Below are 144,179 nucleotides of genomic sequence, written 5' to 3' on the forward strand. Positions count from 1 at the left end.
GGTGTGCTATCCAGGCCTGCTCTTGCCTGTAGTGACAAAGGGAACAGGAATGAATAACAAAGTATTATGCTTTGTTTGTACTCTCACCACAATTCAAAGAGCTGATATGATTAAAGCAGCACAACAAGTAAATTGAAAGGTGTGATAATTGTGCCCATGACAACACAAATATCTGTAGATAAATGGGCAGCATAGTAAAAAAAGACTATGCTCTTTCTCATCCTCCTCCCCCCCTCTTTCTGTATTGTAAAGACCAGATCTCAGCAGCGCAGATCAAACGGTCGTAGTGATGAAAAGAGCAGGTCTCTGAGGGCTGACACGGAGAGGAAAGGACGAGCCACCAAGATCAGAGAGAAGGAACAAATAAAGGCTAATTTGCGCTGATGATCTAGACCGTACCTAAAAAGCTTCAAAGAGTGGCAACGTGAACTCGAGATCATTGGTCAGATTGTGTGATTGTACACAGATAATCGGGGTGCTCCACAGAAGGGCCTGGACAATAAACTGCATCTTTGCCTTTGAAGATATTTTCATATTAGTCACAGACTTACATATTCCAGTTCAGTTACTTTTCATTGCTGCTGTCAGCTTGAAGGCCGCCTCTGCAAAACTGTGTTTCAAAGTAACTGATTTGAATGGCTGGAATGCACTAAAGCTGTTGACTGCAAAGTGTTGGATAACCCGAGAACTTTAGAATACGACTGCAATGTTACTGCACAGGCACTGATAGATTTGGTCAAGCATCATGTGCTTGGAAGAATATTTCCAGACGTCCAGTATTTGGTTGTGATTTGTGAAGAAGACAGACAGAGAATCACTCTGAGCTCTTGCATCAGTGTGAGTTCAGAGAATGAATGCAGCACAGACTACACCCATCTGCTGTAGTATGTTTTAACCAGCATGTGAAAGAAATATATAAAATGATGAATTTAGAACCTACTAACTGCTTTTTTTTCTTTTTGTCACAGCAGCTAACAGCAAACACGGCTCCTCCTACGCACATTTGTGCACTGCATACCAGTAAATACAGAATTGTTCAGGATTTTTTTCTTTTTCTTTGTTTTTGCAGGCACAAAAGAAATATGGAAATAATTTGCATATTTATTTTCAAACAAATCCCATTGTATTTTCCAGTTGTGGTATTTTACAAACATAAGAAGTTTTTTGGTTGTTTTCACAGTTGAATTGCTTTGTACTGATGGCGAAAGGGGCAGTTTGTTTATTGTTTTAAAAAAACGTTTTCAATGAAGTTGTTTTCACAAGAATGTTAGTGATGGTTTTGTCTTTTTTCGTTAATACAAAATAGGAAATAAATGCAGCAATTTATTGAAACATTTACAAACATACATGGAACAGTATATAAAGAAGAAAGAGGGTTGTACAATTCCAATGAGCTTGAAAGTCAATTGTTAGTAAGGCCAACACAACCTGAACTCTCTAGGGGAAGCTTTCTTCTTTCAGTAGTCTTCAGGAATAGTTCTCCAGGCTTCCTGGAAGAATTTCAAAGCTCTTCTTTGGATGTTGGCTGCCTTTCATTGCTTTCTCTTTCGAGATGATCCCACCTTGCTTCAATAATAATGCTTTATAACGTGGTCCAGGCTGTGGAGTGGCCAATCCATGATTGATACTGTTCTATTGTGTGTTTTTCTATTCAGGTATGCGTTCACTGTATTGACAGTGTGTCTAAGATCACTGTCATGCTGAAAAATGAAGCCTGTCAGACACATTCCAGATGGTACTGCATTGTAGATTTTCTACATTCATACTTCCGTCAGTTTTGACAAGATCTCCACACCACTGGTTGGAATGCAGCCCAAAACCATGACAGAGCCGTCACCGTGTTTTGCAGACGGTTTCAAACACTCACTGTAGTACCTTTCTCCTGATATTTCTGTACATGTCGGTGTTGATCTGAGCCATAAATTTTACATTTGTATTTATCACTCCATGAGACCTGTGGCCAATGATTTTCAGTCCATTTTTTATGTAATTTGGCATACCTCTTGCTCTTCTCCCTGTTTCCCTTCCACTGAGACCATTTCTGATGCTTAAATTGATCGACTGTGGGGGGAGATGCATCTTTCAGGTCCTGTTTCTGAGATATGTTAGGTTTTTGGTTAATGGCTCTTGGGAAACTTCTTACAGTGCAAAAATAATATTTTAAGCTTTTAACCTGTGTTATCTTTGGCCTTTTTTTTCATTGATTCAGCTAAATCAACTGGAACGAATTATGTGTTTCTGTGACAAGGCTGCTAGCATTAAAGCCCTTAAAAAGTACAATTTATGTTCTTGGTAAAGAAAAAGTAGCCAAAGAAAAACTAAAAAAAAAATCATCCAAAGCCTGAAGAACTATTTCTCAAGATCACTTAAAAAATATAATAACTTTCTTGGAGACAAATTATAAATACATGAGATGAGGCTAAATATTTTTTTGCACAGGACTATATAAAAACATTTTTTTATATAAAATAAACATTATTTATTTTATTCTTCTTTATGTTATTATTTATTCTAAATATACTATTAATTAAATGCAGTTTGACTATGTTAAATGCTTGTTTTGCAGTTGTTTGCTCTTTGGAGGCTGGAAGTGGAAATCCATTTTCGAATACATAGCATCATTTTTTTTTAAGTTGATATTATGCCACTATTATGAATACAGTTATGTTCTGATCTGCAATAAGTGCTCAAATGTGAGATGTTAGAAAACTGAAACCACCGATTTAGAGGTCGTGATCATGTTTAAAAGAAACCAATGAGAAAATGTGTGTAGGAGGAGAGAAGCAAGCAGTGCCACATGCCATGGTCACACTCTCAACACTCATTCATCTAGACCCCTTCTTTAAAAGGTTTTCCAGTGAAAGGTCAGTAGTCAGGGAAACATAACCATAAGCTGTTTTAAGCCTTTGAGCAATAACACTTTTATAGATTTTCTGGTCAGGGCAATCTTTAGCTTTGTTTATGAATAGCAGTCACCTGCACTGTGTATGAAACACTGCGTGGTATTCGTGGCTAAACCATGTTTAAAATGTGAGTTTGACCAGTTGCTATGGGGTTGCAGCTGCTGTTGTGCTATCACCTCTGTGCACGCGCCCATGAAGTTTCATAACATCTCCTGATTTACAAATGAAATAATTTAAGAGGGTGAAATACGACTTGCTGGCCTTGAGAAATAAGGAAGCAACCAAAACCACAGATTCGATGGACTATGCTGGCGTCACCATGGCAACAGCAGATAGCGCAGTAGCAGAACGCTTGTCAATCAAACCATCTCATGAAGAAAGAGCTTATCGATCTAGGAGAAAGCTGTAAGAGTGTGTATGATAAAAATTGCAAAAAGGGACAAGATGAATGAGAAACATGGTTAGGACCTTACTATCAGTTCACAGTGCTTTTAATGCTCCCACACCTTTGACCAAGGCCTGTTGAATATTGAAGCAATGGGCTTAGGAAGTGTGTCATGTTACAGTGCAGTCAAGACCTGACCCAGGACTGCAAAGATCAGTGTGTGGTGTGAGCTGCACTCTGCTGGCGTGGGGACAGAGAACAGTCTAGCATAATACAGCAGGTCCTCTGGAAACAAGAACTGTAAGCAACAGGCAATTTTTAAAAACAAACAAACAAACATAATAAAACATTTGTTTTCAAAGTAGATTAATATTGCTTCTTAGTATTTGGATGGGTTACGAGTTAATATTCCACAGATAACCCATTTTTTAAGCTATCTATTGATGTAATCAATAAGTAGGTAAATTGTATTAAACTATTCCATCAAAGAGCTGGAAAACATTGTGGGAAATAAATTAAATAAATAGATGGAATTGTTGACATTGCAAAATGTTGCCAATAGTAATTCTTCTCTTTAAGAAATGCAGAAATCCTAATGGTCCTGGTAGCTTGATAAGACTGCCGACTGAATTACTGTTTCACTTTACATATGCAGAAGTCATATTTTCTTGTTTTTTCATGTGAGAATGTAAGTTACTGCATATCGGCTAAATCCGCCCCAAAATGGGAACCACTAATCCACTATTTGAGCCATTTTTGTGGGAAATTTCAACATTTTTCTTTTTTTCCAGAGAACAAAAGTAAAATGGCCTGCATTTGTATAGCGCTTTTCTAGTCCCTAAGGACCCCAAAGCGCTTCACACTACATTCAGTCATTCACCCATTCACACACACATTCACACACTGGCGATGGCAAGCTACATTGTAGCTACAGCTGCCCTGGGGCGCACTGACAGAGGCGAGTTCTGTTAGTTCTGCCACTTCACAGTAAAGGCTTAAAAATGGCTGTGTGTTGGTCCCACACAGAGACTGCCACACCTATGCAGACTCACATGTACATGTAGCCATTTACTGTCACCAGGGGGCAGTGTCACAAGCAACCAGCTAGTGCTCTAATTAATTACAAAGAGCTGAAGTGAAATCTAATGTTAAACCAGTTAAAGCTGTGCACTGCGGCCACACTGTCTGTACTTTTTGTGCACTTTTTTTGCTCTTTGATGGTTTTTTTTAAATGTTTTTTCGTCAACAGTTTTCAACCAGCCAGCATTAGACAGTTCACAGTTCAGTTGGTCTTTTAAAGGACTGTGTGCGAGCCCATCTGTGTAGGTTGCATGCCCATAATCCTTTGAGCTGCGTAGGCAAATACCTGAGCAAACAGACACAAATGTGGTACCATAAATCCCTCATAAGAAGGTTTCAGGTCAAATCTGCCTTTGAGTGCTGACCTCTCTCTTTGTTGTTTGCATACTTTATGTGGCTGGCTGGCTTTTCTAGAGTGCCTTTGCCTTAGTGGTTGTAGTGATAATTTGAGGTCCTAAATTGAGTGTAGGTGTGATTATGGATGTAAATGGTTGTGTATCTCTCTCTGTTAACCCTGTAATTGACTCTTGCATGGCTTATCCTTCTCCTCATCCAATGTCAGCTATGAGTTGCCTCCATTCCATTGAGAATCTGGTTTGATAAGAGATCAAGATGATATATGGATGGGTGGATGTCATGATAAAAATGATCAAAAAGCTCTGAAAACAACTGGCCTGATTTAAATGTTGACCGTCTCTTTGGTCCCTGGACTGTGTTCAGAATGGCTGCTGCGTTTAGATCTCAGTGAAAGTCCTCTTATGTCAGTTGTGCTTTAGCAATATCTCTTCCAGCTATCAATCTCTCAGCAGCAATCGCTCTACTTTTCTTTAACTTTCAGGAAGTGGATGAAATTGCAGGGAGACATATTTTGTGAATGAAGAAGTAAGGGAATACTGTTTGTCTGGCCACAAACCTCCTGCATTCTCAATGCTCTCTGAGCTGGCGCGCGCCACAGTTCTGATTGTATCCTTTCAATGTTCTCCCTCAGACACCCCACAATGTTACAGCAGAGCTCCACGTTGACAGTCTCACCCTGGGGGACCATTTCACAGCACAGAACCCCATCCGCTTCCTTCAGGCTTGCAAAATATGGGCTTTTCCACTGGAAACTGCTGAGAACTGTTCAGTTGTAGCCAGAAATGCAGCTCTCATCAATGATCCTCCACATGCAACTTTGCTCTCTTAGCAAGCTGCATCTTTGTGGTGAAAGAGCCTACAAGTTGTCAAAATAGGGCTGTCCAATCTATAAATGTAATTTTGATTGTTTTCCACTCACGAACATAATTTTTACATGTTAGAAAAAATATTAAAAGATTAAAAAAAAACAGTTTTGTGTAAAAGTATCTGTATCTGCTTCTACTGAGTACTTAAATTATATGGGTGATTCAGCTCAGGAAGATAATGGAATAAATTAGAAGAGAATCTTTGAGGAAAAAGAACAGAGAGGGAGTAAGATCGCCAAACATCTAAGGAAGTGCAACAAGGAAAACAATTTGCATTAAAATAAAACTCTTAAGAGAAAACCAAGAAAGGCCCTGCAGTTTTGTTCTCTCTGCATTTGATCAATAGAATCACATATCCTGATGATATTCTTGCAACTACAAGTTTTTGTTAAATCGTTTCCATTACGAACCTGCGCCTGTGTTTAAACACCATATATTGTGTATAATTTCAAAATCTTCGCATTTTTCTTGCAACAGTTTTCACACCCGCAGTTCTTCTGAGATCGGTGTCAGCAGAATTAGAATTGCCCGCTAACAAAAGAATGGTCTTGCTGTAATTTGCATAAAATGATTTTGCATCCTAAGCATATAAACACGTTGAGCGCAAGTCAAAGAAAATGTCTCTTTGATTAGCCTGTCCATTCATGTGAAGTGACACGGGTCCCTGTCGAGGCATCATTGTTTCTCGCAAATCTGCAGCTATGACAACGAAGGAAATTGTTAGAGCACTTGATTTACAAAATGAGAATAGTTAAGAGCACAGGAGACTTTGAAGTGTAAAAGAGGACTGTGAGAGGAATAGGAGAGGAGCGGAAGACATATTTTGAAGTTGGAAGGAAAATTGGAAATGTAACGCCGAGAGGAAGTGAGCCAGAAAACAAATCTAGGAGCAGATAATGAGAACAATGCACTGATGAAAGTGGAAGAAGAAATGTCACAGGAAGACTGCAACTGATGTTGATATATTTTGGATGAAAGAAAAAGGAACTTTCTTATACTTCAGAATATTTTAGTGGCAGGAAAAAGAACTGTAATGAAGCACCCAGTGAAACACAGAATGACAAATAAAAGAACTCTGGAGTCTTTATCCAGTCGCCCCTTTCGTTCCCATACACTGCTTCATCTACAGACAGACTGTCACTGGATTTCAGGACATCCTCAAAGTATTCCTTTTGGTGTACAACTTTTTTTCTGCATTTGAGGTCAGCAAGTCTCTTATTTTCCTCAATGTATAGAGTCTGGGCAGAACGAAGTTTCCCTCGATCATTTGACAGCATTCAAGAATCTTTTCAAGGCCACCTGCTTCAGAGGCTCAATGTTTTTTGTGCGCGCGTGTGTGCTTCAGCAACTGCCTAAGTCCCACTTCACTTGGTTCATCATTATTTGTCAGCTGCCTGTCAGAGACCCACAATCTAACAAGCCTGAGAGAACTCTGAATGTCTGGTGACTGCGACTAATGCGACTAAGCAGTTGCCACTGCAGTTGCAGCCTAATGGAGGTGGTGAACATGGCACATTCAGACTCAGTGCAGACCAAACAGCTGTATTTAATAAATCTGGATTGTTCCCTCTCCATGTTTACAATAATATAACTTAATTGTGTTTCTGTGCCAGCTGCAAAGCTTCCCTTTCATTCAGCTGCATTTCTATCTTTCACGGTAATATGCAATTATAAAAAAGGCATTTTCCCCCTAAATAATCTCTCTCTCTCTCCTTCTCTGTGTTTCTCTCTCTAAGCTGCTGTACATCGGAGAGTTTCTCTATTACAAGTCAAGGTCAAATAGACCGAAATGTCTGGCAATTAATGTTTTTATAGCATGCATTTACTTTCTTTTACTTACACAATCGATAACAGATATTTTTCCCACAGAGTGAGCAGAACAAATGTTTGCATTCGCAGTGTAATCAGTTAAAAAGCACCAAAAGATAAAAATGCTTCACACAGTGTAAACATCATGATTGGAACAGACCTGAACTGATCGATACTAAAACCTTTTATAAACCAATCGGAAGGAAAATATAGCAATGTAAAGTATTTAACAAGATTACTTTCTGCCTGTGTCCTTCCAGCAAATGGCCTGCATCATTACATGAACATATAAGCATGTATGCTTCTAATTATTCTATACGTGGCAACTTCCAAGCTGAACTGTTCTTTTGTGACGATTGTATTTTTAATAAAAACTGGAAGAAACTAGAGAAAGAAAATAACAGCAAACACTGTGTTGAACAGATGATAGACATCCCTCGTCAGAGAGCTGATCAAAAATGCACCAAAGAGATAGCTTCTGACAAAGATGAATGCACAACATTTTCATCAATATTTTGCATGTCACACCCTCTAAGTGCCTCGGTGCATATAAATTCAGGCCTTGTTAAATCAATTCCTATATAAACAATTCCCCCAAGATATTTAATTGTAATGAATCCATTTGCAAATAAATAAAGAAATAAAGGAAATGCCTGCATATTACCATAGCTGTAGACATATGATGTTATCCCCTTAATGCTAATTGTAATTTGGTTTCTAGACACGCTATTGCCAAAAGTATTTGCTCGTCTGTCTTCAAACCCATATTTTATTTTTATTTAACCTTTATTTATACAGCCAGTCCCATTGAGACTCAATGTCTCATTTACAACTTTTTGAACTTTTGAACATTTAAACTTGAGTGACATCCCATTCTTAATCCACAGGGTTTGATATGGGGGAAGGCTTTCCACACAGTTTAGGAGTGTGCTCATGGGAATTTTTGATCATTCTTCCAAAAGCACATTTCTGAGATAAGACTGATCTTGGGCAAGAAAGCCTGGCTTGCAGTCTTCACACTAATTCATCCCGAAGGTGTTTTATCAGGTTGACATTAGGACTCTGTGCAGGCCAGTCTAGTGCTTCTACCCCAAATTTACTCATCCTTGTCACTATGGACCTTGCTTTGGGAACTGATGTGCCCTGGAAGGGGCCATCATCAAAGTGTTCCACAAAAATGGGAGCCAATCACTTCCATTTTGTTATAATCCCAATAACTGTGAAATAATGCCTTTGTTAGCATCCCAGAAAAGGTAGAGGAGTTGGCTGAGAAGAGGGAGGTCTGGGCTCCTCTGCTTAGGCTGCTGCCCCCGTGAAAGAATCGATGGATGGACTGATGGATATTTAGCGGAGAGGACATTTCACAGCTGGAGTTGTTGCACAGGTACCGCGCTGGAATTCACAGAGCTCCTGAGAACAACACATTCTTTCGCGAATATACACCTGTAGCCATGGAAGTAATTGGAACACCTGAATGCAGTGATTTGGAGTGGACTGAATACTTCTGGTAATATAGTGGTGGTGTGGTGAATGTAAGTCTAATTTTCACCTTATTATCAGTGTCCTTGGTCTCCACCAGCTGCTCCCAAGTTTCTTGTACCAAGTCTGTATGATGCCCAGTTGCTGGCATGTAAGGATAGAGGCGGTAATTGTCAAGGTGATCTGTAGTCAGAGAGTATGCTCGACCCAGGAGACACCATCAACTAAACCAAAAGAGAATCCTAGTAAAACTAAATGTTTCTGGATTGGAAGCATACATGTGTGAGAGGACAACTTGCATTCATGTTGAGGTAATGGGAATCATTTAATGTATTACCTGTAACTTTAATATACTTACTGAAATATTGTAATGCATGGTACTCTAGGTAACATGCTGGAAGTAGCTTTGTAAAACAAACAGAAAAAAACACACACAAAAAAGCCATTATAACTGCCTCAAGAAAGTAAATTTAACAGCTCGAAGAAAACATTTAAATAAAGCAAAGCTTGAGAATCATCAAGTACTTTAGGACTCACACCACAGCAGCCTCTGCAGTAATGTGCATGACAACTGTTATATTTCCTGGGGTGTTCCTGGTACAATGGTGAAAAAGAAGTAAAAAGGACGCATGGGGGTGGACTGACAGGGATTGAGATGAATCAACACTTTCCTTTATCTGGTGGTGGAGCAAAATGCCTTCAGTTAAAAACAGAAATATACTGAAAGATGTTCTTCTTTCCTTTTCCTGTGGCAATACCAAACACTCCTCCCTGAGAATTTCTTACGCATTATTTCATCCGGCTTGATTTCATACCTTGCGCTTTGTGAACAGACTCAGACCGATGCACAATGCATTTCCTTTGTCCTTTTCTGTTCAAATTTCCAGAGTTCTCACTGGGTTTGTGGGACTTGAGAGGAAATCACAAACTGACGAATCCATTTAACTGATAAACTGATCTTGTTTATTTTGTTGAAACAAGTTATTTCCCCCTGTTTAACTGACACCACTGGCAGATAAACATTTACTTCAAATAGTTCACTGTTAAGAAATAGGGTGCTTACACATTAAATATATGCTGGCCATAGCTGGTACCTGCTAAAGATTATTATGCTGATGTCAGACTTTAGCAGTAAGCTCAAAGAAACCCTTGTCTACAGCCTAATAGTGACATTAAAACAAACTCTCAGACAGAAAATGATCTGAAAAAGAGATAACATTCAGCCAGTGGTAGTTCTCTGAGTGAAAATGCTGTGTTGATGATTGTTGACTACTTTTAGCCAATAGGAATGCAACAGTTATTCAAATAACCCCTTATTACAGCCAAGGTGTGCAGAAGAACATATCTGAATGCACAACACATCAAACACTGAAGCAGATGTGCTATAGCAACAGAAGAGCATACTTAGGGCCAATTACTGGTTCTTGATAATTTACCCACAAGTATTTATAAAGTTTGTTCCTCTTTTCCTGTGCTTTTTAGCTTGAAGTCTTCTTCTTTAACACTGTTGTCACATCAGACAACTGTCAATTTGAAAAAAGCAGTGAAATAGCAGCAGGAGTTTCCGTTTATATCTTTAATTCAAACAAAATTAGAAAGTTTTGCTCATTTGTGCTACTAGTGGTCAAAAAAACTCAGCAGGGAACTTTTAATTCCACAAATGAGGTAATTGGGATGAAACTGAAAAAAAGAAAGAAGCAAAATCTCTTTTCCTGGTTGTTCAACCTCCTGCAAGTGGCACACACAGAAAATGATCACAGTCAGTGTTAGAAATAAAGTCAATTGGGGCTGAGCTCCAACAATGCAGGTACACTGTTAGGCAAATCGCCTCCATTCCCAGCTCAGCTGGATGATGCACAGTCACTCACACATGCACAAACACACAGTTACTGTGGTGTTTGCTGCTTTGTCAGAAAACACAATGTGAAAATGAGCATGGGAACGCTCCAGTACGTCTATACTCTCCTCCACCATGACTGACAAATTTCAAATGCAGCTCCTTGTGGGATCGTTTCGTGCAACCGTTTCTCATTATTTCACATGACTGAAAGCTTCCACCATCAGCATGAATCTGTCTATGTAAGAAAGGCAATATATCTCAATCACACAGGGGTAACAAAGCACATACTCTGCCCCACAGAGTTCAATCTAATATGTCTCAACTTTATTTTAACTTGGAAAAAAACCTAATCTTTTCAAACTACGTGACAGCATCTCAGACATAAGCTTAATCTTCTTGTTGTAACACTAACAATATTTCTTTTTAATACTTGCTTTATGAACCTTTTAAAAAGACCCCTTTAATGTGACAGTGAGGGCTTTCGTTTTTTTTAGAAAATGAACATCACACACACACTTTTAAAGCTAATTACATAACCATCTGCCTGGTGACTGTCCTATTGTGGTGCCTTATTTAACCAGTGTTAGAGCAAGGGGTTTTTTTGGTCCACCTAAACAGAAACCTCCCACAACAGCTATGGGAAAAAAAATGAATCATGTTTTTAAAATGATTACCTGCTTTTGCCGTATCAAGTTAATGTTGCTAATAAAGTGTGATTAGTGATTTAAGTCGGATAATGTCTGATATTTTGTTCCTATTGGGGTTGTATTGTAAATATTATACAGCCAATTTTTCACTTGAGTTAAATATTATTTATATATAAAATGCAATAACTGGCATCTGGTCTGTCTTTAACACATACTCTTATAACATATGGACCATCAAATGTATTTATTGCATTGGGATTTGTGTTTGTCATATGCGATGCATATATTTATATATTCTTACTCAGAGTCAGGGCCCACATGGTATCTGTTCTATCACAGACATTTAATATAGAACTGATTTATGTTTATTATAAAATGAATAAATCAGATGAAATGTATCCATGCAATCTGCTCTTGATCTATTTTGGTCATACTTTTAGTTCACATGACAGCTTGGAAACTCTCATTGCTGGGGCAAAGAGAATTTGGGGAACACAAAATAGGTCATGAGCCTGGAAAGGTTGGGAAACTACCCAAGTATTAAAATAGAGTCTTCACTCATCTACTGGGAGACTCTGTTTATTTGACACTTTCACAGAGTCTGCAACAGATGGCAGGTGGTAACTTGAGTTGTGAAAAGCACAGTTGTGTATACACAGTAAATAGGATAACTTCCCCCTTGTGTTTCACAATGTCTGACTTTAGGATTTTTTTTACCATTAGGTGTATTTGCAAGTTTTCCAACCTGTGTGTCTTTTCTTTAAATCCAGAGTTTTACTGGGTGCTTTAGAAGTTGCAATCCTAAAACTCACAGAGTAAACTGATGGTGCGTGAGGCTACAAATCCATGGCAACAAGCTTCCACGGGGTTCACAACTGCTTGCTTAGTGCTTCTTTTGTCCAGATGTCATCTACTGCATCTTCCCTTGGTGCAGTTAGAAATAGTAATCAGTATTGGATCAGAACGCCACATCAGGTCAGAGTGCTAGCGAGAGTGCCGGTGACGCTCTCTGCTGAACACTTCTCCAACAGTCGTGAAAAAATAAGAAACTAAAGCAAAAGTAATGGCAGATTTTTGTTTTGTTGTTGGATTTGAGCAACATTCAATGTTTAATTGGATTTAGTGTTAACACCAGGTTGTATTTATGGTGGGACTTCTCACTGCAGAGAATTGATTATTTTACTAACAGAAGTCTGGAAAACATTTGGCAAGAGGACACACAACTATGAGGGATGAAGGATGACATGACCAAGGACAAGGGGAGACTCAGATAATATGGAGTCTGGAGTCTCTGGCTTGAAGGCAAGAGTGGAAGACTGAGATGAGTTTGGTGAGGTGTCTCACCTTAAAGGCTATTTCACCTTGAGGCTAACGGGTGGAGGAAGTAGGCAGCTGAAGGTGATTGACGCTGACATTCCCTCTAGCTGTTATTCCTCTATATTTGTTTTATTCCTCTATATCTATATTTGTCAGATTTCTAAATATTTCTGTTTTCTTGTTTTTATGACGAGTTGTCTAATGAATTTGTTAAGCACTGTAAGTCCAGACTTTAGGTGAATTGAGTAGATTAAGTTAAGCATCTTCTGCAACAGTGAACATTGTTTCTGAAAGAATCAAAGAGGAAAAATGTATAAAGGAAATAAGAGGGGCTAAAATTAAAGCGTGAGGGATGCCACCTTTAATGAAAGCAGGGGATGGAGAACAGTTTTGTATTCTGACAGAGATGCTTCTATCTCTGACAGGAAGGAAACCAGTGTGAAATTGGTCTCTGCCAACCAACAAAGCAGAGTCACAAAATATTGTCAACACTATCAAACTTTGTGCTAACATGGGGCATGACTAAAACGCCACCAGACCATGAATCAACACGGAGGAGATTGTTGTATACCTTCAATGATTGTAAACCAGACTGAAATGTTTCAAATATTTCTGTGGATGAACATATTTATTAAATGATCAAGACACAAGGTTTAATATTGAGATCAATCAATTAAGCATCAGTGAGGAAAGGGGCTACTTTTAAAGTTAAATAAGATGGCTAAGCCTCGTTTGATTCTGTGAAGACGACAGTGACTTCCAAGAGATGTTGTCATCCACTGGAAGTCAGGACTCACTTACAAAGACTTTGTGTCCATCACAAACTTCTTTTTAAGTAAATTCAAACAGAAGGAGATGCGATGAATTTATTCTGCTCCTTAAAGCACCTGTCTGTGTTCACTCTAGCTATTAAGCTGTTAAATGTTCCGCTATGTTCACAAGATTGTCCCCTGGAGACCGCCTGCCCATTGCATGGTGCTGAGCAGGCAGTGCACAACAGGAATTTAGACTTTTTAACTACAAGCAGGAATCTGCTACAGGCAGTTTGTCAGTTCATGCATTGAAGTTTGCTTTATTTAAATTTTACCAATTAAAAATCAAATACTTTTAGTTGCAGTTCATGAAGTTGCTTTTGTTGCCAGGTTTAGATTAAAGAAGCCGGTTTTGGGTGACTGAATCTGGACATGTTCAGCCGTGAGGAAACTCTTGGTATATGGTTTAGGCTGTCTGGCATATTCTTCACTGTGGGCTTTCTAATGAGCACAGCAGACCAGTGCAACTAACAACGAGTTACCACAGCTCTAGCTCATGCTCACTGTTATGTTACAACACACAGCATGTTCGGCCAATTAGAGTGTTTTCTGTGTAGAAATGAAATGCGTTCTGCTTTTTGTTTCTTGTTGCTGCTCTGAGACAAAACAGGGAGCGAGAGACAAATATTTTCAGTTTGCCCTATTATTGAACATTAAAGATACTTAAAGATAATGCAATTTTCATAGCCATAATGCAATAAACCGTTTGGTGGGGGTTTATTTTTCCGTACTGTGCATGGAAAAGTAGCTTGACTAATCCAGCAATGGACATTTGTATGTGCACCTCATTTCCTTCCAGCCTCTTCCTGACATCGTGAAATACCATTCTACGTCTGCGCCCTTAGTTGACATTTAGACCAACTGAAGGTGGGAAAGTGTACATGTGAGTCTGCTTTTGTTGTTGGAGAGCTGATAGCATCTGATTGTAAAAAGGATGGCCTGACTCTAATAACTCCCTCTGGCCCACAGACTCACATACAAACAAGCAAACAAAAACACACACACTTTTTCTCAGCTCTTTCTCAACATCTAGCTTTCTGCGAAAAGCAGTGCCTTGTAACAACTACTACTATCAGTACTGAGGTAATAGGGCAATATTTTGGGCAGAACGTTGCACTGTAAAAACTAAAAATGCACAGGGAAAGGCTGTAACCACTTGTGATGAAAAACAGTAATGATCCAGGGCTGGATTGCCATGGATAAATTAAATTTAAAAGAAATGTTCAGTTTCAGAAAGTTACTCCTCTGGGCTTTGAAGATTTTTTTCTGTAATTGCTAGGTTGTGTCATTCCCTTTCTCTGGGTAATAGGCACTGTGGAAATTAATACAGGTTCTTTTGGAATGAGACTGGAGCAGAAAGTCTGGGGATATAGCGAGCCCTGATTATCAGCACACAGAGTGTGCACTGGTGGAAATGACAAAATACACACTCTGTGTGCTGATAATCAGGGCTCGCTATATCCCCAGACATCTTATAGTATAGGATGATCATTGTTTTCATCACCTGCCCCTTCTGGTTGCCTAACCCTCCAACAATAAAAGAGTGTTATGTCAATATCCAAGGCAGCAAGTTTTCTTTTATCCTAGCGTTTCACCTGTGTGTATTTGTTGCTTTTCCACTGTAAGCTCCTCTACAAAAGCATTTGTCTGCTCTTCCATAAAGAGGCTGTCTTTTCTGTTTCTTTTGAGGAGGTTAATCTGGCAGTATGTTTTTGGCTCACAGTCATAGTCCACTGAGGAAGGACAGACACTGTCCAACGTGGCCATAAATTCTGACAGATCCACACAACCCTGCATGGACAACAACCCGAGTGCTTGATGAATTAATCATGGATGAGAAAAGAATAAATCAAATACAAGGAAAATTGCTACAATTCACACAGAGTGAGAGATCAGTTAAGTGAATTACAGTAGAAATAACAAAGAATATTTAAGATCCTCACCACCGAACTAGTGTCAGACAGAGACCTCGGCGAACAACTTTAATTGGACCTAAATCTGGAAGAATATATGTTTTTCTCTTCTGTATGCCATCATTATCATCTTAATGACTAATTTATCCACAATGGATAATTTCACTTGTTCATGCTGTCACTTGGTGACATGTTTTGTGGGAGAATGTGGGACATTTTTTTTTTATCACATCTTCAGGTACTCTTTCACACCCTTGGCTGATTTAACAGGATCTACAGACTCATTTTTCTGGCAAGACACCTCTTTCATGTGCAGCTGCTCACTCAAAACTCCAGTAGACACTTTCCCTTTAAAGATAATGAAAAATGGAACCTTCGAACTACAGATGCCCGTACACTAATGCTCTAGAGTATTTGGAGATGCCTTGACTTTTCATCATGTGCAACCGCATTTTTGACATTTGGCGTTCAAATTGAAATATTTCAACTTGGATGGATTTTTGTGAGGTTTTTTTTTAATCAGTACACTGGAAGCAACATCTTATTCTGACAGTACTTGCTTTGATTTTTATTTAAGCATTTCAACACCAGCAGAGTTGACAAAAGTACAGGCATTCTATACGTAAGTAGAAGTACAAATACTATTGTTAAAAAATACTCGAGGAAAAGTTGAAGTTCTAAATCAACTTCTTTACTCAAGTAAAAGTAAAAAAGTACAGGCTCTGAAATGTACTCAAGGTGAAAAAGTAAAAGTGAACCTTGTGCTAATAGCAGGTCTTCAATTCAGCAGGTAGGGGACCCCTAAAATCAGCTGTAATGGCTCAGTGTGACTCACAGTCACCACTGAGTGCTTCAGTAGATGTTCTTCGTGTACAGGCTGTGATCAGCTGACGTGCTACTCTCTGTGGATTTACACAACTGAATTCAAGCAGATGTCAGCAGATGTTTCACGAGTTGTCCTGGCTGATTTCCATCCTCCACACTGACAGTACTCTGTTTAGCTATCTTTTTTCTAGATGGCATAAAGCTGAGTTCAGTCAATGGAGCTAAGCATCATCGGTTAAAATGCACATGAATCTCTGCTATGAGGCTCTGTGACCAAACTCTGACCATGAAACCACAGCCACACACTGTTATTTACTTTATATCTGTCACAGTACAGCAAACTATGCTCATGCAACCTTTAAATAACACAGTAAGTCTACCTCAGTTTGTTTAGCAGCATGTTTCACTTGTTTCACATCACCTTAACCCCTGACTATAGTACACCGTTTTTCTGAAGTATTTGTACTTTGTTACTTCCCACCTCTGAAAACCAGTAAAGTGATTTATCTGTTTGATAGGTCTAAATTAAATTTTATTCAAAACTATTCAATCTGACTTGCAGAATTACTCTTCTTCTGTCTTAGCAATGAACATATGCTTGCAAGGAGATTATAATACTGGTTAAGCTAGCATGACTGCCTATTTCTGAAAAGTTGGGATACCATGTAAGTCGTTCACAGAGCTGACAGTGATTTGCTATAAGAATGGAGTCTTTTAGAAGTAATAAGGTTCTCAGTACTTTGCTTGGTCAAAGTTTAAGGATTAAGGGTTCGTCTTTCTCTAATGCTAGTGTTAGATGGCGGTACATGGTGGCTGAATCTGGCACCATGGAAAATTTTCACTGACGAGGCATGTAACTAGGATGCCTTCTGGGCATCTCATAGGAGCTCACTCACATATATATATCTATATGTTCCTCATGGATGAATTGATGGATGGATGAGTGGATGGGTTGCTTTCAGGTCTGTCACATCGAATTGGGACAGGTTCAAGAACATCATTGTTTAATGGCTCATTGTTACAAAGGTATTATTTGCTCTCAAAAGTACAGCTCTAGGCAGCAAAGTAAGAAACTAAAACTGTGAATACTTGCTGGAGTTCTTTTTCATGTCGCTGAGAAGAATAATGGGGACTTATTTTAAATTTTTCATTCTCAATTAACCGTAAAACAAGTATTACATTTCAGTCTGACATGTTTGCATCTGTTGGTAATTAAAGTTAGGGTTTTGTGAGGTTTTTTTTGACAACAGGACATGTTATACAATAGCATTAGTTTAAGGGATGAACAGCCCAAACGCATACACCTACATGTATACTGAAGCCTCAATCAGACTTACTTGTGCTCGAACAAAATGAGTTACAATATTCCTGCAATTTTCTGAACTGCAGTGGGTTTGTAATGAATAATACAGGAAGCCTTGACCACGCACTCAGCAGCTGTACAATGCACATCCTTGAATAAGTGTTACAGGACTCAGTAAAGCGTCTCAATCTTGTTTCTGCGGAACATAAATTGGGCGATAGATTTGAAAACCATGAGAAGCCGCAGTTATTCTGTCTGGTCATGTTTGCCCTTAGTGGTCACATAAACATTTGCATTAAGAAATAATGCTAATAGTACCATATCTGTTAGTGTATTTACATGTCTGTCTCATGCAACATCTTAGTCTTTGTGTTGTCAGTTTCCTTATACAAATTTAAAAGTAACACAAAACTGCAAAATTGGATTGGTAAAATTTCTCCAGTTTCAATATTCTGCAAATCATACCTGAATCCTGCCTTTGTTACTTCTCTGTCTCGTAACAGTAACTGAGGCATTACCATTACTGACACTCACCTAACATTCATTCAATGTTGCTGAGACAAAAAAAAGTGGTTGATGGTAAAAAAACACATTGGCAGCTCACCAGGTTTCAAAAAGGTTTTCACATTTTCACATTCCAAACTTGAGTCACTCTCTCCCTTGGCCTTAGGTTGTTGTGTTCTTCAAAAACCAATTATTTCACAAACCTAGCAGCAATCCCTCAATAATTATGCCTGTGATAAAAGCCTACTGCAGCTGCTACTCCTGATTTGGCCTGATCAGGGGAATTAGAGCCATGCTATTCAGTGTCCACATGGTAGAAACCAAAAGAGAACACTTGAATGGGTGGCAAAGCGTTTCTCCGGGGTATCGAGTAGGTTAAATCTTACACGGGGTCAGTGACGTGAAAAACGTGCCATATACAGTAGTCTTTGTATTTTTCATACAGATTTCTGCTACAGTTGAAAATGATTATTTACCCTGCATCAGACAAAAGGAAGGCAGTGTCAGATGAACAAAGCAAACAAATTACCTGCCAGAATCCTGTCTGCTCTTCACCAGGCATTATCTGTGCCTCCATTATTTCATAGCATATGAGCTAAATGAAACTGGACAGAGAAAATTATTTTGGTGCAGTTTTTCTTTCTTCTTGCATGACCCAATATTTGTTTACAGATCTGTGCAGGCAGAAGGTAGGCAAGGGTACAAGATAAGCAGAGGCCTATTTAGAGAATTAAAACCATGGTGGGACAATGGCATTTGATCCCATCTGTAAACTGAGCATTTAATGAGTGACACGACTGTGAAAAAGCAAGCAAAATGTTGTTTTTCCTTCTTTATTCAGGTGAACCTTAAAGCATTAGCTCACCCTCATATGTTAGTTTGATAGAATAGCCTGGCAACCTCTCAGGAACAAGCAGTACATTTACAACAGGTAGGTGACAGATAGATTTAAAACTACACATTGTTATGTTATACTGAGGGGTTTTCTTTTAATATAGAATCTAACAATCAGTTCAATTCAATTCAATCAGATTGCCTCAAGGCACTTTATATTGTAAGGTAAAGACCCTACAATAATACAGAGAAAACAGAAATTCCCAGCAATTATATGACTCCCTGTGAGCAAGTGCATTGGCGACTGTGGGAAGGAAAAACTCCCTTTTAACAGGAGGAAACCTCCAGCAGAACCAGGCTCAGAGAGGGGCAGCCATCTGCAGCAACAAGTTAAGGATGAGCAGAGGAAGGATGCACAAAGACATTGTGTAGAAGAGAACCAGAGATTGATAATAACTAATAATACAGGGAGTGCAGAATTATTAGGCAAGTTGTATTTTTGAGGAATAATTTTATTATTGAACAACAACCATGTTCTCAATTAACCCAAAAAACTCATTAATATCAAAGCTGAATGTTTTTGGAAGTAGTTTTTAGTTTGTTTTTAGTTTTAGCTATTTTAGGGGGATATCTGTGTGTGCAGGTGACTATTACTGTGCATAATTATTAGGCAACTTAACAAAAAACAAATATATACCCATTTCAATTATTTATTTTCACCAGTGAAACCAATATAACATCTCCACATTCACAAATATACATTTCTGACATTCAAAAACAAAACAAAAACAAATCAGCGACCAATATAGCCACCTTTCTTTGCAAGGACACTCAAAAGCCTGCCATCCATGGATTCTGTCAGTGTTTTGATCTGTTCACCATCAACATTGCGTGCAGCAGCAACCACAGCCTCCCAGACACTGTTCAGAGAGATGTACTGTTTTCCCTCCTTGTAAATCTCACATTTGATGATTGACCACAGGTTCTCAATGGGGTTCAGTTCTTGAAGGATGCAGACTTCTTCAAGCAGTGGTACAGGAAGAAGGTGTCTTCCAGAAACTGGCAGTAGGACTGGGAGTTGAGCTTGACTCCATCCTCAACCCGAAAAGGCCCCACAAGCTCATCTTTGATGATACCAGCCCAAACCAGTACTCCACCTTGCTGGCGTCTGAGTCGGACTGGAGCTCTCTGCCCTTTACCAATCCAGCCACGGGCCCATCCATCTGGCCCATCAAGACTCACTCTCATTTCATCAGTCCATAAAACCTTAGAAAAATCAGTCTTGAGATATTTCTTGGCCCAGTCTTGACGTTTCAGCTTGTGTGTCTTGTTCAGTGGTGGTCGTCTTTCAGCCTTTCTTACCTTGGCCATATCTCTGAGTATTGCACACCTTGTGCTTTTGGGCACTCCAGTGATGTTGCAGCTCTGAAATATGGCCAAACTGGTGGCAAGTGGCATCTTGGCAGCTGCACGCTTGACTTTTCTCAGTTCATGGGCAGTTATTTTGCGCCTTGGTTTTTCCACACGCTTCTTGCGACCCTGTTGACTATTTTGAATGAAACGCTTGATTGTTCGATGATCACGCTTCAGAAGCTTTGCAATTTTGAGACTGCTGCATCCCTCTGCAAGATATCTCACTATTTTTGACTTTTCTGAGCCTGCCAAGTCCTTCTTTTGACCCATTTTGCCAAAGGAAAGGAAGTTGCCTAATAATTATGCACACCTGATATAGGGTGTTGATGTCATTAGACCACACCCCTTCTCAATACAGAGATGCACATCACCTAATATGCTTAATTGGTAGTAGGCTTTCGAGCCTATACAGCTTGGAGTAAGACAACATGCATGAAGAGGATGATGTGGACAAAATACTTATTTGCCTAATAATTCTGCACTCCCTGTATGTCTTTTTTAAATATCCCCAAATCTCTTTTACACCCGCAATCACTTTTTTTTTTTTAAAAACCTTTTGGGCAATCATTCAGCATCTAAGGACATGACTGGCTTAGTCCAGCGTGGCTCTTATTATTTGTTGATCTCCACCAACTCTGAGAAAAATATCTGGCTATTAATTGGACCCTTATGGTCACCACAGCTGGCTGCTATCTTTGTCTGATTTTTGTCTATGAGCAGGCAGCATACAGCTGATTTTTAAAGCTTTTTTTTTCATGAATAAGACCTAAATGCTGCTGTTGAAACCAAGCCTAGGGAGCAATTCATCTAAACCCACCAATAAATCTGAAAAGCTCTGAAAAAGAGACATTAACAACACCGTGAACATCCAAAATATTTCAATTTCCACTAGAGCTCTGCTGTTGTAAGACTCTATGAATGAACAGAGATTAGGCTGGGAAAGTGAATTTCTGGAGGAAAATAAGAGAACACAGAGTTGCTGGCAAGTTTGGGAATTAATCTGCCCAAGCTGCCACAAACAGAACTGATGCTTGTTGGCACAACAAATCCCAATCAGGGAACTTACTGACCAGTTTTGGCTGCGAGACACAGACTGGAAAAACAATCCAGAAACTGCAAGTTCACCACACTTTTTTGTTCTTTTATATTATTCCACCTTGAAATAACACATTGTTTTAAAAGAAATCACTGCTGTACACTTAGTGCGATGTGCTATTTTAAATGCAAACAATCATGCCACAATGCTGTGACCCTCTTTCTTTAAGAGCATTAATTCAAGATAACATTGCATAGAGGTTGCATAGACAAGCAGTGAACTAAAAGCCAAACAGGCTCTAAATTATGTAGGCACTGTAAAAACAAAATTAAAAAAATAATAATAAAAGAAACCTCACTTCTATTAATTCAATGACAAGATGGACAGTTTGGCTAAGACCTCAAGGACATCAAGCTTGAGAGGTAGAAGTCACTTGAGCCAATGACCAGATTTAGAAACAAAGAGTGCCAGGTTTTGACTTGGGCTTATACAATAATTATTTCTCCTGCAGAGCAGAAAAAAACCCCAACCATCTCTCTCAGGATCTATTGTCTCATATCAGTACTGTGTGTTCCTCTGCCCATTATAACGTATCAGCAAAGATGCCCTCATTTTCCCATTCAGTGAGTTAGCCTATGCGAGTGTGTTTAATAGCAGCGTGCATTGTCATTGCTGTTTATCAGATAGGACTGGTATTATCTGTATCTGCTTGTCTTTTTTAGCGCCGCCTCAGTTGTCGCTAAGATGTGAGAGTGACTGCTTTTCTGAGAGTGACACATCTTCCCTTGGCTATATTAGTTGAACCAGACACATATTTTTGCTTGTGTTCAAGTGGGCTTGTGCGCACGTGTTTACATGTGTATGATCTTTTTAGCGTGTGCCAGGATCCTCCATTATCCTGTTTGTGAGCTCGCCCTCAGATGGCACTTTCCATCACTTACGCTGTTCAGCTGGACCAAGGGAACACTGGGCGGAGGCCAAACCCACTTCAATCTGCGGTAATGTGTAGACTGGCACAGACCTTTACAGGGTTTGACTGATAAGTGCTTTCAGATGTCTGATACCCATGTCAATTTTTAGATTGCGACTGCCAGAATTTTTGCACTGACAGACAATAAACTTGGATTTTACTTTTTATACTCCAAAAATACAAGGATTCATGGCCAAGATGTGAAACAGCTTTTGGAGCATCACAGGACACTTAGACATGCCAGTAAAAGACAGATTTTGTTTACTATTTGGGGATTCGGTATTTGTCCATATTACACAATGTGAAAAATTTCACATTGTGAAAAACTTTTGTTTGCAGTGGTTAAGTTGCATTCAAAGACCAGTGTGACCCAGAGGCTGCACACACAGTTCCATACATCCAGAGTGAGCTTTGGTACTATTGTGGGATCAAATGTTCAGAACAACCTTTCTCACAACTGGCAATGAGAAACTGGCTTAGCTTGGAGAATTTCCACTATTTATGTTTGGAGCCCAGTCTTATGTATTTAAAAAAATGTTTTCAGCTAAAGCAGCATGCCTCTAGGGATGACGGATGGCAGTGACAGTTGGTCGACTACTTTAGTCCAGACTGAAATATCTCGACCACGTTAGTGTTGGCAGTGCATGTTGTGTGAACATGTTGTAAGAAATAATGACATTAAAATGTCTCAGAAAGCTGAAAGATGTAGCAGATGCTACCTTGTTACTGGTGACATACTGAAGGACTAAAGTTTTCCTCCTCAGCCAACCACTCCGACCTGCAGACCCTCTTTGATGGATCCCAGATGTCTGCCAGGTTTGCCAGAGTACGTAGTTTATTAATTCAGTGCCAGCTGATGTTATTTATTTACCAGCTCGTGTTCCATATATGGAGTAGCTGGAATATTTTCCACTAATTTCATTAAAATAAGATGGCATTTAAGTCAAATTGATTGCTAAGACTAGCCTCTGACATATTCCTCTTCAGATTTAGAATATAATAGTTTGAGATGTCCTGTTTCATTGATCATAATGGTAGGTGTATGTTAGGTTGGTAGCATTAAGGCATACTTGTAAAAACTTATATAATCCACCAGCCATAAATCTAATCTTTTAAAGCATCAATTAATACCGTCAACAATAAAAGGAATGTACGTTTTCCTAAATGCACAATTTAGCACTTACAATTGTTATTTTGGTGGTGTTATGTTGTTAATGGGAGGGTTTTAGCATGCTTCAAAGCACAACAGCTGATAGCGTTGACAACCCTGCTGTTACAGTGTTTGAACAACTTCCACTTCTTGTTTAAACTGGGGTATTTATGGATTAGTTTACTGCCTGGTGACTTAAAAAAATGCTTAGTCCATGGATATGATTTAAAACGCTCACCAAACAATGGTTACAAGTCTGAGCAAAAGAATGCAAATAATGGTCATTTCACCAAACACATTAAAAACAATTAAAATACTCTCATCAGCCAAATACTGTACCAAATATCTAAACACAAACACGTGATATCACCAAAATCAAATGCTGTCAAACCAATTTTTTTCTGCTTCTTGAATCTTTTATTGTCACTTGAGATTGTGCCAGAGTGATGGTGATTCAGCTTGCTGGTCATTTTCAAAGCTTGTGGTGGTGGTGTTGATGTGTAAGGTGTTCCTGAGAATGAAGGCTGCTAGAGAAAAGAAATCTCCTGAACATTACACATTATATTCATAGCTAAAATCCTTGAGACACACACATATTTGTGATAATGACTAAAAGCTCTTTCAGCGGCGGCACTTTTGGCTAGAACCTGCCTCCACTTCTTCTTTACAAATTCTGTTGGATCTTGAGGCAAAAGTGTCAGTATATTTGGGAAGATTGTTGTCATTAAAAATTTAAAAAAGAATATGCTTGTATCAGATTCTCTCTATGTGTGTGTATGTTTATGTCAATATTCCCACAGCTTAAGTATCGCTAATAAAAAAGAAGGTTAATAAACTTGTATCTGAAAGCACTAACACAATGCAGGAACCAACCAAGGTGACTAAGCAGTGAAAACCTCCATTTTCCAACAAAGAGTGCAATTTAACAAACATAACTGAACTGCAGTTTTATATTTTTTTATGCTTATAATTTAAGGTCTTTTTAAGCAGCTGTAGCAACAGAAAGCAGAAACTTATGAAACAGAAAAGGTTGCTAGCTTGTAACTTATGTTCACCACAAATGTTTGTATAAAACATGTACCAGGGAAATGCTTGTAGATACATCTCTTAAATTTCAATCCCTTTAATTCAGTTTTACAATTACTTCAAAGCAGCATCTGCCATTTGAGAAAAAATAATCTTAAACGTCTTCAGCATTACTGTGCTAAATAGGACAACATGTTTAAGGGTCAACTGATACAGGAACATTTCCATCTGTTTCTACATCAACTTGTCGTGACACTTGTCTACTTCCTGTTGAGGCAAGGCACCAGCGATACTGCCACAGAGACCCCTGGTAACCAGTGGTCACTAGAGAAAATTTTGTATTCCCCATTGGCAAACACTTGGCTGTAGCTGGGCTTATTTTGTGTAAACATACCCAGCTGTCAAAAACAGCTTGTTTGGCTCCAAGGTAGAAATGCCCTGTGAAGGCACAGTAGACGTTTATTGACATGGGTACTCTGACTGATCTGTGGCTACGCAGCCTCATGCACAGCAGGGTACAATATACTTTGTGTTGTGACAGTTTACTCCCACAACTAGTTTACATTTCCTTTGAATTATGCTACAATGCTGTTCTGTCAGAGCATGCAGGATGCCAGATGTAAGACTGAAACAACTTTGTTAGGCTATTTGTTGCATCCTCTCCACAGTGCTTAGAGGGCTTGGTGATTCGGAAGGAAGATGGAAAATATGAGAACATTTGTTGTGAATGGAAAATTAAAAGGTGGTTTAGAATAACACCGTGCTTGTTATTGTTTAAGAATCTTGAAACATGAGTGTCAAAATCATTCCCATAATATTCTCAGGCAATAATATAATACGACTGTTCCAGGTTGCTCTCACTTATCGCTGCCCCTGCCAGCCCTAATTGTGCCTGTTTACTGTAAACTCGAGGGCAGGAAATCATTAGGTAATGCTTGTGTCGTGATGACATTAAAGAAGCCGTGCCATCCATCTGTCTCTCTTAAATGACTAATAGCCGATGGTGGAGAATAGAGTATTGGCATGTTATACAAGTGTGACCCGGGGTTGTTTCGCACTGTCTACCTTCACTACAGTTCCCACGCTGTGCACAGAACATTTGGTTCAAATTATTTGTGTTGCTCTTGATATTCAATTGTGTGGGTGGTGAAATAGCTGATTTGTTTTGGAAATAATGGACTGCAGTTCAGTAAAGCAGGAAAAATTATATTTGAACGCTCTTTTACCAAGTGCTCCTTCATCCTTAAACCTCCAATTTATTGCTCTTGTAGTGGAAGAGCACTGCATCTCGTCGAAAGCAGGCAGTGGGAGTATTCAAGTGTGCACAAAGAAAAAGAAAAAAATAACTTTAAGTTCAGAGAACAGATGTTCCTCTGTCTGTTTTTTTTTTCTCTCTTTTTTAAATTAAAAGATATGTTAGATAGAATACGCGACACACTCTGATGATTCCAATGAGCTGCAATCACCAGTGGATCTATGTTGTGACACAGCAAAGGTTTATATCTCTGCAGGGGTGCCATCAAATCTGGAGTATCTTCTACTGATCTTTGCCTGAAGTATCTCTGAAACCCAAGGAGCGAGTGTGATATCAACACTAAACTGAAAGAGACAGCAAACAACAATAATGTAAGCTTTTGCAAAGCCACTAAAAATTTGACTCGGTTACACTCAAAACACAAAAAGTAACCTCACGACTGGTGATTTTAAAGAATCATCTTTAGTTGGATTCCATGAATAAAGTATTTATTTTTTGAATTATTTTAAAAAGTTATGTCAAGAGGTTTCAGGCGACTGTGTTACATAACTCTTAATAAACTGGTTATGTTTTATTCAAATATGTTGAACTGACTCAATAAAAAAGCCATTGAGATACTGCCAAAACACTGTATTATATTGAAATAATGAAAATTACTAAAATAAATGTTTTTTGGGAGTTACTTAACACAGCTGTATGAAACCGCTTGGCATAACTTTTTTAAGTAAACCAAAAAAAGAGGAAACAACAAAAAAAAAAAATTTGGGGGAGTGTATATCTGTTAGAACAGTGCAAATTTCAAACCTTTGTCCCTACTCTGCAAACATTATGTTCTTACTGTAAGCCTTTTTTCCTTAATTTGAAGACATGGAAGTCAGTTGGAGTGATTATAATTCAGAAAATTGGAACAGGTGTTAAGCAAAGCCAGAGATGAGTTGTGCATTTGAAGAACAGGTTGCGTCTTTTTCTAAAAAAGAGAGAATAAACACACTATCCAACACATGTGCTCTAATTTGGCTCCCCCCCCCCCCCCCCCCCCCCTTCAAACAAGGCTGAATTTTAAATGCAAACTTTTTTCCCCATTTTAGTAATTTTACTACAAATGTGAGCAGATAAGATTGCAGGAGTACAAGAATACAGTAAATGTGGCCATTTGGATTTAAAAAAAAATCTTACGCACAACTTATTTTTTGTGATACCCAATTACCAAAAATGTGCTACATGTGCCATTTGAGACAGTTTTTCAGTTTTTCCTACCTTCTTGCTTTAAATATGTGTAACAATATACAAATACATTGTATGGCCACAAAAACAACACTGAATAAAACACAAGTTTTCCCAGTGAGAAGGCCATACTGATGTAACCTCCGCTTATTCTGAGCTTTCTAGATATCCCATCGTGACTAAATAAATGGCAGACAACATACCAGTTCTATAGTCCTTCAGAATACCTGCCGAATTTGTGTGTCAAATCTGTTGACCTTGTTACATAACATTCATGACGACATAAAAGAATGAGTAAAATAGGTTGTACAGTAGTAGGCGTAGACAAGCAAGCACACTGGGATGTTGTGGTATTTTTAAAGTGTGGCAAGCTTGTAATAATTGCCAGTGTTTTTTTTTTTTAAATGGATATCTGCTTTTTATAAAAGAAAGATAAAAGATTAGACAATGCAGCAGATACTATATTAAATTCAGTGAAGACTTAAAATATTCATTGTTCAGAAACGTTATTCTGTTTAACTTGCTGTGTATGATCGTTAACAAGCAAGACAACATTAAAAGTGGCAGATTTTGCAGTCGAAGACAGCAATAAGCAGACACACATGACTAAAGCATGATGAAGGTTCATTAAATTTTCAGTTTAATCTTCACACTGATAAGATGGCAAAAAAGTCACTGCTAATTAAAAACAACAACTGTGATTGTAATTTCTCTACTGAGAGCTCCTTATAAAGTCTCTCTATAATGCGGAATAAAAATAGGAGCCTGAGCTGGTTTAAATATGAAGCTTTAGTTATTTAAAGCAGATAAAAAAAGATAATAATAATAATAATAATAAACTTTATTTATAAAGCACACTTAAAAACCAAGGGTATGCCAAGGTGCTTAACAAGTAAAATAGAGTATAGGAGGAGGATAATAGAAATAGGACCAAAGCAAGTACTAAATATGCAAACAGATAACTGTCACTAATACATAGGAAAGCAACAGGTACAGAGCAAACAAGAATTTAAATGAGCATAGAAGTGCATGATATAAAATCATAAAAGAAATATTAACTAGAGGGAAAGGCAAGATTGAATAAGTGGGTTTTTAATCGTGATTTGAACAGTGCAATGGAGTCAGATGCGCGGAGGTCGAGAGGAAGGGTATTCCACAGTACCGGGGCAGCCAGAGCAAACGCACGGTCACCCCGGGACTTCAGTCGAGATCTGGGTTGGGTCAGAAGTAGTTGAGTGGCAGATCTGAGTGTTCTAGCAGGAGTATGTGGTTTGAGAAGTTCACTAAGATAACTTGGCGCTAATTTATTAATAGTTTTGAAAGTAAGGAGTAATATTTTAAATTGAATACGGTACTTTATGGGCAGCCAATGCAGGCTAGCTAGGACAGGGGTAATATGGCAAAATTTCCTGGTACCAGTCAAAAGGCGGGCTGCTGCATTTTGGACTGTTTGCAGTTTAAGAAGAAGAGAAGAGGGAAGACCATAGTACAAGGAGTTACAATAATCCAACCTGGAGGTCACAAAAGCGTGAATAAGCTTCTCCAGGTCCTCATGCGGAATATAATGCCTAGCCTTAGAGATAAGGCGCAGTTGGTGGAAGCTAGATCTCACTACAGCAGACACTTGCTTATCGAGTTTGAGCGAGCTATCCAGCAGTACACCCAAGTTACTGACATAGTCACAAGAAAAACTAGCAAAGGAACCCAGGGCAGCACAGAGTTGGGCACGAGGGATTTTACTGTTGAACACCACAATCTCAGTCTTCTTATCATTTAAAACGAGGGAATTACTCAGGAACCATTCTTTGACCTCCCGCATGCATTCTTGAAAGTAGTGCAGGGACACAGCAAGGTCGTCAGTAAGTTCAAAATAGATCTGTATGTCATCAGCATAACAGTGGAAGGCGATATTGTATTTTTCAAAGATTGTGCCTAGAGGGAGCAAATACAATGAGAAGAGAATAGGGCCTAAAACTGATCCTTGAGGCACACCACAACAGACCGGAGCGGAGGAAGAGGAGAAGGTGCCTAAGTGAACTGATAAGGATCTATCAGCGAGGTATGATTTAAACCAGTCGAGGGCAGTGCCTCTAATACCCACAGTGTGCTCAAGTCTTAGTAATAAAATGTTATGGTCTACCATATCAAAGGCCGAAGAGAGGTCCAGTAAAACTAGGACCATAGAGCGTCCAGTATCAGTGATTACAAGAATATCATTAAGAACTCTAACCAACGCTGTTTCAGTGCTATGCAATGGCTTAAAGGCAGATTGAAATTTCTCAGCAATATTGTTCGTGTCCAAGTACGCCTGGAGTTGGGAGAGAACTAGTCTCTCCAGGATCTTGGACAAGAACGAAAGCTTAGAGATCGGTCTATAGTTTGAAAGGTCATAACAGTCAGAATTTCTTTGATGGAAGATGATGGAAGATTAGGTTTCGATAGATAGACAACAGCAATAGACGTAAAATATAGACTTCCCGAGCCTCCGCTTGCAGGTACCTGAAACTGGAGTCCTACATTTTTCCCTAGAAATTGATTTAATTAGAAAGCAGTTTATTGGTGTTTACCCTTAAGAGCAGCCTGCTCAAATGTAAATCGTTCATGCACTCTGCTTGCATATGAAAGCACAGAATTACCAGCTTATATCATTAAACCCTAATGAAATGGACACATATGTGCATGTAGATGTAATGGTAAAGATAATGTTGCCCATATCTTTTTTTTTTTTAATTTTTTTACAAACCTGTGTACGCACAAATCTGTGGTTTACTATCCGGGATTACTCAATATTTTCTTGTGTGAAATTTTTCACATTGTGTAATATGGACAAATACCGAATCCCCAAATAGTAAAACATATATTTTAAATGAATGTATATAAAGCATATTAAAACAATGACTGAAAGGGATTTGACTGAAAACAACATTTAATACCATTAGTTCCCTTACTGCTTGTATCAGCTTTCAAATGTGTTAAATAACCATAAAATTTATTCAGTTTCCATCCTTGGATTTCATCACTTTCACTCTCATTTCTTTGTAAGACCTAGGTTATGGAGGTTTGTCAAATTATTGCACTGAGTCTCTGATCTTGGTTTGACAGATCAGGCGGTTCTTGTCCTCCACCTGCTTCCTTCCTCGGCGACAGTTCTTGCCTTAGGGGACACAACATTCGACACCTTAATTATTGCAGCCCGAGCCTTTGATTGCAAAGAGTGAGCATGTTGCTCTTGATTTAGAATCATTCTAATTCACTACACTGAATAACTGAAATTGATTTGGCTCATAAACACGTTTCGCCGATTGATAATTTTGTGTACGCACTTGTTTTAAGAATATTTGAGTGCACAAATTAGGGAATTGACCCTGCATTTTGAACATCTAAGCTGAACACTTTGAAATGGATCGCTAAGTTAAGGTTTTGTTTTTGTTTTTAGTTCACTACCTGGGATGAGATCCTCATTTTAGGTTTGACACCATTTCTAGTAGATAATGGCAGATGTCTTGAGCATGAATTGAGGCTGCGGTTTGTAGAATGTCTCAAAGGGGAATGGCAGCAGCTCCCAGGCCAATAAATTCCAATAAATTATATCCACTTAAGGTTGCATTCTCATAGATCCATTAATTGTTTTAGCATTAAAACAGCATAATATACACTCAATTGTATTTTAGTGGTACACCTTACCAGTATGAGTGTTGGACCCTCTTTTGGCCTCTGAATTGCCTTAATTCACTGCAGATTCATTGCAGGTTGTACTACCTAAACATAACAACATAGATGGCTTCCCCCAAAGGTTCAACACTTTGATCAAATTGGTTTACTTTCCGGAGGGTTTATTAAAAGAAGGGACATTTCCACTTTAATAGGCTTGTGGTTTCCCAGAATTACTTAATTGTATTTCTCCTTTCCCACAGAACAAGGCCACTTGTTATGCATAGACTAAATGGCCTGTATTTGTATAGCGCTTTACTTAGTCCCTATGGACCCCAAAGCGCTTCACACTACATTCAGTCATCCACCCATTCACACACCGTTGATGGCAAGCTACATTGTAGCCACAGCTGCCCTGGGGCGCACTGACAGAGGCGAGGCTGCCAGACACTGGTGCCACTAGTCCCTCTGACCACCACCAGCAGGCAATGGGTGAAGTATCTTGCCCAAGCACACAACGACTGAGACTGCTGGAGTCGGGGCTCGAACAGGCAACCTTCCGATTACAAGACGAAGTGCAAACTCTTGAGCCACGATCGCCCCACTGGAGAAACCCAAGAGCCAGCATATCAAATAAAATGTCAGTTTCACAAATGAGCTTTTTTAAATAGATAAAGGAGGTTTGTTACATGTGACCAGTGTTTGTTTTGAGGAGCATAGAATCACCTGATGTAGATATTGTAGAGATTAAGGCTGTCCACAGATTTATCTCTAAGGAAATGGAACATTTATCCAAAAGTCAACACTTACAAGAACCAAATTTTTCACTCTGTCTATATGTGATTCAGTAAAGGTTTTGTATCATTTGGCAACCAATACTTTATTCTCAGTGACTAACAGGAGCTTCAGCTTCTCACAGGTGTTGTTGTAGGCAGCAGCAATGATAATTCTTTATCACTGTGGCCAAGCCGAGTAGACTGCAGTGCAGAAAATTTAAGACCAATTTATTTTCATTTTCCAGTCTTATGTTTTCTTATTAAATCAAATGAAGCAAATGCAAGTCCACAGTGCATGATCAGCCTACGCAACACATCACAAAGTGGCCATATTTTATTTCCACACCCTGCCATAACAGCTATAAAGCCAATCTACATCCACCAGTCAATCATAAGAGACTAAACATCAACCAATGGTTTCTTACAGGAAACATAGTGACTACACATTTACATAACACCCGGCTAAATAAACAGCAGAGAGCTGCAGTGCTCAGAGGGAGGTGAGTTGAGAGATTGATAACACACACCTCCAGCTCTAGATCACAAGCCAGCTCATTTTATAATCAGTGTTTTCCAATTCCCTAGTAATGACCAACATCTCAACCACCAACACAACCAAAATGACATCTACTTTTTCCATTATTTTTTTCTAGTGGCTTCATACTTGTTTGCATTCTTTAATGAAGGCTTTCATCGCCTCCTCATGAAACCTGCACAGATTTCACACTTTCTCTGTAAAATAAGTGTGTTTCTGCAATACAGCGAGTTTTCTTGCTAATGTGACCAATGATGCATATTCTAGGCACTGTGTACTGCTGCTACAAATTCCCCATGTTAATGTTAACTATTTATGTTCAGCACAAATGTTGGTGCAAAACTCAAGTTACAGAAGTTATAACCATTCTGTACTCCACCTGATGCATGCATGTTCACAACTTGCGTGTGGCTCCAACACATTTAAGCAGTCAAACATCCTTGTTTTGTATCCACTACCCCGTTTCCATCGTATAAGATATCCAATTACGCTGCATTACACTAAGGTCATAGCGAACCAGTAGCAGGCTAGGCGACGTTCTTGCGCATCTGGCAAAGTTATATACAAAATGCCACAATAATACTCGTTTTCTTCATTACTGGAGGGCTGTTATTACTCTTATCTTGTCTTCACACCTCCTCCTTACTGACGCATCTCTCAGAGCTCTGTCTATGCTGGCCAAGAGGCGCGCTCTCGCTTGCGCGTCCCCTTCCGTCGGCACACGGACGGGTGTCGGCGTGAGCGTCGTTGAGCTGTGAATGGACATTAATGGGGAATGTAATACACTTCTCTCAGTGACTGGTTTCGTCTGTTATTTAATCGCTGCAGCGGAAGAGTGGGTAAGTTTATTTTCTGCAGGTTGTGCATTTATTGAGAGACAGACTGTGTTCAGCTTTTGAATTCATGGACCGAAATTAGGAAGTACTTTCTAGACAGAGACAGATCTCTATGTGCCAAGTGCATATTAAGCTTAATTAATGTGGCATCAATATAGTCTTGGTACCCTAATTGTTTTTTGAAATGTCACTCAGATATTGCAACGTTGTCTTTGTACATGTATAAATCAAAGCAGAGCTCCCACTTTGCCTCCACCTTTGTGCAAAGCACAACTATTTCCACGCTTATAATTCGATAAAGTCTGAACTGGATGTTCAAAAAGACTCAGGAACGATGCACCATCTTTACACTTGTACCTTTCTATTTTTTGATAAAGTTACAGTCCTTCGTTTTCTTTTCTTTTATTCAGTTTACCCTCCTCTCAGATCTAACACAGTGACTTCATAATGAGCGTGCGGTTTTAATTATATAAGAGACAGCAACAAATTAATGTACCTGCTCCTGGTACAGGCTGTTTTTGCATTGACTGAGTATTGTTTGGATCTTCATGGCTTATCAAGAGTGAAAAAGGATGAGGAAAAAAAATCATCTTGTCTTGAAATGTTCTTCTGAAAGCAAAGGCTTTCGAGTTGCTACATGTGTGTTTGTGAATATATAATACAGCCATATTCTCTGGCTGCTCATAATGTGCTTCACATCAGAAGGACATTTTATAGCAGGCAATCAGGTTTCCAAATACCTGGTGGAATTCAGCTACAAGGCTTTTTTGCTGCAATGAAATAGTTCTTTGACCAGCAGCATCAGCAGGTTCACTGGTGTTCCTGGACCAACCCATGGAAGATCAAACCTACAGCATTACATCAAGTGTGCTCAAGGAGGAGGATGATGTGTGGTAGAGACAGGCAGAGCCTTGTATGTGAAGGGAGTGTGGATGTGTTTGTGTGCGTATTACAGCATATGTGTAGGATTATGTGCTGGTATGATAAAGAGAGAGTGAGAAACAGTGATGGCATCAAAGGAGAGGCTTTGCTTTTTCATATAGTTGTGAGAACCAAGCATGGTCACATATCTGACTGCATGCATGTTCATGCACATCTGCAGATGTGAATGTCAATATCCTAATGGGCCAATTTGGCAACATTTATATCTACTAACAACATTTGAAAAAAAGAGTATTTCTTCCCTGATGTGTGCACATGGCTGAGTCTTTTTATGGAAAATATGGCAAGGTTAGTTTATAGTAAGGTTATACAATGACTTGGCTAATGGTGAAAGTCTGTGTTTTCAGGATATGGAAATATCAATGCTAATCGCAGGGCTTGTCCTGGCTACATGTCAGTTGGACACAGTAAATGTTCATCCACCCCTGACTTCCTGCCTCGTTATAAAGGATATACATCTTGCTCCACTGACATTAATATTGAGATAAGATGTACATATGGATATAACTCCCAGGATACTAGAGTGGTCCATGTGCACGCACAGCAAAGTGCCACACCATCCTTCAGAAGCTTGAGGACAGTATTAAGGACTCTTTCATTTAAATGACATGAAATATTTGAGAAGGTCTCCACGCTGGGCTCTTTTTCTGGTCAAGGTGACACATTTACTTATGGAACTTAATTACAGCTGCGAAGTTATCTTGGAAAGAAAAATAGTGGACCTCAGTGATGAGTAGCAGAGTCAGACCAAGGACACGTCGTGGCTCGTGATGGTCTGAGGGCCCCGGAGTAGCAAGTATTTAGTGTAGCTCATGCTAACTGATTCCCATAGATACAATATCACATACCAGAGTGATGCTTTATCCATTTCATGCTTAACAAAAAGATCCAAGTCATTGCAAAATCCATTCTAAAATTTATGTTGCAACATATACTGCAAGACAGAGTAGGATTTTATTTTTTAAATATCAATAAGAGCAGTAGTACAGCAATAGAATCAATTTTGCCTGAGGCTAGTTTTTATTGACAGTTTGTCCTACCTCATCCTTACTTGTGATCATGCTTGATTCTGCAAGAACATATTTACCTCATTAAATTATTAAAGCTTCATACATCTTTAGCTGACACATTTGATTTTGGTCAAAGGTCAAATTTACAGATAGGAAATTTATGAGATCCCATTTTAATAGTCACAGTTTTAATAGCAATGGTACTACACTACTTCTGTGTTTCTTAACGAGGGTTTAGGGACCTTCGGGGAAGGAGGTGGGTGGGGTTGGAGAGACTTACAAAGACTTCAATAAAAAGAGAAACATTAAAAGCAAACAAAACATGGAAAATGAGCAGAATATATATATATAAACATTTAGCAACAGAAAAAGCAAACAAAACACAAAATGACAAGGGTTCAACAATAAAACAGACACCCATGTCACACATTCTGCTAATTCACCCAGAGTGCATCACGGTATTCTGTGTAAGAAATGATAAAAGCATCCCTGCAACTTTATGTAAATGTGAATGTAACATTAATATTTCCCTTACGCTGAAAGGTAGCTGAAAAATATGCCTCTGAGAAGTTCTGAGAGGCAATGTTGGTAAACTTTAGGCTGTAAGCTTGGGCTGCAGGATTATTATTATAATTACTCCATAAGGGATGAGCAGTAAAGAGCAAAGCTCTATGGCAATACTGAATAACCTGTGCGTTGATGCATTGTGCTCTGAATATTTTACAGTTTGAGTTTTTGCAGCCCCTCAAAGGAAACTAGCAAACAGCACTGAGTAGATGAACTAAACCAAAAGGTGTAGCGGATGTGTTTGCTCACTACAAAAATGATATTTACCTTGTGTTCCCCTTCTGTTTATGTCATGCGCCGATAAACTTGTTTTCTTTGCATCACAGTGGATTTCAGTGCTTAGCTGAGAGTTCTTCATCTAACATAAGACTCTTTAAATATTTAAAAGTATGTAATATCTGTAGTTTTGTGATTGGTATGCAGACAAGACCTGCTGTTTCTGTTTACACTTTGAATTATTTGATAGTATCAGCAGTGCAAAAGACAGTATATCAGCAAAATAGAACATCTTATATTGTTTGTCCTGAAGGGGTATTTGTTTGCTGTCTTTACTCTTAAATACACATGTTATCCTTTACCTGTGGCCAGTCTTTTACCTCAAAACATAATTTTATTAGAGAAATGAAGCTTTTAAGATTTCTCTTTCAGCTGATCCAAGTAAATCAGATGAGGGCTGGCACATTTTTCATAAATGTAATGGCTTAAATCGTTTTAAAGAAAGACTTCTGGGACAAGCATTATCTTGTCTTCTTTCCATTTCCCTCTGGCTCTTAACAAAGCCCAGCCACATAGCTGATGTACATCTTTTCACTGACACATGTCACAGAATCAAGAGCCTCAATCAAAACCTGTTTAGACACATCTGACCAATTGCTACCAGACAATGAAAATATATCTTGTTGAATTCTCTGTCTCATAGCTCTGCCTGTCCTAAAAAGATGTGCATTACTGCTTTCCAGCTACCTTAAAAAGTCCAAGGCCTCCCCGAATCAATGTTTAATTAATTGTCACCAGTACATGGCAGATGAAAATTCAAATTAAGGGTTCTTATGCCTACATTAACCGCCAAAAGAAACCGAAATCTTGACAGCTCTTATTGTTTTTTTCATGGATTTTTGAAGGCGATGCTCAAAACCATGACAGCAGAGAACAAACATAGCAATATTGCACACTCTCATTTTTGTGTGTGAGAGAGAGATAGATAAGTGTGCAGAAACAATAAAATAGCCACCTATTTACTTGTTTTATTCTTAAAAATTAATTGAAGCCATTAGACATTAAATGACTTTGCAAGGGTGATGAATGCACACTCTAAAAGAAAAATACAAAATGAAAAGAAAAACAGGGGTTTGTTATTAGCCCTGAAGAGTCCATCATCTGGTCATATCTAACTGAGTGGACTCTGCCCTGGACCTTGAAAGATGGTCTCCCCTATGGCATCTTATATGAAATTGACTCCTAATGGAACAGGGGGGGAGGACCCATAAAGACCCATTAGCGGCACCTAGAGGCTGTAATGTCCATTACACAGAGTGTTTTAAGGAATAAACAACTCATCATACTTATATGCTCATCTTGAAAGCTTATGTAACAATATCACTTGGTTAGGTTTGTTTTCTGAGAGCAATGCAGTAAAGACCACAGGATCTCATATGTCCATCCATGTATTCAATTCTATTCTATGTCTCTTTCTATGCCTGCATATCTTCTGGGGGCTGCATCAAAGAGACAGCCCAAAAAGTCTTTTGGAGACCTGAAAGTCTCACAGAATCCTTGCATTCATCCCAAAGGGAATAGTGTAGCACAGTTCCCCCTTTTTCTGCCAGTTCTTCCCTTTGAAAACTCAAAGCGTCACTAACTTATCCTTCCAAAAGGTGCAGTTATTTTTGTATCATTTATATAAATTATATAACATTCCTGTCAATAATATTATTGATAATGTTAAAAAAACAGATTTATGATGTGGACATGCTATGAAAAAGGTGAAGGCAAGCAAACAGCACTATTTGGTTCATTTTCTTAAACACATTTGATGATACACTATGAAACAGTGATGGTGGTAGACATGTTTTTATTGAAGTGGGGGTGATTGTTTGTTGGAAGTACCATATAATAAAGAAATTCACGCTGCATTTGCATTCTGCTGTTCCCTTTTCATCTGCTCTAATAGGTTTATTAAAAGTGGATCACCATTAGAAACAAAGGGCAAAGTGGCCTGTAGATAACTGCTGATGCCTTTCAAAGCCTAAAATTGCTTAAATTTGACTCTGACAGCTATCTGTGAAAACATTCCCTATCTATAAGCCTCCCGCAGGCTTTACACCTTAGTATACGTTTGCAAAGGTGTTTGTCTATGTAAATACAGATGTTCTTGCATGTAGTCTCCCAACTCAAATACAACATGTAAGCCCACAGCGTTGATGCTTTATGTAGGTAGAATGCTGTACTGCTGAAAAGTTGTCATGTACGGGTAAGGTAATGACAGCAAAATTAAAAGTGAAGAGGAAGAAACTCTGAAAAAATATTACTTTGAATCTGGGTCAGGGACAAGTTTCTGCCCAAGTGGAGGAGTTTAAATACATCAGGATCTTACTCAGTAGTGAGGGGAGAGTGAAGTGGGAGATTGATAGATGGATTGGTGCCGTCTGTAGTGATGTGGATGCTGTAGTAGTCTGTTAAGGTGAAGAGGAGCTGAGTGTTAAGGTTTATGGTCAGTCTATGGTCCCACCTTCATCTATGGCCATGAACTCTAGGTACTGATGGAAAGAATTCGATCACAGATTTGAGTGGCAGAAATGAGTTTCCTCCTAAGAGTGGATGAGCTGTCCCTTATCAATAGGATAAGGAGTTTGGTCATTTGGGAAGCTGGGGGAGGTTTTCTAAGAGAGAATTTAATAATTCTTAGCAGGCTTGCGTCAGTATCCTCTGAGATGGGATGAGGACATGGCCTGGCAGAAGGAGGTTTGGGGTTCTCTGCTTAGACTACTGCCTTTGTGAGCTAGACATGGATGGATGGACGGACGGACAGACGGACGGACGGACGGATGGATGACAGACAGATGGATGGACGGATGGATGGATGGACGGATGGATGGATGGACGGATGGACGGATGGACGGATGGATGGATGGACAGACGGATGGATGGACGGATGGACGGATGGATGACAGACGGATGGATGGATGGACGGATGGATGGATTGACGGATGGATGGATGGATGGATGGATGGATGGACGGATGGATGGATGGATGGATGGACGGATGGATGGATGGATGGATGGATGGACGGATGGATGGATGGATGGATGGATGGATGGACGGATGGATGGATGGATGGATGACAGATGGATGGATGGATGGATGGATGGATGGATGGACGGATGGATGGATGGATGGACGGACAGTACACAGCTACAGCATGTAGACAATGCTGTGCTAAGCTCTGCATAGTACCAACACACAACCATGTTGAGCACTTCACTAACAGGATGAAAAGACACAATGCTTGGCCAAGTATCTTTCTTTGGAAATCGGGAGTTCCAGTACACAGTGAGGGTGTTGTTCTAGTGGGTCAAGTGAGAAAAGAAATCATGGGAAGCGTCAAAGCACCGACAGTGCCACAGGTTTTTTGGATAACACCTAGATATAGTAGGGATGAGTGCGACTAATTAACTCTACATTAAAATGTTGCTGTTTGACACCAGAAATTCAAGTTGCCAACTGGCATGCTTCTGTAGTACTTTTATGTGGCTGCATATAGTCTGTGTAAGAATATAACTAAGAAACCATTGTTTAACTCGAGTGATTAGACTGGGCTCAGTTTTAAATGTTTTCTGTCGTTTTTTCTGTCTTTTAGGCTAGTCGACTAGTCTATTTATTTTCTTGTTTAACTTCAATAAATTAGTCTCCAGGAACATCCCTAGATGGTAGCTGTTGAACCTAAACAGAACTGTCATAACCAGCTTAACAAATACTGAAAGCCTTTATTGCTTTTACTCAAATGTAAAGAGTCAGATTCAGCAGCGTTATCTTTACTTTACCTGTCTCTCAAGGCATCCATTCCATGTGTCTACTCCGCTCTTGTGTTTGTGCCACACTGACACACACAGGGAGGGAGAAGATGCAACACCAACACACAAGCATGTTATTTTGAAAAGCATATAATGCAAACATGTTTAAGGACCCAAAATACAGAGACTTTTATGACTCTTTATAGCTAAGGTCAAATAATTGTGATGATTTCACGGTCCATGAGCTTACAATTTTTACATAGTTAAAATTACACAATAATGTAAAAATCTAGGAAGACAGATAAAAGTCAGAGAGATCCATTAAGAGCCATTACACAATACTGAAATTAAAAAACAGTAGAGAAATTTAAAAAAAATCTAACCCAAGATTAAAAGCTATTCAAAGAATGAATAAAACTAGTGATGAAAGTAAATCAAAAGCTAAAACGTAAACATCCTTCCTAAATACATGTCTGCTCAAACAGGCATTTGGGTAATGTTTGTGTACCAGTTCTGGTTTTATGTATTTATGAACTGTAAACCTTGGAGATGCAGGCAGCGCATTCCACTGTTCAGATCCCACAGCCTCAAAAGCTTGATTACCCAGGGTCCTTAGGCAAACTGTGTGACCACATACACAGGAGCTGAAGCAGTATTTGCACATAAGGATGAGAATTTTAAACTGGCAAACCTCTGTATTATCTGTTGCGAGCTCTAAGAAATTGTGTGGCACCTGTTTATTGACAGCATTAAAGAACTTGAGCCTTTATGAACTCTAAGCTTTATAAGGTTTTCCCCTTAAGGAAAAGGTAAATATAATCAAAGTGGTATCATATTGTAAAACTCTCTACAACATGTCTCAAGGCCAGCAAACATAAAGACAATAACTGAGCTCTGCTAGACATTATGTGCAAATACTGCACTTAATAAACTAATCCGTAAGGCCAGCAATGTTGTGGGGATGGAGCTGGACTCCCTCAAGGTGGTGTCGGAGAGGCGGATGCTGTCCAAGATAAAGACAATGTTGGATAACACCTCCCACCCACTCCATGACATGCTGGTCAGTCACAGGAGCACGTTCAGTGAGAGACTGAGATTACCGAAAAGCACCACTGAACGACACAGGAAATCATTCCTGCCTGTGGCCATCTCCCTGTACAACGCATCCACTTAACACACTGTTTGCTGCTACAACTACACATGTTTCTTTTCCAACTATTTATTTATGAGTGACTTATGTATGTATGTATGTATATATATATGTATATATTGTACTATTCTTAGTTAGTGTATTGTCTGTCTTGTCTTAATGTTGGTTTAAAATGGAGCACTGTAACAAAAAATAATTTCCCCCAGGGATCAATAAAGTATTCTGATTCTGATTCTGATTCTGATTATGAGATAATTAGGAGGTGTGAAGTTTAAAAAATGCATAGCAAACCCCAGATTTTTAAGATAAGAAATAAACCAGTATATACCTTTGCCTGACATGCTAACCAGTTGCAAACTTCATAATCAGGAGTGAAATGCAGAGGTCAGGTAGCATTAACACAGAACAATCACGCGGATAAGAGGATATTAAATGATCATTTAAATTCTCAGAAGAGCAGCTACAGATCTCTCATGAGGAAAAGTACCTTTTTTCCAAAAGCCAGGCTGAATATCATCATAAATATTGTGCCTGTCTGTAGCTGGCTATAGTTCAAGGACACAGCAGGGTCTAAGCAAGGCTACTACTTAAGTAAAATAGGGGTAGGTAAATCCTGACAATGAGGGCTTAATTACTGCTACTCTAGCAGGGCCAACACTGACAAAACTTTTAACAGAGGACAGTATTAGTAGAAGATGACTTCATTTTGCTAATCAATGGCATCAGAGCTTGAAAGCTGATAAGTTGAAATAAGTTCTGAACAGTCAGAGATGAAGCTGATACGTCACACGACGAATACTGCTCCTCATAACCATAACCTTATCAAGAAAAGAGTAAAAAAACTTATTATCGCCATGGACAGAGAAGCATTGTAGAGAAGAGTGGGGTGATGAAAGAATGTTTTTGATAGCATCAAATTCAATCTTTAGATTTCTTTTATGATGCATTCAATAACTGTAAGTGCTCGGGTCAGAAACGCTTCTGTCTAAGACAGCCGACAGCATCCGTCCTCGGAAGAAAAACATTGCAAAGACATTTAGTCCTGGTTTTTAGTGGTTTTAGCCACACTGTCCTGCAGAATTGAACAATCTTCATTAAAAGTTTATTGCTTTGTGAATTGGGGACCCAGACAGGAGTAAAGGGGTACAGCATTTTAGTAGAGCCTTGAATGGTATGTACTGCAAGTTATGCAGCTTAAAGGGATTTTCAGTGCTGTTCATCCAGGCACCAGCAGTCTGAATACAAATTTCTAATTGGCTTTTCCCTAGCGGTTTTCTTCAGTTCAGGTTGAAACATCCTCCACTTAAAAGGTCAAATAATTCCCTCTGCTTGTAGTTCAATTTCAGCTCATTTTCACCACTGGGAACACAAGTTGTGTGTCAGTTCAGGATTTCTTCATTGAGGACAAACCTGTTAAATAAATCACGAAGTTTTGATTTATTAAAAAAGAAAAACAGGAGTGTTTTCTGTGATGTTACCAAAACAATGTGGCTTAAATTAGTATCCAGCTGAGTCACATTGGTGAGATTGTTTTCAAACTAAATTCATCCATCCAATCCCTTAACTGCTCGTTCAGTTTACATGGTTACAGAGCCTCTGGAGCATATCCCAGTTGTTATGTGGCGAGGAGGGGTACACCCTGGACAGATCACTGATGCAAGGGTGTTTGAAATGATTTTGATTGTGATCCGATTGTGCAGCTTTTGTCCTTTACTCTTCCAGTGAGAATTGGCAGTGACCTCATCGATTCGTTCTAGCAACTTCCAGAGCTGTTAACTTTGTATGTGTGGGAGGGTTGTAGATGCAGGAAAGTAAAATAATGTTGCATTATTATTTGTGTGTTTAGGTGTTTGTGAGTTACACTGTAACTGTGAGTATTGTTGCTTGTGAAATGTGCATACTTCAGAGTAAGGATCAAAAAGCACAATGGATTTGTGTGCTGTCGGTGCGTCTCAGGCTCAAAACATGCATACCAAGATTTGCTAAGCTTTTATTTTGATTGCTCTGTACCGATGTACTCGAGCATCCTGATGTCAAAATTGGTCAGAGAATTTATCTCGGCAATTCATTTGTTATGACATGAAAGCTTAAACATAATGTATTGGTAGGACTGTAATGGCAAGACACTTTTTTAAAATACATGATATTTCTGTTTTTGCAACTCTCTACTGCAAATTCTGCAGCCCACAGTGACCGATGTGACAATCTCAAAAAGTTTAATTTACATAAATGTCTGTTAAGTCACTTTTTCCAAATAAGGTAACAAAATTGTAACTGCATCTAAAATGACCATATTTGTCTGTAGGGATGTTTCCATCAAAGGTTTCAGTCCACACACACATTAAAAGGTTTTACCACAGAGGTGTTGTAGATGAGATGGCTCTGCATGGGTTCTCTCTGGGTATTCTGACTTCCTCCTGCAGTTTAAAGAGAAGCATTTTAGGTAATTGGCTATTCTCATTTGGCTGCATGAATGGTTGTCTGCGTCTCTGTGTTAGCCCTATGACAAATTTGTGACTTGCCCAATGTACCCTTCGTCTTGCCCCATGAAAACTGGAAAAGGGCTCCAGCTCGCCCTGAAAGAAAATGTTTGAACTAGATCTTCAGGTTCTGGTGTATACAAGTTGGTGTAACTCTTCTCTGCATGTCCACTGATGCAAGTGTTTGCTTGGTTGTAATGCCTCTAAAGGGCTGGTCAGAGCAGGGAAATTTGTGGAAATGTACGGATGGAAAAACAAACTGATTTTCAATATGGCATAATCATGTGACATCTGAGGTGCAGAACAGGAGTGTAGTCCTTTTTTCATTTTTGATTGGAAGATCAGAGATAATTAGAAACAAAAAAGAAGCAGTGACACTGAGCCATTAATGTTGAACTGCAGGTCACAGTTATTCAAAACTGATGATACTGAAAACTGATATAAGAAAATGACTTTCTGACCTTATTAAAGCTTCCTTTTTTCCTGACCCCAAACATTTTGTTTTTACTAACAGCAACTATCAAATTAGTCATTTTCACTGAGAACAGAAATCTTTAAATTCAGTTTGCATTGCACTGGATAAAATACTGTAGATGTAAAACTTGTGTTGACTTTTGGCGTTAGTATGAGTTTAAAATAGAAACGTAGCCAATATCTTATGTTTGTTCCTGGTGTCTACTAGAGTATAGCTGTTCAAGAAGTCCTGATTTATCTCATTCTGGGCCTCTGTGCGGCCCCCTCAGTTCACCCACTGTATTAAAGAAGCTATTTTAGCTGCTATGTGTTTAAGGCCACCCTCCCTTCAAGCCAGTGTTCTTCTAACTGGTTGTTTTGTTAGAAAATTGTTTGAATAACAGGTGGGTGTGATCACAGATCAAAATAAAGTAAAATAAAAAGGGCATTTAGATCACTCTGGGGTGTAGGCTTTAGGCTTTACAAGGGACTGACTAATCTCTGTATTTGAATCTTCATCTTTTTTAATATCCGTATCCATCATTACACTGGTGAAAATCATTAAAGGCAAAAGTAATCTAATCTTGTGTCACAAAAGTTTAAGTTGTATCCAGAATTGTTTTTTATATTACGTCTGAGTGTGGCGTGAAGCACAGTGTACTGTAGTACTGGTGTAAACTTCTTATTTCTGTGTAGCTTTGAATGTAGAAGCCCAGAAACAATTACCAGTGATGTGCTCTCTGGTAAATCCAAAGTAGACTTTAATAAGCAGTAAAAGAAGTAATAAAAGACAGGGATATAAAATGTATTCTGATAAGCTTTGTTTTCTGTAACTTCAAAGTTTGCCTACGCATCATGAACTGATTAAATACAGCAGGAAGTGCATGTGTGTCTATAAACCAATTGCTTGCTGCTGTGAGTAGACGTGAGATTCATCACATTCTTTTAAATATTTTAGCATTTAGTTGAAAACAAGACAAATAAAAAGATTCTATTGCACTCTTAGAAATATTGTTACTTAATCTTATTACATTCCTACATTTGATATGACACCCTTCAGTCTGCAGGAAAGCCTCCTCCCACTAAAGCAGTTTAGAGCACAGTGATAGTCTCGCAATAGAACTTTGTCAGTATTTGGGGGGAAAAGTAAATCTCTGCCCTTGTTAATTCATGAATCAGCTATGATGAGACACATTCTTTGGAAAGCTGGGTTCAGTTTCACTAGCTACACCCAGGCCTGATTACTGCTAGACATGTGGATAACGAAATCACTTAAAAACAAGTTGTTCTGACAAAGTGAAATAGACTAAAAGATCTCAAATAGGAACAATCAACACTCTAAAGAAACAACTGAGAAAACAAGGTTATTGGCTATCAGTCTGAAAAGGGTTACAAAGGGTTTCTAAGGCTTTGGTACACCAGCAAACAACTGTGAGAGCCATTTTCCACAAGTGGAGAAAACTTGAAACAGTGATTAACCTTCCCAAGATTGGCTAGACCAAGATTACTCCAAGAGCAAATCAACAACTTATCAAGGTCACAAAAGAACTACAGAAATTAAGGACTCACTTCTCTAAGTTACGGTCTGTTTATTTCACCAATAAAAAAGAGACTTGGCAAAAACCCATAGGAGAGCTCAAAGGGAAAAGGCACTGTTTAACCAAAAAGAGCAGAAAGGCTTATCTCACACTTGCCAAAAAACATCTTGATTATTCCCAAAACTTTTGTGAAAATATTCCATGGGACAAAACTTTGTGAGTCCCATTACATCTGACATTAAACTAACACATCATTTTATAAAAACAGCATCATACCAATGGTCAAACATGGAGGTAGTGTGATGGTATGGGGAAATTCTGAAATTCCAAAAAGAAAATCCCCCAGTTATGCAGCAAGACAATGATCCAGAGTACACCAGTCCACCAAACAAAATAGAGGTTTTGGAGTGGCCTAGTCAAAAGTGGCATAAATGCCTTTGAGATTCTTTGGCATAACTTAAACAGGCCATTCATGTTTGAAAACCCTGAAGTATGGCTGAATTAAAACAATTCTGCAAAAGGAGAGTGGGCAAAAATTCCTCCACAGAGATATAAAACACTCATTGCCAACTACTGCAAACGCCTGATTTTACGTTTTTGCTGCCAAGGTGGGAAGAACCAGTTGTTAGGTTTAGGGGGCAAACCCTTTTTCCCCCCCACATAGGGCGATTTAAGTTTGGATAGATTTAATTAAATCAACATTTAGAAACTGCATTTTGTATTTGCCTGTGTTATCTTTGTATAATATTGAAACTTGTTTGATCATCAGAAACATAAGTGTGTCATGTGTAAAAATATTTTTCAAAAACTGCAAAAAGAAAGAGAGTGATAAGAAAAGGGTCAAATACATTTACACAGAGCCATATATGGAGTATTTTCACAGATTCACTTTGCAGCATGACAAAAATACAGCCAGAGCCACGGAGAACAAGCAGAGGAAGAGTGAGGAGTCCTGTACCAGATGGTGTGACTCCCACAGGGCCCTGATCTCCACATTACCTAGTCAGTATGGCATTAAATTAAAAGAAACTGAGGCAGGATAAATCCACAGAAGAACTGTGTTAATTGTGTTGTCAAGTATTGAGAGAAACTATTGCGATTTTAAAGGCAAAGCGGGGTCACAATAAATATTCATTTGTTGAGGTTTTTACTAATGTATGTAAATAGAAGAGCCATTATACAATACATTTAAATTTCATTGTATATTTTACACAAGTACATATCCACAATTGATTTCCCATATTACAAATTTAACACTGTTTTTTATACAAGTGCCATTTCCAGCAAAAGCAATACTTAAAACTCCAAAAGTAATCAAATTAAAAATGAGCAAAAGTCTCCTCAAATTACACCCAATTTACTTAGTACTCAGCAGAAATTAACCCTAGTAATTCACCACTCAAAACTCTGGAGACGGCAAGAATATGTGATTAAATATTGTAGTTTTTTTCCCTGACTTGCTTGAAAATTTGTTTTGAAAGCTTAACACCTTAGAGTTATATTATTAATCATAGTAATTTTTGAACCCCCTACAGTTATGTCAGCCTTTTGATACTGTATTCAGATTTTAAAGCTGCATACAAAAGAATTCAAAGCTTTTTTTCACCTTGCAGTCTCAAATCACTTGTCTGTTTTCAACAGTGAAGAACATGCAGTTTGAGTCAGCAGGATGGAAGTTTCAGTAATTTCATGTGTTTCTGACAGTATATTACTAATACACACATCAATCTCTCAAGAAATGTGTCTATAATAGTCATGTATAAAGTGTACAAATAATTTTACATTGATTTATCCACTTCTGGTACTTCAGTAATAGATTGTAATAGATCTCTTTAATTAGGAGTTAATTCATGATCTATAGGAAAAACAATAATCTTATTGAAATGATTGGTCAGTTTTCAAACCAATTCTCATGTTGTCAAAAATGTGGTTTCCATATTTTTAGTTGTGCTGTTGTATTAATGTACATTTGAAATTAAAAAGTCAATGCCTTAAATTAAAAAAAAAAATTAAATAATCAGTATGAAACAAGTCAAGACTGCCATTGTTAGAAAAAGGACAACATATCTTTAAATAACTTACTTCCACATGAACACTTTTTTCTCAAAGACTTCCCATCACTTTAGCCATTTGCTTCCAATCTCCCACCCGGTCCATTTAAACTGTGTCGTGTTAGAAGGTAACTCTTGCAGAATTAATGAACACCGGCGGAGGATATTAGCTCCTGCTGGTTTGAGGAACTATGAATGCACTTGGATTCATTTCATTTGGCTGATTATGCAGTATTACAGCTACTTATTAATTATCTAAATATAGTTATAGATTCAGTATGCATATGTGGCAAAGTGTTCACAAATTCATAAGCACTCTTTAAAAGCTCTATGCTGAATTTCTCACCAAATTAGCTGTGCAGTGCAGAAAATGGCATGAGAGATCTTAGAAAAGGCTCACCCCCACCAGGATTCAAAATAAAAGCCTTACATGGTGTTTTACTCAAGGGTATAGGCAGGAACTGAGGTGGTGAAATTGTAGACTGATTAACTGTGGCTGTAAACTTAAACACAAACAAAATGTGTTTAACCTCTTTAACCATTAGGACTGCGCAACATTGATCGTCCCGACAATGATATATAATGACAAAAAACCCCCACATTTTCTGTAAATTCGGTGAATCTTGGGCAACTTGACTTGCGTGAAGTGTTTTCAGCTGGGCATCTTGTACCTGGAGTTTAGTGTTACATACATTGAAACAGCAAAAATTTTCTTTGTGAGTATTTATTTCACGGCGTGCTGCGGAAAAAAGCCTGTTCTACGGGGGTTAGCACCTGATGGCTCTTTTTAGCTTCTCATCCGTAAACACTCTGCATACTATTTCACGTGATTAAGTTTATTTTGAAAAATCTCAACAGAATCTATTGTGAAAGGTTTATGTGGAAAATAAAGATGCGGACGGCGGAGCCACGCAATGGATTTACTGTCATTGTTGCTAACGACAACGCATAAAAACAGTCGCTTGTCCGTCCGTAGTGTGGTTATATTAAATATAAGAAAAAGAGAGAACTTCAAGAAATTCTACAGTGACCATCAAAACGATGAAAAAATATTGCCGTAAACAGTTTATTTTGCAACACCACGAAACAAACGGTAGCGTAATATGAAATGATAGATGTTTTTATATCGTCATCCGATATATATCATTATATCGAACAGCCCTATTAACCATGCTGACTAACTTTAAATTTATCTGGCCTTTCATTTAAAATATTTTTTTCAAGGCTTAAATAACTAAAAAAAAAAGTCATTTAAGTCACATAAATTTTAAAATTGTGTACTGCAATAAAATATCATAATAATATGTATTTTTTAAATGTACAAAGAAGCCAAATAGTACTAAGTCTTCTGCAGTTTGTAAATATAATCAGCACATATCATGTTTAGGATCAAGAGCTGGTGAGACGAAAGTTATCACACAGTTATCAGTTAAACATTAACAATCACAGTGCTGTACTTTCCACTCTAAATGCAATTAAACCAGAAAAAAAAATGTTTAACTGCTTGCATATTCTTTGAGAGTTTTCTAATCTTGCTTTTCTCCACAGCGTGATAAGTGAAATAAGAATAACTTTTTTCCTTTTTTGTCGTAACTACTCACCAGTAATGTTTACTTTTTCAATCAATGCTCTCATCAGCTCAAATAACATTTGGCTCTTCAGCTGTAAATTGATGAGAGATAAGCACTCTTGTTTCCTGGCAGTAGCTGTAGGCAAATCCACTCACTGGCCACTTCATTAGAACCTCACCAGCACTGTGCTGGATGCCTGTTTGTCTTCAGAAATGCATTAATCCTTTGGGGCACATATTCAACAAGGTGCTGGAAACTTTCCTCAAAGATTTTGGTCCATATTGACATCATAGCATCACACGGTTGCTGCAGATTTATTGGCTCCACATCCACGATGCAAATCTGTTCTACCACATCCCAAAGTTGCTCTTTTAGATTTCTGATCTGTTGATGGTGGGCCAAAAAAAACTTTTGAGTTTATTCAAGTTTTGTGAAATTGCACAAGTTTTCCTGCTGAGAGCAGCCATTGGAAGATGGGTATGATGTGGAGAATAAGGCATGCATATCGTCAGTCAGCAACAAAACTGTAGACTGTAGCATTTAACTGATACTCAGCTGGTATGAAGGAAGTGTGGCAAGAAAATGTTCCCCACATTGTTCCACCACCACAAACCTAAACCACTGATTCAAGGAAGGATGGATCCATGCTTGTGTCTTAAATTCTGACTCTAAGATTCAAATTTCACATGATACATTAGAACAGACAACATTTTTTCTGTCTTACATTGTAAATTTTTAGTAAATCTATGTAAATTTTAGCCTCAGGCTTTGTGTTCTCAATAGTAATGCGTGTGTTAGAGATTTTCTACATTATACATTATAACCAAATCTCTATAATACAATATAATCAAGTAAGCCTTATATTTTAACCAAGTATGCCTTATATTTTGTGTGTTCATATATTTTCACATAACCAAGCCTATTGTTGAAGAATCACCTAACCAAGTCTATTGTTAAAGGAAAACTGATGCATTCCTTACCTCAGTGTCTGAGATGTTTGACAGCATGATATAATGATGCATTCTTTTCCTTTAGTGTCTGTGATGTCAGATAAAGCATGATATACTTCTGTATTCTTATCCCAGTGTGTGAAAGATCAGATAAGTTGATTTAATGTTTAACCTCTTCCCTGACAGTTAAAAGAGGAAGTACTATGTAACCCATTTTTGCCTTATAAATAAAGCAAGCGAGCCTGTGCTCGGTGTGTTTTGTCTTCTCAGAGACATTCACCCGTGTGGGTGTCTTCTCAGAGACATTCACCCGTGCGCACGTTTTCTAATTACACTCTGAGTCGGTCTGCAGTTGTCTCATTTCTCTTACTTGTGTTTGAACAAATGTCTACCCCTGACAGCGTGCCACCCAGTGTCGTCTGAATTAAATCTGCTTTGAGGGTGGATGTGTTGTATGTTCTGCATATTTTGGTTTTAACAATGAGCTACAGTTGCCTTCCTGTCATCTTGGAGCAGACTGGCCATTCTTCTCCGACCTCTGGTGTCAATAAGGCATTTTGGCCTGCAGCTCACAGGACATTATCTCTTTTTTTGCACCATTCTCTGCGAACTGTAGAGATGGTTGTGTGGAAAAAATCCTAGTGGATTAGCACTTTCTGAAATGCTCAGAGCAGCGCTACTGGCACTAACACCAACAACCATGCCATGTTCAAAATCCCCATTCTTCCTCATTTTGATTCTCAATTTGACCTTCTGCAGGTCGTCTTGAGCATATCTACATACCAAAATGTTGATGCCATATGATTAGTTGATCAATGAGCAGTTGAACAGGCGTACCTAACAAAGCCGCCATTAAGTTTAGATTTCTCTGAAGTAAATACTAGTGTCAGTCTTCAGTTTCTGACATTAAATCTAGGAAAAGAAGTATTATCCCCCACTTGCTCTCCTGTTTACTTCCTGTCATTGTATTAATGAAGTGCTCAATTTAGGTATGTCATACACTGTATTTGCTTTACCTCATAAACTAATAACAGTGACAGACTCACCTAATTGTCTCCTTCAGTAGCGTTCTAATTCGGATAAGGACACCAAAGAGGAGGGTTGGGCAGACAAGGTTGTGTTGCCAGGATGTTCAGTGATGCTGACAGGAAAATGCTGTAAATTGTCATGAGGCCTTGTGTCGCTCCCCCACGCTCAGATGTTTGTGTAGTTGTTTTGTAGTATCTTTGTGAGCGGAAGATACTAGAAACATTTTAAACATTTGTTGTGCACTTTCGTCACCCCCAATAAAACGTGCTACTAGCCATGTGTTCTTCAAAGGGACTGAATCTCCTGAAATGGATTACCTTCATTCACAATAAACTGTAACTGACAGATACAGGTAGAAATGACCCATTCATTTTTAACTAAGTGCAGACAATGTTGGCATTTATTGCTACAAATACTTCTTCAGGTTCCTATGATTAGGTAGCAATCTTGCCCTTTAGGGCAGAGAGTGTATATGGCTTAAGTAGGGGCTAGTCTACAACTAGTTTTGCCTGTTTGGGTTCCTATAAGGAAAGTCTGTAGGTAACAAATTGTGAAATTTGGAGCATGCCTGTGCCCCCCATTGTAGGGCTAGAATGTGCAGTACATTTAACCATCTGTGTGCAGACCGAGTGGCCCCACATGGGCCCCAAGCTGCCATGTTTACTTGATATGGATGCTCAACAAAGTATTTCAGGGTTATTCTAAAATGTATATATAAAAGGAAGTCCATAATATACACTTTAACTTCCAAGCCAACACTTCAGAAGTTGAACCTGATCACATAATATATTTCACATATCACATATATATTCACACATACACTTAGACGTGAGTGTGTGAATTATATTTGCAAGGTCATATGTTCATGAATTGTCCAATGAAGGAGAAGGAGTAGATATATGAGGCACTTTAAGATGGTAATATCACAAATTATTGTACCTATCGGTGTATTTTGTTTGTGTTTCTAAAAAAAAATGTGTGGAGGTGATCTGTAACAGTGAACACCAAATAACCAATACTGCATTACCTGCCAAATGAAATGAAAACAACAGCAACAAATGCACTACAGCAGCTATATTTGCCTCTGGTGAGTGCTGAACCAGTTCCATCAAATTAAGTCCTCAGTGGGCATCTTGCCAGGTAATACATCTATCTCCATGAAGCAGGTAGGGAGAGCTGCCGGTGACATGGTGTGTATCCGCTTGTGTACAGAAACCCACGAGACACGTGGAGGACACAGGTCAGTGAGCGAGAACACTGCTGTAAAATAGAGATGACAGTAATTTAGTGTACTCAAAAAAATAAATAAAATAAAATCAATGAATTAGATCACATTAGTAGCTGGCACAAAATGTCCTTTAGTCTTTGTCACTGTTATCCTGAATGTTACACTTTTTTTACTGGTATTCTTTATCTAAATAAAAAAGTCTCGTCACTTGATTAAAAATAAGGCTAGAGCTGTTTAGTTTAGTTCAATGCCCTAAGCTATACAGGCTGTGCCCAGCAATGCTGTCCAAAGTCTGCCGGGATAGCCCCGTCCCACACCTTAGTAAGTTACTTTATCATTATAATATTGTAGTGGAAAGTATTTTTCTGTCCCAGAATGCAGAATTAATCTTTTAATTGTACTTTTATTCAACTTAGAAACAAATAAACAAACAGCAATAAAAGCAGTAATTAACCTCCTTAAACAGTTTCCTTTGCAGCGTTACTTCTGGCTAACTCTGTCATTTACCTCAACCCCAAAATTAAACAGATACAGAACAAGAAAATAAATAAACAGACAGATACTGCTCTGCCCTCATAGTGATTTATTTAGCATCTTTCCTGAGCTGTCAGTCACACAATCTGGTTTTTCACAACTCTCATCCTTCACAACAACACTTGGCAGCTTGATGTCCAGCCTGGGCCAAACTGTGTTTTAGAGATTGTAATCCACATGGTAAATGCAGCTTCCATGAAGCTGTAAGAAGAAAACAGAGAGAGAGTGAGAAGAGAAGGATTGAATGTCAGGGGAATGACACCTTTTTCACTGATTGCCATCCTTAAAAGTTGATGTTTGTGTGTATACATATAGTATACTGCACTGACTGTTTTGGTTTGTAAATGCTTTTACCGTATGTCTTTAAGTATTACTGAAAGACTCTGGTTAAGATTGGATTATACTGATCTCTATGACATCATCTGTGAAAGTTGGAGAACGATTTTAGCGCGTTTCTGCTTTGTCAGCCTTGAGGTGACAAAGCAATCTACATCCTGAATGTAGTAGACTGCAAGAGTACAATAATCTTGGAGCACAGTTTTATATAATAATTGGGTGCTGTGTAAATCGTCCAATATTAGCAAATGTAAAGATCATTAAAAGTAACTTTGCAGTGTTTGGGTCTCTTATATCTTATCGCAACTTATTCATAATATATAGACTGAAAGTAAATAACGAAAATAATGGAGCAACAGGGCAAACAATGGATTAAAAAGTTACTATGTAATTTTGAAACAATGTGGCTGTGATACAGTAAATTAAGTTCTTTCTGCAGTTTGCTATTTCTACAGTTTGCCAAATTCAAGCAAAGGGACTGGTATTTTTTTTTTTTTTAACAAAGCAGATCAGACTAGATTCATGCTGGCTCACTGGAGCTTATCTTCAGATGACCTCGGACTGAAAGCCTGTCTTATAGAACATTTCAAGGCAAAAGCAGATGTTTTCTTTGTTGCATATAATAACTGGCTGACACTGTTTTTGCATACGTCAACCATTGTGCATGCACACAGAAATGCCCATACTCTATGTCTAAATATACATTTTTGCAAAGACACTGAAAAAAATAAACTATTTTCAGATGCACAGCTGAAAATATGGCAGTGCTGTAACACAGAGTGCGACAGAAGTGCAGCGGTAATTATCATTTATCTAACTGAGTAATCTGCATATTAAGTACTGTTAGGGTTTCTTGCAAACTCATCCGTGGGTAAATGGGAAGGAGTGTACAATTGCATCATTAAGCAGAGGAAGGAAATTTCATTGCCATTAAAGACTGATATCAAAGGTGTGAAGGAAGTAGAGACCATCTTGTAATGGGATTATACCAGCTGCGATGCAAGTGAGTTTTTAGACCACCATTAAAAAAAATATACAGTCATGTGAATAAGAATGTTTCCACAAGACCCTACGCAGTCCTGTGAAAAATTAAGAATACTCTTAATGCTTCCATAGGAATTAAGAAGAGAAGTAGCAGCCAGACTGACAATCAAATGATTAATTAATTAATTAGCAAAGGGGAGTGAGCCAAAATTCTTCCACAATGATTGATTAAAAGACTACTTCACGTTATGGTATGGTATAACCTCTTGACTGCATAGATTCCTGCGAAAATGTTGTTTTTCTCATCACTGTATGTTGATTTACTAGACAAATCTAGTTTATAGGAAAAGTATCAAGAGGACAGAGGATGAATTAAGGTTCGTACTAGTGCCTGGGGGTATTAGCTACTCTATATTAAGGAGTCAAATCGCCCACCCATCATTTTTGATATCAGCTACACACCTGTAAAGTTTCATGACTGTGTCTTACACAGTTGTGACAGTTTCGTTGGACAAAATCTGTCCATAGTTAATCAGGATTTACTTTCAGTCAGTGTGGCAAAATTTGTTTTCTCAAACTCTGTTCCACCAAAAATGAGGTGTACACAATTTGTCATAAAATAACTATAGTTCACAAGGGGTTTGTGTCAGTGTGCTTTATCAATAGAAATCTGTACTTATCTTATGCAGTAAAACAATAACACTAAGCAGCAGTGGCACAGTCTGACTAAGGGATGGCCAGTGCCCACACCTTGGAGGATGCTGCAGTTGAAGAATACTCATCGCACAAGCCTGCCTCTGCACTGTTCTTAGTGAATTTCACCTACATATTATATCTTTATGGGGATTTCACCTAGATTACATTACAGTATGGCACCAGTAAGAGCTAACTATGGACAAGGTAAAGACACATTTGAAAATATTTTGTGCTAAGTCAGTAAGACTGAGGTATTGTGAACTGAAATCTCTTATCTCATTTACTCATTATATAGTCTTGCCACCCCAGAGCCCCGGACATACCGCCTGGGAATCGAACAGTCTCAATAGAGACCTGACAGTCAGAGTTTGGCTGCCTCTGCTGATTACCACATTAAGTGAAAGTACTGTACTTCTTGTGTTTCTATAGCAACAGTTTCCACTCTCGTCTTTGGGATACTGAGCAATTGGTGGAGGAGAGCTGCAATGGCAGCCAAATCTATGCTTTTTAATTTAATCACAGTGGCTGTTGCTAAATTAATGGCAGACCATTACACATTGGGTGTAATGGTCATACCTGCAAATAGGCCTCCATTTGGACTGAAGTTGCTGATCGTGGTTACAACTCTCTGATCATGCTGCTGGTGCTTTTTTATGTTTTATAAAACTTTTTAATCACATTAATTTTAAAAAGCCTTGATAACAACATATACACTAACAAATCATAACATGAAACATAAATTAATCATATTAACAACCAATGAACTGAACCATATTACTGTAGTAATCATTGGTGGTACTGTTGTTGCATGTTTGTACATGATTATGAGTGCTTGATAAGAAGGCAACTTAATTTTTTTAGGTTTGTGAAGGTTCGCTTATTATCCATGAGGCTTGTTCAGTTTTAAAACAAATAGCCTAGAGTCGCAGGTATTTAAACCCTAGTCGGGGGTGTTCCCCTAGAGGGGGTCCTGAGAGTTTCTGACCTAGTATTAATCGCGTGAATTGCCACATGAGCTAAGGTGTGAAAAAAAATTTGGGTCATTCCCATCATCATTATTGTTCCAGTCCACCATCATGTGAGCTATTAAGATAGGAAAGATGTAAATGGGGGGTTGAAATGCTTAGGAATTGATTGTTAGGTACTGAGAACTACTGTATCCTGGATGACTGAGAACCTACAGATATTTTGTACATGATTATATTAAAGTGTAATTCACTGTACTTTTAAAAAGTGCAAAAAAGTGCAGTGTCTTGAAATGCATCTCTACTGTTTTGGGGTCTTTTTCTCTCTCTCTCTCTCAATATTCACCTTTTTCACATTTCCATCTCCCTCTCTTTGTGTCCCAGGTGTTGATGAGTTGATGACTGACAGAAGTGATGTGATAGCAGGTCTGCCAGGTTAGACAGATCAGAGCAGACCGTCTGCTGCACAGTGAACCACCTGGATGCAACACGTTACAGCATAGACAGGTAGGACTGGAGTAATATATATGTAATGAAAGATTTGGCCAGACTTTTGTGGGCAAGGCAGCTGTTTCTCCAAGCTTTCTCAGCCAAGTAATGTTTCAAGACCCTAGCAGACTTTAAAAGCATATTTTTAATTAAAAGAAAACTGACTTAATTCATTTTGACATCTTTAATTTATGAAGTCCAAAAAGCGAGAAAATTGACTGATAGTTCAAAAGAAAAATAATAGTGCAAGTCTTTAAACTCCGTCAGAGATTGTAGCCCTATCGCTTAATAACAATTAATACATGCAGGAAAAAAATAAATTTAGACTTGCGCAGCCTTTCTTGAAAAGGAATTTAGTAAAATACAATTTCCCCTAAGCCCCTTTGATGTCTCACTCTCTTCATTTTCTCTTTGCTTGCAGAATGGATTTCCCCAATTACACTGAAGGGGTGTTTGCCACAAGCAACGTTAGCAGGAATGACTCACTGGAGACCACTGAACTTCCCCCTAGTGAAATCCTGCTTACTATAACTCTGTCTGTGCTGGCCATCCTCACCACATTTTTCAACTGCCTGGTGATAACAGCTATTGCAGTCACTCGCAAGTTGCACCACCCAGCCAACTACCTCATCTGCTCATTAGCAGTGACCGACTTACTGGTGGCTGTGCTGGTCATGCCCTTCAGTATCATCTACATCCAAAAGAAGAGCTGGGTCATGGGTCAGGTGGTGTGTACCTTCTGGTTAAGTGTGGATGTCACCTGCTGCACATGCTCCATTCTGCATCTTGCTGCAATAGCCATTGACCGTTACCGGGCTATCACAGACGCAGTGGAGTACTCTCGCAAACGTACAGGAGCCAGAGCTGGTGCAATGGTGGCAGTGGTGTGGCTCCTGTCCATCCTCATCTCACTCCCTCCTCTACTGTGGCAACACTACAGTGGCAATAATGACCATGAAAATGAGTGCATCATCATCCATCCTCACATGGCCTTCACCCTTTATTCAACACTCGGAGCATTTTATATTCCACTGCTGCTCATCCTCATCCTCTACTATAAAATCTACCTGGCCGCTCAGACCCTATATATGCGGAGGGAGGCTAGCCGGGCTAGCCGTCACTCATGCATGACCAATGGCAGCATGATCCCCTCTACCTATCCTGCTGGAGATGGTGATGCCGATGGCGGGCCTCGAAGTCCTGAGCCTGTAAGCCCACCGGAAAAGTCTTTCTCTGAACCCTCAACAGAGGAAACTCCACGTGAACGGGTCCGTGTGTCTGTAAAGGCCTTTAAGTGCAAGTCACGACGGCACGAGTCACGCAGTGAATCACGTCGTAGTCAGTTATACCAAGGACCTCGAATCTCGGGCTCACGAGAGCGCAAAGCGGCATCCACGCTGGGGTTGATAATAGGGGCCTTTGTCGTCTGTTGGTTGCCGTTTTTTGTCAAGGAATTGATTGTCAACACCTGCGGTTCTTGCAGTACTTCAGGGGAAATGGCTGACTTCCTGACATGGTTGGGCTACCTTAATTCTCTGATCAACCCTCTGATCTACACCATCTTCAATGAAGACTTCAAAAAAGCCTTCCAAAAACTTGTGAGGTGCAGTCATTACCTCTGATGATTATTTATGCATGATCAAACCTGTACACCATCTATATATGAGAGGAAACAAAATTAATGGCTTCAGGTCAAAAATACTGACTGAATAACTGAGTTATTATGTCTGAAAAAGAATAATTTAAAAGAGCAAAAGGATTGATACTGGAAAAGAAACTTCATCAGCCACTTCAGCAGCCTAAATGGCACCGACTCAGCAATGAGATGGTGCGAGTTCCCAATTGAAAATCAAGTCCTGCTATTTATAGAAGAGCCTGAGACCTCATTGATGTTAATTGGAGTATGTAAAGGGACACTGAGAAAATGTGCCATCACTGACCTTTTTTGAGGCCTGAGTTCTGAGCATTAGTGATCAGCCCCATTTATACGTCTTGAAATAGCTGACCATTATGTCTGTTTCATCTAATGACCTCCCTTCTGCCGAGTCCACGCTGCTGGCTTAAATATTGGACATGTGTAAAATACCACAGTATACCAAGTTGTTGCTTTTTGTGGCTGTGATGTTATGAAAGGTGACTTGTTTTCTGACTGTTGCAATGATTGTTAGCAGAACTAGTATATATTTAGCCCTGCAAAACATTCCAAAAATATTAAACCTCCATTGATTGATGGTTTGACCTTCTTGTAAGTTAATGGTACAGGTACTGGCTTCATTTACTTGACAGTCTAAAAAGACATGGGAAGATATGGTCTAACTTTCATAAGATGTCAATGCCTGAACTTAACAAATAATATTTTAAATGTTTACAATTAACAGCGTAAAATGTAATTAATATAAAGAAAAAAATTTTAACATCTAGGGCTAAGTCATACCATAAATAACAACAAAATACTGGGGTACCAACATAAACTTGACCCTAAGACTTTTGAAAAGGTCTACTGTTACAAGTTATACAAAGCACTGCCACTTTTATTGATTTTTTTTCAACATCATTTGATTATTTCCTATGGTATTTATATATTATTTATCTAGTGGAACCAACACCCCATCTAGCTTCACTCCCACACCATAGCTAGCATTAGATTAATTGAAGGTGAGAGTCACTGGTGGAGAAATCCTCATTACACTACTCCCACTCAAGTACTTGGAATAGAACTACTATTTCTTTATTGGTTTCAAGAGGGCACATGATATGTTGATGGATGTGGATGAGTCAAGTGTGAGGGTGTACTGTATACCAATGAGATAATATAAGGCATTCCATAAACGTATATAGATCTCTGACAGTATGACCAGTCTGCTGTTTCTTCCTTTGTTTTTCACTGTCTAAATAATCAATAATAAATGGTCCACAGCTGAAATATTTGTTCCTGTTCTTCTCCGAGTTAAGTAATTGTTTAAGGAGAGAGTATCACCATATTCCCTGTATGTATGGAGAAAATGGTAGCAGGAATACCAATGATAAGCTGTATGTGTAAATTAATGTTATTATGCTATATTACATCAGTCTGCTTACTGTTTAATGTGAATAGAGTGGATATTTTCCATATTTTGATTTGATGGTGCCCCCTTGTGGCAAGAAGAAAGACACTCTGATTGGTTAGTACTGTCTTTCAATGCTACAGCAACAAGATTCATGAATCTGAAAATACTGCTCACTTACTCTCATCGGTCAAACAAATAAAAGTAATTAGAAATAAGCATTGCTGTGCAAGTTCTCTCTGTGTCAAATGTTTGTGGATAATGTTTTTACTTACATCATAAACACTGTTCATGTCATGATGAAGATCATGTTTAAATGTTGCCTAAGCATAGGAAAGAACATGTTTAAATGGCATCTTTTCGCACTTGTTTCTTCAAAATGACATGCATTTATGTTCCGGTGTGTGTGTGTGCGTGTGTGCGTGTGTGTGTGTGTGTGTGTGTGTGTGTGTGTGTGTGTGTGTGTGTGTGTGTGTGTGTGTGTGTGTGTCAGTCAGTGAGGAGTTGCACTGTCTCACTGGGAGAGCTGATAAAGCTAGAATTCCTGCCAGATGGACTACGTTACACTGCAAGTGGGTGTCCCAGTAGAACATCAGGGCATTCCAATTGTCAGTCCCGCCAGTTGTATTCACTTACAAGCACTATAGCATTTTCCTCAAACAGAACCTGTCGCAGGTTTGCCCAATTTATTTCAACAGTTTCCACATTAAACTTGTAGACTTGTAGGCTGCAATAACGTACCCCATGTCCATACAGACAAAGGCATTTGAAGTGCTTTTCACAAAAAGACAAAGGCCACATCTGTTGGTTATGAACAGAGCTTCTTCTAACTATAGCTGCAGCATAACAGCTGCTTCATTAAATAGGGAATACCAGTGCAGGAATAAGGCAGAGACAAGGTATAATATACTCTACTTTCATATCCTATACCTAAGCAAAAAAAGAACTATTATCAGGGGCTTTGGATTAGTGAATTTGCCCACTAATAAGGATATCAACATACTGCGCCTGACCCTCTATGGGCTTTTCTGATGTTAATGTTATTAGCAGTATTTTATTGAACAGCAATACAAGAAACATTGCCCGCCTGTCTGTGTGTGTGAGAGCAACATTGATAGGGCTTTATGGAACACTAAGTTGTTAAAAGGTGTTAAGTAGGGACCATTTATCTTATACTACATAAAATATCTTTTTTGAGAGTTCTTTTAATTTCAAAAGTACAAGTAAATTTGGCATGTTGTAGTACAAAAAGCACGAGTATACACCATAAAGGCTGAATTAAGTTTAGTTACTTTACTTCTAGTATTTTGGTACTGTGCATATTTTATGCCAGATGCCCTTTCTCATGCAATCTCCATCTGGATAATTCATCTGGGCTTGGGACAGGAGCAAGGAGTACACTGACTTGTGCTTCCCAAGCAGCTGCACCATGTGAGGTATAGTTTGAAGACTGTTACACTGACAAAAAGACAGGAGGACAAGCTGGAGGTGGCACAGCTAAATATGTTAAGATTTTCAATGGGGTTGATTGTGATGGACAGAATTTGAAATGAGTATATCAGAGGGGCAGCTCAGGTGAAGTGGTTTGGAGGAAAAGTTTGAGAGGCAAGGCTGCAATGATTTGGACATGTGCAGAAGAGGGATACTGGATATACTGGACGGAGAAAGGTGGTATGGAAAAGGGTGAAGTGAAGGCAGATGATGCCCTGTGGCGACCCCTAAAGGGAACAGCCGCAAAAAGAAGAAGTAATATTTACCTATATGTGAATAACACCTGTGCAGTAGGACTAAGTCCCATTCTGCATTCTTCCTATTGAAATAACAGGTATTATTTTAATTAATGACATTTCTCACTTCTCTTTTAATTATGAATTTCTAACCGAATTCCTCTTTGTGATTAAAGATTCACTTAATAAGCTGTAAAAATGTATTGTCTGATGATGCAGCATGCTAACAACAACAACAATCTTTATTTATAGAGCACATTTAAAAGCCTTGGGCATACCAAAGTGCTTTACATAAAACAATAAAAGGTTCAAACATTGATAAAGGATAAATAAAAATAACGAGTTATGTTCATAGATAAAAGCTACCAATAAGAATGACTACAGCACATGGGTAATAGCAAGATAAAAGCTGTACCACCATAATAAAAGACACCAATAGAAAGATAGGAGGGAATTAATACAAGAGGTCAATAGGTCACAGCAACCAACCAAACAAACAAACAAACCAGCAATTAAAAGGTGGAGAAGGCAAGTTTAAAAAGATATGTTTTAAGCTGTGATTTAAAAGAATGAATAGAATCAGATGCCCGGATGCCAATCGGGAGATTGTTCCACAGCACAGGTGCAACAAGAGCAAACGATCGATCACCTCTAGTCTTAAGTCGAGATCTGGGCTGAGCCAGCAGTCCTTATTGCTAAGGATTAGATTAGGAATTCTAAAAAAAAAAAGAAAGATTATTGTCATAAATGTGGGTAATTGTTATTATTTAAGCCACGTTTTACAATTATTTTTTTTTGGATGAGTCTGACATGTAATATATATTATATAAGAAATACTGATTTATGCAAAGTCCCCTATTACAAGTGAATAGCTATTTAATACTATTTTAAGTCATAGTGGGTACCATCTTTCATACCGGATTTCCTATTGGCAACAGCCGTACAAGGAACGTACAAGGGTTAGTGACAAGGATAATTGCGCGGTTGCCAAGTAGTTAGTATCCTGTCGTGAGGAATCGGAGGACGCTTTCTTACCAACCTGGCAACTTTGAGTATGCGCTGGATACGGCAGACAGTATGGCGGACAACGAAAGTGATTTGGAAACAGACGGGCTTGAATTAGCTCTGGACACGTTGTGTGCTAAACACTGCAGCGGCGAATCGTCACTGAAGAGCAAAGAGTATTGCTCTGAGTTTTGTGAGGTATGTCGGGTGAATTTATATCCTGTGATTTACGGAGTCGGCGTTTGTTTATCGCTAACGATGCTAGCTTTGAGAGCTAATGCTAGCCCCTGAGCAGCTCTTTTAATGCAGTTATGTGTTTAAGGCGGAGGCATAGCACATCAGAGACAGAGCAGAATTAGTTAGTCAGAGTTTACAGGGACGAACTGGACTTTTGGGTGTCTTATTTTTGTATTAGTGTTTGTTTTTTTGTTTGACGTTAGCTTTATAGCTAGATAGTAAAGCTAAGCTAATTAACGTTGTGGGCTTAACAAGGTTTGATGAACGAGGGAAATGGAGCAGTTTCTACCCTTGCTGCCTAGAGTTGACATCAGTTGATAAAAATGCAAAAAGACGTACGTACTGACAAATGGTAAGTTATTTTTAGGGAAAAGCAGGAGCGTGGTTTCCTTTCACAATGCAAGGTGCCCTCGAAGTGAAAAAAATACCATAGCTGACTGCCAAATCGCAACTGAATTGTTTCACTATCCAGAATAACAGTACTCTGTTTTACATATACACACTTGGAATGCGTTTATCTGGGAGCCAAACGTTTGGATAGCTAGTCGGATGAATTGGCTTTTAACTATCCTAGAGCATGGAGCTTTAATTGCGTAAATTAATCCATAAGTTCCACCAGTAGCTGTACTTAAAGTTTACAATTTAATAAAGTTGATTAACTTTACTATTATAGCACTTATACTTACAAACACGCAGTTGCGAAAATGCTTCACATTTAGGATAAAAGAAACATCCCTCAATAAAATGGCACACTGTAACTACCACATGGTACCTATACTCAAAGGTGTATGATGTATAACTGAAATTAATACACATGGTTAAAACAAAGAAAAAAAAATACGGAATACAAGTTTATAGTGTCTGCGAAATGAGTAATCTAAAACTGTGTTTTAAAGTGGACATGAAACACTAAACGTATTAAGGCTAATTTACACCATGGAATCTCACTCTACAAATGGTCATAGATTTAACACTATTTTGAAAGCGGATTTAGGAAATAAGTGTTTAAAGTTTCAGTTTTTAGATCATCTGTAGAACCACTTGTGCCTATATGTTAGCTAACTAGAGACAGAATTAATAACCTTGTACAAACTATAAAGCAGTGTATGAGGGTCACTGTTGCCTATGTCTGTAGCAATGACTTTTATTTTAAAAACAAAACATGGATATACTGTTCATTTTCACTCTCCATTTCCCACTTAGTGGTTCTTTGTTGTTGGCTAGCTGCACTGAACCAGGAAAATCCACCTGTTTGGGCTTGTGCTTTATAAATGAGCACTGTGTGGAGGAGAGCCTGTTTGATTCAGGTGCACTAGTGGTTCACTGGACCAACAAGCTAAATTTGAAAATTCAAGGATAACAGTAGTTATATTTTATCATTACAAAATATCATTTCAATTAAAGAGTTTGGCCATACTTGTGGATTAACCATTACAGAAACATTTATTTTTTTTGATAATTATGAATACTGTTAAGTTATGAGAGCTGTGGCACAAACCTTAGATTGGGTGATAGTCTAACAAATGTGTTAGACATCCATACAATAAATGTCTAATGGAGATGTCAAATAGAAATGTGCATTCTAATGAACATTTCTATTTGATTGTGTTACAGTGTGTCTTATTTACGTTCTTATACTTTGGTTCTAAGATCCAATTTGTGTTCATATTCACACAGCACATCCACCAGCTGTCTTTATTATCCAAACAATGTCAGTTAGAATTCTTCTTGGTTTTGATCGTAGTGTATTGTTAAAACATTAGTACTCTGATGTGCAGTGTGGACGGATAATGAGTTCCACCATTTCATATCAAATCACTATTTTCTAGGGCTGAACGATTATGGAAAATAATCTAATTGCGATTTTTTTTTGCCCCAATATTGCGATTGCGATGCGATATGCGATTATTTTTTAAGGTCTTTTTCTTCTATATTATTAAACAAAGACAAGCAATACATCATATAGTATGGCCAATACTATATTACATTAATTTTAAACTGTTCTTTCCTGGAAGACAGACCTCTGTTATGATGACATGAGGTGATGCATGAATTGATGACTGACATTTTTATTTAACTTCTTCAATCACAACAGTATATTTGAACATACACAATAGTTTATTTTTAGCTTACAAACATCTGAGCATAAAGTGCTGACAAGGAACCCTGGTGTAAACATTAAAATGAAAGTCAGTACAATGTGCAGATTGCAGAAATATACATAAAAAAAATCAGTGGCTTTACCACACTCAGTTTTTCGACATCTGTGAACTACTAGACAGTCATTCAATTAAAAAATAATATTAAATAAATAAAACTAATAAATAAAAAATACACACATCTTACTGATCTCTGCAGTCAGTAACATTACACATAAAGTGCAAACATAATAGCAATTGTATAAACACACACACAAACACGCCTTTAAAATTTAAAGGCGTGAAATTGGACGGTCTAGCCTTCTGAATCAGAAGGCTAGTTCTGATTAGCGTCACCGCTGTCTCGGTGGAGTTTAATAAACTCGGCCGTCTGCTTCTTGCTATCTAAAATATAACCAGACACTGGCGTAAATTCTCGACTGTCTCATACTTCTGTTTAATAAGTTTTCTGTTTGACGTTTAGTCAGCTGTGTGAAAACCAAGGAGGAACCCACCCGGGGGATTAATAAAGTTTTATTTTATCTAATCTAATAACTTTAATCTCAGCCAAACCGATTTACTCACGAACAAACAAAACACTGAAAAAAGCCCAACAATAACATTTTTAGGTTGTCTAAGTGACTTATATATTACGTTTAACCCGAGCAGCGAAACTCCGCGGTGATCTGAAAATGATGTGCCGGGAGTTGTGCCGTTCTCGGCCGCATCAGTAACCCTCGAGCTCCCGGCTAGCTGTCGAGCTGGTGGGTAGCAGACGCCTCTGAAAACGTCGAAGCACTTTTGCAAATATGGGATATCTTGATAAACCGAGCAGATATTTGATGTTTACACAACTACTTTCTCGCCTGAAAATATTTTAAAAGTTTATTTTGTGACCCAGAAAGATTAGTATGAGTCATTTTAAAACTTAGTAGCGGCCGCCATTGTTGGAAACTGGAGTTTGGCTGGGCCGCGCTATGAATTCTGGGATATGGTAGTAATTTGGACAGCCTTCGGCGCGTCGCTGTGACGTAATCGGTCTACAAATGCGGCCTCAGGAGGATGCAGCCCATGAATTTGGACATGTCCAGAGTATAATCGCAGCCTTTGCGGTTAGAAAATTGCACTTGATCATGTCGCGATATTATCGCAAATGCGATATATCGTTCAGCCCTACTATTTTCTATATATTACTTGTTTTTAACTTTTGGCAGCGTAAACCTTTCTGTTGTAAACTGTGTTAGATGTGGGATGAAAAACATACAGCTTTTAGCTGTCATGCATAGGATTCATTTAAGTCTTTCACATTTCTGTTTCATTCCTGGACAGCTTGTTGAGGAGTACACAGGGCAATGGCAAGTTCCTCTCCCGCAACTGAAGGTGCTGCGGACCGCACTCTACAATTTTACCAAAGCCACCACTGCCTTTACAGATGACTGTCAGCACATCCAGTATGTTCTCAGCAGTTTGGCCTTGTAAGTGCAATGTTCACTGGAAGCTGTTTTAATGTGCTGTATTGATTGTAAATAAATTTATTTGAATAGCTGAACCCACGTATTTGGTTCGAAAATTCTTAATTGCCTAGCAGAGACACGACATAAAATGTTATTTCTAAAACAAAACTGTGAGACAGTTACTGTGAAAAATCAGTGTTGAAAATAGTACAGAACATTTTCTGTAAATCAGTGTTTGTTGATGCTTTCAGATAAAATTTAAAGGCTGTAGCTTAAATAGAGGTGAACCATAAATTCATGGAACCCTTTTTTATCTGTTGGGAAGAGCTGGAGCTCCGTGTCCAAAAGGAATAGCAGAGTTGTATTTGCTGCCTGTCTTTGAAATAGAAAAAGACACATATTGTTTTAACTTGAATCATTTGGTAATGAGCAGCACAATTTTGAGTTGATCACCTCTCCTTTAAAACTAGCACTTGTAAGGCATTCATGTTCTGGTGGTTGTGACCTTGGTGTGAGATATTTTTCTAATGTCTCTGTCATTGTCTTGCAGGAGCTTCTTTGAACTCATGCTGTTTTTCAGCAAGGAAGAATTTGTGGAAGAGCCTTTAAAAGACATCCTTGACTCTTTTCAGGTGATTAAAAACTGACCTACTGTCAATTCACAGTACAATTTTGTAAAAGCCAGGTGTTTTTACAGGTGCTGAGTTTTAAACTAAAGGTAACAATACTTGTCTCAAAACTGCTGCCAGTTTCTTCTTGCACCAATGTTTTATGATTGAAAATAGTGACTAACTCAGCTTCCTTCTATAACATTAAGATTTTGAATGAACGTCTTCTCTGCAGATTTGCCACACTCGCCTCATGAGGCACAGGAACATCTACCTTCAGCATGTAAAGCAGATTATTAAAGTAGGAGGCCCATGGGAAAATCCTGTGTTACAGGGAATCCTGAAGGAGGATGATTTGCCACCAAACGACGGTAGGCATATGTGACATATAGGAAATAATACAATGCCTGTCCAAAATAAGAAGTCATACATGCTTATATTTCATTGCATTGCCTTTAGATTTGATGAGGCACACATAAGTTGTGATAAAGTTTCAAATAAGCTTGGGCAATGTCACCACATTTACAGAGTTGCATTAAGTTTTTTGCCCAGATCTTGTATTGATGGTAAAGGACCACTGCATAAAATCTTCCAAAGATTACATCAGGGTTATTCTCTGGCTCTGTGATGACCACTCCATGTATAAAAATCATTTTTCATGCATGGAGTCATTTTTCATGCAATCACTTCTTAAGAAATTAAGTGGGATGAATCTTGGTATGTCATCTTGGAATACGATAAGAAAATGGCATGTAATATCACTGAAACTTGACCTGGCCTCTTGAAGAAACCCCATTTCAACCCCTTCTTACCCTGATACACTCATTATTAAACAAATTTTGTTACTAATCTACCAAATGTTTCAGTCATCTTCTGTCATGATCATCTCTCCCCCCCCCCCCAAAGCAACCACATTTCGTTCTCAATACACCATTATATCTATCATCACGTTTTTAATAATACATTGCACTGTCATTGCTTATATATAAATATAGGCAATGACTTTATTTTCAGCAGGTAGTTCATATTAATACCCATCCCATGAGATTTACATTAACACATGTAATTACCTTCTATGCAGTTGAGGACTACGTGAGCTCAGAATTGCCAGTGTTCTTGGAGCTGCGAGTGCGATATCTGCAGGCCTGTGAACGAATGCAGGAGGCAATGGCTCTTGCTAAAAGCTGCCTGGAAAATCGTGAGGCTGGAAAGCATCTATACTTCCATCAGGCCTACTTGACCTGCCTCTACAAAGCCTCGCTGCATGAAAACCTTTACAAGGAGGTGAGAATTGAAGAGCAGAACAAGTAACCTTGAAAGAATTAGTGATAGGCGTTTCTAAAAATGGACATGGATGAATAAGAAAGGGGGGAAAAATGCATTATTTAGTCTTATTTATTTGTTGATCTACTATGTATTTAAAGTCTATGTTCAAATCAACCCAAAACAGGAAAATAGTTAAGGCTATCCAGTTGTTCAGTGATGACGCGACGGATCCTACTTCCGGGTCTAAAGTAGTCTGCGTTTAATATGGCTTTTGTGTTGTTAACATGTTTAATGTTATGTATTTTCTTCTATTTGATCTCAAAAAGCTCCTAAAACAGTCAGTGATCACTGTTGACCTCTCTCGGCTTTTATTACCGCTAATCATTTATTTAAGCTCAGTTTTTAAAACCTTAGGATGTAACTACAGCCCAGCCCATGCAGCAGTATATGAATGACTAACCTCGTATTGTGGATGGATTATCTCAGTTGTTCTCCTGGCTGAAGGTTGGTCCTTTTACAGCATCCTGCCATGCGATTACATTTGTTCCTGTCCACCGAGAACACTCACGTTAACTTTTATCGAGTGGAAAAAAAAGTTAGCTTGTTTATATTATGCTAACATAGCTGTGTCGCTAGCGGTCACGTAGCACATCATTATATACCAGCTAGCCCAACTTCAAGTAACCCTACAAACGTCACTGCTGTTTAGTTTTCTGTCTTCATTGATGTTGGAAGTGATAACAGAGCTGTACGTTTTAATTTGTTTCCAAAACCCCGCAGTCAGGACATGCTATATTGTATTTAGATAGAAGCTAGCGAGCTAACTCCCTGCTAACTTCTAACTCCGTTAAATGTCATAAATTCTGTTTTCATGGATGCCTGGATGTTAAACTCAATTGTTACACCTGGTAGAGCAGAACGCTGATCATTTTATTAAAGATGAAAGACTTTAGACAGTTTTTCTACTCTCAGTAATGCCATAGTGATCGTTTGATATATGGACCTGCAGCGGAGTTTAGGTCCAGACACGGCTAGTGACGTCAGACTGAACAACCGGATAGTATATTAGTAAATATGATGTAACTGTATCACATATAATAGGTGACCATTTTGCAAATGAAAAGCTTTGTGAATGCCATACATTAACTATAATACATGTTTTATAATAAATAAATGTATATGTGTATTTTCTTAACTTCTTCCTTAGATGGCAGAGATAGATGGTCGTGATGCAGTGGAGATAATCTGCAATACAGAGAGTGTTGAAAAAGATGAGCTGTTGTTATCACTGTGTAAAGCTTTTCTTACACAGCAGCTACACAATGGAGACATGTATTACATCTGGTAAGTGTGACCTCATATAAAGGATTCAGCAAATATTCAGACCCTCTATAGGCTTATCAGGCCAGATTTCAGTAGTTTATCCCATTCCTTTTTGCAGATCCTTCCATGATCTGTCAGATTGGATGGGTACCATCTGTAAACTGCCATCTTTGGGTCTTTTAACATATGTTCTATGGGACCATGTCTCAGGTTTCTGTTACACTCAAGGACAATCAAACTTGTACTGAAAGTAAAGCTTGCACTGTTGTCTTGACTGCATGCTTAAGGTCTCTTGTGCAGGTCTTTTTTTCCAGCCCCCTTTCTGAATTTAGCTTTGTTTATTCTTTCCTTATTTTTGACCAGTCTCCTTGTATCTGGCACTAAAAAGCTCTGGAGCGCTTGTGAGGGGGAAAATCTTAAAGCTTTACATTTATTAAAAACTTTTTATTGACTGTCCCTCTCAACATCTCCGTTATAGAAGTCTTAGAGTTCTTAAGAGAGTTCCTTTGACAGAACTTTTTTTTTTTAGTAAATGTAAGGGATTTGATTATACATTTTGGTGTGCCACAGCAAAAAGTAGAAATATTTTAAACATATTTTTACTTTTTGGGCAGGAGGTTATTGACTATAGAGTGAAAGAAATAGCAATTTTACTACAATGGTGTGTCTCTCTCCTGTCAGTTTCTTCAGCCAGATTATGCAGGGTTGGGTATAGGGCATATCTTTGAATATGGCAGTAATGTGAGTTGTTGAAGTGATAACCCCATTACAGTGCATGACTTTATTTAATTATTTTAAATGCTTTAGCATCTCTCTGTTTGTTGACTTAATATCATAGTTGTTGCCTGATTAAAATCATACCTGAACTAGATGTATATGTCTTTATGCAGGGACCTGGTGTTTATCTGGAGCAGACTGTATCTTAGGGCCCATCCCTCCAGACAAGGCTTCTTAGCTGAGTGCTTGCAGCTGGCCTCCTCTGCTACCAATGTCAGAGCCATCTTCCCCTTCATAAAATTGGTCACTACAGAGGTGAGATGTCATTGCAGCATCATCTTTTGTCGCCCTGTTAAATCGTAACAGTTTCTGTACACTGTCTATAGTGTACAGAAACAGTTTAAAGTTGTGTTTTTAATACTGTTAAATATTAGTTAAATGCTTTGGTTAAACTGTTAAAAATGTAAGTACTGCAGACATTTACAATTGGCAATTGAATATTTTTTTCCTTTTGATTTGATTCTTATATCTGTTTTAATCAGATTTATTCATCTGTGTTTATTTCCTTTTGAATAGCTGGGTGGTGATGGAATTCAAGTTTGCGTGGAGCTTTGCGCCAGGGCCCTGCAGCTGTGTGACATGCAGGCTGACACTGTAACCCGGTCACTCGTTTGCAAGACAATTGCCTTCCTGCTGCCCCATGACCTGGAGGTCTGTCGAGCGTGTGCCCTTCTTGTGTTTTGCCAGGAACGAAGCTTGGAGGCATACCGAACTGTCTCCCTGCTTTACATGCATCCTGATCAGGAGCCGCATCCCCACAGCAACCCTGTCCGGACCTGTGTTCGCTTTCATATTCTTCAGGTTAGAGGGGGTGATGCGATATATGTTGAACTTTATCTGATATGGGCTATATTTCGATATTATAACTGTGTGATTTGTTTACAACTGTGTTTTGCATGATTGTTGTTTTTTTTTTTTTTTTGTTTTTTTTTTTCTTTTCCCAGATGCTAAAGGAGCGCCTATGTTTTGACCCTGAATTTTGGAACTTCCTGACCCTTAGGACACATTGTTTAGAGTTAATGAATGATAAGGTTGTGACTGCTGCTGTTCTCGACGAGATGGAAGAGGAGAAGGCATATAGTGAAGAACTACTAAAAAGTAACTGTGTAAATGAGTCATGCACTCAAGACTCCATCTCTTGCAACTGCACTGAAGCTGGATTTGTGAACCTTCCAGAAGAGCAAACTGTAGATGGAGAGGCTGGAAAACGTGTTGCACTGTCGGATAATGATTCTCTGAAGAGGAGGAAATGGAGAAAAAGGCTACGACGGAGAAAACGGCCTCGGTCTGATGATGAGTTTGAAATAGGTGATGATCCAGAGATCAAATACAATGTCAAATCAACCTCTTTAGGTAATAACTCTGTGTACTCACTAAGGCGCAATCACACTAACAAGGAAAATTCTTCTGTAAGTCTCCCTCTGAACCGCAATAGGGAATACTTGTCTAGATGTGTTAAGAGCAAAATTTTGAAAAGAAAAGGTCAAAAGAAAAGATGGTTGCAAGGTCTTCCAAGACTGGAGCTGGTACAGGCAGTGACAGAGAAAAAGGTCAAAGTTAGAGGGAGAAAACGGGGAAGGAAGCCATTATCAAAACTGGAACTCTCATATCCCGATAATGAAATATACCTTAACAAGGAGGAGTATGGATTTGAGAAAAAAATGGACACAGAAGACAAAGAGCAGAATATGCCTCAACTGAACTGTGAGCTTGAAATGAGTGACCAGAAAGAGAACCAACTTGGGCACTTGAACAGAGAAAATGGAGAACATAATGATTTGTTTTATGAAATTAAGAATGATAGGCAGATGAAAGACCTGAAAGACAATGAATTTGAGCAGATGACAGACTTTAAGGAGAATGGAGAACATCCTGATTTGGCCTTTGAAATCAAAAGCGAACAGAGAGCATATCAACTCGAGAAGATGATGGGCCCTAAGAAAGAAAATGGAGAACATAATGGCCTTGATTGTCATAACACTTTAAGTGAACCATCCCAAGAGGAATCTCAAACACAGGTGGAATCCAAACTTTGTGAAGGTCCACCCATTGAGAATCAAGCTGCTATCGGTATTGCTGAAGCTGATCCTGTGGACCTTGATGGTCCACTATTGGAGTTATTGGATTGTCCAGTAGAACTCTTTCACAGTTACTCCTTTAAATCCAAATCACCTGACAGTGAAAATCCTCAACCGCCAGAATCTACAGCATCTGAGGACCTTAATGGCAGCAATGAAGAGGAACCCCATCCGTCAGTTGAAACAGAAACAACAAACATTGAGGTTAGTTATTTCTCCATATTTACATTACTGTGCAAGTGTCTCAAGCCTCCCTTATTGTTTTTTGCTGGGATGCGAAAGAGGAAAGGGATGCAGTGATTTATTTAAACATGCACACCCATGGAAATACAGGCAGAAACAAAGTTTGTACAATTCTAGCAAGTCAATTAAAGTCAATATTTGGTATGAACACCTCTATTCTTGAACTCTCTTAGGCAAGTTTTCCTGTGGTTTCTTTAAGTAGTCTTCAGGAATAGTTCTCCCAGGACATTCAAAGCTCCTCTTTGGATGGTGGTTGCCTTTTGTTCTATTCTTTGTCAAGATGATCTACACTTCATTCAATAATGTTGAGGTCCAGGTTCTGGAGAAGGCAATCCATGATTGATAGTGTTCCACTGAGTGTTTTTTCTAGTCAGGTACACTTTTCTGCACTGACAGAGTGTTTGGGGTCATTGTCATGCTGAAAATTAAGCCACTGCCAATCAGATACTTTCTGCATGGTATTGTATGATGACTCAAACTATGACCAGACTTTTCTGCATTTATAATAGGATCAGTTTTGACAGTTAACCCAGTATCACTGGAGACCAGTGTTGGGCAAGTTACTTTAAAAAGTAATTAATTATAGTTACTAGTTACTTCTTCAAAAAAGTAACTGAGCTACAAGATTCTAAAAGTAATTAATTACTTGAAAAGTAACTATTGCTACTTTAGAAAAAAAAAAGTTTAATCCTCTGGGGTCCAGGGTATAATTAGCCATTTTAACCACTTTTGATTTTCCCTCTACATTTCACCTTTAAAAACTATTTATTTGCCTTGTTTTGTATCATTCTTTCCAGCACAACCTCACGTGTCTGAATTTACAGTTATGCTTTCATTTTGAGATACTATATTAACACAATTGATCTAAAATCAGACATAAAACATAAAATCTGAGTAGAAAAAGTTATATTTTTTATTGTAACAACCACAAACATGTTTATTGAATCATATTTCATAACTTTAAATGCAAATATAAATTGTCAGTTTTAAAAGCCTATGCACAAGTTTTGCAAACAAGTTATTTGCAGCTTTTTACCTTTTACTCTCTTTTTTTAAAATAACCATTTCAAACTATTGACAGAACAATCAGCTGTTCTGCATTCAATACGATGCCACACAAATTATTTGTGCCACTCCAAAAAAATAATTTCTGTCCATTATAAAGGAGAACATACAGCCTGATACCTGCAGGTCTGACAGCAGCAGGTGTATCACTCCTGTTTTCTACCTGGAGATAGCAGTCACCTCGTTGTTCTGACACACAACACAAAACTATCCGCAACACTACACACTAACTACACAAGACAACACATTAACTACACACTCCAAACATGCTAAATGTCAGAAATCTCAAAACTCGCTCTCTCTCTTTTTCTGCTGTCTGTCTGTCTCTCCCTCCGTCTCTCTCGCCGTCACTTGTCGGGATGAAATATTATTTTACATTCATAATCTAGGTTACTAGTCATAATCCTTATTATTACTGTTGCATCACTTATGATTTATCATTATTATCATTTCATTGACACATTTATTATTTATTAATATAATGTAGTTATATTAAAGTCGGTATTTCAGATGTTATTATTTATTAATATAATGTAGTTATATTAAAGTCGGTATTTCAGGTGTTATTATTTATTAATATAATGTAGTTATATTAAAGTCGGTATTTCAGGTGTTATTATTTATTAATATAATGTAGTTATACTAAATGTGTCAATGAAATGATAATAATGATAAATCATAAGTGATGCAACAGTAATAATAAGGATTATGACTAGTAACTAGAGCTGGGCGATATGAGATTTTTTCATATCACGATATGTTTTTTTCATTTCAGGCGATAACGATATCTATCACGATATAAGCCAAATAACTATATTTGTAAGATTTAAATGTGCCGTTGCTCACAAGTAAAATGTGAAATAATCAGCAGCTTATTTTTATTTAAATATTTATTTCCCATAATAAGTTCAACAGGGTAGATGTACTTAAGGAACATGAGACTTTTTCAGATAAATAAAGGCAAATATTGCAAACTACACAAAAGGCAGCCACTAAAGCGTTTAAGTTTCAAAATAGAACAAACGAAACAGACTACTAAATTGTCAATTCCACTTAGAAACAAAATATTAATTCTAAAAATAAATCTTAGTTTGTTTTACAGAAGAACAGACAAAACTGACTAACTTTTGTCAATATCAAATAAACTGAGAACTAAAAGGAAATTCTCAATCTCTCCTTGTTGTATAGCTGAGCTTTTCAAACAGTTTTAACAGTTACTTTAGTCTGACAAAAGCCGAATGACGAATTAGCGCTTCCAGTCAGAGACTGAGGCTACGTCCACACGTACACGGGTATTTTTGAAAACTGAGATTTTCCGTTTTCGTTTTAAAAAATAATCCCGTCCACACATAAAGGCAGAAATGAAGGAAAACGCTGCTATGAACATGCCAAAGCAGCAGGTGGTGCTAGATTCCTAACCGTGCAGAAATGTTGGCCAATCAGAAGTCTAGAAGCCTCGGTGGGAAAAAGTAAACAAAGCTGGGGCATAGAAGCAGAACCGAGTCGTATGTGTGGACGGACAGTAACTGTGTGTATATGTAAGCATTTAAACACTGCAGAGAGTAGAATTAACAGTATTGTAGAAATTCATTTCACCGAAACAATAACGTGGCGCACAGTGTGACGCATGCACCAGTTCATTGTATTTCCAGACTTGCTTTCGGCACAATTTACAGTGCACGCTACTCTGTTTTTTGTCAGACTTGAAATAGCCGAAATACCTTCACACTACGGAACTTCTATGGCTCTTCCGTTCAACAATCTCTCCGGCATTGGAACCATCATCTGTTTTCTCTTCGGTCACGCTCGGTTGATTTTTCTAGTCGGCACACTCATTTCCTCCATTACGCGCTCTCTCCATTACCCGCTGGCTGCTTCCCAAACAAACACATGTGCGGCTTGGCACTTGTGCTGTAAGTAACAAGTCACGCGACGTGACGCTGCGGCTGTGATTGGTTCGGCTCTGTGCTACTTAATTTGGATTGGCTGACCTTTTTTTTTTTTTTTTTTTTTTTTTTTTAAGAGGACAAGAGCGGCGAGGTCTATCGCGATAGCTTAATTTCTCTATCGAGTAAAAGTTATATCGCGATACATATCGTTATCGTTCTATCGCCCAGCTCTACTTGTAACCTAGATTATGAATGTAAAATAATATTTCATCCCAACACACTCCTAAAACTTCCATCTTCCTAAACCAAATGTCATTTTGCCATATCATTTTTGATTGGTCGACATGGTGCATTTTTCCACCAACACGAACGGGCTGTTTTGTTTGTTTGTTTTTTTGGTCTTAAGCAGAGAGTGCTTGCTAGCGCTGTCCTTAGACGTTAACGTGACGAAACTATTCAGGAAAAAACATGCATATATATTCTTTATCATGACTCAGACTTTTGCGTGGCCTATCAACACAATTTAAAAACTGGTACATATCACCTTGTTGCTTTGTAATCTTAAGCAGCGCGCGCGCTCCCGCGGGCACCAATCACTTTCTGGTAGACGATCTGGTAGGCTTTTCTAATGACCATTAGAAACGCCGTTGCTTGTAACGCCGTTAATCCCATCACTGCTGGGGACTAGGGCTGCCACGATTTGTCGACTAGTCACGATTACGTCGACTATCAAAATCGTCGACGACTGATTTAATAGTCGACGTGTCGTTTGAAGCTTTGTAAGATCGCAAAAGACACAGGAATAATAGCAGGATTTAAGAGTGTAATAACGGACTGAAACAGAAGATGGCAGCACAGCATGTACAAGGATGCCAGCTGCCGTTAAACCCCGAAGAAGAAGAAGCAGCTGTGTCCCAGAATTCATAGCGCGGCCCAGCTTAGTTTCCAACAATGGCGGTAGCTAGTTAGTTTTAATATTACTCTTATTATTCTTTCTGGGTCACAAAATAAACGTTTAACATATTTTCAGGCGAGAATGTAGCTGTGTAAACCTCAAATATCTGCTCAGTTTATCAGGACACCACATATTTTCAAAAGCGCTCCGACGTTTTCGGAGACGTCTGTTACCCACTAGCTCGATAGCTAGCCGGGGGCTAGGTCACTAGCGCCGTGAGAACACCGGACTCCCGGCAAATTGTTTTCAAACCCACCGCCGTCTTTCGCGACTCAGGTTAAATATATATGAGTCACTTAGATAAATTAAAAATGTTATTGTTTGGCTTTTTATTAGTATTTTATTTGTTCCTGAGTAAATCGGTTTGGCTGAGATTAAAGTTATAGTTTTTACACAGCTGAATAAACGTCAAGCAGACAGCTGATTATCAGAAGTGTGAGATGCTGGAGAATATACTCCGGTGTCCTGTTATATTTTAGATAGCAAGGAGTTTATTAAACTTTACCGAAACAATCTGCAAATTTCATTAAAAATTAATAAACTATCATCTTGTCTTTATTTTTAGTTAGCACCTTAAAAGCTTAAAGCTGTAAGCTAATGATAGTTATATAAGAGCAGATGCTGCTGGTGCAATAAGCTGTAGTTTTACGTCCAGTGGATGATGATCTGATTAGTCGACTAATCGCATAAATAATCGGTGACTAGTCGACTATCAAAATAATCGTTTGTGGCAGCCCTACTGGGGACCACAGACTTTTGCACAGTACTGTAATTTAAGAAATGTTGTTATGAAAGTCAATTATTACAGGGAGATATTTGAAGTATGTTCTCTTTTCTTCATATTAGGTTGCATTTGATTGCACATATACACTTCAGGAGAAGTACAGTTTTGCATGCAGTGAAATGTGAATTGATGCTCTGCTGCTTCCAGCTCTGATTTGACTTTTCTCTTTTTCAGGTAAAAGTTAAGAGAACATGGAAGGACAGGGCTCTCCGTACTCAACAATATTCTCATTTGTCCCACTACTGCACATTCTGTGGCAAAGACTACAAAGGCTTGAATGTTATGAGACATGCTCTCTCGCACCTCAAAAGTAGGAAACTAAAATGCATTCTCTGCGGAAAACGCTTCAAACAGCTTCCTTTTGCCAAAAAGCACATTCTTGAGCACATTGATACAATGTGCAAACAAAAATCTTCTAATAAGGAGCCATCCATTGAAAATGCTCAAGCTGCTAATGGAGTAATAGACAATGCAGGAAATAAGTGTAAGCCTTGGGATAAAAAACAGACTATTTCTGAGGGCGAAACTTTTGGACAGAGACCCGGAAGCAAAGCTAAAGTGTCACATCTCAAGAGGGAAGAACGAATCATCAGGAACCTCCGTACCCTCATCAAGAAGACATCTGTGCTTCACAAAAAATGCAAAAAACCTAACACAAATATATTCAAACAGATCGACTTTAAGGATGAGCAGGTAATCATTAAAGAAGGCCTGGTAATTGTAAGTAATCCATCTGTGATTGAAGAAGAGGGGCAGGAGACGCCTGCGGGAGAAAATGCTTGTGGTGCAGACATCACATACCACTTGTGCCCGTCTGACTCCTGCGATAGAGTATTCTTGAGGATGACCAACACACTAACAAAGCATGCTATCAAATGCCATATTACTGAAGACAAGGTGCTAGAGAAGACTTTTGTTTGGGCCAAACACAAGTGCACCCTCTGCCTCAGGTAAGAGAACTTTAAATAACTGCAGATATTTTAAAAAAAAAAAAAAAAAAAAAAAAAAAACGGTCTCTTAACTGATTGTAAAACACTAAAAGACTCCATACATGTACAGTTAAAGGGTTTGAATTTGGGAAGTTGATTCAGCATGTTGCGCACGGTTTTTTTTCTCTCTCAACAGGCAGATTCAGTTTCTTCAGCATTATAAGGACCACATGAAGAGCCACAGTAGTCCTCTTCCACACTTCTGCTACCATCTAGAGTGTAAGCAGCGCTTTGTGACACAGCAGGAATTAAAGGATCACGTAAATACCCACCAGCCCTTCCGACCTCAGTGTCCTTTCAGTGGCTGTGAGAAACTTTTCTCAAGTTATCTGGGTCTATATGACCATGAATGGAGGCACTATGTCCCAGTCCCGCAGAAAGACGAGCTAGAATTGGGACCCAGCAAACTGATAAAGGAAAGCGCTGAAGCTCCATGGAAACAGAGAGTGAAGGTCGAGGAGATATGGCTACAGAGTAAAAAGGGGCAGCAGGAGAGTCCCATTCCTGATGGTGAGGCCTCTCGTGTTGAGGATCTCACACTAATAAACAAAACTGATGGTGAGACTGGTGGAATAAATGCGCAAAACAATAATCTTCTTAAGTCTGATAACTATTCAGAGAAAACTGTTGCAGATCAGCACACAGATGATACCAAACCTACCATCAATGGATATGAAGATGTGAAAAGAAATGTTTCAGAGGGGTTCATGTCCACTTCTCACACTAACGCTGCTTCAGCGACTCCCACCAAAAGATGTCGAAAAAGACCAACTACTGTCGAGGTAGACCCTTTAAACGTCAGAGATCTTGAAGATATTTCTACTTTGGCCGAGGGAGTCCAACAGAATATAGCAGAGCCACACATTCCTGAGCACAAAACCTTCAAGCCCGAAGATCCCTCCTACGCAACTTTTGTTAAGGCCCCTTTCATCCGGCCACCTCCATCCACCTACCTGGATGAATCTGTGCTTTCAATGCGCAAAAGGAGGTCCACTGATGATGCTCCCAAGAAAATCATTTATTGGAGTCATAAGAAAAAGAAGGACCCTGATCCAGAAAAGGAGCAGCAGGTGGAGGATGTGGCCCCCGAGCATAAGATCAGACATCGCTGTGATAAATGCCTTTCCTCTTACAGCAGTCTGGAGGAGTTGCAGAAACACAAAGCCCTCAACACGTGCTCTTCCCTCTTTGGCTTTGATTCAGATGATGAAAGTAAGTTTGCTTAACTCCATTTTCTGACCCTGTGTTGTTTTTTTTTTTGTTGTTTTTTTTATTACCTTGAACAACCAGTAACTGTTTTTCCCCTTGCTGTTTTTTAGGTTAATATTTGCAGGAGTGTGAAGAGTTGCTGCAATTGGAATGGCTATTTCTGTTACTTGGCTCAGGAAGGTCCTTCATGACAACTAAACACTAAAATCCTTTCTTAATGATCAGTCATAGTGCTTAAGGCAAAGGAGATGTAAACCAGAAAATACCTAGTACCTAAAGTACCTAAAAACCAAATTTGGGTTGAAACTACACACAATATTTATTCACCCTTTTTTTTTTTTTTTTTTTTTTTTTTTTTTTTTTTTTAAAGCTAATTTGACCTGCTGACTTTGTCAAGTCCATGTAAATTTGGGAAATACACTAATTGTCAGGTAACGGGAATCTGAATAATGGACCCATTCCCTCTGCTGTGGTGTTCACGAGTCTTTGGAGACTGGATAAGAGAATGAATTCTACACACAGTTCATCATTGGAGGTGTGAATTGCAGTGTGCAAACAACATGTATGTTCTGTGGTCTTCCAAATGAGGCATAGACCACTTAGTTTGTATCGTAGAGCACTTGAGAACTTACTAGACATGACTGTAAAGGTGGATATCAGATGGCTGCATCATCGTAACTTTTGTACACTGTAAAATCTATTTTCTAAATAAGTCCTTAAAACCCCTGTCACAAATGCACATTTTAAACTAAGAAAATCATGTGGGTAGCAGTTGGGTGGGACTGGGGTTGCCTTTATTAAATTTCTCTAGTTGCGATACAATTATGTATTAGGGCCGTGGCCAAAACATTTGAAACAATGTAAATCTGCCTTCATTTTGTCAAACTTTCTGTACAGCGTATGCATTACTCACAATTCTGTTAGTGCCAAGACTGAATCAGTGTTCACACTGTAGGATGATAAAAACCATGTAACTAATACAGTACCAGCTTGCTTTAAAGTTTTTATTCTTTTAAGTTGGTTTAAACAATGATTGTGCATTTCTTTATGTAGAGTATTTCACATTTATCATATATGAACCTTTCAGGTGGTTGATCTGTTTAATACCTTTTTGATGTAATGTTTATATAAGACGATGCACTTAAACCTGCTTATTTATATGTACAAATGTCAATAGATTGGATTTGTAAAGGTATTGATTCCCCATCTATTTTTCTTAAAGAAAAAAAGTGATGAAATTTGTTTGAATAAACAAACTAAACCTCTGCCCTCTAGTGTGATCTGCTTTAAAGCTTAGGTTGCGTGCTGTGAGGTAGTATAGTAAAGGAAAACACAAACTCAGTATACGCATATAGGTCAACATTGCATATTTATTTATTTAGGGATGTAAATTTTTTTGTTGTCAATCCTAGGAAAGAGGAACAGTGATATTAGAATTGTTTAAAAAAGTTTTTTGCATCACATCTTCCTGATACATGAGGTATGTTTATTATCTTTTGGGGGGAAAAAAAACAAAAAAAAACGGGGAACATCTATAAACAAAAATCTTGTGTTGTTTAATTTAGTCCACAAAGTGTCTCCCACTCTTAACACTAATATAGTAAAGCCAAAGGTGCACTTTGTTGCTGAAGGCTGCATTCAAAGAAAAACTATAGACTGGTGTCCTCAAGTCTATACGCAGTAATCAGTGTATGCCTGACTTTTATCAGATGTGGTTTTTTACTTTGTGTACTTCGATATCTGACATTTTAGGTCCAAGCAGTTCTTATAGCCAAGCACACAGGCTGGGGGAAGAAAGAAAAAAAAAAAAAAAAAAAAAAAAAACACTAGCCAGCAGAGGCAGTCCTGTTATAGTTACTATTCAAGACTGAAGGGTATTCCTCTAACTCATGCAGCAAATGTGTTCCAGCTCTGAGACTAATTTAACCATTTGCTTTGGTGCTGCTTGTAGCCTTAACAAAAACACAGCAGTGTGCAGGAATCAAATGCTGAAAATGATTTTGCAAACAAATACAAACTATACAGAAATGCTAAGACTAGAAAACAACATGCAGCATACGATGCACTGATGACATCAAACAACCTGGTGTCAGATTTTGCTTTGACCTGAGATAAGAAAATCTTAATTAAGACGATGTGACACATTATAGAAACTTAATGGAACGTTATTGCACTGCTATGCAATGTACAATGAAGCACCATACTAAAAATTAATTTAAAAAAAAACCCCATGAAAGGCTAAGTTTAAAGAAAAGCTCAACTCCTAAATAAGAATAGTTTCTGTAAACTTGTTCAAGGTGAAACTAAATACACTAATATCCTATTGAATTAATGACCAAGTGTACATTTGGTACATTTTGGTAATGTACACTTCTAAAGACTTTTTTTGTCCAGTTTCTGTAGACATGCTGAAATAAAAAGCTGGATCAACAGCACATTATTCACATACAGACAAACAGAACAGCGACCTTGTGAAAAAGTACAAATATGTCTCAGTAGCATAAGTAGGCAAAAAAAACATGCAAAGTGTCAGAGTGCATCCCGAACGGGTTTGGTTTTGATAAATGTTTCATAATTTTCTTTTTAAAACAAATAACTGTGCTAAAAAACCCAAAACACAGTAATAGCACTTCTGCAATTTACAGTGGAATACCTGGATTAAAAAGAGGGTTGAAAAGCCACATAGGCTAACATGCATAGAGGAAGAATAAGTTTACCTATGGTTGATAGGAAGACAAACTGATCCATACATTTAAATAAAGTCTAAGCAGCAGACACTGGATATGTCTGTGTGTTCTACACAGTGTGCACACAGAAGCTGCTCCCTTTGCTGACGTAAATCAACTAATTGAGTGCATCCTATGCTGACCAACTAGGACAATAAGAGCAGCACAACCAGATTTCATTTGTCCCCTTTAAAAAAAAAAGCTCAGAGGTTGTTAACCGCAAACAAACTCAAAAAGGATCATTATTTACAAAATCTTCACCTTGCATTTCAGATTCTACAGCCACAAGCTGAGTTGTGACTATATAATATCCACACCTATATTCGATTTCATTTAAAAGATAAAAGGAGCAGCAGCTAATCCTTCCTTTCCCCACAGAATGGAAAACCAAACCATTTAAATATGTAGGTTGCAAAATGCTTAAATGAAGGACCAGAGAGAAGAAGGTGCAGTCTGCTGCACATGAATGAGTGTTTTTCTTTAAAGTTCAAAAGGTTTTCTTATGGCTTATAAAAGCAGTATGTTTGATAAGCCAAGTTATCGTTTCCATCTGCTATAAATATACGCACCACATGAATAGCTCAACCAGTGTTGAACTGGACAGAGAGGAATGGGATCATCTATGAGTCCTGAGTGGCTGACATGGAAAGGAGAGCCACAACTATGGTTACAGATAATAAAATATGTTTAGTGTGCATTTGATGCTATCAAGCTGCTGGAGTACACCATTCATGTGTAGAAAATACTGAGATGATCTTACCAAATTCTCTAGTATTTACACAGCATCAAAAGATGGGGTGTAGGAGCTTACAATGAGAGCAGAATGTGCTCCTCATGTCACAGGGACATACATTATGTTCTGTATAAAACATACGCATGGTTAAGAATAAGCGTTTTTCCATTTTGTACAGATTCAATCAGAAGACAATGGACGTAAAACATGTAGACGTACATACAGGTAGGTGTGAATGCATTTGTGTGTGAGCTCAGTGGGTGCTGTTGGAGCTCCAGTCATAAGGGAGAAAACTGACTTTGGTCTTTCCAGCAGAAACGACGCCCTGCAGGCTGGTCTTCTTTGGTGAGTCACCCATGTGATCCAGCACCCATCCCAGCAGCTATGAGATAGAAGGGGATGCAACAAAAAAAAAAAAAACATTAAAAAAAACAATTCATCTATTTTTCCTACAAGAAAAATTCAGGATCCATACATGTGCACACATACAGCTATTAAACTTAAAAATACCTTCTCATCCGTGCCTCCAAAATCAGCTTTGTACCACTTAAATATCTGACTTAGGTGCACTTCTTTTTTTACAGAATCTACCACACAGGCGTAATCATTCTCCAGGAAGGCCTCGGCTGCTGTGCGGAGCTGGCTGTCAATGTCCTGAGAGGGGCGAGCACATAAGAATTAATTTCTGACCATTCAGGGTGCCGCGATTATGGGAGACATTATAAGAGGCAAGACTTGGGAAACCTGATATGAAATCTATGGGACAATTTCACAACTGTAAAAACTGTGACAGAAGAGGGAGTTTCCAAGTGTATTTATTTTAGCTAAGCCTTCTCAGAATCAAAAAAACTAAAGCGAAATCACTTACTTGTGGTGTGTATGTTTTAATAGGTGGACAGCCCTTTGCACCACAGTTCAAGGCAAAGTGAATCAGTGGCTCAGCATCTGGAAGTGCCACCTAGTGGACAACAAGAGACATGACCTTTAGTTAACTAAAGAAAACTGTCACCACATAAATTCAGCTATCAAAATGTGAATACTTGAAGTCGTGGGTCCGTTTTGGAGAAGGGTCTTCGAAGCTGTGCGACACCTTTTCTGTTCCCTCTAAGAATGCCATTCTCAATGTCCTGCAGCGTGAATACCTCTCCTCCAATCAGGTAGCTCACATAATTGAAGAACTACAATTCAAAACATTCCTAATTTCAGCACATAAGTCTTATTGATATTACAAAGGAATTCTGGGGGAGACAGTGTAGCTGTGTAGTCCTACTCTGTATCTTTGCCACATGTTGGTGGGAGCCCCTAGGCGTAGGTACCCATGGATGACTAAGGCATTGTAGATATTGATGAAGAAGGCCAGCTTCTCCTCCCGGCTAAGCGACAGCAACTCCACCCTCTGCAGCTGAATAGCTAGCTCACAGTAACGCTCAAAAACAGGATTTGCTGACATGCCTTTATAGTCCACAGACTGTGGGAGCATGGACACAAAGTACATGCATTTAATTTAACCGTTTGTACAGGGATAAAGTAACAGAGAAGCATTATCCTGTCAAAATATCTTGACAAACAACCTTGAATGTAGGTCACAAAAAGACCTGCAGTGAAAAATACAGTAGAAATGTTTGCAGACAAGTTTTTTCTGTTTGCCAAAGTGAAACTTCATATGAACACACAGCTTGCCCAGTGCAACAGTACACACTGTGTGGCACAGATCCAAATGCACTGTTGCTTTTACAAAATAGCAACATGCACTCAGTGAGCATCAGGGACAACATTACCTTGCCATCGGCAGAGAGATGCTCCGAGAACAATTTCAGAATCATCTCCCGTAAAAGCAAAGAGAGCTCAGTGGCTGGCAGGAAGACAAAGAGAGAAAAACATGAAATAAAAATCAACATAGTTCAGAGTCAAAATATTAAACAAGAGCTGGGAAAAAACAAAACAAAGAAAAAACAAATTGTGCTTTTTATCAGGCGCTATAGAAAAAAAGGAAGCTGGGTAAAATCCTGCTGGTATCATGGTGTGACTCTACAGGTTCTACAAGTGTGCAGCTTTCAGGTATAAACACGCCAACACAGAGCCAGCCAATATGACTCACCACCACCATTGCAGAAGTAAAGGAATATCTGACAGGAAATTAAAACCAAGTATTAATTTGACCCAAGCCCACAGCAAAGCAGGAAACTGTTGTGAAACAGCCAGCAGCTGACATTGAAATCCAGCTAGGTTCTTTGCAGCCTGATACACTTTATGCATAATATCATCATAAAGCATTATTTATGATCAAATATAGTTTATTTATTTAGTCTAAATTTGCTAAATTATGTTAATTCACTGATGAAGACAGTGAGTTTAAGTATTTTTTTAAAATACTGCATAGATTTTCAAGACAGAGAATGCGCTCAGTCACGCAGGCGTTGCAAGCTAATGAGCGAATGATGTTTTTATTGGATACACCATATTTCAGCTCTTAAAGCCACAAACCCAGAAGGATCATATGCTAAGTTAGCAGCAAAGAAAGGACATGGGTTAGTAGAGTGCTGAAAGACACTGCTCAGAGTGAACCTGAAATGCGATACGTGCACACTCCAAGCCTTATCTGGTCCTGACGTACCCTGCATGGGACTGCAGGTTGAAGTCTGTCCTGCGTTGAGAGCTGAATCATCCTCCAGTAGCCTGTACAGTGCATCCATGGTGTCTTTTCCTTCGCCAAAATTGCCATCCTGCTGCTCACAGCCATGAACTCTGATCATGTACTTCTTCTTCAACAATGCCTGTCCAGTATTACAGGCTGCAGCCCTGGCTAGTGTACACATAGCCACAATCAAGTGCTGACAGAACTGAATTTGACTATGTTTTGTAAGGATAGGGGCGCTTGGAAAATTGCATGAGATTTTACCCATATCACTGACAGCCTTACTTACCCATGCCCTTCTCTTTTTGCAGCCAGTCAACCAGCTGACTTCCTGAGAAGCTCTTTTTGTATAAAGTCAGCCCCCTCCTATGACTGCCAATCATGCTGGCATGTTTGAGGTCTTCCACTAGGTCTGCCAACTCATCTCTCTCACACGTAAATTCTACACGCGTGGAATTTCCAGGTCACACATGTATAAACACACAGAAATATAATCATGTTCACACATGTATGAAAGAATTTGATAAACGATGTAGTTCTGCATCTGTGAAAAAATGTCTCGCTGGTGAGAAAAGGTATTGCCTGAGCTGGGTAAACTTCTGGCTTCTTTCATTTCAACACAGCAGCATTGCTTTGGTTTGTAAATGAGATTTTTGGAATATACACTACTGAAGAGGAATTAAGTAAATGTGTAACTGTGTATATATGGCACAAGCATTACTAAGATTTTTTTTAAGCATCAGACCTCAGTCCTGTCTATTATATAAAGTCTGACAGGGATCACAGAGACAAATCATGTTTCCAAAGAAATATTTACACGCACAAATGGCAATTTCATTCTTTCTTCTCCCCCCCCATTATATTGTACACTTACCTGCCACTTAATTAGGTACACCAGTTCAACTGCTCATTGATGCAAATATGGAATCAGTGAATCTCATGGCAGCAACACAAGTCTTTTAGGCATGCTTCTGCAACATTTGGATGGTTAGAATCTGGTATAAGGAACGTATTGTATAATATGGTTCTGACTGTATATGTAAAGGGTGTCATTGTTAAAAAGGCAAAACTGTAAGTACTCCAATAGTCTATACATCTGTGCAAACACTAAATAAAACTGCTCTATCAGAAGCAGCTCACCTATATTACACCGACTACAATCTGATGACTTGTTCTGCTCTTCAGTGCATTATCGTTAGGTGCCAGAGATGTATGTGTAGTACCACGTACTGTTGATTTTAATTAAACTTCACAAAAGCTAACATTAAATTTCAATATTTTTCTACAAACACTGTTTACACTGTACATATGAGGTGCTGTGGGGCAGCCCAGCACTACTAGGCTTATCCAGAGTTTCAGGTTTCCTGTATCAACTGTCCGTGTTGGCATTTGGAGGAGTAGAGGAGCATGGATGTAACACACACACACACACACACACACACACACACACACACACACACACACACACACACACACACACACACACACACACACACACACACACACACACACACACACACACACACACACACACACACACACCTGATGTTGCCTAAAAATGGCTTTTTCACTACATCAGCCAATGCTATTTCATAACCACTCTTTGCTCTTGGCTCACCTTCAGCCAACAATGACTATGCATAACCGGACACGCTGACTTCAGACCATGCTTGTCTATTTCTTGAAAGATAGGCAGTTAATATACTAAAATATCAGAAGGTATTTTACAAATATATTTAAGAACCGCATTAAAATGTGCCTTAAGAGCATTTTTGACTGTAAAGGGAAGGAAAGGAAAGTAATGATCTTAAGCAGGCAAAAACTCTTAAGAATTAATTCCTTACCTCCTTCGTTCTCTGAAGCTGTATGCTCTGACTGACTCTGTTGTGGCAGAGGTGGTGCATCTGCTGGAAGGGGCTCTTCCTTCACCAGACTTACCAGCCTCTGAAGCTCTTCAGGTGACTACAGAAATTACAGTATCAATTCAAATTAGTTTTTCTCCCCCATTTTTGGACATTGCTTGACCTCTTAGTTTACTGGTCATTAGGGACCAGTAAACTAGTGGTATCGTCAGAAATGTTTTCCTTTTCCTCACCAGTTTCTGCAGGTCGTCGTTACCTCCAACATGAATATTGTTAAAGAAGATCTGAGGGACTGTGCTGCGTCCTGTCAGCTCCTTCACCTTTGCTCTCAGCTCTGAATGACTACCGAGGTCTATGTCACATACAGGCACTCCCAAGCCAGCAAGGGTGGTCTTGGCCTGCGTGCAGTGTGGGCAACCCTGGATTGAATACACAGTTATTCGCCCAGGAGCACTGCTCTCATAGTCTCCCATCGGAAATACTAATGGAAAATCAAGAGAGAAAGATTTATACAATTTGAAGAATGTATGCAAAAATAGATAATCCCTAAGCAGAAAACATACCCAACATGAAGCACACTTTTGGCCTCCTCAATTTGTACAAAATGTAATAAACTCCTTGAAATACAATTATCTAGTTTTAGGCTTTGTGTACATATATCTAGTGTATACTGTTTATATGTCCTGCCCCTGTGACCCGGCCCCAGATAACCAGAAGAAAATGTATGGATTGTCTCTAACAACACAGAAAAGTATATATATTGAAAAGTATATATACACAGGTTGAAATATATAGATACACCGCCGCTAATATTAAGTTAAGTTTCCCTTAGCAAGTTGCACCTCAACAAGACACTTTTGATATCCATTATGCTTATGGCATAACTGTGCCTAGATATTAGACCACTATTCTTGGCAGAAGTAGTCCACACATTTTCAATAAGTTTGAGGTCAGGGCTTTAGGAAAGTCAGTCCAGAAGCTTAATGTTTAATGCTTAATCCATTTCAAAACTAGTTTGAATGTAAATGGTAAATGGCCTGCATTTGTATAGCGCTTTTCTAGTCCCTAAGGACCCCAAAGCGCTTCACACTACATTCAGTCATTCACCCATTCACACACTGGCGATGGCAAGCTACAATGTAGATGTTTGTTTGGGACCATGGTGGTGTTGGGACATCCAGTTATATTCAAGTTTTAACTATCTAGCTGTTGATTTGAGGTGAAGTTGAAGAATTTGAAGGCAACCTCGTTCATTATTCCCAGCCCCAGAGCATGATACTACCACCACTAGACACTGGCAGTTTCTTCCTCCTGCTCATTTCTTAATATTTCCTTGTGTTGAAAGCTGGCCAGTGTGATGTGCATGTCCTGCGAAATGATTTTTTTTTTTTGCAATGACACAGTTCCTCATTCCTTCTGACAGCTTTAGCTTTGAAGTCTATCAATATTTGTCTATGCGACCCAGATGCTAGATAAAAACCAGCAGGAATAGGTCAATGTCTAAGGTACGTTTCTGTGTCATTGAACGTACACATGTCAAATCCCCTGATTTGCTCTCGACAGAAACCTCCAGATCTAATCGCGTTACCACGATCATACACTGATTTCAAGAAAAGTATCAAACTGTAAGATGTAAGATAGTTCAATTCAATAAGACCAAAGATAAACAGTAAATACCAACGTGTGGTTGAATGTGAATCCCGACAGAAGGGAAAATAATATTACATACCCTAAAACATTACTGTAAGTGGACCAGCAGTTTAACTGAAAAAACTAACAAGAATGCCTAAATGTTTAAGTGACATGTAAATAAGCGGCACTGCACTAACAACATACCAGCTAAGCTAAACGAATGGATAACTAGCTGAGGGTAAATTAGCAAATGATAACAGTACATTACCTTTCGGGTTCACTAGCTTCACAGTACGATATTAAACTGGAGAACGGATCCTCTTAGCCTCGTTAAAGCATGTTAATATGATAGCGTGACGCCAGCTAAACAGGCTGACCAGCTCTCCCGTCCGAGCATCGCTACTGCGCAGGCTAGCTGCTAGCTTGGTTTATGATGCCTTCAGGAGCTCACCGTACACTTCAAATTTCAACGATTGATATTTTGGTATTTATTCTAATGAGCCTCTAATAACTCAAAGAAAAATGGAGAAAACTTCCCTTTTTTTACGTAATAATTACCATAAAACGTGTCAGTACACAGCACCAGTTTCCCTGAATGATACAGCAGAAGACACTGCACTCTCTAGCTCCTACTTATTAGTGAGAGCAAAAAGTAATGGAAAAAATGTCTTTTGTTTGTTTTGCTTTCTGTAAGTAAATATCAAGATTCCCATATTTTTTACAAACCTAAAGGCAGCGAAAGCCCTTCTGTACTACATTCGTGTTCACTCTGTTATCGTAATTTCTAGCTCTTACGGTGACAATTGCGGTGTTGACAATACCTTAAGTTATCTGCCCTCCGAAATATTGCGAACGCATCAACGTAACATAGCAACCAGTGTTTTGAACGGATCCCGTTCCCACTACTGCTTGTTTCCGTACGGAGAGATTTCTTGCAGGACTCGCATGGACGAAACCGCCCCAGTGTTTTCGTTTTGCCAAAAATGTCAGGACTATCAGAAACAGAGCGTGCTGGATTTACGAAGATACTGAGCCTAATGACAAAATGCGACTTACTGTCACTCAGTGATACGGTCACGAATAAGATGATAGTCGTGGAAAACATTACGGGTAAGACTTTTATTCAATTTCATATGGCAAAGAGGAAGTCAGCTTACTTCTCTTTACTGGAGCCCAGTGAGTTACATAATGTCCTTAATCAAGAGATTTGTTGTATACCTACCAAGAAATAACAAATAAATTGCATGAACAATTTCAGTGTTTTCTCACCTCTGCTGGATAGATAAATAAATGATTAGCTTATCCTACTCTGTCTGATCATTTTTCCACTGCAGAAGCTAAAGAAACCATTCTCGCCTTCACTAAAAATGCCGAAGAGCTCCTGAGGAGGAAAAAGGTTCAGCGTGACCTGATATTCAAGTACCTGGCTACAGAAGGTGTGGCGATGCCCCCAAATAGCGAGAAACACATGCTTATAAAGAGGACCCTGGAGCTGTGGTCCTCTGTAAAGGTAACTTGACACACGAGAGAAACAGAAGCCACTGCCGCCAGTAAATGTTTTATTTGGGGATAAGCCAAAGGCGACCCATCTATTTTATAAAGGATGGAAAGTATTGTTTATTGAATAGTGAAGTTCAGTGAAGTGAAGACATGGCACTGATGTTGGTATGCCTGGAAAGAGAAGACATAATTAGGGTTATTCACACACAGTGTCCTCACACACCTTTATAACAGTTTATATATTGCTTTGAAAAAGTAATCACCGAACAACAGACTGTGCCACCCTTGGCAACAAGAACTGCAATCAAGCAGTTTTGATATTGAATAGGCCATTCCAAAAACTTCATTTTATTTTTTTTGAGCTATTTAGAGATGGAGTTCCTGTTGTGTTTTGGATCCCTGCACTGGTGCATAACCCTAGTGCTCTTGAGCTTCAGGGTGCAAATTGATGGCTGGACATTCTCTGGATTTTCTGGTAGAGAGCAGAATTCATGGTTCAATCAGTCAGGGCAAGGCATCCAGATCCCAAAGCAGTCCCAAATGATCACACTACCACCACAGTGTTTGACTGCTGCTGGGTTTTTTTGTTTTGTTTTTGTTTTGTTTTTTATGAACTGCTGTGTAGTAGTTCTACACCAGATGTAACAGGATGCAAACTTTCCAAAAAAGTTAATATTTTGTTTTGTCAGTCCACAGACTATTTTCCATTGTCTTGACAATCAGAAAGATGTTTCTGTTTTTTGTTTTTTACTTAGGGCCAGGTAGGGTTGGATAGCTTTTTACTCATAATAAATGCAAACATCATTTAAAGACAGCATTTTTGTATTTACTCTGGCTATCTTTGACCAATACTAAAATGTGTTTGATGATTTGAAGCATGTAACTGTGACAAATATGCAAAAAAATAAGAAATCAGGAAGAGAGTGCTGTTTTTTTTTTTTTACAGCACTGTATATTGATATTAGAATTTGTACTTCCCAAAATTCAGGGTCAACACCAGCTCTAAAATCAAGCCTTACTCAGACTTTATATTTTAGAACCTGTTGCCATTCCATCAAAGAACTGACCTTCTAGCTAATATGGGTGTAGTGCTCTGACTTGTAGAGACTGAAGATCATATGTAACAACAACCTCTCATTTCTTTATGGAGGTGGTGGATGAAAACCCTCAAGGAGAGGCGGCTTCCTCAGATGTGAACTGTGGGATGGGCTTTGATCCACTGGTCCTCGGCCAGCAGTTCTGTCAGTGGTTCTTCCAGCTGTTGAACAGTCAAAACCTTTCACTTGGCCAACAGCCCCAAGACTGGGGACCACAACATTTCTGGCCTGATGTGAAGTTACGTCTCCTCTCCAAGTAAGAACCTCATTAGTAGTGAAAGCAAATGAGAATTTAAATAATACTGATGTTGTTGGTTTATAATCTTATTCAGAGTAGTCCTCTGTTTCAGGTAGATTATTCCTTCTGATTTTCTTCTTACAAAGCATAGAGATGAAGGTAAAACAACCCCAAAACACTAATAACAGCGTTATGTCTTTCTCAGAGCTGGCAGTGAGCAGATGGAGGAGTTTCTGGGTGCTGATCTGGTTAGTTGTCGATTCTTGGCACTGACCAGGGATGAGCGTCTCCTCTTTAGTCCCAATTTGGATCCCCATGGCCTCAAAGCCTTGACCTCTCGTCATGGCTTGGTGTTGGTGGCTGTGGCTGGGACTATTCACAGAGATTCAGTCTGTCTGGGAATCTTTGAACAAATATTTGGCCTTATCCGCTCTCCTCTGGACAACAACAGCTGGAAGATAAAGTTTGTCAACCTGAAAATCAGAGGGCAGGATGCTCTTAGTGGGACAGATGTGCCAGCACCTGCTTTGACCTACAATTCCAGTGAACTGCAGCTTCTCTGTAGCTGACAGTCAAGATAGATTAGTTTTAGATTTATTAGTTTTATTTCCTTTCACATTATTTATCCAAAAGTGGTGGTTTGGCCTTTTGGTTCTACTCTACACTCATCTTATTTGCATGAACACTTATTTTCTGGGCATTTGGGACCTCATATTGCATCTAATAACTCATCTGATACAACCCTATCTTCTAACTTATAGGCTGTCATGCAATAATATAAAGGTAGACTCAAACTGATGCATTTAAATTGAATATTTGCATCATAACATGCAAAGCAGAATTCTCAAAGATTATCCTAGAAGGTAAATGGATGGGCTGCTTTAAATATACTGTACCTTTTTGCAAAGCATGTAGTGCTTTGGAAGCCTGTGCCTTATGTAAAATATGTTCAATGTATACATTTGTGGTATAGTAACAGTTATACTGTCACTCAAAAGATCTCTTAGAAATGTATTTTTTAGGAAAGAAAAGCACATTAAATTTTATTTCAGCTGTAAAAATGAAAAGAGTTGTAAGTGACTATGGTTTTTAATTGACTATGTTCATGCAGAGCAGCCAGCATTTCAGTGTCACAGCAGGACATTGAGATGCCTAATGCAGGTTTATAATGCTAATAGGCTTTTTTTTTTTTCTGAGATGGCACAACTGAAAGCAGTTATACTTGTTCAAAAAACAGTAAGCAAGAATAGGTATCAGCCTTTGCATGTTTTATTGTCTGAACAAAAGCAACCAAATATCTTCTGAAACTCTTCAGGTTATTCTCGTTTAAACAAATTCATGCTTTTTTCATGCTGACAGTTGTTAAAATGCATCTTCCCTCACAGAACACAGCAAACTAACACAGCAGTTTTATCCGTGCCAACATAACTGCAAAGGATTTAACATAAACTTGCATTAGGCAGCACAATGTCCCAACAGATGGTTGTAGAAAATGGGCACCTGTGTGATATGTAGGCATTTTATTCAAGTTGTTCGCAATTCCTTTAATCGGTGCCATTCACAACATTTCTCAATAATTTACTGTTGGATTAAATTTAATTTTGAATGTATGTTTTTTTTTTTTAAAGGAGTTTTATGAGTAACAAACTTTTGAGATGTAACGTAGCCATTTATTAACAAATAAATATCTGTCTTTATGTGACACTACAAAGTCAAGCAGTGTGCTTTCATGGCTTTTCATCCCACAATGTTTACAGATAAACAGTCTGTTAGAAATACCAACAGAGTAACATAGTTCAGAAAAAGTCTAATATTTAGACAAATGTGCATATAAAAATATTATAATTTCAGCTAATTTGTTCCTGTTCAGTGCCAGGTGTTAAGTGGTTTAATTAAATGGCTGGAAGTTGGAGATTGGAAAACATTGCTGTGAAACTGACTCTCCTTAATGAACTGAATTACAAGTCTAAATGGTGCTTTTTAATTTTGCTGTTTTAAGGATCTCCCAGAACAGACAGTTATACTTTTTTTTCTGCTGCTTCCTTTAGGGGCAATCAGAGTAGCTCATCTGCTTTTATCTCACCCTGTCCCTACCCTCCTCCGTGTCTGTCACATCAACCCTCTGCATGTCCTGCTTCCCTACATCTATTAATCTTCTCTGTGGTCATCTTCTTTAGCCCCATATTCAATGTCCTTTGTCCAGTTTATCCACTCTCTCCCCTCTGCACATGTCCAAACCCTCTCAATCTCGCTTCTCTAACTTTGTCTCCAATCCGCTTAACCTGAGCTCTCCCTCTGATGTACTCATTTCTAATCTTGCCCCAATGAAAATCTTCAACTCTGCCACCTCTCAGTGTAATGCATATACCGCTGAATCACTTGCAGGTTGACTGGTTTTTTGGTACCAAACTCGTCATCCTACTATTCCCAGCACTTGTTTAGAAAAACTGGCTTTGTGGCATTTTTAAATTGTGACCAAACAGTGCAGCTGTGGGCAAAATAAAAACATGCTCCCTTTTGTCTAGGAATTGTGTTTGTCAGCACAACGTTTGCCTGATGAATCTAAGACAAATTTAGCTCAGGTTAAACCACCGCAGTGACAGTCAAACAGGTGATGCCCTTGAATATTAGAGAGATAACCTCAATGATCATCTATGAGCAAGCGCTTGGCAGTGGCAGAAAGGAAGACCCTGTTAAAAGGAAGAGACCTCTGGCACAGGTCTTAGGGAGGGACAGTCATCTGTTTCGGAGAGAGTAGGAGAATGTAGAGAGACCCCGACCAAACAAAGCATTTGAAAGAGTACACAAAAGTTGATCACATGCAGTAGTACTATATGAATGCATCAGGAGTAAAAAGATGAGTTGAAAATTGGTGCAATCATGTAGGCTTGCTCTGCCAGCTAGCCAGAGCCGGCTATCATAGAGTATATTATAGCCTGCCATTGCTGCTGTTCACTCGTAACTTTTAAAACTCAAATCTCCACAGGGTTAATGTCTGAGATGTTGTGTCAGCGGTTAATGTCCACATATTTAGCCACTTTCATACTCTTTGAGTAGGTTTGATTGCACACAAGCTGCCACACCACCCTAGAAGGGCTTTACTGGTTGGTCAGACATTTCATATACAAATATACATTTACTACCTGTGGTCAGGAAAAAAAGAAAACTCAGTGCTATTGGTCTTGCCTTTTTTTTATTGGACCAAATGGCACATGACATGAATTCATCTAGACCCGCTTCAGACAGCTGCGGATTTGAAATTTTGCTGGATGGGATGAAGAAAGCAGATCGCTTTTCCACACAACGTGCCTAAGATCATTTTACACGTTCAAACTCACCTGTGCTGATATCATGTTATCAGGTATATGTGCTATATGCTAAACATGTGACCTGTATCAATGCTTCTTTGCATTTGTCTCTGAAGCTTGTTCTAGTGTGACTTTTGAAAATAGTTTGGCAAAGCTCGTTAATACTCATGGTACAAAAACTGGGTCACATTTGAGCAACACCCGAGCAGCATCCAGTTCTTGCTTTTTTTCTCCTAAATGTTTTTTTTCAGCCATCTGTATATAAAAAATAAAGACAAACGTGACTCCTTATTAATGAAGTGGATCTGTTTTTCCATCGATTCTCCTGCGTCACTCTAGCGAGGGCATGTGGGGTCTAGTGGGGGCACAGAATATGCCAGTATGACTCTGTGGCTTTGGTGGGAAATGTTACATGTGGGAAATTATTCTTGGCAGCCTCTTTCAAAGGCCCCTGGAATACTTAATATCTGTGACTGTATGGGTCGGAGCCACACGGGTCTTTGTGCTTTATAGGGCCATAGTTGTGGCGAGGCGAAACCACTGCAGCCATTGATCTCAGCCTGTTCACCTCTCAGAAAGAATAATAACAAGCTGCTTGCCTTCTGTCTTTATGGCACTTGGCTTCTCTGCGTTTTAATAAGCGGTTTGGCCACGGGCGCAGCTCTGACGCACGGGTTCAAAAATACCGCTGCAGTGGCGTCTGGTTAGAGTTTTGACTCCAGAGAGTTTCCCCCCCCCACACTTTTCGCTTTACCCTCCTCTAATAGAGAAGTGTGTTTCTTATAAGGAAACATGCTAAAACTCAGACCCACAGTTATTTGAAATAGCTTATTGGTGGTGAACCATAGAAACTGCTTCTTTAATTGTAATTACATTTTTTTTTCTCTTTTACAACTGTTGAGATATATGTTGTGCTCCTAGAAGAGACCTCATTAGGGGTGACTTTATTTATTGCTGAATGCTGATAGGCTGATAGATTTACAGATTTATTGATGCCCAGGTGTTTTCCCCTCCCTTCCTAAATGGCTTTAGCTGTAATGTTTAAAGTTGAACCCACGGACTCCCAGTGTCTTCTCAAACCATTTAACAAATCCTTGAATTGGTTCCAGGCATTTTATACATGTATAAAAATGATCTTGATATTTTACTTTACTGGAAGAGACTACAGTGCACTTGTAGTCTCATGACAACATGAGGCCAGAAGGGGGCACTCAAACTCCACAAAAAAAGGGCAAGGCTGAGCCACAGGTCACAAAAAGCAGAGGAAAAAAATAGGACTTTTAAGATCACGGAGGAAACTAATCAATTCATAAGAGCAATCTAAGCTGAGCTTATGTTACTGGGCAATTTCTATATGGCTGCATCCGTGAGGAAAACTGTAAATATTTCAAGCTTGAATTGTCCTCCATTAAAGTAATGGGGTTCTAAAAGAGAGAACTGTTGGCTTTCATAGGCAGTAATTTATCTGGACCGGTGAAGGTGTTAAGAGACAGCTTTGACACAATATTCTCTGCGGTCTGCATTCTCTGGACAACAAAGAGCAGGATTTATGAATTGAAAGCAAAAAGAAAAATCAACTAGTGGCCAATGACATTTCTCCTGCTGACAAAACACATTAGAGGAGAATTCAATCAAAGGTTGACAGTTATTTTATCATCTTGTTGGACTTGCCCTCCAACCCAGCAGTGTTTCATAAACCTGCACACACTAAAACTGCACAGAAACAGCTACATAACTTGAGGCTGAGGAAATGAGGTCAACATTGTTTGGTGTTAAAGTCTCACTCTGTCGTTCTGCAACGCCATATTTCATCCAGTTGTGTAGAAGGGTTCCATTTTTTTTTTTTTTTTTGCGGGGCTGACACACAGCTGTGCAATTTATGCTGATTATTCAGCACGTTTTCTCCCACTGATAACTGCACTGAATCATCGAACGTCTTAAAGCAGGAATTGATGGATGCTGGGTCAATATGAATAATAGGATTTGGACACCTTCAAATCAAAATCTGTGATTGGTGGGAGGGGACTATGGTTAGCCAGCAGCTGTATATCTGGTGATATAAAATACAAAGAAGTCAATAAGATCAAATGAATAGAAATTGCATACTGGGTTTCGTGGTCAGAGCATATTGACAACATCATTTAGAAAATTGCGAAAGGTATAACAATGTTAATTGTTTTGCTCCCTTTGTTATAAGAATGCCATTAGCTCATCTGCAGTATTGCTGAGCGATATGGTCTGCCGCTCCTAAGAGAGACTCAGGCAGAATAAGGTATAACAACTGTCAGGTTTAGTTTTCTTGTCCACACAACAGCAGCATCACTGAAATCCACAGCAGACAGCATTGGTTCGGTGTGGAAGTTAAACTTATAGAGGAAAGCAGGTACACCTCGCTCATTTTCAAGCAAACTAACTGCTGTGGCTAATGCAAATCCAAATAAATGAAGCTAATGAGAATGTCATTAAATCCCATTTTATCCACTTACTTCTTGCTACAGTGTAATTGTAATCCCCTGGAAACATTTACATTTTAAGTACATTACACAAACGAGGAACAAGTTCAACAACATCGTCCCATCTGTAGAGTCATGTTTGACCTCGTGGCCTTTTAGCCTTTCTTGGGAATGTGCATGAGCGATTAATTGCTCTCTGCGTGCATTATAGAACAACGCTGCAGGATCTGACTTTATTACGGTATGTTTGAACTGACATCACTGCTCCGTTTTAACACAAATTGCTTTGGACCTGACGAGGCAGCCGTCACAGTTCATAACAAACCCCTCACTTGGCCTGGCAGTGTATCCTTACACATGCATCATTATCTCATGTAAACAGTGGAAATGAGAGACCGCTGGGGGAACGAACGTCATTCAAGGCAACAAAGCGAGGGCTCAGTGAAAAGATCCTGGGCCGTGACACTCTCGTTTAGCGTCAATTAGAGGAAACAACAAGCAGACCTGTTCCTGAAGGCATCTGGATCTGATGTGTTTATTTATACTTAAGCAAATATGCATACTTGAAAGAATGCATGCATTCAAGGATGTTTCAATCGGAAAAACATGGAGGCAGTGTGGGGGCAACAAAAATGTCCCTCAGATTGTACTTGATGTACTTGAGCTGAGCTTGCACACAATGCCCTCCCCACTTCTCTCTCACTTTATCTTTTTGTGTTCCTCTATCTCTCTCTTTCACACATAGTGGCTCCAATGTGCTGCTTTGCAATGAGTCCCTTTCGTATGCAGTGCAGGGGCCCCCATGAGTTCCTTCCCTTGGCTCTCAAACTAAACAGAGAAGATGGTGTTATCTAAATGCTGCCAGGAGGTTGTCAGCTTGTATTGGGCCAGGCTGACCAAGTGGCCTGTTGGCGGATGCGTGTTGATGCCAGGCTCCCAGCGCCTTCTCTCTGTGGACATCTGCTGTGTGTGGGAAAGCTGTGGAGTTTGTCTGTGGTTGCATCTTAATCCTCCATCTCTTCAGCTCCAGCCATGCCTGGCCGAGCAAACCAGCAGCCCTGCTCGCTTTGCTTGTATTAATTGCCCTTGCCTGGCTCGCTGTTTGCTTATGATTACACTCATTAATTTCAATTCCCCTGGACGCCCCTACTACAGTAGCTGCCTTCAGACAGACTCACACACACATACACAGTTATGCACTTATTCACACTTACATGTATTGTTGTGAAGCATGGCAAGGAAAGGGTCAGCTTTCACCTGCAAATGAAGGGACGAGGAGGAGACTGGAATAGGCCATTTTCAAAGCAGACGTGTCAGTGCAGCGTAAACACAGGTGTAATTAATGACATTAATTATGGCCTTGTTCCATTTAGATGGGCGAGGGCATGGTTTGTACATGCTTTCTCATCGGAATGACTGTGACACACTAAATAGAATGAGACCGTAATTTATTTTATCAGTTACCCTTGTGTTTACCCTGGGATGACATGCCAAAATGGCTGCTTTGAAAAGCCCCGGAAGCATGGCTGATGAGCAGCATATGAAAGGGATTCACGTGTGGCCTCTTTTTCCCTGATCACCAGCAGCTTGATGCTTCAATGTCGATTGCTTCAGTGTGTAAATATGAGCTCTTTTGTTCTCTGTGTTAATGTTCCATGCTTAAATGTTTTAAACATTTGTGCAAGTGTATGTGGCTGATAATGGCTTTTCAGCACTCTGTGTAATATACTTAGAACTGTAGTGCCATGTTTTTATCCCTTTGTTTAGAGAAAACAGTGAACTAACAGTCGTCATCATCCTTACTGCTCAGCGCTGCAATAAACCTGTCAATCTGATCTCTTCATCTTCTGTGTTCTTCATTTCAAAGCTCACATAGTGTTTATCCTGCCCTTGCTATTCAAACTAGTGCAAGCCTGCCAACACTGTTTCATATTTCTGTATATATGGTTATGGACAGCCAATGTGGACAGTCAGCATATTCTGATGGACACAAATTTATGTTTTAAGTGTGAATTTGTATTTAAGACCTGCATGTTCTCATTCTGCACACATACCTAATGCTGCAATTATACTGCAATACAAGGGGAAGGTCGTCATACTGTGACTGTAGTTGAGTGGGAGGAGAAGTGTGATTATGGAGCGCTCCAAACATCCACAATTAAAAGTGATAAAAGGGTTTTTTAGATCAGATGTGCGCCGCGTGTAGGTTTAAGTCTGCCAGCGTCTATCCTTGGGGAGCACAGTGATGTTTGGGTTAGCATTGTAGCCTTACAGGACAAAGGTCCTGGGTTCAGGCTCTGTTCAGGTACTCCAGCTTCTAGCTACAGTGCTGAGACATGCACATCTAAACTGGCCATAGATTTGACTGGTTATTTGTTTTTTATATTCACCCTGCAAAAGTGCAGTGACCTGTCCAGGGTGTACCTCACCATTTACCCCATGGTAGCTATACTCCAGCCCTGTCATGACCCTGACTTGGATAAGTGGAAGAAAATGAATGGAGTGTTATCTTCATAATCCGATGATCCGATATTAGAACATGAAGAACCCGTAGATGAAGGAATATTGTTGATGCTAAAGGTTTCTGGTATTTGTAGTGCACGTAGTATTAAAAAAAAAAAAGATGATCTCTTTGTCCATAAATCAGTTATCTGAATATCTAGATATTGGCTGGCTACACTAGAAGCTCCCACAGGTGAGCTCTTGAGAGCACAGTTGATCAGTTCCCACATTAGTAAAAGCTAAATATGGTTACTGCTGTTGCTTTCATCTACAAATATGCACAATGGTCATATGGACAGATGCAAGCATCACCCTTCTCATTTTTATGTCATTAGTAGCTTTGTTTTATACATCCCCTCACGAAGAAAGTTACTGTGCTGCTGTTTATATGCTGAAGTCCCCATTCAAGCAGGTGGAGCACAGCCAGTAAAACCCAACATCTGGAGTCATATGGTGGCCTTGTAAGTTGCACAGACGTGGATCAGAACAGCTATGAAAATGTACCATTGGATTTTCAAGGCCATACACAATCAGGTTCCATTACATAACTATTGCATAATTAGGTTTACAGCACCTTTTAAAAATATGATCTAAATACATTCTATAAAAAAAACCAGTTTTGCTAATAACCACAGAAAATCTCCCATTCTAAAAAAAACAGAACACAGCTATTTCCTGGATGAAATGTTATCAAAATCATTGTGGCTCCATTCAGGTGCTTCCTTCTGTGTACATTATCTTCAAACTGTATTTAATCTACAGCACTCAGCTTGTTTTTTTTCCCCTGTAAAAGGAAACTAACATGCCATGCCACTCCTCAGCAGCCACTAATCTGTAAGGAGCAATAAAGCTCTCATAATACCAAGCTGTGTGGCCTTTTGCCTTCTGTCACCCTATCACCCCAGAACTTGGGATTTTCTGGGAAAGTGGGGCTTCTGGACTGACTCATCAGACAGCTGTACCTTAAAGGGCCTCGTGGGGGCATCATAACTAGAGTCGCTGCACTGGGCTGTGATTTGGTGTCCAGGCACAAATAAAAACCTCTGAAGCTTGACAACATCCTTGCTGAGCCCACGTAACCCAATTAGTGAACCAGTCCTCAGTAGGAGAAAATGAAAACATTCCGGACTCAAATTCCCAAGATGGCTGTATTGGTATATTACATTTCTTGTTTCACCTGCTTCCTGAGATTTCCTAGGACTGGCTGTAATGGTTCACCAAGGAATGACTCAACAACTCAATATCATGGCAGTGGGCTGACAAATATACTGTACTACTGACTTTTCAGAATCCTGCAGACAAGCCTGAGTACTTTACATCATTGTTAATGGGCTGCTATCTTTCTAAAGGGCACCAAGATAATGAGCACAGATTGCATCAGCTCTGTGGGTGCTGAAAAATCTACACTACCCAGTGGAAAGAGTATGCTATGGGGATGAAGATGCTGAAGGGTGAGGCAAAAGAATCAGTGCTCTAGAAGGTCATATTGATTGATAAAGCACCCTGTGGATTGAGCTGTGGCTTGCTCAACCCCCATGGTGTGTTTGTTGTGGGATACCAGACAGCTGCCTGAAGGCCCTGAACAACACAGACAGGCAGAGAAAGACAGTGAAATCAATGGCTTTCTCACCAAGGGCTCTTATAAGTTCTTCCCAATCATCTGAAGTGGCTCCCTTGGCACATCTATTTGCACCTAGGTCCAGTGAAAAAAAGTGTGATTTGTTAAAGACATTTCAAGCTAGCACCCACTGCACTGAAGTAGCTATCTGCGACAAAGAAAAATGAATTCCTCTGAAAAAATAAACATTCTGGGTATGCGGTATGTGAGACATACCACAAACTCCACCCTGAGAAATGCTTGGGAGGATGGTTACATTACCCTATTGAGACCACAAACCCTGGAGTATTCTCATTCCCTTGCGGACCCTTGACAGAGCCAGATAGGTCTCCTCAATGTACTGACAGCCAAGTGTCCTCATCCATTCTCATCCAAGAGACCTGCAGGCGTCATCAGACCCGTCGAAAATTTCCCCAGATGAAACCCTAAAGAAGAAATCTCCTGCCCCAAGCCCAGAAAGTGATAGAGCTGGGAGTATCTCTGTGGAGCCTCTGTCAATATGTCATCATCATCATAGCTGCCACTTGGCAGCACAGTAACCCGCTGCAGATGTGTCAGCAAAACAATCTCCATTTTATTACTGTTTTTTTCCAATGAATATCCATTGCGGGATACAGTCTTTTCTGTATTCACACTTTAAGCCATAACTCAAGCACACCATGATGTGTTTCCCAATTGTTGTGAGAGAGAGGTACTTGCAATGATGTACAGACACTCGAGGAAGTGCTTGTTTTCTTTAAGAGGGAGAACTCTTAGGAGGGTGGAGCTCTGCAAGCAGACCTAAGCATTTTCTGTCCAAACCTGGCTGTGCTGACAAAATAATTATAGCCAGTTTGGAGAGCAAAGCGACTGTTTCATAGGATTATACACCTTCGATATAAATGTAGTGTATGAATTATTTAGTTTTATCTTTGTGGAGCTTCAAGGGAAAAATGTGAGGCTTTGACTATACAATAAAGAAATACTTTAAAAGTCTCCCCTTTTCTACAGAAAATATGAGGTTCATGAAAACCTTTGAGGTTTCAAGTATACAGCCCATGTGCTTACATAGGGAAGCCAGTGTGTCTTTCAAATATGTGGTGGCTGTGCTTGCTGCTCAGTAACGGTTCTGTTAAGTGATGCTATCCAAGCCACTGTGGTTTGCAATAATAGCCCACGGCGGTAACATTAATACAGAAGTGAACAATATTTATGCACTTTAGGCATTAAAGTGCAGTGTAAACACGAAACACTTTGCTAATAGCTGAAAATCACAGTAATATCATGGCCATTTGGAAAACCAAACATTTCTGGGCCTCATATCATCAAACTGGAGACATCAATTGTCTACACTGCAGTTGGGGATTAGTCAGGAAGGAAGACAGAGAGCAAAACAGACAAATGAGGAAAGTGAAGAGGCAGAATCCGAATAAGTAGCAGGTAACTTCCATGCACAGTCCCTAGCAACGTTTAATTTCCCAGCATCTTGGACAAAGGTGCATCTCTTCATTCTGCATGACAAGAAGGAGAGTAAAACAAGTTTACACATGTTGCCTTGACCTTTCCTAGAATTTAACTAATGGAGGACAAGATGAATCTGAAATTTCATTTCAAAAGCTGCAGTGGCAATAGCAGAGATGATGACCTTGACTGAATTACTCTACATGCAATTAGATGTCTTTTGTTTACTTCCCACAAGATACAGATACAGAAAAGTTTACAGTGGCTTGGGTTAAAAGAGAAACCTCAACTGCACAAACACATGACATCATCTTTGACATTGCCTTTTTGTTTTCTACAGTCTTGTATTACTGGTTGAAACCCTTTAAATGTAACAAGGCACTACAGAGTCCACACAGATAGAATTATATTCGTATTGCGCCTGTCAGAATGGATTGCGTCTTGGCGGTGGTGGAAACTCCTTGTTGGGTGTTCTGTGGCCTTTGACCATGAAATGTTTTTCATAGCTGACTCATCCGTCTTCATTTTCTCATGGTGGTTGTTGTGCAGTACAGCATTAATTCAAACAGATTGAGGTGTTTGGATAACAACGCTCCATTCAAGTCAAAACACAGCTCAGAGCTTGGAAATGGCATCCATCAGTCAAACTTTGTTTCAATAAGGGATCCGGTTAACCTGTGTTTATCACTTACTGTGATTGAAGCTTTAGTGATCACATTCTTTCGCATTATAAAATGTAATCATAGCTTTTCCTTCACATGCCTTTTCTTAGTATTCTTAGAGTATCTGTGTAGTAACTTCTACAACAACTGAATACTACAGAGGTTTCAAATCACTTTATTCCAGCACCAGTCGATGCCCTGCCTCTCAAGAATGCTGACACTTTATATAGTGGTATTGATGGCTTTATAGTTAACTGCATATTCTTTTATCGTGGATACTGGCAAATGGCTCATGCTTTTAAAGGGCTCTCATCTTAACAGTCGGATGCAGAGAAAGGGAAAGAGGCACAAAGAAGGTCAGAAATAAATGATGTGATATTTCTAAAACAATTTACTGTCTTTTCACTGGGGACACAGGGTTTGGACAGTGACACATTTATTATTTTTACCTTGGAAAATAAAGTCCTTCCTGCTACTTGTATTGTGAAATGGTTTTATCTAAATCCCATGGAATTTATATTGCTGACATAATTGGAAGAAATTTTTATGATGGATTCTTCACAACATCTGCAGTGAATACAGTCCCAGCTGAAGCCTACAACCAATAGACACTTTGACAGGTCTTCACATCTTTAATTTTGCTTTCAGTCTGGTGTTGAGCAGGTAAAAAAAAGTACATATTATAAAGATGTTTACTGATCAGTAAATCTTTTCTACATTTGATGTTTTGTGGGATCAAAGCCCTTTAGCCAAAAATATTAAAAATCCTGAAAGGCAACTCTGTCCTCCTCTGACTCTCCAATCAGGTCTAGGGTGTGACATCTATTCCCAGCTATGTTTTATTAATCCATCTGCATTCCCCAAAACTAGGCCAGTTACACAAAGCTCAGACTATTCTCTTGTCCTTTGTACGGATAGTATTACATGTTTATGATTTTGTCTGCTTTTCTACTTTCGTTAAATGGCCTTATTTGAGAACTGTCTATCCGGGGAACAAGAGGGAAGTGAAGTAAGGCCTTCAGATGGGCGCTGTGATGCTGAGTATCTGCCATATGGATGCACATTCTATCAATATGAGTTTTCAACACAGTATTGCACAAACACATTTACAGTTAGTTCCCAATACTTGTGTGAAAACAACAGTAAAAAGCTGCATTAATTCATAGGAATTTTTGCTGTCCTTGTGCAGCCATCCCCTTCATAAATGCCACAGGGCATGCACTACGTCTAGACATTCGACCACACAAGGCGACACTGGCTGCCCCCTAGTCTTAGACACTGCCATCTGTGTATGTGTGTCTGTGTGCTACTGAGTCTGTGTATATCAAGCTACTCGCACAAAAGGAAAAAGAGATTCATGTGGCACACATGTGCACCACGTGGCTCTGACAGAAAACGAGTGACTGTGAGACGCCCCTCTCCCCCCATGGGTACAAGGAATCTGCGGCAGACGTGTCACCCACCCTGGCTACTGCTTTAATTAAAGCCCTAATGATAGGTTTTCAACTGAGAAGCAAGTTATCATCACACATAATCGCTCCGCGCTAGTTAGCTCTAGCAGAATTGCAACCATCTGCTCTGCTAAAAATATAGAACAGATGTAGTGCACATACAGTACTTATATTAAGAGACATCCAATATGTTAAATAACCAAAAATAGATAAATAAACAAAAGGTCCTCTTTTAGAAATAATTAATAAATTTAATTACAGCATTTCCCCATATACTGTGCATATACACTGATCAGAGATTTAAAACTCCTTAGAGGCAAAATATATAGAAAAACAGATTATACTATAGTAAAGGCACCTTTCATATGGTTGGGTAATTTCGCAGCAATTTATTAGGTTCTTGAAGTTGTGTATTTTAAGCAGGAAACAAACGCAGGATAATCAGTAAACAGAGTGATTTATGGTGCATGTGAACGGAAAAGCTTGCCCATGTGGTGCCACAGAAGAGTTACCGTAGCACAAACTGTTAAAAACTTTAATCTTGACAAAAAAAGAGTACCGCATAATGCATCATAGCTTGTATTGAGCTGTGTAGCAGCTTACTGGTCAGGATGCCCATGCTGAGCCCTGTTTGCTGCTGAATGTGCCTACAATGGGCATGCCAGTGCCAGAACTGGAGAGGAAGCAATAGAAAAGGGCTTGTCTCACGAATCGCATTTTCTTCTCCATTATGTCGATAGCTGGGTGAGTGTGGGAACAAGCTGGCATCCAGCAGGGGTGGTGTAGAGCATCACCTTTCGTTTAGCTCATGTAGTGTGGGTAGGATGACTTAGCATTTCTTGGAATGTTCAATATAATTTTTTTAACAATCTCTCAATGTCTGAAACTGTCTACATGAAACCGTAGCGAAATGTTCTTTGCTGATGTTATCCCCGTCACGGTTCTTCATACTAACAAAGAACATCGAGAAGGCAGTGTTGCAGATATTAAGATATGGTACATTTTGAGTGCACATTAAGTTTTCCTTAATATGTACCAAATGCTATGAAAGCGTGTAATTTCGTTTAATTCCAAATCTTTTCCTTAAACCAAACAATTCTGGTGCCTAAATCAAACCCTGACTCCTAATTCACTTTTTCATTCAGCAACATGCTATTCTAGAGCTCTACCTGTGCATCAGAAATGAAGCTAAATGAGTATCCATAATGTTGCAACATGACAAGAAGGGGTACTGTTCATGTGTCATTATGTGACAAGTTGGAAGTGAAAATGCAGACTTGCACTAGTATCTTTGTTGTTTGATAAGACAAGACACTTCCCGAGGTCATGTGGAGTGCTTTTTTTCCAAAAAAGAAAAAACAGACCTGTAAAACTTGATAGTTAAACAGTTTCCTAAGTGAACGGTAAGAAAATTAAAGTGGCTTTAAATTACGGCCACATAACATGCTGTGTAAAAGGGAAATACAACTCCTAGTTTAATAACTGGGGACTGCAAACATAAATAAAAAAATCGCAAAGCCAGTTTTATTGTTCATTGTTTCCATGTTTGATTTATATTTATGTTTCATTGATCATATGTTTTGATTTCTTGGCATAAACACACCTACTAAGCTACAACAGACTGCTTTTGTGCATTATAATGTTTCAATTCTCATGTGGACAGCAATGTGATTTATTTATTATAATCAATCTGAGGTCAAATAAGGAGAAGTTATTTACTAGCGCTGAGAAACAGTCATAGTCTAGCTGACAGAAAAGCTGCACCCTAAGAGCTGATGTAATTCTCCTCCTTGTTGGGTGCCTCAAATGCTTTGCTGATAGAAAAAGCTTTGGCAGCAAAGTGCAAAGTGATGAAAGCAGCTTGCCTCCACTGATGTAAATCCTGCCCCTGTTTACTAAGGTTTCCTGATCAAAGGAAGGAGGGAGAGTTCGAGGGTCTCATGGAGAGACGTAAAATAAAGGGGAAGTAGCAGACTAGGAAAGCTGAGTCACTGTAGGTGTCTGTTTAAGGATCCGCAGGGTTAATAGAGTAAGCGCATGTGGGGGAGTTTATTGTGGGGGTCTAATGGCTCGCATTAAGCTGAAAAGCTTATAATGGATTGGTTTTTCATGCCATTCTGAACTCATATTAAAGGTCATTTACCAAGGCCTTTTGAGTATACCACTATAAATAAGGACTTAGTTGGTCTAAACCTCCTACTTGGCACTTGCTAGTGAGAAAAAAAATATTTTATGTTGCCTCTTATTCTTTTAATTCATCTTGTTTTGCAAATTTGATTGCTATTCTTGAAGTTCACCCTGTGGCACCCTGCTTTTCTGTTTTTGTATTAGTATTTTCTGTGTATCTGATGCCCCCCAGCTGAAAGTGAAAGTGAACAGAGGATGACTCAAAAAAAAAAAAAAAAAGGTTTACTGTCTGCAGTGTTTGACAACCTCTCCCTGTGGGGCTCTTTAATCATTCATGCTTCATTAACTGCCTATCTGTTATCATTTTGCATCTTTCTTTTGAAGGGGATGAGAGAGGTGGAGGGCTATGTGGCAATAATCAATTTTCTGTACCACAGCAGTGGCATTTTTATCAAGCAAAGCAGAATGAGGTTCAATAAGGCAAACTTCTGGATTTCAAAGCAGGTCAGTGGGTCCCAGTACTTTAAAGGATGCCTGTCATTCAGACACACGATCTTTAATAATAATAATGCTTCTAGAAAGTTCACGCCATGCTTCACTTTAGAGATCTACTTTAGTTCTTTCCCATGATTCATGGATGTAGTGAAGGAGGACATGCAGAAAAATTTTGTGACAGAAGAAGATGCCAGAGATTGGGTGAGATGGAGGAAGATGTTGTGACAAACCCTATAAGGGAACTTGTCAAGCAGAGAGGGAAACTGTTTTTTCTTGGCTCTGCTGGCATGCACGTTGCAGATAATTCAGTGATATTTGATGGTGGACTAGCTATGCCTGCTCGATGGAACACAGTTCATTCTACACATGCAAGTAAAGTTGACAAAGATAGGATCGGACAACGGTCCCTATCTTTGGGTCTTTTAACTTATTTATTTTATGCTATGATGCAAATCCATAAGCAGATAATTGGTAGTGATGTCAATAATTATATGGTCATTATTATTTTTTATTTCTATTAAGATTTTGAGGTTTGTTAGCAATAAGTTGCTCAGAAATAAGCAAGTTGAATAACATGTTTTTAGATTTTGATTACAGAATTCAAACTATAGAGTAAAAATCATTGTGATGTTTCGCTTGAACCAAGGAGGTTTTCATTAGTGACAATGCCCATATCGTGTCAGAACGTAGCAATCCTTGAGCTGTTTATGAAGCTTTTTAAACATGTATTGTGGAATTTTTAGATCTGATTAATTATTGTCATTGAAACCACCACTCTGATTTCACGCAGAGCTTCGTCCTTTGTAGGAGAAATGGCGTCACCTTTTCCATATCTGTTCATGGAGTTCGTCGTTTTGCTACATTCAGTTTAATTCTAACTGCTCACACTTCTACTTCAAGATCTCTTGAACTGATGTGAATTTGTAATATTGTCACTGCAGTAATTAGATAGCACATGCTAAGTTTTGACAAGTCATTGTGATGTAGACAGATATCCTGGATTTAATTATGACTAATCAAAGCTATCTGTTATAGAGTGTTACCGTTTAAGTGTACTCCTGCCTGGTCTAAATGTGATTACAGACATTATGATTTAGAGTTTAGATGAATTTAAATGACATAGCTGGAGCAAATGGGGAAAAGCTTTTAACAGAATGAGGTTCCCCCTCACAACAGATTCCTTAATAATAGGCTCTTTGTATTTCATGGCATTTTCTAATGATCTTTCTTTGGCCCAGCTGCTTCTGTTAATAACACCACTGTTCAAATGACTCGTTGCTTTAGATTCAATTGAAAGCTTCACAAGAAGACCACCATACACAACAAATCAGACAAGTCATAATGAAGTCCGAGATATCTGCAGATATTATTTTGAGTAGTAAAAATTAATAACGCTAGTTGGTATGATGTATATATTATGAATAGAAATTCAAAAAGTAAAAATTATGCAGGTTATATTTGTGGTCTTAATTCTTGAAAGTGACCTACTAAATATGCAGAACAGTTTGCCATGTAACTACTGTATCTCACTAATTAATTATAACATATAATTTATTACATAAGCACATTTTACTGATGTTACTTACAAAGAAATAATTTGGAAATGGCCCCACAGTCATAGTTGCAGTGAATGTAAACTAATTTCTGATTAGATGCTCAATTAGCAGCTGGAAAGCATCATACTGCAACAGAGTTTGTTTTCTCTGCAGTTGTTGCCTCTGTGTCCTCACTAGGGCTGGGAATGGAGAGTGGGTTCTTGAACCCGTTCCCAGGAGTTGGAATTGTTAGTCTCCTTGCCTGTCGATTCAGCTTTTCAGTTCCATTTGCACTTGCGTTACAATCACGTGATTTTAGTTTTCAGGAGGAAAATAGTTGCACAGTCTACAGCGTGGATATGAAGATTACGTTTATTAATGTTGCATAAAGGACAAGAGCGCAATAGTAAACTACAAACTGCGTCCAGAACAGAAACAATGTTGACTCTTTGCAGGCATGCTAACCCATGCTAACGCTAAGTTAGCCAAGAACCCAGTGTGACGTTAAAGCCGAGTGAATGTCGACCACAGCCCAGCAGCCAGACCCTGAACAACAGGTAACAAACTGATGAGCAGTCAGGCTTGCCGCCTCCTTTTGTACCCGTTTATGTTTCTAAAATAGAATCAGTGTGGCAATTACTTTGAAGTCTCTGTTTGTTAGTTTTCATCTTTGCTTTGTGCTGTTCGGTTTATGTTCATACCTAAAACTAAGGGAAAGATCATATATATGTCCTCATTAGGATAGGAATATGTATTGATGTATGGGACTGTAGCCTATAGGTTTATACTGTTAAATGGTTATTGTGAGACAAAGCGTTCAGGTCAAGCGTACAGAAAAAAGTAATGTTACCAGTAGTTTAACAGATTAATTTCTGCTTGGAGTAATTAAGTAACTTACTGCATTGCTTTTAAGAAAAGTGTTCTGTGTAATATTTATAATACATTACTTTTTTTGAGTAACAACCCCAACACTGATGACAACAAGGAGGGGTAATACCTCCAACATGCACAAATGGTTGACCACACAGCATGCAGTTAATTTGCAGAATATAATGTTTTTGAAATGCTGCTTAGCAATGATGGTAACTCTCAAAGCGGATCCAATAAAAACCCAATGAGAATCGATTATGAATCAAATCAATAATTGATATAGATAATGCAATTGGAATTGCTAAATTCTTATCATTTACCATCCCTATTCCTCATCGTGCTTTATTGTCAACTAGGGCTGCCACAAACGATTATTTTGATAGTCGACTAGTCACCGATTATTTTTGCGATTAGTCGACTAATCAGATCATCATCCATTGGACATAAAACGTACAGCTTATTGTACCAGCATGTATCTGCTCTTATATAACTATCATTAGCTAACAGCTTGAAGTGTTTAAGGTATGTGCTAACTAAAAAGAAAGACAAGATGATAATGAAATTTGCAGATTGTTTCAGTGGAGTTTAATAAACTCAGCCGTCTGCTCCTTGCTATCTAAAATATAACAGGACGCCGGAGTATATTCTCGAGCATCTCACACTTCTGATAATCAGCTGTCTGCTCGACGTTTTTTCAGCGGTGTAAAAACTATAACTTTAATCTCAGCCAAACCGATTTACTCAGGAACAAATAAAATACTGAAAAAAGCCAAAAATAACATTTTCAAGTTATCTAAGTGACTTATATATCATGTTTAACCTGAGTATCGAAAGACGGCGGTGGGTTTGAAAACGATGTGCCGGGAGTCCGGTGTTCTCACTGGCTCTATTGAGCCTTGAACCCCGGCTAGCTATCGAGCTGGTGGGTAACAGACGTCTCTGAAAACATCGGAGCACTTTTGAAAATATGTGGTGTTTTGATAAACTGAGCAGATATTTGAAATTTACACAGCTGAAAATATGTTAAACGTTTATTTTGTGACCCAGAAAGAATAATAAGAGTAATATTAAAACTAACTAGCTGCCGCCATTGTTGGCGACTGAGCAGGGCTGCGCTATGAATTCTGGGATAGTTTGGGCCCCGAAGTATACACCCAACCCATCCTTCAAATCGGAGTCTTCGAATTTGGTTAGTCTTTGTCGTGTTGCTGTAACGTAATCGGCCTACAGATGCGGGCACAGGAGGATGTGATTCCTGAATTTGGACACAGCTACGACACTGCTTCTTCTTCGGGGTTTAATGGCAGTTGGCATCCTTGTACATGCAGTGCTGCCATCTTCTGTTTCAGTCCGTTATTACACTCTTAAATCCTGCTACTTATTCCTGCGTCTTTTGGGTTCTTTTAAAGCTTCAAATGACGCGTTGACTATTAGTCGTCGATAATTTTGATAGTCGACGTAATCGTGACTAGTTGACTAATTGTGGCAGCCCTATTGTCAACAATCTTGGATGTTTTCTGGGATAGAAAATAAATTTTTTTGACAGTAAGCCAAACAAATATCAATGCCTTATTAATAGTGTTTTCAAGAAGCCTTTGTTAGTTTTAAAAGTGAAGATGATCAAAAAATGAGGGCTTAGAGCTTATTTAGGCAAATATGTATCCATCGCAGAGCATAGCTTACTCTCAATCACAAAAAGCCCTAGACAACTAGGGGGTGTCAGACAGCGTTACCTTGTGACTGTGAATTGGATTAAAAGGCAAAGCACTAGTAGACAACAGAGAATGCTATATAGATTATATCTGGTTTTAATCTCAGCTCAATGAGCTTTAAAGGGAAAGCATCCATAATTGTTACTTTAAAAAAACAGTTTAAACAGTCAGTGAGTGAAACAGTAAATCCAGTAAATCCAACTTGACCTGCTCATTGCATTTATATTCCCTTAAACATCAATTCTGATGTCCTATTTGCTGACCTCCAGCATTAGCTGATTCCAACATCTGGAGGCCTGGAAGTCTTGTATGCACTAAGATTGTGTAGCTTCTCCAGCAGACAATCATGGAGGTCAGATATTAAGTTTGACACCACTCATGGTGTCAAAATAGTAGACATGAACACTAGTTGCTCTGATGTCTATGTACAATAAAAACCTAAGAAAATGAAGAGGTGCTGCCCTCTAATTCTATGTATTATATATTTACTCACTGATGAATTTTTTGATAATAATGTGCTTATTGGCTAACCTGATAACCTCAGCTCGTTTGTAAAATCTGTTTCTGTTTCTTCTTGGAGGCATATTTATGCCTTTCGTGCTCACTACTTTGATCTCCTCTGACCACTTACCACTGTGACGCTCTGATTCAGATGTGTGCTGCTTATGAGCCATGACATACATTAAACCATTGGTCTTCACAGCTGGCTCTTAACCAATGTATCATGACAGGCAATTGACTCTATGTGATCTCTCTTTTCCTCCTGCTGAACTCTGAAGATATGATCAGAGATGGGGTGCAGATGTGAGGCTGGGAAATGGTGGCAGTTCACTTGAATTGAATTGTGCCCCGGAGAGAAGGAAGTGTAGTTTTTCTATCAGATGGAAAGATCAGAGGAGACGGATAATTCAGTTATCACATCTGCGGTGATTAGGGGGACAGGACGCAGTTTACTGATAAGGATCTGCTGGCTTCTTGGAGACTGTTTTCTGTCATTAGGTAACTGCAAAGGCACTCAGAGCCATGTCCTCATTTTGGTGTCTCTCTCTTTTCATGTCACCTTGGTTAATCTTGTTTTATTTATTGTCATCTCGCTTATTAAGGGATCAGTGAGCCTGCAGGAGATTACATCCTCTTTTGCTCTTTCATCTGATCTCATTTCATCTTGTTCTGACTCTTCTTGATTTGTCGCCTCTCATCTAGTCTAATTCTGACTTCATTCCTTTTTTTGACTCCTCAATTTTGTATATGTGATTACAAGTTGTCGGTGAGCTTTAAAAAAAAAAAAAATTTAACAGGGCTGCAGCCTCCGTGTTTAATTTTGTCCCATCTCATTTTGCCTCATTTAGTTTTATTTTGCAAATAGTAAGACACTCTAGGCACGTTATCCAACCAAGCCAAGTAAATTTCCTTTCTCATTTTAATTATCCCCATTTAATTTCTACTCCTTTGTGCTTATTATATAAACCTGTGTTTTACATTTATTTTGTCTTATTGATTCATTTCAGGACTAATGACCTGAATTGAGATTTGATTATCTGAAATCTGAGAATCACGATTTTTATACTCACTTATTTTTCTGACAACTTTTTAAAAAAAAAATCTCTTTACACAAACACCTACACTTGCTACTCCTTTTTTTTCAGAATAGGCTTGTTGTGTTATATTTAAGACATCTGATATGACTTTTATCCTGTCACTGTGTACCTTGAAATATTTGAACCTAAATAGAAGGACAATAACATAAAAGACAATCCTATTGATGTATCCAACACCAGAGCTTATCACAAACAACAAGATGAAATAGGCAAAAATATATGATTCATGCATCACGTTGCACTAAACACAAGAATTTCCAGAATGGCTTTTTTCCTACATATGTCCATAAGTTGTGGTCACAGTACTTGGGTATAGCTAGTGGTACAAAAAGGGAGCAAGCATAAAGGGAATAACGTACTTTAAGTGTCAGATAATTTCAAACGCAGCCTTTCAAACAACTCAAAAAATATCAGCAAGCAGGGGTTTTTTGTGCACTTTGTCACAGAGTGAGTCTGCAAGCTAAAGGTACTGCTGCTGAATTTCCCAGGGAGAAATAAGCAAGAGATAACTTCACTCAGTGATACAGAAAAATGTAAGAAAGTCAGTACAGGAGAAGAAGAAGAGAGATTATTGTTAAAGTTTAGGACTGCTCGGTGACATTTAATACTGGAAGTTAGATAAAGCCTACATATAATCCCCTCAATTACTTTAGAGTTATTTTGAACAGGTACTGGAACTATACATGATGTGTTATTGAACTATGTTTTCTTTTGTGTCTTGCAAAACAAACTTAAGTATATTAACTCTGTGCTATTCAAGGACTGGATGAAACCAGGAAGTTCAATGTAGGTTATGCTGGTTAGTTTACAGTACTGTTGTAAAGTTTACAATAATGTGGTATGTTGGACTGGTGCCGATCAGATATGGTGTTCGTGAAGGGTAGCAGACATCAAATTAAATTTAAGGTAATGATTCTGATTAGATTCACTCACATTTATATTAGATTTATATGGTCTAGGGGAGAGAAAGCAGCCATGATAGCTCATGTAATGCTCTTGTAATATCTGTTAAACCAGCTGACTAAATCCACAGCTTACCTGATCATAGTAGAAATTAATGTGACCCAGAGGCTGCACCACTATAGCCAAATGTAGGGTTCCCACACCTGCTGAATCCAACTGTAAACCCTGACACCTAAACAGTTACAATGCAGGCAACAAGAAATAGAGCATTTTTTAAAATTTACTTTATTTTTCTTTGCTTTTGTTCTACATAACAGATGTTTAAGTTGAGTACATTCAACAGAATTAGAATTTAAGTTTTGTGTAGTGTAGTACTCTTTGACTTTTATTTATGTAAAGAAGTCAAATAAGTACTTGAGCTTTTCTAAAACAAGGATCTGTACTTCTACTTAATGTAAGTGAAAAATGACTGTGCTTTTGCCACCTCTGCTCTCACTGGCTTTTCTTGGCATTTCAAAGTAATCTGTCAGCAATGCTATATTAGTGTGAAGTGCTTCATTTAGTTTGGGAAGTGGCAGTGATTGGGATCTGCACGGATGAGTAAGTTTCAGTGAAAAAGAACAGCTCAGAGTACCATTTTAAAAAATGTTTATTTTGCAAATGTAAACTTAGTTTGAAATTCAAAATTGCGAGCTCGGAGGATGCTCATTTTTATCTGTGTGAACTGAATTTTGTGTTATAGGTCTTCCAGAGTGTGAGAGTAGTGTTCCCAATGCAATGTTGTTGTAAAAGTCATTGTAACTTTTTTATCATAGCAATCAAAAACCTGGCCACTTTGCACATGGAAAAAGACACTAAAAGGAGTGTGTGTTTCTTTCATTTCCTTATATCTTAGTTCCTTTTTTTTTTATCCATCTCTGGGTTTTGTACAGCTCATACTTGTCATTATCCTGACATTTTGACCATTTGATCTCATCATAGAGCAAGTAAAATAACATACCTTGGTGCTTTTGTGTATTATTGCACTGGCATGCATGGGACTTACATGGATTGTTATGGTAGTGCATTGTGTAGCAATCTGCTGAGAGCAGATTCAATTAAATTTGAATATGTAGCATTTCATCTCAAGCTCTGTTAAATCTAATAGCTGTATTATGTAAATGCTGATTAATTCCAAAGTCTGCAGAAAGTTGGGCCCATTTGTTGCTCAAAGACAGATGTTTATAGTTTTGCCTCTGTATACCACCACAATGGATTTTAAGACCTGACAATCAATGTGTAACTGAAGTGCAGGCTTTCACCTTTAATTTTTATATTTTCAGACTCAAACTAACATAATTGTATATATAAGGATTGTTTCTAATACCTGGATGAGAATCATTGCAATCAATGATTCCTAGTTAGGCAGCCATTGATATTTATCATCAAATGCACTGCCAGACCTTTACTGTAGCCACCTTCAGTGGCTGCTTATTTGTGGGTGTTTCTGCATTCAGTTTTTCATTATTGTTTTCTCTCTCTCTCTCTGTAAGGTTTATTTTGTTTTAGCCTAATCACTTGCACTGCCATCTCTTTGGGTGTCTTTTTAAAAATTACAGTGGAAAAAACTATAAAATACAAATTCAAGACATCAGATATCAACTCCAGAAGTTATATCTGTAATATAGTAGTAATATATTGAGGCAACAGGCCTTCACTCAATTATACAATTAATTTTGTGGGGGACAGCAATCTGCTGTGGTGATGTACAGAAGGAAAACTACAAAACTGCAAAAGTTTGTCCAACAAATTATCGATGTAACGTATTAGCATAGAATTTTTCAGCTGTGTCTTTATCGTGTATACATCATTTTTTTTATTATGTTTGCAAAGAAAAACAAACAAACAAATAAACAGCTTTTATTTGCATATGTATTCGACTACATTGTCCTAATTTACAGCAATAACACTTCCAGTTGGGCCACTATGAAATAAGTACTCTCCGAAATTTCCGTCTCTTCAGTAACTCATGAATAGAGTTTTTGTCTTCAGTGCAATACATACTGAACACATGATTAATCTTCACAACCCAGTTTAAATGCCGTGTTTGTTTGCCAGTTTTCACCCCTTGCAAATCCCCACCCTTGAGTGCTTTGAAGCGCGTACCAGATATTGATTTTTCTATGGCACAAGAAAATGAGCGGGAGTTTGTCATTATTTTAATTATAAACATCCAAAGTATCCTTTATGATGCCACACTAAGAGTCACTGAATGTTCTTCCGACCCTCACTGTAGCTAACTTTTATTATACCACCAGATGCATACAGCCCTGCATGGGGGCACATCTTCAGATCTGGCACCAAAAACAAAAGTTTCTGTGGATTCTGGCAGTTATTACTGGCATTAAATGTACAATATACCAACAGACACACAGTCGGATATGCAGAAGAGAGATGATGAAAAACAAAATGTATAGTTTGGGACTGGCTAAGCACTGCAGCTGATGGCAGATCCACAGTTGGTACACCCACCCACCACCAGGAGAGCAAAAAGTTGGCCGTTGTTGAATACAATGGATGATAGCAGCTGTAATGGGAATGAAAAAAAAAGAAGATTCATAATAAATTCATAGACACGTTTTCTATTTCATTCTATTGTATTTCAAGTTAACACTTAAACATCACTCAGAACAATAATACAAGGTATCTACTTTTTAAATTTAATTCACTACAAGCAAGAGAAGTTTGAATGAGTCACCAGCTGAAGACCAAAGAGAGCTGCAGCATGAGGATTTTGATGAGACGTGCATTTACAGAAAAACAAAATATATTCCATAGGTTTGGGCTTAACTGCCTTGAATAAAGGACAGACTGAAATAAAAGGTCTGATTTTTATGCAAATTCTATTCACAAACTGGAAACAATTACTATACCTCTAAACTATACACTGAGCTTCACTGATGAGTTATGTCATAAATTAGACCTGTAATAACACTTAGCACTACAGCAAAGGAAAAAGTGGATCTAGTCCAGGTTAGCAAAGACTACTATTTATAGGGATTTACATAACCCATACTCATGTACATAAGACATTACTTCAGAACTATTAAGCTTAAAGATGTTATGATGCCTAACTCGTCATGTATAAAATTCCCTGAAGTAAATCAGTTCTGCAGGACAGTCCAATTATAACGTCCCTTCATGTATTCAGTTGCTTTTTTACTCTTCAATATATAACAGTCAGAGCATATGCATGTTAACTGTCCCGTAAGCAGTAAGGAGTAAAAGAGATGGGTGTAAATTGCGCCTGTAGATGACTGTACAAATTGTTTGTCTGCATTACATAGCAATCCAAATTTGTGTCTGGTTTCCTACAGTATAAACTAATCTTTAACATACTAGAGTTGCCACAACCAATTTATACAAAAAAAAAAACTATTCAAAAGCTTTGGCAGTGCAGATTTAGCTGGGTTTGATATGCAGATGAACAACTTCATCCGGGCTTCTTTACATTTTTTCGGAAAATGTGTTTTGCTAATTTAAATCAGCTGCATATGAGCATAATTTAAAAAAGATAAAGGTTGGCTTGCAACTCACACAGAGCTGCCAGCTTCCCCTTGACTGTTTGTGCCTCTGTTCTTACTTGCTCTCCTCTGCCCTGTCTGCTTGTATATTTGGGCACTTCAGTGTTTATTCGAGTGCTACCAGTTCCCAGCAACCGAAACATGAATTCATCCTCAGATTCACTACTCTCACTAAAAGTAATAGAAGGTAATAAACTGTCAACACTCAAATCGTGACTGTTGGTGAGTTGGTGAGGCAGGGGAGTGATGGGACAAACTACGAAGAAGAGAGCTGTTGGGGCTGTGGTGTAATTAGAGAGCTGTAGTGCCGCTCACCTGCATGTCGGCCTTGCAGATTTGGGCCGTGTTGGCTCGCTAAGTAAGTATTTGCACGCAAACTGGTGTTATACGATCCACCCCAGTGTCAAGCGCTGCCATAACTTTAAAAATTGAAGAGGAGGCGGTTCTCTCGCGGCTCTCAGCTAGCAGTTTGATTCAGATTTTATTATCTGTGCTTGGTTCTATAATAAGCAGGAACTGTCCTGTCCGATTAGGCATGCTCGGCGGCGCTCTTCGCCACCCCCTGACTTGCTCCACCTCCACCACCCACATCCAACTCCTTGCTTGGAAAAAGGAGGAGGATGCCCCCCAAAAATCTTCATTTTCTTGCTCCCTCACGCTCTTTTTGTCTGCTTGGGTAGGGAAGAGGAGGGGAGTTGCCCCTTCAAACTTAACCCGTTATTTGCTGTAATATTTCCCTATTTTTTCCTCACCCTTCCATTTTTATATGTCTCCATATTTGGCCTCTGCTGGGCTAATCAAGTCCAATCTTTACACCAGCAAGTTGGCCCCTTTCACGTTACCTTTATTACCAGCTTGTCATGAAAGTTGGGGATGGTCTCAAATAAAAAAATAAATACAAGTAACTGAAACATTTAATAAAGAAAAAAAAAGATTACATTACCTGAACTCTGAGCTTATAAAAATCCTGAATAAATTCAAACCTGCACATCCAATTCTCTGTTTTTAAAAGATAAACATGTTGTACAATCATTCCACCACAGAAAAATAAGAGTTCAAAGAAATAATTAAAACTCCCAAAGGTCAACAGATATTGATAAACTGTTGACCACAACTGTAAATGGTCGTGTTTATTTTCCTGTCAGCGGTCACCCATTGATTACTAATACATTTCATGATACATACATGTTACTTCTTACACTTGTAAAAAAAGAAAAATGTACATTTACATGTTTTTTAACTATACAAGCCACTGAAAATCTATAAAAACGATACATCATGGGAAAAACCTTCATCTTCCAGCTGATCATTATCATCAGTTTTATTTATTATAGATTGAAAAAGTATTTCTTTTATAACTCCCACTGGAATATATATATATCATACAATCTGCTGCCCTCTGAGTTATGATCAAATCCCTAAGGTCTTTGCATTGGTGTCTGTGTGCTTGTGCACAATGTGTCACTTTGTGGATGAACATCTTTTGTTGAACCTTGTAAAATGTAAACAGCCATTCAATATTCATCAACTTATGTTGCATTCAAAAATGCCTTATAATCACAAATTTAATTCTGCAAATTTTCATTCAATTGAAAGATTTTTTTGGTGTGCGAAAGCTTATTTATAAGGTGTTATGCACAGATTTCAAATATGCTATTTCAGTATTCATTTTTATATTAATAAATCTGATTCCTGCTTTTCCCTGTAGAATAAAGTGTTGCTGCCTGGGCCTAGACTTGTGTTAGTCCTTGGCTAAAAGTGCTATATATATAAATGAATCTGATGAAATATCTGTGAGCCTCTTTCTTCAGCAGTCTGAGGCTATATTGCCTGAGGCAACCAGGCAAGCTGCTGCTGATGAGCAGGATCTACACCAGGATTCACATCTTTATATTTGTAAGCTACACCAGTTCCTGGTCAGCATTTTATGAGGCCAAAGGTAATGCTACAATAGACAAAATATGTCTCACAAAACTAAACGACAACAACGTGGCATTACCTGCTGCACATTTTGTTTATGTAATTTTTTTTCACAGAACCATAAAATTGACCCAGGACTCATTTCCAGTAAATAGGACAAGTGTTGCATATGCTGTCTGCACATTTTGGGAGGGTGGGTTATGCAAGCCTCCTTTCACTGCTAATTCCATCAAAGCTTTGGGAACAGTTCTAATTGGGCGTCTCTATTTTTGGTTTTCTTCCAGCCCTGTTTTGCTGCCTTTGAGAAAAGGCAGCGCAGCGAATGTAAAGCTGTGTGATAACAGGGCCATTCGCCACAGTACTGAGTTTGACCCTACAACCAGCCTCCATGACGGATGTGAGATGATTCCTAGCCCTCGAGCTCAGCACGACACACTCAGCACAACTCAAATACACTCCCAATCTCTCATTTTCCTGTGTTCACTGTCTAATTCTCTCTCTCTCTCTTTCCCTCTCCCTCTCTCTGTCACTCTCTGTTACTTTACCAATTGACTCAGGGCTTTATGCTGTCTATTTAAAGCTGCTGCCATAACCACCTACTGCTGCTTTAAGAAGTGGTGACTCACCTAAACAGATCAACCCAGTTGTGTGTGTGTGTGTGTGTGTGTGTACGTGTGTATATATGTGTGATGCGTGTGTGTATATGTGGGAGGGGATGTTTTATCATCTTAGCTTTACTTTTCTTGGGCCTTTTCTGTTTGGTGACAAGTACAGCTGTTGTATAATGATAGCGCTTGTCGGCAAAGCGGTATCTGCAGGATCCCCAGATTAATGCAGATGCCCACACGCGCGCACGCACAAGTGCACACACACACTTAAATGCAATTTGTGCACTTAGTGCTACTGAGTTATGTGTTATTCCTGGTGCATTCAGGGGACATCCAGTTTATGGGAAAAGCAAATGAGCAAATTTGCATTTTTTCTACTTTGCTTAGTAATGGAGCATGTGTAAGAGACTATTTAAGTGCAAAATGAAGTGTGAGTGAAAATTGCATGTCTGCAAAGAGTAGGTATTGCTGCCAATTAGAAAGAGATAGGGCAATACATTTTGTATCTGTGGCAAGAGCTTACAGGCAGCCAGCCTGAGCAGTTTTTACTGCCATGGTTTTGAGTCTCCTCCTCACTTCTCTGCATTATTAAATAATTCCTGAATAATTCACAGCCCTACGTATCAAACAAATATTTTTGCAACTTGCACCTTCAGAAAGGTGAGTAGAGAACTTCTGCACAATGTTAAGTACCATAGGAGTGAAATCGTTATTGTTATTGTTTATAACCTTACCCCTGTGTCCAGCTCCAAGCAACACTTTACTGTAAATACCCTGTTTTTACTGTTAAATTTCCTAAATATCCTAATAAATGGTTTGCATACACATTACAATCATTTATGTTAATAATGTCTATTTAATTCAGTTATATCCCTACAATACATATAGGTTTTTTCTTCTTCTCTTGTTTCAGGTGCTCTTTATTTGTTAGGTTGTGATGGAGGATGAGACAAATACAGTTAGATTTGGGTTGACTTACTGTGTTGATGAATGTTATTTGAGATGAATCTCTTTACCACAAGTAATAATGGTAAAGTGAGTTGCTACAGTATGTTGCCATGCAAATGTATGGTGAAGATTTTCCGACCCTGCCTGAACGATGATAGGTGACATCTAAATCCCAGCGATGACGCCACAATGTCATGGCAGGCAAGGACCGACTTGTGTGCTGACTTGTTAGTCATGCTTTGATGCACAGTTTAAAGAGGACTCCAGGAAGCCTGTCCAATGCGCATGTGCACGTTACGCATACACGGACAAACCCACATTTTCTGCACGTTTGCACAAAATAACACACAGACTCTGAGAGCATAAAGGGAAAGTGGCTGCATCATTTGCTAGTCTGACATGAAGCATTGGTTATGTGCTTTCATGAGGTGATTTCAGAACAGTTTTTTGTGTACTGATTCATAAACATAGTCATTTTACAATTTTTAAAAGAAATGCCCCAAAAAACAATTTCTCCCAAAAGAAAAGAAAAATTATGGGCTCTTAATAAAAGCTAATAAAAGCGAATATAATAATAGTTATACATTTATTATACTGCAGTCCCCTTATTCATTTCTGTACAAATGAAATGGGTAAATGTAAGTCCCTGTGTAAGCTACAACATAGTGTGTGATGTAGTTAAGGGCTTCCCCTAAAATGCTTTTCAAAATTGTTCGTTTTTTAAAGATCACATTTCAGTTTTATGTACATTTAAGAATTCTTCATCTAAGGTAAAATTACTAAAATAAATTGTCCAGCGCATGTAGTAAAAAAGGTTTACAGCAATCATAATTTCTTGGATAATTAGTTGTTAAAGGAAAGACAGGAACATTGATCAGTAACAGCAAAGGACCTTTTTACCATCAGAAAACGATATTTTAGTTAGAAATATATTTTATAACAAAATGAATTTTAATTTGATTTCAACAAGCCAGTCTCTTCTCTTCTAATATGAAACTCTGCAATGTAGAAGTCGACCATCACTGCGAGAAACAGTTAAAAAGTCAAACAACTACTAACAACTACTCTAAAATACAGAAATAGATGTTATTTTCTTATAATGTCTTAAAAAGAAAATTAACATTAACAACAATTTTCTTATCGGTAGATTTTTAGTAATCCTTCTCTTCAGGTCTAACAGTGTTTTTTTTTATATTTCTTTTTTTTAAGATTAAAAAAACAGAATTTAAAAAAATAAAATACTTAAATACTTACCTAAAAAAACTGGTAAGGCAGCAAATTACCAGCAAAATACTCAAAAGCACTTTTCTTTGACACACCACAATATAATGTTATATACTATTGTTAAAAACTCCAATATTAAAAGACTAAAATAGGAACCTTTTTATTTTTTGCTTAAAAAACATCCGAGCCCCACATATATATTTATAACGTTTGCTTTGATTTTTCTAATCGGTTTATATATATTTTTAATGTACTTTTCTTTTAGTTCAAAGCTTTAAAAAATATTCCGTTTAGATTCATTTCTGTATGTAAAGTTATATTTATTAATACTATAAACAACATATTTTTATAAGTTTGCAGATAAATAGCCAAAAGTGAAACTACATTCAAAATTTCAACTTTTTCTCGCAGGCCAGTGTGTATGTGAACTGTACTGGCTAAATGCCAACAATATGCAAGAGGAGCTCTACACGGTCCATTTATTAGAAAGGTGCTGGCTCATTATTTAGCAAGACGGAGTGAAGGAACTCTAGCAAGCACTCCGCAGCTGTCGGTGCTCTGTCTTCACATGCAATAAAGTTTGTTGCCTCATGTGGGGGATCTCTCCCTCTTTTTGAAGCAGACTTTTTTGGTCCATAATTTATACATTTACCTTACTTGCTTCTGCGTGCGTTGGCCTCCTGCATTTTTTAAAGGCCGGGTATTGAGGGATTTTCTGTCATGCTCTCTTGCTTTGTTCTGATCACGCAAGCTGCAGTCATCCCACATACAGGAACACTGGCAAACACGGGCCTTGCTCGTGCCAGGAAGCTGAAAAGGAAACACACAGGCGCATACATGCATACATACAGTAGCAGCCTTATGCTAACAAATAGTCAACATACGTACAGAGAGGAAGGCCCACTCTCTCCTCTGACTCTGGGACAGACTGTCTCGTTCCATTGCGTGAGGGTTTTTCACACAAACTAAGTCATCCATGTGTGTCTCAGCAAGTGAAGGGGTGTTGAATCTTCCTCTCACACCCATGCATGCGAAAGCAGTCTACCTCCCCTGCTCCCTGTGGAGAACACATGGCAGACAAAAATAGAGAAAGAGGGAGAGCCCGAGATGAACAGATTAAGAAAACACAGAGATAGTTCCTGGATAAAGTTCTTCTTCTGAATAACTCTCTTGCTTTGTACAACAGTACTTCACACAAGGTACATCACTTAAAAACACACACTAACACACAAACACAAAAAAACTTGCACTGTACATAACATATACATTTATCACACCTCATACATTTTAAGTGTTTTATTGTAAATACATTGTGGATTGACAGGACATATTTTCCAGTCTTATGGGATGGATGTTTAGGTTAACTTTCACATGTTTTCTGTCAGTAAGAATTGAATTAAATCCTGTTATTCTAGCTTACACCAATAAATACATAAATATGTATTTTCTTTTACTAAAAGCTTTACTCAAATATATTTTCAACAGATCAACTCACATTTATGTGATTCAATCAACTGATATTTACCTGACTAATATTAAACATAATTATAGGCAGTGTTCAACTGCAACAGGTTTGGTACAGACTTAGAAAAAACAAGCAAACAATTAAATTAACTATACGAGTTAAATTTTCTCTCCACCAAAAAATATCGTATACATTTCTAAAACTGTTCAGTTGCTCTTCTGCAATTTGGATTCAAAAGTGAAGCTTAACCCGTACAGTCAAAATAAATTTTATAACAATAAAGTTATATCTTAATAGTAATAAACTGCAAACTTTTTAATGTTATGTGTTGGTCACAATGTACACTGATAACAGTTATACCACTTAATATAATAATAATTAATAATAATTAATCTAAACTACATCCCCCAGAAGAAAAAGTAAAATATTTACAGGTAAAAGATTATTAAAGTATAAAACCTAAATCGATATCTTCTGTTCTTTTAAATTCTTTATGCACAAACAATTTTGGTTGTAAAGAGGTTGCCCTCCTTCAAAATTAAACTTAAGGGTCCTCATTCTTGTTTGATGTAACATTTCTTTTAATTGCTTCTCTCTTTTTTCACCTCCATGCCACAATTTAAACGTGTCAAATCAAAAGAAAAAAAATATTCAAATGAAAGTTCTAATTTAAGTTAAAACAACTACTCTGTGCAAATAAATACGACCACTTATGTGAAAATGCAGGCTGAAAATTATTCCGTTCAATTCAATTTAATTAATTTCAATTTTTTTTAGTGTCAAATCAGAACATCGGTCGTTTTACGGGATTTATCTTGTAAGGTAAAACCCTACAACAAGTAACAATAAGTAATGATAAATATTATTGAGGGTTTTTATGGATTATTATTTTCTGATTCTTATTTACAAAAGGTAAATAAATGTAAGCTGTTTCTCACCTTTGATCCCAAACGTACTAAATACATATTTTAATAATAATAAAAAATGATTCTAACTTAGGTTACAGTATATTAATGCTTTCATTTAGTTAGACATAGTTAGACATAAAAAGTTAAAATAATACTACCCTATTTTTAAAATAATTTCTAATCATATTTCTTCTCCTACTACAATTAAAATGTGATACATTCATTAGGCTCAGTTAACGAGCTCATATTAAAATAGAACAACTGGCAGGTGTTGGACTCATTATTTTGACTCATTATTTTGACATTTTGATTGAAGGTATTCAACAGAAGTATAAAACTTTTCTTACTGTCCAGAGAAAGTCCCTGACGGACAGAGACACCCACTCCTCATCTCTTGGTCTTTCTCTCTCTCCCTCCTTCATGTGCTGTCATCTAGATTCCCTCCCTTACATGTAAATTTAGGTCAGACCACAGTCTCCTCTCCAGGCTTCAGAGGAAAATGTGGAAATGGATCGTTTCACACCAGTTAATCTGATTGGAAGAGAAAGAGGGAGACGCGAAAACAACAGGGTCTAATGTGAAGAACAAAGGAGGGAAGAGGAGAACTAAGTAGTGGGTGTTAGCACAAAAAAGATAAGGGAAGATGCGAGTAAATGGAAATAGAGGGGGGAAAAAACTGGGGATATGCACAAATGAATAAAGTACATATGAGATGATGAGAAGAATGATGGGAGTAGGCACGAGACGAGATAGGGACAGAAAGATGGGTAGCAAACAACAGAAGGAAAGAGGAGGAGCACAGAGAGGAGAAGAAGAAGGGAGGGGAGGGTAAAGAAGAAGAGCAGGGATGGGAAAGAGAAGAAGACAGGAGTATGCCACTCACGTCTGATCTTAGTGCTTTTTGCCAGCATCTCAGCTCTGAGTGCTGGCAGCTCGCATGCTAACAGACAGGCCATATGGCTTCATTATGAGACACCCCAACCCCCAAAAAACACGCACAAACAAGGACATACCACTCTCAGCAAACTCATAACCATACACACACTCAATAACCAGGCACACGTACACAAACACTACATACACGCAGGTGCAAACACTTGCAGGGTGAAGAGGAGGTGTGTGACGAATTGAATGAAAGGAGCGAACAGGAGGATGTAATGGAACGTTGAGTTTTTCTACCTTCGGGAGCTCCCCGGGAGAGCAGAGCCGGCCCAATTACTGAGACTAACTTGGACACACACTCGCACATATTCAAGTTACACACTCGGTCAAACACACCCGATTTCAATCTGAGGGAACTGGGAGAAAATAGTCATTATTATCAGATACAGGGAGAGCAAATATTTGGAATAAAGAAGTGCAAATCACAGTCTTTATACAGATGTAGCAACTCGTCTATCTGCGCACGCACACACACACTCATACACAGACTTCAAGGGGATGCCAAAGAAAGAGCCGTACAGCTGTAAAGACGTTTGGAAACAAGGGGTTGCCTAGATAGGTTGCACTTATGGTTGTGTAAACCAGCTGACAGACATTAGCTTTATTAGTATCATGAACTAGGGACTGGTTGTTCCTGGTCAAGTGTTCCAAGAGGTCAGGCTTTGTGCTTGGTGTAGTCCCTCACTAGGGGTCCATGTACGTGTTGTGGGAGTTTCTACTCTATCACAAGGATGTCTTATCATCCTCTCTAGGAAAGAAAACATGTATTCTTTGAAATGTTGCTAAGCAGGTTCTGGAGGTTGCTGCTAGTGACCAGTTGAAATTGGTCGCAAACAAAGTGCTGTGCCAAAAACCTCCTTGTGAGTCCTTTTGTTGTTAATTCTGGGTGCCATAATTGTCCATCGTTTGGATGGAAGTGGATGGAAGTAATTGCCCATTGGATTTGTCTGCAAATACTTGCTAACTACTAGCCAAACAATGCACTTTGGAATTGGAGACTTTCAAATTAAAAGTTGTGCCTCACAGAACAAATTTAGAGAATGGAAAAGGTTTAGTTTTGTTAGTTTAACAGTAATAAGCTAAAAATAGTCATAGGTGTTATACTGGTTATATAGAGTTTTCCTTGAAGTCCCATATTTCTCTCCCTCTGACTTTTACAGCCTTTTGTGTGGAAAGATCACTGAAACGAATGCATTTTATCCTCCTGTTTCTCATATTGTTGTCCAGCCAGGCAGACAGTGTTAATGATCTGTAGTTAATTGCATTTTTAATAAATATTTGATTATTGCAAGATCATTTACGTCTGTTGTCTGTTAATGCTCTTTTGTATTCAGAATATTATTTTGGAATTAGCAGGAAAACCAAGGTATTTAATGGCTTTAACAGAAGCCTGCAGAGCAGCAAGCAGACATTTTTATCAGATGATGCGGTAAGTATGGATTTTTCTGTGGTTTCCTATTACAGTACACACTGGCTTATTGAATTCAACTGAGCATGTAATCCTGGAATTGCTGACTCCTCTTCATTTCAAATCACTTTGTAATTCACTTGACATTATTAGATAGCAAGACATATGTTATTCTAATATAATGACTTATTTGAGTAGCTTGAAAACAAATCAGTGGGACATTTTGATGGCACTGCATTGAGTTTACTTAGCGATTGTCTATAAGTGCACAGGCCTGTGATGCAATGTGGCTGTTTGGTTCGCTGAGATTTGAGTTACAATTTACAAAGCAGACACAAACAAAACACACATGTATGGTGGAACGATTTATTCTAGGTCAGGTTTATATTTCTTTGTGGAATAAGAAAACATGGCATCAAAGTATTCTGTACATTTTGTATAGAGTTTAGGCACAAGGCATCTGTACAACGGATTTTTTTGGAGACAGTCATTGATTAAAAAAATGAATGTCAGTTTGATTTTGTTTCATTGTTCTGCACAGTACAACTACAAAGGGAAAGCATTAAACGTGTTTTCACACAAAAACGGTACAAACTGAACATTCACTTTAATTGCGCTCTTTGACAATGTCGAACACTTTACTGACCCTCTGCCTCCATTGTTCAGGTTAATTCATCTGGGCCAAGTTATAGGAACAGATGAACTGAAGCTGATGAAAAGAGAATGGAGCCCTGCATTCTCAATCACCACGGGATGGGTACTCTCGTGGTTCGGGGTGGGGAGGAGGTGCCTGTTGCCAGGATACTGGCCCATTCCAGTCCAGAGATCCCGCTGTTATATTGGACAACACGCTTGACCCTCTGGCGACCCCAAATTGGCCCCTGACCGGAGTAGTCACACCTAATCAATGCAGCCATGCACACGGTGACTCAGTTAAAGGTTGGTGCTGCCTACCTGCTGGTAGCACAGAGCAGGACTATAGATCAGTGTCATACAAAGTGACATCTGCAACTGTTTAAAATCACATTTACTATAATTGCTCTTTGATGTGTTGTCATGAACATGACATGTGGCATTTGAAAAATTTTAAGTGGTTCCAATTCCATTAAAGATTTTGAAAGTGACAAAATAAATCACGGGGAAAGTGTGTTATATGTCTTTATTGCATACAATGCAGTGCGTGCTGTAGTTACTGTATATTTACAGCCCTGCTTATTGTGTAGCCACTTATTTTTCCGTGTCATATTCTGTAGTCTTAAGGGTTAAACTGGATGCTGGTTTTGTTACATGTCGCAGCACTATTTATGTGCCCTAAAAAATACAAGACACAAACTATAAGTATGATCCCTTGTCAAGGCCAAAATGCCAAAAAATAATAATTTTAGAAAAGAAATGGATGAAAAAGAAAAAATTTATTGATGGACAGTTGAAAAAAAACTTTTTTTTTCTTTGTTGGATGAACAACTGACTCCTCATAACAGCCTGTAGTTCCCATCTGGCCATGAATAGCTCACAGTAACTGAGAATATTTGGGGATTTCCACTCACTTTTGGCAAGAAAATATAGTATATTCATTCAATATGGAATCACTCACCCTTCAAAGACCAAATATAGTGCAGTGTTGGGTGTGGAAGAGTATAAAACCCTGCCTCTCGATCTGGCCTGTCGTTGGTCTGTCAACAAATACAAACCACGCTAATCCCACGGATTCTTCGTTCTGGGGCCTGACATAAGGAGAATGATGACGACATGTCCAGTGATCGCTGAGATTGCTTTGGTGCGGCCAGCTGTCTCAGACAGTTCAAACTGGTCAGGCTTTGTAACACAACGCACATTTTTAGAAAAGCAAATCAGAGAAAAAAAAAATCGTATTCCTATATACACATGAGTTCAGAGGAAAATTAACATGTAATTAATCTAAGACTCTTTCGGTACTGATCAGTAGAAAAACTCAAGAAAACTAAAGAACCTAAAATCAGTTGTATTTTAATGCAAAGTCTATGAATCCTGAGTGAAAACCTATATGAAATATTTCAGCATAAAATAATTTGTCTCTTTAATGGTTTACTCGTTGCTATTACATCTTTGATTGTAGATTGATCTGTCAATAAATATGCCTTAATGGAATACAGAAGAATTTTACTGTTATAGTTTTGCATATATATCTAAAATGTCAATTTTCATTTAAACTGTGCCATTACATATAACATGCAGATCACAACGATGCATGAACCATTTTTAATCTACGTCTACTGTTTGTGTAAGTTAGTGTGCCCATTTCTATTGATGTGATGCTATTTCTGAGTTTTGGGTTAACTCAGCAGCGTCAACATTATTTCACCCAATTATTGGGTTCTGCCCTGCTTGATTTACGTGAGTACAAAAACATAAATAAATTGTGTTATAGATACTCCTTTTTAACAATTAATCAATGGGTTACCGAGCCATTATGGTTCCACAGGGAATATACACAGGGTTCACCACAATAACAAATCATGGAAGGGTTTGAAAGTATAATAAATATCCAACTTCAGAAAAGTCATGAATGTTTTAATCATAAAACACACTTAATTGGGACTATGGAGAAACACTAAAAGGTTTACTATAATTATTAACAGACTGAAATATTTGTTTTAAATAAAAGGTTTTTGTTGTGGCTCTATGCTCATTATAAGATGCTTCCTGGGTCTGCATGGGATAGTTTGCTCCACAAAGAAGCTTTAACTTATTCTGACTGAAAAAACAAAGTACAGAATAAAAAGAGAGGAGCTGGCAGGGAAAATCTGGCAGAAATCAGATCTGTTTGGATAAACACAACATGCATAAGCGCTACTCCATATTGACTTCGTCCAAAATACCACAGCACTGTAAAGGCCTGGCAAGGATCCAGCTTGTTCACACTGGAAAAAAGCACAGGAAAAAAAATCTTCACCTGGAAAAAAAACACCAAAAAACAAAACCCAGGCCTGGCTTGTTTTAAAGTCCTTTTGTTTTTGATATTTTCTTTCTTTTTTTAAAAAATGGAACTTTAGCACTTTTCTATTACTTTTCTTCTTTTTTTGACATTTTCGCTTTAAACTTAATACAGTTATTGTGATACAGTTCACTTTCAGTCATTTACAGTGTAATTCTGTTATGTGAATGAGGTACTCCAACACTAGATAGTTTAACATATTGCTTATTTGTTATTGCAGGTGCTCAGATTTGGGGATAGTGGGGAAAAAGGAAAACTCGTAAGTAAATTGGTCACTGATTTTGTTTTTAGTGACATACCATTTACCTACAGGATTTGACTGGGACCAGAACTGAAGGTTTGGTTAATACAGGGTGTTACAGCTGAAGTGTACGAGTAAATCAACATTTGACTTTATAGCCTCTGTACATCATTACCAATTATCTAATTTTGTATCCAAGCATTTTCTGATACAGCCACAAAAATTCAGTGAATATACAAAAAAACATAAAACTTAAACACCACCGTTCTCATCTTTATGTCCCCAACATTAATATTTCTGTTAGCACTCACAAAGACACAGAGAGGGGAAAAACAGGAATTGCTGAATGTGGTAAAGTTTGCTGAGAGACCTTTGCTTTAATTGCATTTCTATTGGGAGAAGAGTAAACTGCTTCTTTCATTGGAACCATCGTCCTCCTGCTTTTCTTTGGACCCTTACTGTTGATCTCGCCTAGTTGTGCAGGACTCTTATTGCACATGCATTTTATTCCCAGATATAATTTATCAGCATAAATCTGCCAGTCTATTGGAATGATTAGAAGGTTTGTCTTGGCCACTGAAGCTACTGAACCCACCCACTTTGCCAGCTAACCAATTTATTCACCTGACCACAGCACCTTTAGTCACATAAATCTGCTGGACTGTTTTGCTTATGCTTTGTTCCTCTTTTTACTACACGTGTGACTCTTTGTGTAGTTTTGTGCAAATGTTTATTTGCATGCATGCAAACGTGCACTTCTTGTATGCATGACTCAGCCCACATGTCTGTTTTTAAGCATCTCTTCTTAGAGACAGATAAGAGGTTTTTTGATTCGGGGTGTGCTGTGCACATCCATCAGAGCGGCGGTCTTGTTTCCCAGTGATTTAAGACTTACCGAAGCGGCCTTGCTGGCCACTGTATTCTGACCAGGATCTTTCTATCACCTGCTGAAACTGTATTGCACAATGTCTGGTTACTCTTACGTGGTGCTCCAATGCTGCCAAATAAAAAACACAAAAACTTTGATTTTTAAGGATATTTAAAATTCTTGCAAAATTATTTTGGTCATTTTAAACCTTAATTGCAGAAACATTTTAATAGTAGTACAAAATTTTATCCAACCAAAAAACTTATTGAGTTCATGATTAAAAAAAAAAATAATAATAATTTATACTCACACATAAGTTTTCAAATAGTATCTGTTTCAAGTAACGTCAGCATTACGCTATATTGAGAATATAGCCGAGTTGTCCTCAACTCCTTCGGGCTTGGATTTTTTTTTTTCTTTTTGGAGTGCCGGCTGTCCATTTGCACAAAGCGGATTTTGCATCAGCCAGCTTAGAAGTGAGCATTGCTTTGAAGTGCTCTAATCCTTCCTCTACCTTCAGACAACCTTTCCTGATCCACAGCAGAGTCACAGTGCCAGCTAACTGCACTGGCAGGATTGTCCATAGCATTTACCCTCAGATATATGTGCATTCATAAAAGTAGGCGTATTCTTTAAATGTACTTGTAATTCCTAAATACACAAGAAGAAAAATGCATGGAACAGCACATAGCCATGCAAACACAGAGATTAGTCTATACTTTGACAATATTCATGGAAAAATTCTGTTTTGGTACAAGTCATTTGCCTATATTATATTCTATTTCATTTGTATCTTAATAACAGAATACAGTATTATTTTTTAACCATGAAATGCAGTAAAAAGATTTTTCCATTTCCTTCCTGTTATTTTATTCATCTTAACATTTATCTTGTCACATTTTGATGAGTCCTAATTCAGACGTTACTATGTAGGCTTTAAGGAGTGCAGGATTTGTATGAATTGTTTTAAATTAGTTTTACCAACTTTTCCAGGAAGGCAACTACTTAATTTGGAGTTGCTCTGATTTGAATTTATTTTGCAAGTCATCAAGACACTACCCTAAACAAAGAACCACTGAAGATGATGAATTTACATAAGCACACATTTCCATATGCATATGAATGTAAACAAGCACATGGTGTACACTTCAGTCTTCTTCATAAATATCCACAACCACGTGTATACACAAAAACCATTCAGAAATCTTACATTTGATCCAGCCGAAGGCCTCAAATTCAGTCTCAGTGAAAGTCTGCTCTTAACTGAAGAGGCAGTGCTATCAGAGTGGGTGGCATAACCAAGCTGACAGCCCGATGTAGACTGCTGCTCTTTATTTCCCAGACAGAGATCAGCAGTTTCCAATTTCCTCTTTGCTCCACACTTGAGCCCACACACTACCAAGAAACCCTTCAACAACAAAGGCAAACTTGTTTGAGTGAGGAAGATAACTAACAATCGGACATAGGGGTGGATTATCCAATCGTAACTGTTGTCGTTGGTGGGTGGTCTATCTGTTTTTATACTCTGTTCTCTTTGGTTGAACGTTTGAACCAATCCTCTGCCAGATGGGGTCACTAAAGTCTCACCAACAGCACCCCTATTGGCCAGGGTTGTCTATGGAGTAACGGTGCTGAGAGGAGAACAATGACTTACATCAATAATACAGCAGGCCAATGCAGTGTGTGTATGCGTTCTAGTCGATATATTTCAATACAGCTGTTCAGTAATACTGTAGGACTTGTGAAATATCCACATTCCTTTCAGTTTGTGTGCCTGACATGTATGCGGGTTATTGTAGGTGTGTATGCATGTGCGTGTGTCATTGCCTACCCGATGCTGGAACCAGACAGTGCATATTGGCTGGCTCTCGCTCCGTTCTCCGTGCGCCAGTTCTTCTTCTGAAAGGAATCTCAAGCTTTCAAGGCTTTTTTTTGTGTGTGAACTGCTCATCAAAGACCCTGAAAATGATATGCTGCTGGTTTTGAAGTCAATATGCCATTTTTACCATAGATGAGACCTTGGTTTGTTGAGGTTCTGTGGTTCTCTCTCCTCATTTTGTTTTGTTATATGTAAATTTGTCCATTGTTTTTCTAAGAAATATTGATTTAAATTGTTTATACAGAATTTAGCCTGATGTTTATACTCTCCCATCATCCAGTGTTTTTAAAATCTGCACATTACCTTTCAGTTACGCTAAAAACCTTCTTGTAAAAATTGGCGTCATCTTCATGACCCATTAAAGATGGTTAGAAATTGTAACATAAAAGCTATAGCTCATAAAATCCAGAAATAGTTTCATAAAGGAAGACAAAATTCCAGTAAACATAAATGTTGGCTATATTTTTATACAGTGCATTGGTGACTGTGTAACATTCATAATCTATAAAAAAAATTAAGACGTAACCGCAGACCCTCTACTACCACCCCATCCCCCAAAATATGACTGTGTATACCCTTTATTGGATCACAATCCCTGCCAGGAGAGGGTAGTCAATATGGTTGAGTTTTTCCTCCCATGCTTTGCTCTCTGAAGATTTGGCCAGACAGCCAGAGGAAAACTGGAAAGAGAAATTTTGGAAAGGGGGTGGGGTGAAAAGGAAAACACTGGCAAGACGATAGGGATGATGGAGCTAGCTTATCCCCAGAAAACATACAGAAGGTAAGATGACACATCTCCTCCCCCCCGAAACAATGAAGACTGCTTTGTCATTCCGCTAATTGGATGTGATTACAATATAACTGGGAGGGAATGATTCCACTCACTGGCAGGGGTGAATCTGGGTGCTTGTTCTACCACAAATTACCTCTTATTGAATTAATTTTCTTTGACTGAAAGTTGGCAGAGAATCCATGTATCATCAAAGAGCATCACATCATTGTTTGGACACAACTGTGACAGTGGGTGGGATAATTCATTGCTCACAAACAGAATATAACAAAAAAAAAAGCGTAGCTGTACTTTAAAGGAAGAAGCATCCCTCCGTACACAGTATTTGCCTCTCTGAGCCTATAGGCAGACTTGCTGTTTCTTCATATTTGTAAATGTACACCGACTACAATGGATGTCATCGTGTTGTGATTCTGACCCATAAATACTCAGTGAATACTTGGACCATGACCATCTTTGAACCTGTCATATATTCTGATGTTTACTTGCACAGTTGTGACACTACTGCTTTAACAATATGTCTTTACAGACATCTGAACATACAAACACCTGCTGTATCACTCAAAGTGACCTTTGTGGTATTTCCCACAATCGTACAAGTGTCCAGGACCACATTCTGCTATGATCAAACACGCAATGACAGGCAGACCCACAAGGTGAAAATAATACCAGTTACTGCAGCGTGTTGTCCTGTCAGGCTCCATAACAATAGAGACTGTCGAAAATGTTTTGAAAAATGTCAAACACTAAAAAGACTGATACCATTACAAATGTCCAAGATGCAACTTTTTTTTTTTTAAATCATCTAATATTTTCCAAACATTTTCATACGGGCCTGTACAGAACCTATACAGACAATGAAAACAACAAACAACAAACATGTATTCTGAGATTAATGTAAAAATGACTGTTGTCATTAGTAATTCCTGAAAAACTGCATAACAAAGTCATTAAGAGGTAAAATAAGCTAATAAAGCTATAAGCTATTGTCAAGCCTAATATTGTCAGACCTGATTGGTTTTTTTTTAAGACTAGCTTATTTCTAAAACACATATTGCATTAGTTGTTTCCAGATTTTGATTGTTCTTACCTTCACCTTAGACTTTAGCTTATGGTGATGAGTAAACTGTGACTTCTAAGGATGAAAAATGAAGCCAACACTAAGTGCTAAAAATTGCACTCATGCCAATGGCCATTTGAGGCTGGCTACAAAAAGCAAAGCCATTGCTTTGCATTGCAAAAAACGTAAACTGTACAGGAGGAAATTTTTTCTCTTCTGTTTAATGTCTGTTAACAGTGTATGAGCCATAAAGGTCATGGCTTGCTTTGCATCTTCCCATAATAGCTATAGATGGGCTGGCAAGTTTCTACTACTGGATGTTCGTAAAAACATTTTTTGTACATACTATATTTTTGACAGACTGGCGACCTGTCCAGGGAGTACCCTGCCTCTCCTGATATGGTAGCTGGAATAGGAAGAGAAGAGAATGGATGGAGTATATTTTAACATATTTGAATAATATCAACACTTGACAGTAAATCAAGTATAAAGACAAAAAAAAATATATATGTTAATTAAGTAGTTTACCATTTTACATTTCCCCAAGTCACCTCAAAAGCTCTGCCCAGTTTGTTGTCAAACTGCTGTTCATCTCAGCTGTCAAAAGGCCCAGTGTGAAGCACCTACATGTAAATACTCTTGAGGAGGTTGTAATCCTTTGTGTAAGGAGTCTGGTGTCTGAGGTGAGTTTTTGAGGATATCTTGACCTTTATTGTAGCTAGCTTCTGTTGTTTTTGCTGGTGTTAGCCAGTGAGACTAAAGTTTTCATTTTTCTGGAAATTAGCAAATAAACTCTCATACAATGTGAGCAGGTAATCTTTATATCAGAGGGAAAGTGTGATTTTTAGGACACTTGAACCCAACATTACCTGATTATAGCTTCGTTTATAGCTTATACCAACTCATTGCCAGCTGTCCATAGATGGGAGAGTCTTTTGAAGTTCTCAGTAACCTTCTAATAGAAATCTTTTGAGGAATTGAGGGTTCAAGCTGCATTATTAAGGGGATAGCCTATTTAAGTGACAGATGTGTGTTAAGTTATCATTTAGCACCAAGTATGATCATTCTGGCTTCTAAAAAAGATGATTGTGACAGCCAAGATGCCAGACCAACAGCTGAATTTATTTAGTCTGAGCAAGTTTAGTGCATTATCAATGTTGTGACTGAAAGGCATGAACACAGCTATTTTTGCAGCCGGCCTTGCTGCATCGCAAGTTTAACTTCTAAAGCACAAAACTTTGGGAGAAGCGTATTTGAAATAATCACACAAACGTGATTTACTCAGGTTTGAGAGAGGTAATCTGTGCTATATTTAAGCTAACTTAACATTTTGTGCCTGATGTGGCTGTGATAGTTACTACCTGGAGTTTTGATTTATTTAGAAATCCAGTGGAAGGTGTTATTAGAACAATTGCATAATTGGCAAGGCTGGATTGCTCAAAGCTAGGAGTCCTGTAGCTCCTCAGTGACTGCTCACACAAAGTGTTTAGAGCCAAGTCTCACATATTTCTAGTCCCCAGTGGTATTGTGATGAAACAAAACACAACTGAACTTAATGTTGAACGTCAAAGGGATTGGGAAACCCAACACAAGCCAGATACTGTATAAGGATGGCTTATATGCCATATAAAACTATCTGTCCAAAACAAACATATGGTGTGCTAGGTTAACCTCTGTTGCATTATGTACTTTTGACACTGTAACACTAAGCTCAATAACATGTAGCTGGGTGAATTTTTTTTTTTTACTTTTTTTTAGATAATGTTCTTTTTCAGCACATCATCCAGGGCAGCTGTAACACACAGACTTAAGATTTATAAGATAGTTTGTAATTAACAGCTTTGCTCTTGGAAAGTCTTCAGATTCACCTTTCCTGTCATATTTATCCAAAAATGGCTGTCTCAACCTTGAAGACCTTCAAGACCTCCTACAGCCCTCTTACAGCAATACATAACACCTTCAAGACATCAACCTCATATCAATAACATATCGACTCTCTTCAGTTCCCTCTCATTGATCTGGATTACCATGCTTTTTTTCAAGGGAAACACATATAATCCTACGCTTGCATGAAATTGTTTTGGTTAGTTCATTAGTACAATACTCACTTCCTCATCATGTTTCAGTGCTGTAATTTTACGCCGTTCGTGCCAAAAATGCATTGGTCATTATTAAAATGAACCGGCCAAGGCATTGTTCATAAATTAGTGCATTATCACTAAATCTTTGGCATAATGTTCCCCTTTGAATAGCGCATTTTTTAGATTGCAGCCTCACACTAACGTCTCCTGTTTTGTAAATCAAGGTTATAAAACATCACAATTTATTCGTCCATGTTTTAACAATAATAGAGAGTCTTGGTCTTTCCTTGAGCTAGAATGAAACACACACATTGAAAAGAAGATAAAATTTGACCATTCTCAAATTGTAATATAGGCTATCCTCTTTGTTAGTTGCATTTTATCTTTTCTTCTCACCTAGTGCATCTTCCTGAATATGACATTCGATAGAGGGACTATATTTGTTTGTCATTTGCCACATATGCTCCACCATATGCAAACAAAGCAACAGTGGAGTGGTCAGTTAAGAAAACCAACTAATATATGTAGTCAGAAAGTAAGTACTTGAGAAAATACTGTGAAGTTCTCCAGTTGGACTGTGAAAATGAACTTTTTAGCTGATAAGGTCAAGTTAAAGATATTACGTTTAATATTACATTTCAACAGTCCTACTCCGTTCACAACAATTGGTTGATTGCGCCACAGTAAACAAAGTCCTTAAAAGCCTGTCAGTTTCAGTAATAGTTAAACCGTCACCATAAACTTTCAGCTCTTTTCTAACAAATAAAAGAGTGTCAGCTCCATCTGTTACAGGCGATTTTCGAAGCTGTTGTAGTAGATGAGAAAAGGATGATAAAGAGGAAGTGAAAGTATCAGGTAAGCAATTAAACTGAAGCGCCCTCTTGTCATCCTTTTCTCATCTTCTTCACTTCCTCTTTCCCCTCCTCCTCCTCCTCCTTTGTGCTGCTCAGCATTCATTAGACCCGACTTCCCCAAACACTGTTTTATCTGCAGGAAACTTTACTGCGTTGAACTCCTGATCACCCTGATAAACCGCCAGGCTAATTAAACAGAGTCATACAATGTGTTCCTGCATGTGTATACGCATATTTATGTGTGTATTTGCGTGTGTAATCCACGGAGTGTGTCTCTTTATCTTTTTTCCAGTCCCCCTCCCTCTCCTCTCTCCTTGTCTGTCGGGCTCAGGGAAATGATGCTGAATGCTGAATGCTGAAAATATAACTCACGTTGAAAGCAGCATTTAAATCTCGACAGTGGCTGGGATTAGCCAGGTAACGAGGAGGACAGCTTGAGAAAAACAAGGCAGCGAGGTGAACTCGAGGACAGGGAGGCGGAGGAGAAATACTCTGGGTTTTAGGTGCGTGGAAAAAAGGGACAAATTTGCGCTCTAAGTTTCGTAATTATCCATTAAACTAACTCAGTTTTTTAAAAGTTTCACTTTGATCTTTTTTCCCCCCACTTTTAACGATTGTCAAGCTTTTTCAACTTCCTCCCAACATAAACTTCATCTGAAATGGCCTGAAGTTTTAAACTCCTCTCATGGCCTTTTTGTCTGCCATCATTATCTGTGAAAAAGATACCAAAGTGACTTATAAAAAAAAAAAACACTTGAAGGAAACTGCAGCTGTCTTTAATGTCCTACTTTCCCTCCTACGTTATTAATCAGCTCACATGTGCTGTGCTAAAATCAAACACAATCCTGATTGCGTCTTCAGCTGCCTGCCATCGCCTTCGGACTGTAGCCTGCTAAATCCTAATCCCCTCCCCTATGAGTCTTCTGCAAACCTCTGCTTGATGAACATGTGCTGAACTGACTCTGCGGGTTTTCTCTTTTGGTCTGACGAGAGGATGAGGTGAGGAGAGAAAGTGTGAGGAGGGAAAAAGACTTAGCAAAGGAATGAGAAAGAGAGAGAAACTTTACAATTAAGCAGCAGCAGCTCTCTAAGAAGTCAGACATGTACATGTCCACATAAGGGCAAGAATCCATAAACAGTACATACAAGCGGTTTCACAATTAACTCGTGCTTCCTTGGCTGGACAAAAATAAAGGGAATGGGGGTTACACCATATGCCTGCCTAGCTGTGTGTGCATTGCATATGCAAAGCTTAATGTTTTATGTATGAGGTGTTATGCAATCTCTATGTCAAGTCCTTACAGTTGGCCTGCATTTCTATTCCGACAGCACAGGCATTTTTCCTATTTCTTATTTCAGGCTTTGCACTGACATTCACATTGATATATTCCATCATGTCACTCACAGCAAAGAGGTAAGCTTAAGTGTATGAAAGAAGGGCAATCCAACCTGTACTGAGACTTAACTGACACAGGTGTTTACCATTCAGAATCTGGGAAAACTCTCTAAATATTGTAAAAACTACTTAAAGCTAAGTGGAATTTTGAAAGTCTTAGTGGGTTTAAGAAGGCAATGTGAAGTTAGCAAAATCATACCTTGCATTTGCAGTCATCCAAGAAAGTAACCAAATTTGTATTTAAAAATAAAGTAAGGCAAAGACAAAGGTGTCTGTTATATGAATGGTCCTGTACATGAAGCATCAAAATAAGAAAAAAAAGAGGGCGAGAGAAGAAAGAGAAGCTTGAAGCTCTAAACACCTGGTCATTCACTGCATGATGTACTGTAGGTGCAAATGTCAATCGAAATTGAAGAAAGTTTGAAAAAAAGTTAGATATGTTCCACCAAAAACCTGACACAGGAAAAATCTGTAAATAGGAGGTTTCAGAGGTTATACAACTTATCCATCAAGCAGCTCTGATATACCTGCACCTTCAGATAAAGTATTTGGTGGTATTAGATGTAGTTTGTGCAGCTACCGCTGATCTCTCTTCTTAAAGACTCTATGGGGATAGACGTAACCAAGGTTTGATCACCCTGTGATGTCCAGGGTTCAGCTTGCTCACTGATGTCCTGAATCCTGAGGTTTCATACAAAAAAATCCTGCCCTGAAACTGGCGATAGCTCTCTCTCTCTCTCTCCCTATCTATCTATCTATGGTGGTTGCTACATAATGCAAATAAAGCCTTAAATTTCCAAAAGACTGGTGTATCATTCACAGAGTCTATAATACAACACAGCTGATGAAACTTCATTCAATACGTGTTATAATTGGAGAATGGCAGTGACAGGTATTTCCAATTTTAAAGCACAAGGCCACTTTTGACCTCATTTATCAGTCTAACCTTAGTTGTCAGTAATGTGTCTGTGCTTCGGTGCTGTCACGTCACTGTCTTGTCAGAGAGAAGCCCACAGAGAGCACAGACAAGCCCTCTGAACTCTACCACTCGCTGGTTCAAACCCTGACACATCAAGCACACATACACACACTCACACACTTAACTAACAGAGCTGGCTGCTGGAATACCGACCAGTAGATGTCCATGAAAAAAATGATATACAAGGTCACTTACTTATTTGTTATTTTCAGAAATATTTTTGACACTGAAAGCTTTTACAACCAGAACATTTTTATTTCTTTTCAGATCTTGATTAACATAGGTGTCACAATGATCAACTGCTGCATGCTGTCATATAATTTCCATCATAACTCTATATCACTTTGGCGAGAAATAAAACATTTGGCTCATTCTCAATCGCTCACCACTCAAGTAAATACTTTTTCTTCAGTTAAGCAACAGTTCTTGCAACACAATTTGTAATTTCTTCACTTTTCATGCTTTTATGTGGCCACATGAGGCTTATGAAATTGGACATGATCTTCAAACTACCGGTTTAGAAGGAAAAATGCAAAATACGACACAGCAAGAGTCATATAATATTTCCAACTGGCAGCAACAATGGGACCGCTGTAGAGAGATGAAAAAAAGTGCAACAATTACAGAACAGACAGGGGAATAAGGATGGTGTCGGCTTGTGTAAGGTACATTAGAAGACATAGATGCAGGGAGGCATTGCTGTGTGGTAACAACAACATAATCGACTCAGAAACATTGAACGCTCCCCTGTTACCGTGTCCTCTTATCCTTGTGGCTCAGCAGCAGCCTTTGTTATTTCTACAATAGTGGCGTTGTGCTGGCATGTCATCCTTTCACGGTCATTGTTTCTCACCTTAGCTCAGCGACGAGGGAGGATGTCTCAGTGGAAAAGACTCTGACCTCTGTCATTGAATCATTCTCTCTCATTCTTTTTCTTCCAATCCTTTTTTTCTCTCCAAACTCCTCTCATATCACTGAGAATTTTAAACACTAACTGATATTATAGAATTTTATAGCAGAAGATACACACCTACTGTATAGTGCACATATATTTGTTTTCATTTAATAATCTTTTGTATTTCTTTGTATATATGTGACCCTCCATCTTCAATCTCCATTTCTTTTTCTTGGAACATCCTTTAGCATCCCTTTCTCGCTCGTTTCCTCTCACCCACATCACCCATGTGGTATTGGTGATATCTCTGAGTCAGGGGACCAGACACTTCCACTCACACACATACACACACACACGGTCACACTCATTACAGAGCAGCAGCTGGAGTCTGAGGCAGTATTAATCCTATTTCTGCTTGTTAATGGGATTATGTCTTTTAATTAAAGGCAAGTGGAGAGCAATTATGAGCAGTGAGAGGATGTGACACAGTTCACTGTCGTGTCATCCTGTCAGTTTTCAAGGTGCTCTCATGCAGGTGGACTTGAATATGAAGCTTCTGGAATATTTCACTTAATAGAAATATATCTCTACTTCTTTTCAACCAGTATGTTTATTTGTATATCAATTTTCTCAGCAATCAAGCAGCTGCAAAATGCTTCAGTCTATTCAAGCCCTGGTATTTTACGTGTGTATTCCTTTGATATCTTGACTGACTGTAGCTGCGGGTTATGAAGACATCTGTGCTGGCAGCCCTATTCATTACTGTGTCTCACATGAGGAGTGCCATTCACTGAATTGAGGAGATATATAAGGAAAGTAAATTACCTCACAAGGGAAGCTCTACCACATGCTTTTTTTTTCTTTGTCTGCTTTATGTTGGCAAACACAGAGAGAGACATTTAAAAAGAGACCTATTGGGCATTGAGGAGCAACTGTGAAAACACTAAAGTGTTGTGCTGATAAGTGGTAGACAGATGCGGGTTGTTGGGCTCATCTAGACGATCAGGGGAAGAATGTTTTTTTAAGCAGAATTTATGGTCCAGCATGTGTCTCTGCCGACGTACACTTCAAACGGTCGGACAGAAGGGGGAGAGGTGCACACCTGTGCAGTCACCCAAGATTCTAACTGTGCAACGCTGGAAGCAGAAGTAGCCAAAAGCAGCTTAGATAATGTCACTTCAGAAAAGAATATAGCCCATATGATCTTCACTGCCCTATGCATAGCCAAGAAAACAGTCCTCATGAACTGGAAAAATAAAAATAATCTTAATTCTAACCAATATAGAAATTATCTATTAGATTACATTAGTCTTGATACAGCCTCTGCCACCACATCAGATCAATTGCTCTGGGCCCCTTTTATCAGCTCCATCACCTAGTGGGGGTGGGGGGTCATAGTTTGGTCCCGCCTTCACTGTTGTGATTGGTGAGGGGGTAGGGACAGGCTTAGGGCGTCGGGGGGTTCCCCGGAGGCATCTTCCTTGGGGGGCTCAACCCGGGGTAGCGGTCACGTCCGGTTGAGGGCTTTGTTGGCTCTCAGGTGACTGTTTCCTCGCGGCTGCGTGCAGCGGGGCTAGGGGAGGGTCTGTGCTGACGGACGTGGGTTACTGACCTGGCAACCTGGCTGCCCCTGGGTGGGTCCGGGATGGGCGTGAGGTTCTGGGGGTGCTCCGTCTCTGGGCGGGGGCCCGGGCCGGGCCTCGGGGGCTCGGGTCCTGGTTGGTGTGTTGCCGGGGTTGTGGGCGGGTGGGTGCATGGGGGCCCGGCCCTGGAGCAGGGTGCCGCCGGTGCATCGAGCTGCCTGGGGGGCTCTTCAACTGGTGGGGGGGATGGTCACATCTGGCAGGAGCTTTCTTCGCTCAGGAACTCTCTGCAGGAGGGGGAGATACAGGAGAGGTGGAGGAAGATCTCAGCCTGGGCGTTTACCGTCTTATGTAGTCTGGAAGATGTGTGGTTGGTGGGGTGGGTGCAGTTTTCTCTGTGGTGGGGTTGGGTGGACTGTCCAGGGCTCTGTGGAGCCGGGGGGCGCTACTGCACTGGGCCCCGGTCTGATGGGCCTGGGCCCCCCTTCCCTGGCGGGTCGCGGAGGGTGGGAGTGCCTACTGGGGTCAGCGGGGGAGCTGGCCCCAGGGAGGGGTTACCTGCCCCTCCCTTCCTTCCCTCCCCATCTCCAGCTGCCTCCCTCTTCCCGCTCCTCCACAATCACCCACACATGCAGGGCCTTGGAGTGGGGGTATGTCACCAGGGTGCAGAGGAGGCTACCCCCCCCCCCCCCCCTGTCCCCTTCTGGCTGCCTCTGCCTCAATTTTATCCCACAACTTAGACATTCACATTATTCACACTCTCATTACACATACATATAGGATCTTGGGGGTGGGCACAATCACGGAGTCCAAATCACCATCTGGGTGTATACCTCACCCCTGACCTCGTTGCCCACCTCTCAATTTTAAATACACTTAGTCATTGAGGGCTAGCAGGAGGGACCATGCGCTTACCTGCTGCTCCTTGGCAGGTAGCTCCATGCCCTCCTGGGTTTTAATTGCACCTTAGAACACATATGCATCAACACTACAATGAGCGGGTGGAGGGAGGTTTGGAGTCTTCTCCCACCCCCATTCTCTGCGGCCTGCTGGAGCGGGGGGGCTAGTAGGGGGAGTTGGCCGTCCGACTGCGGTCTGGGGTGTGGGGCCTCCCTGCTGCTGCGGAGTCGGGGTGGTCTGCCTCTCCCCACCGCAGGGAAAAGGGTAACACCACCTGGGTCTGGGTGCAATTCCCCCCTCCAGGGGCAAGGGTACCTAGACCCGGTTTGTAGAGTACGCTTGGGGAGTGTGATTGTGTGTACAGCGTCTCTTTATGTCTGTCTCCACGTTGGTTGAGTGTGGAGTGAGTGCATATGAGAGCATGAGGGTGGGAATGGATGTTTGTGTCTGTGTGTGCCTGTATGTCTGTGTCTATATGTCAGGTTGGGTATCAGACGCCACCTCTCTGGGGACACCTCAGGCCCTCCAAGGTTTGGAGGCCTATCTCCACCCACCACCACTTCCCCTGCCGGTGGCGGACTCCCTCAGGTGTCGGTGTGTTGGTGGTTCTTTGTGTCTGGGGGTGGGCGTCCGGGTACACACCGGCTCACTCCTTGGCGGCCGCTTGTCGGGGCCTGGGGCCTGGGGCTCGCTCGGGCCCCTTTGGAGGTGGGGTGCCCCCGGCCTCTCGGCCTAGGGCTCGGTCACTCAGGCGCAGCTGGGGGCCGGCGGAGCTCACGGGCGCGTCACTGCAACCCCCCCTGGCTTCTGCTCCGCGGCTGCTGAGTGAGCCCTCATCTGGGACTCTCCTCAGCTCTTACTGGAACAGTGGCGCGGCTGCCCCTCTGTTGGTCTTCCATGGTCTCTTGTGTTCTGGGGGCCTCTGGATGTCTGGAGTTTTGATCTCCTCCATACCCGTTTCACACCCTGGAGGACGGGGCTGTGGCCCCCCCACACTCCCTAGCAGATCATTACATGGAGAAACCTTTGGAATGCAAGCATGCTGATCCACACAGGTATGCACACATGGGTATTC

The 144,179-nt window shown here is 38.9% G+C and overlaps 4 protein-coding genes and 1 long non-coding RNA gene across 7 annotated transcripts; 3 read left to right on the forward strand and 2 right to left on the reverse strand.

Moving 5' to 3' along the window:
* Window positions 1-32,638: 32,638 nt before the first annotated feature.
* htr1fa (5-hydroxytryptamine (serotonin) receptor 1Fa) lies at window positions 32,639-58,992 on the forward strand. The gene is made up of 3 exons (XM_004555556.3): window positions 32,639-32,749; window positions 55,626-55,748; window positions 56,152-58,992. Exon 3 carries the CDS (start codon window positions 56,153-56,155, stop codon window positions 57,350-57,352), a length of 1,200 nt encoding a protein of 399 aa, XP_004555613.1. The 5' UTR covers window positions 32,639-32,749; window positions 55,626-55,748; window position 56,152; the 3' UTR covers window positions 57,353-58,992.
* Window positions 58,993-61,502: 2,510 nt separating this feature from the next.
* On the forward strand, window positions 61,503-79,786 carry LOC101463744 (zinc finger protein 654). Its single transcript, XM_004555561.4, has 12 exons — window positions 61,503-61,704; window positions 65,211-65,356; window positions 65,886-65,967; window positions 66,179-66,314; window positions 67,025-67,227; window positions 68,417-68,553; window positions 69,423-69,564; window positions 69,826-70,110; window positions 70,254-71,591; window positions 76,498-77,273; window positions 77,449-78,524; window positions 78,632-79,786. The coding sequence occupies exons 1-12, from the start codon at window positions 61,579-61,581 to the stop codon at window positions 78,634-78,636; spliced, it is 4,452 nt and encodes a 1,483-aa protein (XP_004555618.1). The 5' UTR covers window positions 61,503-61,578; the 3' UTR covers window positions 78,637-79,786.
* Window positions 79,787-79,873: 87 nt separating this feature from the next.
* Window positions 79,874-88,950, reverse strand: zgc:152951 (uncharacterized). Of its 3 annotated transcripts, none has more exons than XM_076875163.1 (11): window positions 88,931-88,950; window positions 86,711-86,958; window positions 86,460-86,577; window positions 84,905-85,057; window positions 84,595-84,783; window positions 83,759-83,832; window positions 83,251-83,448; window positions 83,021-83,158; window positions 82,849-82,938; window positions 82,491-82,634; window positions 79,874-82,362 (listed from the first exon to the last, which is right to left on the reverse strand). In XM_076875163.1, the coding sequence occupies exons 2-11, from the start codon at window positions 86,948-86,950 to the stop codon at window positions 82,234-82,236; spliced, it is 1,473 nt and encodes a 490-aa protein (XP_076731278.1). In that variant the 5' UTR covers window positions 86,951-86,958; window positions 88,931-88,950; the 3' UTR covers window positions 79,874-82,233. The 3 variants fall into 3 exon arrangements, with proteins under 3 accessions (XP_076731278.1, XP_004555615.1, XP_004555617.1); XM_004555558.6 differs by lacking the exon at window positions 88,931-88,950 and adding an exon at window positions 88,378-88,540; XM_004555560.6 differs by lacking the exons at window positions 84,595-84,783; window positions 84,905-85,057; window positions 88,931-88,950 and adding an exon at window positions 88,378-88,540.
* Window positions 88,951-88,990: 40 nt separating this feature from the next.
* Window positions 88,991-94,543, forward strand: lg16h3orf38 (linkage group 16 C3orf38 homolog). The gene is made up of 4 exons (XM_004555557.4): window positions 88,991-89,219; window positions 89,444-89,619; window positions 90,760-90,962; window positions 91,150-94,543. The coding sequence occupies exons 1-4, from the start codon at window positions 89,093-89,095 to the stop codon at window positions 91,511-91,513; spliced, it is 870 nt and encodes a 289-aa protein (XP_004555614.1). The 5' UTR covers window positions 88,991-89,092; the 3' UTR covers window positions 91,514-94,543.
* A 20,931-nt stretch (window positions 94,544-115,474) lies between these two features.
* Window positions 115,475-126,024, reverse strand: LOC143412930 (uncharacterized). Its single transcript, XR_013093439.1, has 3 exons — window positions 124,602-126,024; window positions 122,534-122,938; window positions 115,475-116,184 (listed from the first exon to the last, which is right to left on the reverse strand). It is a non-coding gene; the product is annotated as an uncharacterized LOC143412930 (long non-coding RNA).
* Between the last annotated feature and the right edge of the window lie 18,155 nt (window positions 126,025-144,179).

Source organism: Maylandia zebra, linkage group LG16, assembly GCF_041146795.1.
Source record: "Maylandia zebra isolate NMK-2024a linkage group LG16, Mzebra_GT3a, whole genome shotgun sequence".
Taxonomy (NCBI): Eukaryota; Metazoa; Chordata; class Actinopteri; order Cichliformes; family Cichlidae; genus Maylandia; species Maylandia zebra.

Bases quoted from the DNA above. Each gene is read 5' to 3' on its own strand.
- htr1fa (XM_004555556.3), top strand. From the start codon at position 56,153: ATGGATTTCCCCAATTACACTGAAGGGGTGTTTGCCACAAGCAACGTT.
- LOC101463744 (XM_004555561.4), top strand. From the start codon at position 61,579: ATGGCGGACAACGAAAGTGATTTGGAAACAGACGGGCTTGAATTAGCT. The intron at 67,228-68,416 runs GTGAGAATTGAA...CTTCTTCCTTAG, and splicing joins ATGAAAACCTTTACAAGGAG to ATGGCAGAGATAGATGGTCG. The intron at 68,554-69,422 runs GTAAGTGTGACC...GTCTTTATGCAG, and splicing joins GGAGACATGTATTACATCTG to GGACCTGGTGTTTATCTGGA.
- zgc:152951 (XM_076875163.1), bottom strand. From the start codon at position 86,950: ATGGGAGACTATGAGAGCAGTGCTCCTGGGCGAATAACTGTGTATTCA. The intron at 85,058-86,459 runs GTAAGGAATTAA...CCACGCGTGTAG, and splicing joins AGCTTCAGAGAACGAAGGAG to AATTTACGTGTGAGAGAGAT. The intron at 82,939-83,020 runs GTATTCACATTT...GTTGTCCACTAG, and splicing joins AAACGGACCCACGACTTCAA to GTGGCACTTCCAGATGCTGA.
- lg16h3orf38 (XM_004555557.4), top strand. From the start codon at position 89,093: ATGTCAGGACTATCAGAAACAGAGCGTGCTGGATTTACGAAGATACTG. The intron at 89,220-89,443 runs GTAAGACTTTTA...TTTCCACTGCAG, and splicing joins AGTCGTGGAAAACATTACGG to AAGCTAAAGAAACCATTCTC. The intron at 89,620-90,759 runs GTAACTTGACAC...TTCTTTATGGAG, and splicing joins AGCTGTGGTCCTCTGTAAAG to GTGGTGGATGAAAACCCTCA.